Source organism: Amblyomma maculatum, chromosome 10 (genome assembly GCF_055883805.1).
Source record: "Amblyomma maculatum isolate TAMU_Amacu chromosome 10, ASM5588380v1, whole genome shotgun sequence".
NCBI classification, from domain to species: domain Eukaryota; kingdom Metazoa; phylum Arthropoda; class Arachnida; order Ixodida; family Ixodidae; genus Amblyomma; species Amblyomma maculatum.
Window position 1 is genome coordinate 84,743,081 of NC_139353.1, and position 114,324 is coordinate 84,857,404.

Below are 114,324 nucleotides of genomic sequence, written 5' to 3' on the forward strand. Positions count from 1 at the left end.
ATTAGTCTATCGTATCGACATTTTTCTCGACCAATATGAACTCAATAATGATGTCTCCTTCATAGCCTATGTATGAAAATTTCCGCAATCAATTGGCAGACCAGTGGCTTTCCCCACATGAGACTACCACAGGGTCTTCCATCCATGTCTCATTACAAACATGCGTATCAGAGGCATTGTACAGCCCTGCAGCAGCAACATGCATGGTTATGTGACTTGATTATTTTATTTCAGACCGTAAGTAGCTATCAACATTTAGGTTTCTTTGTCAGTTGTTTCAATGAACTTTTTATACTTTTAAGCAACTAGGACGTATTCTTGAAAAGAGACAGCAATGGGATTCCGGAAAAACTACTTAGCCCAGACGTGTGCTTTCTGTTGCTGTTGGCCGAATAGCCACGTGAATGCGAGTTAATTAAACTATATTGAATGCTTCGTCGGAATGAAACATCCTTTCGATATTCAGCATGTATTCATTCAACAAATATGCAAATTTTGTATCACTGATTGAGCAGCCTGCGTTTTAAAGTACCTTCTCATATAGAACCTTGGATATGTGTAAAATGAAGAGAGAACGGCTCATCGGAGGTTGCTCGTTTAATCCAGGTAGATGGGGCTCCCCTGTTATGAGGCTCTCAGGGTTTTAAATGCTGTGCTGGGATTAGGAAAAGTGCCTGGCAGGAGAGGGTAGACTTGCTCAGCGAACTGCTTATACCTGCCGCTCTCTCGACAAGAAAACTCGGCCAGCAACTGAGGATGAAGCTCTGGGAATCGAAAACAGCCATTACTTCTTTGGTACATGGTATTGAAAAAAGTGAAAACACAAGCCTTAGTACACGAGTAGAAATCCAGGTTGGTTTTTTAAAATGACATGCATCGAACGAAAAGAATCGACATCTGACATGTCATTGCGCATCACTCAGTTTTGAAAGCTTTATGCAGTAGTCAAACAAATTTAAAAAAATGACAAAGGTAGTATATAAAATGCTGCGTTTTGCTGTTGAAATGGCGTCGCGGTGACAGTCAATAATGTACATTGTTGCGCTAGTTGGACATATTGCATTTATTATTGTCAGGGTGACATAGCAGGCAGCTGGCAGGTGCCAGCAAACACGGAGACACACTCCTTAGCACAAACAAAGAAACTGAAACTTTTGAACGACAAAAGTGGCACTTGGCCATAAGCATGACTTGCACAGCTTCTTTCAACAAAGAAACTGAAACTTTTGAACGACAAAAGTGGCACTTGGCCATAAGCATGACTTGCACAGCTTCTTTCCTATCTAAAACGTAAGTGTTCGAGAAACTAAGGAGGGTTTCAGCGGGAAGTTCATTTTACTTCCTTTCTAGCTCCGCGGGTGGCGATGAACAAGCTGGTTCTTGGGTAAGCAGCAGGGGAAGAAGCATGGGCCCCGATACCCAGCTTTGTTTCCCACCGTCTCCTCAAGCCGCGCGTATGTGCAGAGAGAGGAGGGCAGGGGGAAGGTAAAGAGCCGACGGAAGTGCTGCCCGTGCCGTGGGAAAAGCCCTCCTCATCGAGAATTCACGAAGTGGTATTGGAGTGCTCCCCACCCCCCCCCCCCAAAAAAAAAAAAAGTAACAATTTAATACAGTACATAAAGAGATAGACACTGAGGAGGGGGTGAATGCGTGGCGCTCCACGTGAGTGCGAGGTTGTCAGCTTGTTAGCTTAGAAACACAAACTAGCGCCTCCCTTGGTGAAAGCTAGAAGTTTTCTGGATAAAGTGTCGACAGTGAAAACGTTGGGGAAAGATATGGGATTGTTGTCAGGCGCAAAATGTACGCAGCGTGCACCTTTCCCAAGATCCCCGCTGCCAATGCTAATATATTTGCAGCGGCGGTGGCGGAAAACCATGATTCCAAGTTCTTGGGGCTCTCTGTACAGTCTATTATTACTAATTTTACACGACCTGTAGTGTGTACTCTCTTCACATCACACCTTTCTTTTATATCCTCTTACTGTTCAATCGCTGTCCCACTCCTTCTGCCAGCCGCGGCATAGGTTCGGGATCCGGGGCTGGCAGATATCTTTCTCTATCTCTTTGTGTTCTTTTTAACTATATATCCTCTTGCTCCTGCTACTTTTAAGCACAAATAGGTAGCTCAGCTACCTGTGTCTCCAAAACAGCTCCAAACACTCGCTTAATATATGTCGTGGCAGTGTTGTGGGGCCTGTTGATTATGATAGAATAAACAAGCTACTCAGAGGAAACAACGCATAAAAGGAATGACTAAAATAATAATTCAGACGCTGGCTTGTTGATAAGCCAGGATGGGACACACTAAAAAATAAATCGTCAATTTTCTTGCCAATATAAAAATTCCTATCTCTCTAGAGAAGAAGTTTGACAGGTATGCCGAGTCTATGACTATGTCACCCGTCCAGTGGCATATGGATGGCTACAAAAAGGCGAAGTGCTGTTCGAGGAAAAGATTCCAAACGTACTGCAACATCAAGCAACAAAAAGCCAAAAACGAACAAACATATTCAGAATTACAATTGATAACATATTCTCATTCTTTATTCAATAAATATCATGCTTACAAGTAAAACACAGCTTAACTAAGCACAATCACCTATAAGGGCAAAAATCAAACTTCCGCAACAATGCAATGATGTAAGCAGAAAACAAGATTTACTAATTCACAGTCGCCTGGAAAGGCGGAAATATTTCCTTACAGAAGGCAGGAATATCCATTGTTACATCTTGCAACATACATGTCTAGTCTGGAAATTTATCACGTAACTGTTTTGGTGCATCATTTTCCATGCGTATACTCATATCGAATGAATAGCTGCAGTGAACGAAACGTCCTGCGTAGCTTGATCAAAGTAGAACGCTGAATGCAGTCGGTATCAATCAACTGACTACTGGTGTTATATATTGTCTGCACAGTACGCGTTGTTCCAAACATAAAATCTTTTGCCGATGTTATACTATTAAAATACGCAGACCGCTGGGAGTGCCAAGTTGTAGTCCATCACATATTTCAGTCCTCGTTAATAGATATGTAGATTTAAGACTTGTAATATCAATTTCACGGGCCACCAATATGAAAAAAACACTTCACATCATGTTGAAAAATTTATTTTTCAATTTTCGGTGACTGGCGTGCTTTGCTTAGTAACACAAGTGTAATATATTAAGGAAGTATATAGATACCGAATGTACAGCAAGCTAGCGGACGGTAGGCACGAAACACGCCAGCTGCAGCGAGGCTTTGTATGTGTTTGAATGCCGTTCAACTTAAATTCTTTGGTTAGAAATACCGCGAAATGACTGCAAGAGGCGTGTTAAAGTGCAGGAATGTGGAACTCATTTTCATTTCAATATTCATTGCTATTTATTTATTTTGCATCCAATCATAGCCAGGTTTTAACGTAGAATTTACAACATCGGGAGATCGGGAACAACTTGTTAAATCATCAGCGGTTCTTTTAAACTGCACGGCCAGTATAAAAACGCTAGGGAAGCTATTTCAATGTAGCCAGTATTTTAAAATGGTACAGCCGATATAGGAAGGACAAAATAAGTTTATGTAAACTGCTTTTTGAAACTCGACGGCCGAAATAAGGAAAACGCTAGACAAGTTGGTCCATTTGTACCAATTTCTAGAAACGACTGGTTCAATACCGGGAGGAAGCAGGACAAAATAGTTGAGTGCTGCCAGTTTCTAAATGCGGATTGTCCAATATTGGGAGGCACAGAGCAGACTGGTACAATGGTGTTAGTCTAAATACTGCTTGGCCAATAAATGGAGGACACAGGACATACTGGTCCATTGTTCAAAATATTTTAGAATGTCGGAACCGATATTTGGGGCACAGGCGAAATGTTGTCATTTGATGGGGTGTGTGATGGCAAACCCTTTGTGGGGGCACTGTCAGCAATGCTGGATAATTCTAGTGCAACCATTTGACGACGAGCTGCTGGGTATATTTGGTTGCGCCATGAGCAGATGCGGTCCAGCTCTGTGGCTTTGTCTGCATAGCGAAAAAATGTCTGGGAGTTTTGTTAACTAGTCCTGTGAGCAAATGGATGTGAGAACATTATTTAAACTTCATTATGTTTGCTGCACTTAAATATCACTGTGAGCTCGTAGGGAGGACCGAGGTCTTACTCAACAGAGCCCAAATTTTATGATCATATTACGCAAAATTTGGTTCCACAAAACATTTACTCGGGAATTGCCTCCCATAATCTTTCATGGAGCCGAAACGATATTCATAAAATTGGCGCACATATTTATTAAATCGGCGCGGCGCGAGAGAAGCCCCCGCGGTGTCTCCATAAAAATTGCTAGCCCATTGTAGAAACGTGTCCTTTTCCTCGCGAGGAGAGCTCGTGGCTTTGCACGCATTGGCATCACCCTCCTTCTCATCACTCGACGACGACGGTAACTCCTCTGGCCGGAAGGTACTCGTCCTCTCTCCTCAACTTAGGTAGAACACTTTTCGTTAGCCACTTACCAGTAGACCACTGCAGTTTATAACAAAAAAAAAAACTTACAATACTGCGATGTGCTTCTAAACACTAACCGATGAGCGAAGAGACAATGAATCAAATCATTGAGTATCTGAATTCAAAGTGTAGCTCGAGTGGCTACTATTTAAGCTTGGTCATGTGCGGCTGAAGTAACGTAATGCTGCTTTTATTGGCTAATGATCTTGATCACAATGCATTATGCTTCATTATCCCGGCATTTCTCCGCCTTTTTGCCTTAAGGGATTGATCATGCTTTTTAATGTATGCCAATCCTTCATTTACCCATAACCCTAAATATTTATATTCTACCACTTTCGATATTTCAAGGCATTGTATTTTAAGACCCTGATCAGTTGAGCCGCTGAAAATCATCTGACCCAACTTAACGGCGCTAAAACGGAAGCCTAGAGCGCCCCCTTAGTCTCCGTAATATTTAACTAGAGTTTCCAAGTATTCCTGGCTATCTGCTAAAAGCCCAATATCGTCTATATACAATAAACCGGGCAGGCGCTGATCGACCGAGTTTACGTCCAGTCTATGTGACAGGTTAAAGCCTAGGTTACTTTCTTGTATTCTCCGTTTCATATTTATCATATTTATCAACGCACGAAACAAAAACGCACGAAGAGTAGCGGTGATAGAGGACAACCTTCTTTTAACCCGTTGTACACCTTGACAGCTTCCGTACCTCTTATACCTTCCCATGTAATTTCTACTTTGTTATCCCAGTATATTTCCTGTAGGAAATCTGTTATCTCATGACTGATATCTTCTTCTCTTTAATATATTCCACAGGAGTTCCCTGTTTACGTTGTCATACTGCCCGTTTATGCCCAGGAAAGTGAAATGCAAAGGTCTATTTTCTACTCAAGATATTTCGATGCATTGGATAAGCACGAACAGGCAATCACCTAAGCGCCTACCAATTCTAAAGCCGTTATGAAGTTCTCCGAGTATATTACTTTCTACCCCAGGTTGCATATTTAATTTTGCCGCCTGAATGGCCAACCTGTATATAACAGATTATATGGTAATCGGCCTGTAGGACGCTATGTGCATCCTATCTCTTTTCTCTTTATAAATCAAATTCGGTTTACTCTGCCGCAGCTGTCTGGAGTTTGCTTATTCGTTATGACCTTTTCCAAAGCTTTTAACAACGTTTTCTTACTTCGTGGACAAGTTCATTATTCAGCTTCATCGGAATTTCATCTCTTCCTGTAGATGTACTTTAGTAATATTATTTTCTGCCATTTTCCAGTTTAGATTGGTCAATTCTAAGCTGCGTTGTATTGGGCTACCTTGTGTTGCTTCATGATTTGAGGAATTTACCTTATCGTCGCTCCTGAATGACTCGCCTATAACTGATGTAATATAGTTCACTGCGTTCTCTTTCTTTAAACAATTTCCCTCGTTATCTTGAATCCAGTCCTGCTTTCTTTAATCTTTTTACCTAGCCAGCTTATAAGGCTCCAGAATTTTTTCGGTGCGCCTCTAGTGGCATCGTGCAATTCAGCCATCCAGCGATCGGTGGACAGCTTTATTTTACTTTGGACGAGGGCCTGTACATCGTTTAGTTTGTCTGTGCAATTCCCATCTTTGGTCTATTTCCTGCTGAGATACTAGTGCTTTATTTGCCTCGCAATGTTCCCTTGAAGCTGCCCGTCGTTTATCAATGGCTTCCCTGATTTTCTTATTCCACCAGCTCCGTGGCCTCCTCTTTCCGTTCCAGCAGTTTATTAACTTAACCTCCTTAATTTTTCTTCTTAAGAGTAGCTCTACCTGTTCATAAACCCAGCCTTCCATGGGGCTTTTCTCTATTGCTTCGCCGATGTCTGCTGCTATCTGCGCTATTTGATCGTCGTTTAATTTTGCCGTTACTTTTTGTCTAAGTTCCGTCTCTCTAATACGTATATGTTCGCTTCTAAGACTACACTCCCCTTCGTCTGTTTCCATTTTTACGAGAGTTCTTTAAATTTCCCTTTGATATTAGACAGTAGTCAATGGTCGTTTGTCTATACCGGAATTCCCAAGTGATCTGTCCTTCACATTTTTTTTTTCTATTTACAATAACTAGGTTGTGTCGCTCACAGCATTCTAGCATTAGCTTCCCGTTAGAATCCGTGTATCCATCCAGATCGTCGATATGGCCGTTCATGTTCCCCAGTAGAATAATATCGCCCTGTCTCTAAACTGGCTTATATTGTCACTGAGGCATTTAACGAGATACTTCTTTGCCTGCCAGCATTGGTGGCCTGTTCCTAAACAAACTACCCCTAGCCATGCTATTATGCAGGATACCCATATATATTGTTTCAAAAATGATAATATTGTTTGCCAGTTTGTTCCTTGGTATATCAATATACATACCCTTCCCCCTTCTTTCCGCTCTCGTTCTGTTGCACCACTTCCAGACGTAGCCTTCTTTAAGCAGCGGATATTCTAGATCCCTAAGATGAGTCTCGCATAGAGCGTACACACCTATTTCGTCAGCCTTCAACTACTGTTCTATGCAGTGTCACTTATGGGGGCTGCATCAACTAATTCCCTTGTTTCGTGCGTTGGCACTGGGCAGCGGCTGAAGTGGAAGACGCCTGCGATGAGTTAGCGAAACTGACTGCTGCGATAGGGAGAGTTAAAAGTGCAGAGGTCAACAGATGGAGGATTCGGAAGGCGGGACGGGAATCCGGGCCAAATGCGGCAGGGCAAGTCAAGAACATCACCTGTCGAGAAGTCAGTGCTGGGAAGAAAATGCCATGAAGCTTTCTTTTCCCCTCTATTCTATATTTTTCTTTCGTTCCTTTTTTTCTTGTTTCTTTTTTCTCTTCTTTCCATCTTCCAATTAACCTTTTCTTTTCCTCACTCGCCGATGGCAATAGAAATTCTTTGACAGCGAACATTATAAACGCTGTGCTGTGCTGTACTGTAAAGGCCTTCGCTACCCAAAAGTTCTCGCCCCATGATGGATCCAGTTTAACTGTGCCTCGGGGGTAGCCCGTTGGAAACCATTAGCGTTCTTGTTTACCGGCGAACTCTCTAGAGCTGGTAGAGCTAAATAAAGAGCTGGAAGTCACACTTTCTCTAAGAATGTCTTCAATAAAGTACACCATATGTGCTTTGTTAGCTGAAATGTTTGTCTAGCAGTATGTGGCAAGCTGGCATTAGAAAAAGGCGTCCAGGCGGAGCGTGCGCTCCACCAGTTAGCATACAATTGTTCCTGCATGCTTATATGGATGACGTCCAGCACTACTCGCGAATCAAGGATAATGCGCCAGAGGGAGAGAATAGCCACCCTTTGTGCGCCAGCCGCCACCTCCATCGGGTGTCGCGAAGTCCCTTCACGTATTCAAAAGGGTTATAGTTAGGAGACTACGCGTCGCGCACTAGGTAGCGATGTAGAGATTCAGCGCCCAGCTTCAAAATGTTAATATGGTTTTTACCGTTGCCGTTCTGCAAACCTGCGAACGAACAGCTATTGTCAGATGTCAAGTATAGCAAGCAAACTATTCTGCGGAAACTCACTTTATTCCCCATGACGCTCAGGCTACGTAGTGGTTTCTGACAGGACTACATTGAGTATTAAAATACTTGGGGTTAGATTTTTTACCTACAGGATATTGCCCCCTACAGCACACTAGGTTTTCATATTAAAACACCAACCTATAACAATCAAAGCATAATAAAACTTCGCTAACTACAATGAAAATCGCCGTTGGCGGGCAGATGTGCCTGCCGGCTGACTCCACGGGATGCTCGCTCCTCCGTAAGTAGCGCTCTCGTTGTGGCGCAGTGGAAGCTAGCAAAAAGCGGTTGGAAAATTGGTGGCTTAAAAGTAGAAAAGTAACATGATGTTAGTAATGTAGAAACAAAAATTCAATAAATAGAATGATAACATAGGTAACTGATTTAAAACAATAATTACGATATAGGGGGAAAAAACATGATAGAATCTGCTACGACCAAGTTTCAAAGGGAGCGCTCCTATATTCCATCCATCCATCTATCCAGTAAAATCAGCAAGGAGCCTATAGGGAACTAGAGTGCTTAGAGATGTTTAAGCTACACGCTGATCTTTCCTAAGCGCGGGTCTACTCTTTTTTTTCGTAAACCATGGCCACGACTCCTGCAGGGAGGTCCGGCGTTCCGCTTCGCCCCGGTTTCATACCGGCTGCATGCAAGACCATCAAGTACGATAAGTTGCGATACCTGCCCTCTGAAGATTTGTATCGAATTCCTTTTGCGGATAGAGTTCCCAATAACATTTATTCTTAATGTGAATTTTGATGGTATTTACAAAGATTGTTTTATTATAATGGCTTGAATGGTATGGTCGTAAATGGTATGCATCATCTTTTCGTACAAATTGCGGTCGTCAAATGCTCGTCAAATGGTCGTCAAATGTTATCACTTGTATATTTTTCTTGCAATGGATTTTTTGTTCTGATAATGCTTAGCTATGTATCATTCTTTTGTGATTGTTACCTGTCCTTTTTTTCCGTCTTTGCTCTGTTGCGGCCGCCTTTCCTGTACATAAGGGTGAATCCCTTTGTCAAGCTATTCCAAAGATTTTTGGATGCACTACTAACATGATTGATGTAGTTAAAATAAAGGTATTTGTATAAAATCACGCGCGTGATACCTGAGCCAACATCCTGTCTGCTACGGAACGTCTCTACTAGCTTGAAACTACTTGAGGTATATATTGTACCTGTAGAGCCTCCTCTCGGCGCCGTTGTGTACCTCTCCGTAGCCAGAGGATGTAAGCATCGCCCTCTTCGTCGGCGCAGACAGTGCGCAGCGCCGCCACGGGAAATAAAAACCAGAGTCTCAAGGCTGCCCACCTGCTCAGCAGCCTCACTCGTGTATCATTACTATTTTCATGCGCGCTGTCTGTAGCTGACGCATATCGTGGCCATACAGAATTTTTCTGCAGACGTTGTACGTAGTACGTACCTGATGGAGAACGAAGCGAACGCCGCCGCGACCAGAAACGATGCCCCGGCATCTCAAACTCTTTTGAAGGTGTCATCCGATGTTCCAGGGCCCGGCGCAGTCATGGACGCTATTTCGAACTTTCAACTGCGTCTGCAGCCATTTTTGGCCGAAGAGTCCCGCCATGTGGTTTGCGCAAATTGAAGCTCTCTTCAATCTGCGGCACATAACTGCACAAGGAGGGAAGTACCTGCACGTAGTTTCAGCACTTCAATCAGGGGTAGCTAATGAATTCGACGATGTGATTAGAGCTCCGAACCCGACGACACCCTGCGACCATTTCAAGGCCACTGTGCTGACGCGCAAAACAATGTCGGAGTGAAGCCGCCTGCAGCAACTACTCCATGCAGAGGAACTTGGCGATCGTCTACCGTCACAACTCTTATCCCAGATGCGAAAGCTCGTCGGAAACCGTATTTAAGACACAGTGAGCCCGCTGTTACGTGAGCTTTTCCTACAGTGTTCGCCTCAGACGATTGTGGTGGTTTTGGCCGCTACGGACGATATGCCTCTCGACAAAGTGGCTGAGCTCGCAGACCGTTTCGAAGTGTACTCTTAGGGTAAGCTCCGTGGTGTCTTTGACCACAATCACAATAGACCTCGAGACTCGGCAGTCTCGTCTCGAGCAGAAAATAATCGACTTGTGTACTCCCTGGCAGCAATGCCGACTCCTACTCTTCGCCGCCGTCGGTCTCTTCGTAATGGTTCACGCTAACATTCCCCCCGTTCCCGTTCAAGCCTCCACTCCGAGACTTGTCGCTGGCAGGGAAATACGGCATCAAGTCACTAATGGCGGCGCATGACTCAATCACTGCACTAAGCCGCCTTTTCTAAGCTGAAGACAGGAACGCAGCTCATCGCTTTCTGGTGGACACCGGTCGCGAGGTGAGCAGTCCGAGAACTGCATCTCTGCAAAGTTGTGAACACATCCACAATCGCGACTTATGGCCACTGTTCGCTCACCATCAACTTGGGCTTGCGCCGCACATTTCGATGGATTTTCGTTGTCGTCAACGTTCGCTTTGCTGTATTAGGTGCGGACTTTCTCATCCACTTCAGTCTGGATGTACATCGCCGCTCTAATTGACTTGCGGACTGTATACGCACCTGCGTCAATCCCTCGCACCTGCGTCAACCCCTGTACAAGCAGCTCCGCCTTTGCGAACATCACAGTTTGCCACTATTCTAAAAAAAATTTCCCGAACTTACTATACCCTGCAACCTGGAACTATCTGTGCAAAACACTGTGACTCATCATATTGTCACCACGTCAACACGGGACCTCCGTTGTTTTGCAAGCCACCACGCCTTGCTGGAGAGCGCCTCGGCACAGCTCGCAGGGAGTTTCATCACATACTGTAGTTACGCACCATTCGCCCTTCATCAAGCAGCTGGTCAGCCGCCCTGCATATGGTGTCCAAGCGTTACCCTAGAGACTGGCGTCCTTGTGGAAGACTACCGTGCGTTGAACGCCCGAATCGTCCTCGACCGGTACCCGCTCCCTCATATTCACAACTTTGCAGCCATTCTGGCTGGAAGCACCATATTTAGCAAGTTTAACCTAGACAATGCTTATCACCAAATTCCTGTTGAGTCGGCGAACATACCGAATAGACCCAACACTACAGCTTTCGGCCTTTTCGAGTACGTTCGCATGCCTTTAGGGTTACGGAATGCCAGCCAGACATTTAAGATTCATAAATGAGATCATCCGTGGTCTGAATTTCGTAGTTGTATATCTCGATGACCTATTAGTGGACAGTTTGTCCCCCGAGCAGCACGCTGACCATGTGCGGGTGCTGTTTTCAAGACTCAAGGAGCATGGATTATTGATAAATACAGCAAAATGTTTATTTGGCATTGCCTCGGTTGAATTTCTCGGACACCTTGTCACTCCTAAGGAAATTCAATCACTAGACAGCAAACTTTGAACTTTGCGCGATATTCTGCTGTCCACATCGCTTCGCAAGCTCCGTGAATTTCTCGGGCTTCTTAATATTCACCATCGATTCTTGCCAAATGTAGCCCCCGTTCTTCTGCTCTGACTGACATGCTGAAGACCCTGAAGGCACCATCTGCATCCTAAAAGTGGACACCCATAGCAGAGCTGCATTTGCAGAAGCCACGAATAGCTTGGCGAACGCTGCTCTCCTTGTGCATTCCTTAAACGACCCGCCCATGAGGCTCATCACGGACGCCTCTTCTCATGGAATTGGTGCAGTTTTTCAACAATTTTGGAAGAACTTGTGGAGCCCACTTGTCTCCTTTTCACAGAAGTTGAAGTGAGCAGAAACTCGGTACAGCCCATTCCACCGCTAACTCCTCGCTGTCTACCTTGGCATTCGGCACTTTCGATGTCTGTCCGTAGGCACCGTGTCCCACGTACTATCGGATCATAAGCCACTGATATTTGCTTTCCGCGGCAACCACAGCACGTACACGTCACGTCAAATTCGGCAATTGCATTTCATTTCCGAATTCCAGGTTGACCTCTGGTACATCGAAGGACCTGTTAATGCCACTACCGACACCCTGTCGCATGTCGACGCGCTTTCTGCTAGTGCTGTGGATTTCTGCATTATCGCAGAGGCACAGCGCACTGACATTCAGCATCGTGACCAGCGTTCCGGGTTCACAACCCTCTCGTTTTCTGAGTTGCCACTGCCACTCTCCTCTGGCACGATTGTTTCCGACATGTCCACAGGCTGTGCCTGTCTATTCGTACCAGTTTCGCACCGCCGTCAAATCTTTGACAAGCTACATGATTCGAGCCATCCAGGCGTTCGTGCCACTGAGCGCCTCATCACCTCCCGTTTTGTGTGGCCCGGCATCAACGCCGATGTCCACGGTTGGGCTCGAAAATGTCATTGCTGCCAACGTGAAAAAACTACCCGACACACCAAGTCACCTCTACAACCCTTCCGGCCACCTGACTCGCGATTGGACCATGTAGACATTGATATTGTCGACCCATTGCCTTGGTCACAGGGTAAGCGCTCCATCTTCACCTATCTTGACCGCAACACGCGCTGGCCTGAAACGTTTCTGGTATTTGGTATTACGGCGTCCACCGTGGCGTCTTGTTTTCGTAGCTGGTTAGATCTCTCGATCACATGTCATATATCATTCGCATATCGTGCCCTTACATCTCTGTACACAAGCTGCAAACATCACAAAGCGGTATCCGCCATTGCGTATACATAGATATTCTATGCATTGCTATCTACGGTTTGGCCTGGTCAATAGTGTACTAACCTATGTGAAATGTTCAGAATATATCAATGCAGGCCACATCTTCACTAAGCTATTATTGTGAAATGCAGCTCCAAATATATTTGTCTATACAATTATTTCATACGATGGCATGGAAGCAAATATTTGTTTAACGTTTCTTATTGGCCGAATTACGCCTAATTTGTGGCAGCCGTTCTGGCGACTGCCGTTCTTCAGTTGAAAAAAAGGCTGGCCTCCATCCGTGCGCAATTATTTCTAAATACATTTATGTAACGAGTAGTAACCACATTAGTCTTAAATATTTTGTATCGTTGACATCCCCTTCTATTTATTCAAGGTAATATCAGCGCTCAGCTTAGATTTTGGTGATGTCAAGATCTTGAAACATTGACTTCATTATACCGACCTCTCCTACGCTATATTCGTGTGTATAGCTACATAATGCTCTGCGGGTAATTCCTGCTTGTCACGGATTTTATTGTTTCGTCGCGTCATTATCCATCAACGGAGGAATATTTCATGTCTCCGTAAAAATGCCTCTATCTTATTCGTCCTCATTACTTCGGCTACTCGACAGATCAATGTGAAACTCTTGCTACTTTCAATTCCTCGTTCGAAAAAGTGATGATATTACCACCTTGTCTTTTATCGCACACATCTTGTTTTCCTTTAGCTTGTTTCGCCTTCATCGGTTACGCACGACTGCTATTCTTAAAGCCTATTCAGTTCTATCCTTATATGTTTTTTTTTTCGAACACTTCACGCAAACTAAAAGAAATTATAGCATATCTAGCATGTTTATTACTGTGATAGCTTAGGTAGTATTATGGGGCGTATATCTTTGCCGGCTTTATAGTTTGGATGTCTTAATCGGAGTTTGTGCCTCTAAGCAGTTTGCCGTCATCCTGCGCAGCTGTAAACCCATCTACTTTTACTGCGGATTCAGTAATAAATCTGACATGATCATGGCGCGAAGGCGAATATCTCATCTGCAACGTGATCTTGAATCTGTCTACTGTACCTTTGAGCCATAATACAGCTATGAGCTTCTTCCGTAGTACTTAATTTCGCTCTCACTTCAAGTCGAAATATTGAAGGCAATACTATGCTCTGACTATTAAGCACGCCTGATTGGTGCCCTCGATATCCTGCATAATATGATGAGTAAGCAGAATACAAAATGTATTTCATTTTTCAATCTATTTCAACGTTTTTATAATCGAAGCTTTTTTTCCCTTACGAATGTGCTCAATTTTTGTAAATCGTTCAACTCTGTGAAGATTCCTAATTACTCTCTCGGCCGCTTCGACAGTTTATGACAAATTGTTCTTTCTGTTCGTGTAACAGCTCGACTCTTCACCGTTTTACAATAAATGTTCTGGTTAGTAGAGTATACGTTTTTAAACGACGCACTGGCAATTGTACATATTCATAGAAGCTTCGACAGCCAGATAATCAGGACTGCAGTTTTGAACTTAATATGCAACAACTTCAGTTATAGATGTAATAAACGGAATTCGTTCACCTAGCACTCTCTTCCAGTTCTGCAAAACACCTATATATTCATCATAACAAAATAAAAGCGCTACAAACACGAACACAAGATTGCACACTGAACTTTCTCGAAACCAAAAAGATTTATTTAGAAATTTTAATACATACACATAACACCACTATTTCACAAACATCACATGTCACCCCTTGCGGTAAAAATAGTTTCGTGCGTTCGTCATTCATATAACTCCGAAAAATTTATTGCCATCCGTAAAGGCTTAAGATGGATCGCTAACATGTGAAGTCCTTTGTTTTGCCCTTATGAATACACGGTAGAGATTTTCTGGCCAAGGTATGTCATTTATTTCCTTTGAATTTGGGAAGGTTGCGTTATATTGAAGCTTTTAAATAAAAGTTTTAGTTGTGAAGAAGCCCTTTCTTCATCCCACCCTTGTGTTTGAGCTTTTAGCTATTTTGTTTTTCAATATGGATGTATAAGTAGTTGCTTAATTGTCTGCCTTGATTCGCGGTATGAACATATATATAGAGCTTATACCTATATTGCTCAAGCAGATAGTGTATAACAGTCGCATCATACCGGCACTAACCCTATGGTGTTGAAACATAAAGGTTAACGAAAAGGGTTGCACTTTAGTTGAGGCCAACGTAGAGTGCAATCGAAGAGAAAATAGTTGTTGTAAAGTCAAGAGATAGGGAGCGTGTAGCATGAGTGAAAGAAAAAAATTAAAAAACACAGCAGAATTCGAATTTTAGTAATACGAAAGCATGGATGCTGCTGTTAATTTGTTGTGGTTGTTTCTAGTTGCTTTATACACTTCTTGTTTATCTATTTTAGTCTTTAGTACTTTCAAATAGCGCGCCGATTCCTTCATATGCGAGTTTTCGCCTCTACTTCCGGTTACGTGACGCCACATCCTCTACGACACATTATTGTACTTCTTATTTATCCATTTTTAGTCTTGGTACTTTTAAATTGCTCGCCAATAACTTCCTATGCAATTTTCTGGATCTACTTCCGGTTGCGCGACGTCATATCTTTGACGTCACAATTATTCAGTTCTTGTTTACCCATTTTATTCTTCAGTACTTTGAAATTGCGCGCCGATCCCTTCCTATGCCCTCTTTTGGCTCCAACTTCAGTTGCATGACATCATACCCTTGACATCAACATAATTGACTGAATAAATTAACTATTTTACGATTTGATACATTCAACTGTTGCCCCAAGCAATTGGCTAAAGAAATCATTTTCGCCTTCTCTTTAACACTAATCGCCTGTAATTATTTACCTAATAAGGTTATAGTGTTCATTATTGTTCGGGCACAATATTTGTGACCCTCTATCGATTGCCACCACTCATTAGCGTTTACAACGTCTTAAATACTCCCTCTATCGATTGGCATCACTCATTAACCTTTACCACTTCTTAATTACAACTGCTGCGGCCACGATTTTGAGTGTTTTGTCTCAAATAAGTACCTAATTACCTTTTTGGCCTAAATATTTTTTCTCACACATCAATACGTCACCCTCTATCGATTGACGCCACTTTTTAACCTCTCAGTTCAGTTCAGTTCAGTCGTTCAGGCGTGTCCGACTCTTCGTGAACCTATAGACCATGTCACGCCACGCTTTCTGGTCTCTCACTATCTTCCCAAGATCGCATAACTTCATCTGCAGCGCCTCGAAGATGCCATCTAACCATCGCGTTCGCTGCCTACCCCTTCTCCGTCGACCCTCAACCTTTCCCAACATCAAATCTTTCTCCAGCGACTCCTCTCTTCTCATCAGATGACCAAAGTAGCTGAGCTTTAACTTTAGAATTTGACCCTGCAATGAGCAGTCAGGGTTTATGGTCGACAATATCGACTGATTTGATCTTCTGGCAGTCCGAAGAACTCTCAAGAGTCTCCGCCAGCACCAAAATTCAAGCGCGTCAATTCTTCGGCGCTTGGCCTTCTTCACAGTCCAACTCTCGCCTCCATATATCCCATCTGGATAGACCATAATGAGTTACACGGATCTTTGTTGGCAGACTAATGTCTCCCCTCTTTACTAGGCGGTCAAGTCTAGCCATGGCTCTCTTTCCCAGAAGCAGGCGTCTCCTAATTTCATGGCTGCAGTCTCCTTCCGGGGTAATCTTGGAGCCCAAGAAGAGAAAATCTGTCACCGCCTCCACTTGTCTCTTGATGCTCCAGGACGTGATAGGGCAAGACGCCATGATCTTTGTCTTTTTTTTTTCAGTTTAAGCCCAAACTTCTCACTCGCTTGTAGGCGCATCAGAAGTTACGAGTTCCACTTCACTTTCTGTCATTAAGGTGGTATCATCCGCATATCTAAGGTTGTTGATACGTTTCCTAGCAATCTTCACTCCAGCTAAAGACTCGTCCAGACCGGCCTTCCTCATGATGCACTCAGCATATAGGTTAAATAGGCAGGGCGACAGCATGCAGCCTTGCCTCACTCCTTTCACAATCGGAAACCAATCAGTAAGGCCATGCTCAGTTCTGACTGTGGCCTTTTGCCCTTCATACAGGTTCCTGAGGAGACAGATGAGGTGAATTGGAACTCCCATCTCTTGGAGAGCTTGCCACAATCTGCTCTGATCTACGCAGTCAAACGCTTTCGCATAATCAATAAAGCAGAAGTAGACGGGTTTCTGGAACTCTCTTGCTTTTTCCATGATCCAGCGAAGGTTGGCAATCTGGTCTCTAGTTCCTCTGCCCTTGCGAAACCAAGCTTGCACGTCCGGAAGCTCCCGATCCACATACTGCTGCAGCCTACCAAGGAGGATTTTCGACATCACCTTGCTAGCACGCGAAATAAGCGCGATCGTGTGGTAGTTGGAACAATCTTTCGCACTGCCTTTATTTGGAATAGGGATGTAAACTGACCTCCTCCAATCCTGTGGCCACTGCAGGGTTGTCCAAATTTGCTGGCATAATGTACACAGAACGTTAACAGCGTCGTGGTTGACGTTTTGAAGCAACTCAGCTGGAATGCCATCAATACCGCTAGCTTTGTTCTTAGCAAGGCTGGCTAAGGCCCATTCAACTCCACTCTTCAGGATGCCCGGCTCGAGATCAGTAATCACAACCGTCTAATGTTGGATTTGCACATCCGGGTTCTTGTATAGTTCTTCTGTGTATTCCTGCCACCTCTTCTTTATCTCTGAGACTTCAGTGAGGTCCTTGCCTCGCTTGTCCATTATCACGACCAGCTTAGCACAGAAGCTTCCTTTGATATCTTTGTTTTCTTATACAGAGCTCTTGTGTTCTTTATATGGCTGTTGTCCTCAACTGCTTGGCACTGTATATTCAGGAAGGCATTCTTATCTCTCCTTGCGATTTTCTGAAAATCCGCATTGAAAACCTTGTATCTTTTTCTTTCCCCCATAACTTTTGCCATCCTCCTTGCTTTCTTGCATTTCTTTTGCTTTAGAAATACCTTAGTAGCAACTTATTGTATTATATCACGAAGATCAGTACACATCTAGTCAGGCTCTCTGTCTTCTAGATCTAAGTCTTGAAATCGATTCCTCACTTCCACAGTATATTCTGATGGAATTTGATCCAGATCATACCTTAAAGGCCTTTTAGTTTTCTGCCTTCTCCTCAACCCAAGCTTAATTTTGGCAACAAGAAGCTGATGATCGGTGCCACAATCGGCCCCAAGCCTTGTTTTTACTGCTTGTATTGCGCTTCTCCATCTCTGCCGGCAAAGAATATAATCGATCTGATTCCTGTACAGACCATCCGGTGAAGTGTCATGTGTACAGACGCATCTTGCGCTGTTGAAAATGAGTGTTCGATATGGTCAGGTTGTTTTCTTGACAAAACTCTACTAGCCTCTGCCCAGCTTCATTTGGCTCACCAAGACCGAACTTGCCTGTAATTCCGGATATTTCTTTACTCCCGACCTTAGCATTCCAGTCTCCTATGAGAAAAACGACGTCTGATGATGGAGTGCGGTCTAAAAGGCATTGCAGGTCCGCATACAATCCCTTAACGCCAGCTTCTTCAGCAGTAGTGGCTGGTGCGTAGACATGGATAACTGTTATGTTGAAAGGGTGACCTTGGATCGGAAGTGAAATCAGTCGGTCGTTTTTGGGGTTGTACCCTAGCACTGCTTTGCTCATTCATCTGTTTACTATAAGAGCGACCCCGTTCCTTCTCCTGGATTCGTGCCCACAATAAAAGACATAATGGTCGCCGGAATTAAATTCTCCCATTCTGGTCCACTTGAGCTCTCTGATACCCAAGATATCAATGTTCAATCTGCCCATTTCTCGCTTGACGACATCCAGTTTACCTTGAGTCATGGATCTTACATTCCATGTTGCTATGTGATATATCCCCTTACAACATCGGACTTTCCGGTCGCTTCCCGACACATCAGCAACTGAGCACCCTTTCGGCTTTAACTCAGCCGCTTCATTCGTCCTGGACCTACTAGCAATCGCCTTTGTTCATCCCCAGTAACATGTGAGACGCCTTCCAATCTGGGGGGCTCATCTTCCGGCGCCGTATCATTAATGCTATCGTGACTGGCCATAGGGTTTGCTTGGCAGGAAATACTGGAGTGGGTTGCCATTACCTTCTCCAGTGAATCACATTTTATCAGAAGTCTCTGCCGTGACCTGTCAATCTTGGGTGGCCCTACAGAGCAGAGCTCACGACTTCGTGTTTCGCAAGCTCCTCCGCCACGACAAGGCAGCGATCCATGGAAGGGCTTTAACCTCTACCCCTTCACAATCGCTCACAACTGCTGCGGACAACTTTTACATTTTTTGCCTGTAAATAAATATCTAATTCCCTTATTGACGTAAGCATTTTCTCGGCAACAACATTACACCACCTGCTGTGGCATTACTTCAATGCTGCGGACACGATTTTGCTGACCCTTCCTGTGGAATCGGCCCGCAGACATGGACCGCGGACACGGCCTACGCACACCGCCTCCGGATGCAGTTTGCAGACAGAAAGCTGTGAACATAGCGAAGTAATGCTTTCGCTTTAATACCTCAAGTAACTGGCTTTCTAGTCACAGGACATCTAGGGCGAGGAGAGGATAACCAATGGTCTGTAAGGGTAACCAACTGGATTTGAAAGGGAGGACAGCGCAGCAGGTAGCGGCAGGTAATTAGGTTCGTGGATGAGGCAAAATGTTCGCAACGGTCAGGTAGACGCAGCTTGCACACGACCTGGTTAATTTGGAGAAAACGGGAGAGGCATTTGCTCTGTTGTGGATATAGGTTTGGTTTGGTTGGTGGGGTTTAATGTCCCAAAGCAACTTAGGCTACGAGAGACGCCGTAGTGGACGACTGCGGAAATTCGACCACCTGGGGTTCTTTAACGTGCACTGACATCGCACAGCACACGGGCGCCTTGCTTTTCGCCTGCATCGAAAAACTGCCGCCGAGGCCGGGATTCGATCCCGCGTCCTTGGGAAGAGTAGTCGAGCGCCGTAACCACTGCACCACCCCGGCGGGGTGTTGTGAATATAGTCCGGCTGAAGATGACGATGATGATGCTCACTGACCATGATTTTACACTATATACTTCATTGGTCGTCAGCACCTCACTAAGCTCAGTGATGCACAATTTATTTCATTTAGTTAATCGAACCACACTGCTAGAGTAGCCTCGCTGAGAGATTTTTAGTGACGAACATATGCAGGTAAATATTTCGGGCCATCACTTCCGGAGCCAGAGGTTCTTGTTAGTGGTTGTGCAGCGGTCCCTGGAGAATCAAGCTTAGGGTGAATTGCTATTCTGATATAGGAGGCCATGTGATCTACTACACTACTATGGTAAAAATCCTGTTTATAAGAGGGCTAGATTTCTGGCTATAACAAACGGTTTTTTGAAAATTTCCAAAAGGGTAAATTGCGCAGCACAAAAATTTGAACCATGGTCATCTCAAATGCGAAGGGTATTACCTCTACGCCGCCACCATTGCGGGATTCATTCTGTTGGGAAATATGGCCAATTTGATTACGCTTCAGAATGCGTTCATTCATGTCTCGCTACCACTCAGATTTTTTAGAGACCACCAACTTATGCTGATTCTGTTCAGGGCAAGGCTATAGCACTTTTTAGACTTTGAGGGGCACAGAAGACTTTTGAGTCTATCGCTGTGACTGAGCTGATTGTGTGAAATTTCATACTCGTTGGCGATTTTACTATCCTATGGGAAATTGGGAATTGTCAAACGCCCTGGGAATGAGGGTTAAGTCTGGGTCTGTTGGTACATAGTCTTAGAGAATAATAACCAGCCAAGGGACGAGGACAAAGAAAGACGATGTACACACGTATGTACATCGTCTTTCTTCGTCCTCGTCCCTTGGCTGATTATTATTCTCTAAGCCCTGGGAATATTTCTTGCCCACTTTATTTTGGTATGTGCCTAGCAGTCTAGGCGGTGGATATTGGATAGCGAATTTGTATCACTGCTTGTGCTTCCACGGTCCGTGATTGAAACAAGGCATCGGATTGTGACCGGGATTAATACTTCAAGTGAACACACTTTTGTTCTCATTCATTTGTGCATATTTCTTATTTGTGCTGGATGTGTCGTTCTCGTGCTGCTGTGAACTGGGTGGATGACACTACTTGTCTGCTGCGCTCAGTGAACCATGCCTCAATTTAGGATTATCGTCTGGCGTGTGGCTCGGAGCCCGCGTAGTGTGACCCTGGTTTTTCTCACAGCAGGCTATACGGCTACCTCTGTAGATACCTCGGCGTACAAGCGGTAGGTTAGGCCGGGTGCTTGAAATATTTCTTGGTAAAGATGTGTAAGAAGCCTAGGTTTGGGTAGTTTGTCTGTCTGGGCTCATCGACACGCAAGTTAGTTTCCCGATAGTGTGGTAATTTTGACTGTGTTAGCCATCGGTAGGTTTTCTGCACTAAGGTACATAAGTGGTAATGCAGTTTGCGCACGAGACCCGCCTTCATTTCAATGAATGGCACTAGGGCACCTTCCGTGTAACCTGACCTAATGTAGACGATGATGTTGATCAGAAGCTACTCTCTTGTTGTGTGATACTTTATTCCATCCACGACTTCTGTAAAGTAATTCTTTGTATTGAATCCGTACGCACGGACTCTCTTCTGGGTTCGAAATCGCTCCCCTTCGATTGTTCTATAGCGATTGCTCTACTTATTTCAGCACAAAAGCGAGGACCGCTTGGGTAGGCTAACAAACCCAGAAAAACTGAAACTGGAACAGCCCACCCAGCTACATGTGTTTCTGTGAATAATGTGCAATGCGTCTTCATGGCGTCACGATGCACCGCTCATATGTATCCACTATGTTAGCTTACTGGTTTGCAAATCGCATCGGAATTAAATACACGTAATTAATTAAGAATGAATAAAACTTTGCGATAAATTATTTTGTTAGCTAGCTGATTTTGAGTATAATTGCACTAAGTTAATTGCATGTGTAAATTCATTACGTTTATGTGTAATTGTCAAGGAAATTTTCCTCTATTCTATGAAACCAAGTCACATACTTTTTCTCAGCTTATATCGAGAGTAATCGGATTTCGCTATTTTAAATAAAATTTTTTGGCCGTTATTCAGTTAACGGTGATTAAAAGTAGAAGTTTATGCTACACCATAAAGTCATACATCGTTGAAAACTCACCCCCGGCAAGAATTAAGAAATATATATATATGCAGTCGCAAATCTAACGCTTGATTTTGGGGATAACTATGGGAAGCCTCTTTTATGTTTTTTGTGCGAGCTTGGCATATCCAAGTCACATTCATGGCAGGTTTTTATGTAGTGAGGTACTGCTATCACAATAAAGTTTATTGGGTTTAACATGGATTATATCTTTCAAGAGCACTGTTTGAATTACCTGTTGCAGGCCATGTGGACTGTAACATGACAATTCAAATCATTGTGCAGCCTGGCACAAGGAAGATCTTTGCTCAGCTTTCACGATTGTGCGACCATCGAATAACGTACTGGGCAATAGTTGACAATTCCATGGTGTCATATGACCGAATTTTCTTTCACGGCACCTATCGGAGCAGACAAAACGCACCAGTCTTAAGAAGCCTCGGATATTATAGAGCTTGCTACCATATCTCTATACATGCAATACCAGCAGAAGGAGCCAGAGAACGCTGAGCTCTGCAGCGTAAGCGATTGGAGGTCCCCTCTTCTAGGTTATGTTCATCTGTAATACGATGAGTTTTGAACAAATTGGTTTCCGTGATTTAAAGATTTAACAACTCAAACTTGTTTATAATTTTCGGTTCTTAGACGGAAGATAATACTGATACACTGAATGCGCCTGAAGGAACTATGGCTTCATTTCATATTTTATTATTCCTACGCATATTTCGAATTACCCGACCCCCCAAATATAGGTGAAACACTTGTTGACCTGGCTTTCCTGCAATGCACATTCACAAAATGTTGTTTATCGCAACGATTAAACATCGAATAAAGGTGTATTTTGTGTGTTTCATAATGTTGAAGCCGCGATCAAGGTCTTTCTCACCTTACCTCACCTAAAAAAGGCATTATATTGCCGCGAACTAAAGTATTTGTTCTTTTTCGACACACGCTGGCATGCGGCCTTCTTACTATTGTGATTCTAGCGGGTGGATCGATTCTTTATTCTGTGTTTTTTCATGCTCGTTGTCACGAGATGACGCTTTATCATTTTCTTTGTCGCCCAAGATGCGTCTCGATATATCTCGAAGATTCCAGCCACTCGCATGTGTTTCTACCATGTTCCAGGTCATCCTAGCCACTGTTTACGGCTTTATCTAGATCTTTCCTCACCGCCTTTAAATTCTGCACTGACAGGTGAAACAGGCATTCTTTGTTCGACGACCGCCGAGCATGATTGTTGCTACCGCCGTTGGTGAATTGGTTAGTTCTTTTGCGGGCGCAAGTCAGCCCAATAAAGAGTTTCTTACGTGCACACCCAGACTATTCATTTTTGTTATCGATCTTCTCACCAGCACGTGACTATATAAGACTCGAATGCGGGAAAGGCAACTGAACGAGTTTAGAAATTGTGGCTGTTTTACACTCGACATTTCACGCCATTTACCCCTGAAAAACGTCCAGAACCGGGCTTACCAATGCTGTTGACAGTTTGGCTTTTCGATTGTTTCTTTAAAATGGGAAATTAAAAGTTTCTTGCTCTTATTAGTTTATAACGTATTCCTCAGTCTCTCTGTGCAACAAAAGCTGCTTCGCTAAAATCTCACCTGCACTGGTCGAAAAGACATACTGTATCTTTTGTAGTTTTTAAAACACAATAAAACTTGTAACTTGCCGTTTATATCACCCTCTGTGAAAATTCAACAGAAGTCGACCAAAACGGGCTGATAACGAACGAATGTATTGAGAAAAAATGCCGCGAGCTATGAGGAAAATATTAAAAATCTTGGTTGCTGTTATGTGACCTATCGTCATGGGATCATAAAGTCAATCCGGTTCAATTTTAATTTATATGTTAAGTGAGCTGGGGCGTTTTCCATGTGCTACGGGCAGCATTTCGTTATCGCAGTTTCAGAGAGGAGCTTCTGATTACGAGCTTATTTTCCCAGTGAGACGTTTTCTCATTGAGTCGGCTCACTTATACAGTAAAAAACGTACTGAAATTTGCTTTCGCAACAATCTAGTACCGTTTTCGTTTCGTTACGGCTTATTAGATAACGCAAGCACTGTCTTTGAAGGTACAACAAGATACCATTGGCCTGAAGAGAATTTCCAATAAACACCCCCTTATAGCTCCTCTTAAGAGATAAAATAATAAAAGAACTAATGTCACTTGTCTTTTAAAGCTGGGCATTCTTTCGAAGTCAAAGGCACATAATACTAAGGTTACTATTGCTGTGCTAATGCTAATAACTCAGAACGGGGAAAAGGACGTCGTTCTGTGGAGCTCATGTTTCGGACAGTCACAGGTGGTTTAGAGCCTAGTCGTGCCAAATAAAGAAAACAAAATGTCTGATGATCTAGCAGATATTTCTGTTATTTTCGACATATAAAATATCAGCAACACTCTGATGGCTGATAATTAAATGTCGTCTTCAAGAACTTTGATCGCTCACAAATATTTCTTAAAAACATGAAGGAAAACGTCCTCTCGAACATGCGCATTCCTAGTCAAAAAACTAATTGTACCTTCGAGGTTCGCGGTCTCTCATAAATACCGTCATGGTGTACGAGGAACATAGCGTCAGCAGTATTGAGATCCGAAGCAAGAGCGTGGATACGAAATGTGTGCATGGATAGCGATCGTACTGTTTTTTACTGCCAAAACGTCAGCATTTAGCTACACAGAATTACGTCATGGACTCAACACAAGTATAAAAGAGGTAACTGTTTTTACACGCTTCTCTGTGGATTTCTGAGAGCGCCAAACCGCGAGCCTACCAGTCTAAAATTGCTCCATGTATGCTCGCTCATACCAAAAGAAAATTATCCCCTCTTTCGAGCACCAGGCGACACCTAGCATTTACTTTCGCACACAAAGGTGTTCATCGATAAGAGTGATTAACAATGTTCTTCTGTTCTCGGGACGGCAAGACGCTTTTCTTGCTCGGATACAGCGCAGAGTCCCAGCGAAATCAGGTGATGATACCCTGACAAAAGCGAGAGAGGAAGTCTAAGATCCTAGTCGACGAATGAGCGTCAGGGATTTCTTTTTGTTCTTCTTTTTGGTTTGATAGTTTTCTCTGGAGCCTTTGTTGTAATGAAATATACAGTGGGTATGGGGCAGTGGCGCCTTCTTAACGCCTTGGCTAGCTGATAGGTCCTTGAAATCGGTAATACGCCGCCTAGTAAATAAGTAATTTTATACTTCAAAGTGTGTCAAGGCTAAGACTCGGCGTGAAACGGCACCAGCCCGTTTTTGCACTAACACTGTCAGCTGGATATAAAAAAGCCACACAAGAGTGACACGTATATCTGAATACGCCGAGATCATAAGAGTGTCAATTTGAATAATGGCCTCTCTGATATCATTGTTTAATGTAATTTATAGCAGCGGAAGGTACGAGCAAGCTGAAGCAGACCTCTGTTGAGTATGGGGCATGGGGAGGAGGGTGTTAAAGTAGTTGTCATTATCTCACGTATCACCCTCTGCATTATAAAATTCCACTGCCATTACCAGAGGAACAGGGTCTAGAATGTTTTGTAGATTAGAGCTCTTGAGCACAGGCTTGCCTGTATAGTATCGTACTCGAGGTGAGCAACAACCCTTTTTTGGGCAGACCACGAAACGAAGCAGCTCTTAGCAGCACTGATTTTCTGAACGATTGTTTGTATAACACAAACTTGTCCCATACTTCATTGAACATTGTCCGAAAGGATTCGAAATCGACTCAAACTCAGAAAGGTCAAGCGACCTGCACCTATACCTGCAGCGTCGGATATGATCTTTCACGATAAAAGCATGTCACCGGGAGCGCTCTACCAGTTTAATTATACAGTATATTTAGATCTCCATACCATGGATGCAGGCGATGGCTGTGTTCGTTTCCCCCCATGCAAACGTGTCTCATGCTTCTCATGCCCTTCACTTTTAAAGAGTTCTGGTGCTGCTTTCAAAACGGTGCGAATGAAGCTTATTGCCACTGAAATGAACACAACCTGACAAAGTTTCAGTTGCCTGCATCACACTGTAGACATTTCGGGTGATTAGCCTATGTACGCGTGGTACTGGTCACATTCTTAAAATAATTTTTTCGATGAGCATACGCCTACCTCCTCCTTACTTCGACGGTCCTTGTCATCGTTGCCACTGCAGTTTGCTTTTTGAAGAATTGATATATCTGGCCTCTGGGAAACGCAGCGCTGCTTACTCTTCATGCCTACCCGAGCGGCAGTATGAAATACCTCGAAACATTCTATTCCTGAAACAAACTACTGTGTAATAGGAATGACGCATGTCAGAGTTGTTACAGCGCTCGTGCACTGAGCCGGTCGCAGGGATAATTAGGTTGCGGCGCCGGTGCTTCTATTCAAGCAAAACACAAAGCGCCTGTGTACTGTGCTATATAAAATTTCGAAGTGGCGAATAGACCCTAGAGGAACTGCGACTTTTTTCTTGGGTTTATTTGGGATAATAAAACCCTACATCAAGCCAAAAGCTTCGCAAGCATCTTGACTGCCCGAAACAAGTCCAAATTATAACTATAACGAAACACTTATTGTAGGACACTACATTTATAGTTGAGACAGTTTCATTGTAGTTGCGCCGTCTTTTACGCTGCTTTATCAATTATCGCATCGAACAGATCTCTTACGCATTCAAATTTTATTGACGATGTAGTAGGCAACAAATGTGATACATCCACTAAGAACCACGCGGTACAGCGGTGGAAATAGCGGCAAGCATTTTCGGTGATAGTTGTACAAGATATTCCAGCTGCTCTCGGCAGCATTCGGTTTAAATCTGGCCACAGACCACCAAAATTAGGATACCAAAAGAAAATAAAACTATGTAGAATAATGTGATACTGTCACACGAGACTGCGTATATTGGAGATAAATCACAGCATCTTGTACAGGTAACACTCAGAGGCAAATATTTCGGTTATTATCTAGGTTCTTCTGCAAAGAAACTTCACGACATGCGGGCGGCCTCGCGAAAAATTGAAAGATTGCAATTGCAATGACATCGTCGTCTAAAGAAACTTCATCTAGATGCTTCAAATAGGAGGACGAACATAAAGAATAAAAATGTCAACAAGAAAGGCGATAATGTACTGGTTTGATAGCGCACAAAAGACGTCGCGTCACCCCATAAATAAGAAAACATTAAACAATACGTAGTGAAATAACAAATATTGTGGTTCGAACCTTTTCACTGCGCGACTTTAAAAGCACGGCATTTGCCCTTTACAAATCGTTTGATTTTTAAATATTCTATTGCTTACACTTATAATGTGCAAAATTTACATAAACGTTCACACATATTTTAAGAAACGCCTTGAAACGAGTTTAAAAAGAGTATTGGATGGGATGTGTGACGGGAGAACATAAAGCGGGAAATTCTGTCGCCTATAAACAGGTGTTATACCACAGTCGCTGACAGATATGTAAAAGTAATTGCGTCTCACAGGTTTCATTAAAGAAACCCAACCAAAAATTTCAATAGCTCTAAGAAAGCTACGAAGATAAATCCAGCTGAAGTAATTATTCTGCAAAAACATAATTTTTTGTTATTATCAACAAGAGACTTGTTGTAGCGTTTTCGAATGTTCACGGAGTAATTGCAACAAATGTCTGTGCATATCTACTTAAAATAGATAAGCTTAAAATAGATAATTTTCATACAGCTTAAATTGTAACTCTGCGCACTTTATTGTTTGCCAGTTGCTGCCACGCACGCGGATTCACCTGGTACAGATCCGCACCATCTAGGCTCCTGAATAGTTCCAAACTAGTCTTTTAGGTGAACGACATCATCTACATTAGGCTTATCCAGGCTGAAATAAGTAAGAGCATCCACAAAAGACAGTAGTTCCAGCTCACTATCTAACCCACAAAAACATCGAATGAAAAAACTGTGCAGTATGCATCAGTTCTATACAAAGCGCAAACAAAAGCAGGAATAATGGGCATCCTCAATTTGCACACCAAGTAATCGAGAGGTGTTAAACTGTGTTGAGCCTCTTCAGTAGTAAGGCTATAGACATAGATAACTTACATTATAGAGCAAATATGATTTATAACCCAATAAAACCACATTACCCACATATATTTTATCTGATTCTTGTGTCGGGGACTTTTACTAATGCAAAAGAATTTGCGAAATTATCTAAAATATTTAAAAGCAGTAAACGTAACTCGCCCAATAATTAACGGCCTATAATCGGCGCTACCAAGTTTTAAAAGGCATTAAAAAGATCAGTTTCCCTCCCATGTCCAAATTTCTTTCTGTTCAAAAACTGAAGCAAAATCAAATAGTCAAATTTTGATCAGAGCATGGCTTTTGATCCCTTAATAAAAATATTATACTCACTAAAATAAATGCACTTCTTGGAACCAGTGAAATTTATCTAACGCTAATAAGGTCATACTTAAGGGAAAGGCAACAACAGTACGTATATTTAAGCTTGCAGGTGTCGCCATCCCTGCCTATTTCCGACGGTGCTCCACAAAACCGCGCACTAAGTCTTCTACTATTCAATTGATACAAGAACATTATAGTATATATATGCCGATGATTGCACCGTGCTTATCTTTGGTTCTAATCCTCCACATATAACAATCAATTGTAATAAGATGCTTGAGAAGTTGTCGCCTTGGTCGAAGCTTCATCAAATTAGGATCAATCCACCTAAACTTATAGCAATGATGTTTACATCTGAAAATAAGCTGATTTCAAGCAGTGAACCTATTCACTTTGAAGGTCGTGTAACTGACTTTGTGAAACATTACAAACTACTAGGAGCTCATTCCTCTTCAATCAATCAATGAATCAATCAATATTTATTTCAGTTTGTACATGCAAACTGGGGATGGTGAGAAAAAAGCAGTGAATTATACACCGCTTGACGGGCCTCATCACCCTACAAGTCAGCAGTAGGCACAAAGCAAAAACAACCACTGGTTAAGAAAATGAATACAAGTGCATATTAAGTTGTGGCGTACACGTGAATAACCTTTGCAAGAAACTGTCTTCGGTTGCAGATATGGCAATTCATGGTCGCAAGTTGCTTCCAAATTGCTATGTAAAGCTACACATTTCAATATTTACTTACAACTTAATATCCTGTCCTTTGGTCTAGTGCTCAGCTAGAAAATCTTAACCTAAGCACGCTTACAGTTATTAGGAAAATATTAGCCTTGCCTTGCAGGTATTGCACCCATGGCATCTTTCAAGAAAATATTTCCCTTCATTTACGTTGTCCACATAGACAATTTATTCGAATTTCACTTACTACAGAGAGCCTGCTACAATTACTACTATAGCATTCTAGACTTCCATAGAATGAATCTTTTTCAAGTCTAAAATTAAAACACAAAAGAAAGGCATGTTGTCACTCACGCAGTATCCAATTTTCTAAAACATCAGGCCCTGATTCATAACCTTAATGTTGGGAATAACGAATATTATTACACCAATGACTAAAGCCTCATGTAGTTACACTCTTTGCACAATAGGTGATCAGTACAACTCTATATCCTTTATTGTAATTTCATTTGCTTTGGCTCTAACGAAAAGCGGCTCCCATGGCAGGAATCCGATCCCACGTCCTCTGTTTAGTAGTTCAGCGCCCTAACCATAGAGTGACCACAGCAGCGCGCTCAGCTGATGAGAGGGTGGGCATTAACGGAATACTTGCAGTTACTGTCTTCAGTGCTGGCCTTCCCTGCGCAAATAGCTCTGCAGCCATGTTCGACGTAGACACACAGGAATTCTGTCGTCGGTTTTTTTATGACAGCATACCTTTCACATATGGTAACTGAGTGAGACAGCGTGCTACGTAGATCACGTTTATTGAAGAGGGCTTCATAAGTGGCCTTCTCATCCTCAACACAACACGCACGGCTCTGGGTGCGCCAGTTGCTCATAGCGCATGGTGCGAAAGAAAGACATGAGGCCAGAAGACTTCCATCAGATCAAGCTCAAGCTCGCGTATACCAGGAATAAGATTTTAAACTCGTGATATGCGGTCAAAAAGAACTGAGCTAACTGAGCGTGATAATTACTTGAAGCGTGCTTGGTTGTGGTGGTACTACAAATGCTTGTTCTTCTCAGTAGCGGTGAAATAAAGCTGCAGCGAAAGGACGAATAAAGTTTCCGAAGGCAGCGAGAATAATTTATAACACGACGACATCAACACTTCATTCGTGTGTCGTCTTCCATTTGTCTTTGTATATCAAGTAGCGCAGTATTCCACAGGACGACATCAGTCGCGCGTTGCAGCAATCTCGGCGCTACTTGCGCTAAAAAGCAAGAACGCCCCATCTAGGCACACCTCAGCATGAACTAACAGATAACAAAAATAATCGCGGTATTATTCATAATTACCTTCTCGTTAAGAACAATGTGTTGCGGAAGTGAATATTGGCTCTTAGCAGCAATTATGGAAGTCGTTTACGGAAGTTTAAGTCGTTGTTCCTCTTAAACGCGTCACTTCAATGCTCTCAAGAACATGGAGACGATAGAGTAAAGTGAAATTTCATTGTGAAGGTGCATTTAGCGTAAGTAATAGGGCTTAGGATCCAAAATATGAAAGCATAATTTATCTGCTTGCGTGTAACCGCGGGGGTGCTGTTGCGCTGTCATTAATGCTCCAGTTGTTCGTAGCGGCGACGTAATTACATAAACAGGGATGTCAATGTGTTAGATTTTCATGCATGCCACGAATATATTTTTGCGCATATATTTATTAAACAAAACTTATTATTGCAAACAAGTCATTTTACAAGCAGGAGGTACGCTTTATTTCAAAGAATATTTAAATGATAAATAAATATATTTGTGATCGCATCCCAGCAACTGAAATATTCAAGTGTATCTTCTGTTGTCATCATTGCCTGGTAGCCATAAACCATAAACTTCCATTTTGATGAAATGTTTTCCCGCACTTCATTCAACGGTTAGATATATGACATGGGTGGAGTTTTGTGTTTGCGTAACACATTTGTTCACTCAGTAATCGTGGAGAAAGCTAAGTACGGCTTCAAGTCAAGAAGTGCCTATGCAAGATCCAAATTAGTTCTGTGTTCCGACAAATGTGTTTCAATGCATTGTTCTATTGATATCGCAGTTTTACAACACAACAGAACCGATATGGACATATGATACAATGGTCGACTCGAGAACCAACATTTCTTGCCTTGTGGATGTGACCACCAACACAACCCGGAGTTATCTTTATTTTGAACGCTTGTGGTACTCAAATGAAAAAAGGTATGTGCACTTTAATTCTGAGTACACCCATCTTTGGATATTCGTAATCCTTTCATGATTTCAGATCGAAGTTTCAACTCAGAAGACTATTAGACAAAGGACAAATGGATAAAACATTAGTTTATGATGCAGGTAAGATATAAGTGTTTCGGTTATCTTTTTTTATTTAAGAAAATATTTTTGCCAACAAACGTGGTGGCAGGGTCATATTAGAGAACCTGCCTCACTCATCAATGCGTAGATTGAAGGAAATATGTTAGCAGCTTTTTCGGTTCCACACAGCACACCATTCGCTTTTAACTTGTTTCTTCTGCCAGCATCATGCTCAAATTATCTAAATTTGTCCTTTTTCCTTTTTACTTTTGTTTCTTGTGTTCTATCAACTTATTCGTTTCAAATTATATCTTGAAATGGTTTATTTCCTGTTGGTAAATCTACATTTTGATGTCCTCTTGGGTTTTTACATCTATTACATCTAGTAACATGTGACAATAAGGGCACACTGGCAATGGATCTAGTTATGAAAACCTATCCGCAGCTCTTAAATCTTACAGTGCAGATAATTAGGGAAACGTGTCTTCTCATTTAATGTAATGCATTTTCAGTACTCTTAAATTTACGTGATATGCACCTGGGCTAGGATACAGCCAAGGAAGTTAAAAGTTCTGCCAGTTGAAACCTAGGTACCCCAAGGATCAGTATTGCGTCCTGTACCTTTTCGGATTTATAATGTTGACATTGTTCATGGTTTTAGTGATAACTGCCAGTTATATGCTGAAGGCTATGTATTGTATTCTGTTACTAATTCGCATGAAAATTATGTTAAGTTGACCTCAATCGGCTTCTGAAGTGGTGTGATATCTGACAGATGTGTGTAAATTATGCAAAAACTGTTGTTTTAGCTGTGACAAATAAGAAGTGTCCACTGAATTTTGACTATTCAGTTTATGGTAACCAACAATTCCGATGTTTCGTGTATAAATACATAGGTCTCCACACAAGTCACGAATCGCTTTGGGGCCATCATATTATACGAATTGTTAATAAATCGATGACAAACATGCATTACTTGAAGCAATGTCCCCGTAACTCGTCATAGAATGTTAAGCTGCTAGCGTGCAAATCTCTCCTCTTGCCTCTTCTTGAATACGGCAATATAATATCGGATCCGTTTACTTTACTTAATATTAATAATGCGGAAAGAGTACAAAATAAAGCAGTCAGGTATATTTTCAATCAATATGGCAAAACATCGGTTACGGAATTCAGATATAGAGCTGGTTTGGTTGCATTATCAATCAGAAATAAAATGGCACACTTGCATTTCCTGTTTAAAGTTTTGAAATGGATATTATTTTCCAATACTAATGAATATGTAAAATTTTCTTCTGGTTATACTACGATACTCAGGAATCATTTCACTTTGCTTTCTTTTCAAACAGAAGATAATGTTTTAAATATTCATTCTTTCTTCGTAGGGTTGTATAGTGAAACGACCTTGATGGTGCGTAGGTTGAGGTGCAAGACATGCAGAAATTTCAGGCATATATTGAGCTTAGTGTCTGAAGTTTGGTCACTGTCGTTTAGAGACATATTTTTTGGTCTTGTAATTCCATTCATGTGTCTACTGTTCGATGTATTTTACCCTTTTCGACCACCTTATTTTATTATCGTTTTTGCTATATTGATGTTCACTGTTGTCATTCCCAGCCTACCACGGCTCCTATCTTGGGGCTAGCAGTATTGCAAATATATAAATCCAAAATAAATATGGATAAAAAAAGGGGAACACAAGTGTTTATAAATCAATAAAATAACTCTACTGATATTTTAATATATCGCTCGTAGAGCGGCAACAATTGCCATAAGAATACGGGATTTGCCCCAATTTACGCACAAACGGGAGCGCATCATAAGGACCGAAAGATACCAAGATACCAAGATGTTACATGGTATCAGAAGCCTCTAACACGGAATATCGGTGTTAGAGGCTTCTGATACCATTTAACATTTTGGTATCTTGGTATCTTTTGGTCCTTATGGTGCGCTCGCGTCTGTGCGTAAATTGGGGCGAATCCCGTATTCTTATGGCAATTGTTGCCGCTCTACGAGCGATATATTAAAATATTATTAGAGTTATTCTATTGATTTATAAACACTTGTGTTCCCCTTTTTTATCCCTATTTATTTATTGATTTATTTAATTGCAATACTGCTAGCCCGAAGGTAGGAGCCCTGGTAGGGTGGGAATGACAACAGTGAACATCAATATAGCAAAAACGATAATTCCTCTGTCCGTGATGAGCACTCAGGAGCGCGGTGTCGCAGGAGAATTCGCTCGACGAGAAGCTTAAAACCTTCCGCTGCTATACCATTCGGCAGGGCTTTCGCTTCGATGTAACGGGTCATGTAAGCGTTTGCCAAGATGATCCATTTGTTCCCGCTGATGAAGTTGGGAAGGGGCCGAGGAGGTCTATCTCATCTTGTTGAAAGGACTTAACGGGGAGCAATATTGGGTTGAGTAGACTAGCTGATCTGATTGGAAGCTAAGACGCTCCAGTACAGATTCGTCTGACCCCGCCGGGGTGGCGCAGTGGTTACGGCGCTCGACTGCCGTTCCCAAGGACGCAGGATCGAATCTCGGCCACTGCGGCCGCTTTTCGATGGAGGCAAAAAGTAAGGCGCCCGTGCGCTGTGCGATGTCAGTGCACGTTAAGGAACCCCAGGTGGTCGAAATTTCCGGAGTCCTCCACTACGGCCTCTCTCATAACCTGAGTCGGTTTGGGACGTTAAACTCCACAAAACAAACAAACAAGGTTCGTCTGAAAGGGGACAGTTGCCGAAGGTAGAGAAAAGCAGGGTGGAACTTGTCAAGCCACCAGAGACACTGTAGTTCCAAGAAGACGTAAGCAAGGACTGGACGGTTATCAAGCAACGGTTTGGGCTACATCTGCCTGCGAAAAATGCCAGTCACCATCAGAGTCAACAAACATCGCCCTGCTGCTTGATGAAACTGAAAAAATCCATAAGTGCATACAATGATTTCTCCTTCCAGTGAGACATGAATGAACGTGACTACGCTAAGATAGCCAAATTTTCTGACGCCTGCTCCGTGCCAGGTATCGATGTAGATGAGCGTTGCGCATTTTGGAGGTGAATGCAAGGTCGGAGTGAGGTTTTTAAAGATTTTACACGAGATTTAAAGACAGTCCAATTTTGGACTCCTAGACGAATCATTGAGTAAAGAGCAGATCATTTTGCACACGCACGATATCAGATAACTGCCAGATAACGCTGCTGCTGAAAGCAGATAAACTATGCAAGAAAGAGAAAGGAGAAGCAGTAAGAGAGCTTTTTCTGCGAGAAAAAAATTACATTCAATGCATCATGAGGACGAAGGCAATTATTTAAATGGAATGAAAAAAATGCGTTACAAATGAGCAAGCTGCGGAAGAATACATGTTACACGAATATGCCTAGCGTTCAGAAACACATATTAGGCGTTCGGAGCAAGAAAGAGCTTTGCCACATGCTACATAACAAAATCTCACGTTGGCAGTATTTTTGGAAGTGCAGTTGATTTTGAGATATAAGCTGCCAACATCATGACCAGCCAGCCAGATTGGGCCAAGAAAGCGAAGGTCATATAAGTGATGCTTAACATGGAATTTAATGCCGGGTTATGCGCTGATCACCTATCACTGTATACACACGAATGTTTATGCAAGGCCAGCCTTAAAGCTTAGCAGAGCAGTGTGCATCCCTAGATTGAAAGCAAATTCAAGCATATGGAAAACTTACAGGGAGAGAGAGGGCTAAATTACCGCATTTTCTATAATTTGTTCTTGGCAAAGAGGAAATGAAATCCTTGCACCATAGACATGCGAGCCGTAAGGCTTCTATCTCCAAAAATGCGAAGAGTAAGGAGGTGCATTTCAGAAAAGGTGTGCACAAAAGCTGCAACACTTTTTTCTTGTACAGCCTGTGTCCTGCACTGCTACCGCTCGATCATATGTCCTGAAAGAGCAGTTTTGAGAGAAGCTGGACCCAATGAGGGAGGGAGATTATAATCACCAGACTGACTGAGCTCAGAGGCTAGCTCAGCAATCTTGTTATTCAACAAAAAAGGGCGACAGTTGTGTTTTCATTGACCCAAGAAAAGTACACGATGGCCCTAAAAGAAGAGCGAAAAGGCCTAGGTGTGACGAAACAATAAAGAGTGCGCTTGAGTTCGTGTTCAGCCGCTTAGGCATATATGTAAGACTTTATCAAATATGGCTGTCAAAGAAAATTTAAGAAACAGCACATTTTCCTCAACCTTTTACCGTGTCGATCACGAAATGCCTCAAAAACATTTTAAACTGTCCCAGAGAATATATCTGTGAATTCGGTAAGAACGGAAGTGCATCTCAACGACATACGTTTGCGAGGCGTCTCCTTACCAGAGTACACGGACAACTGAAATCGCTGCTTAAGTTTTCAAAGGAGAAGGTGACATTCCACGATGAAACATGTACCTGTGGTGTCACCCGGTAGACATTCTTTGGGATGCGTTTTGAGCAGAAACAATTCAGCTAATTCTTCACTAGGCCAGTGCATAATAGAAGATTCCAGAACCAAGAATCAATTTTTCCGTGAAAAACATCTGCGGCGGTAAAATATTGTTACGTGGAAGATTTACAGTCCCAAAGCTGTCCACACAACTAACGTTGATGAGGGCACCGATTTCACAACACTCAGCGTCGTCGTCTTCTCGGAGTCTGTTGCGCTTCTTCATCCTCATCACAAACAGCGAATACAGCTAAGTAACACTACCCCCCCGCGGAAAAGCACAGTTCCGGTGCGGTCTATGTTAGCGAAATAGAACGTTGATGATAGGGCTTCAGACGGGACACATGCACTATTTCGGAGGTTGGAGCTGTGGACGTGGACTTCGGAACCACAGATTCAACTTCGTAGGTGACGTCGGTCACGGGGCGCAAAACACGGTAAGGGCCAGTGTAACGGGGCAAAAGTTTTTCACACAAGCCCACTCGACGGCACGGGAGCCACAGCAAAACGAAAGATCCAGGAGTGTAGTGGACATCACGGTGGCGGCTGTCGTACCGGATCTTTTGAGAGTCTTGGGATGCAGAGAGCCTGGCATGAGCTAACCGGCGGGCATCATGAGCACGGGTGACGGCATCACTGGTGTAAGTACTGGTGGCGTCTGCCGCGGGTAGAGAGGTGTCGAAGGGTAGTAACGGGTGTCGGCCAAATAATAAATAAAATGGGGAGTATCCAGCGGTAGAATGGACAGATGAATTGTAGGCGAATGTGACAAAGGGGAGATGAACGTCCCAATCTCGATGGTCGTCAGACACATACATGGCCAGCATGTCTGTGAGGGTACGGTTTAGACGTTCCGTGAGGCCGTTGGTCTGGGGGTGATATGCGGTGGTGAATTTGTGGCGGACGGAGCACGAACGGAGAATTTCGTCAACCACTCGCGACAGGAAACAGCGGCCACGGTCAGTTAGTAGTTCGCGAGGAGCACCATGATGAAGAATTACGTTTTCTAGAAGGAAGTCAGCGACGTCTGTGGCGCAGCTGGTCGGGATGGCTCGGGTAATAGCGTACCGAGTAGCGTAATCGGTGGCGACGGCGATCCATTTGTTCCCCGAGGTGGAAACTGGAAATGGGCCAAGGAGGTCAACGCCTATACGGGAAAATGGGTCAGTTGGTATGGGTATTGGCTGCATATGACCTGAAGGCAAAATTGTGGGCTTCTTCCGACGCTGACACAGTTCACACGCGGCAATGTACTGCTGGACAGAGCGGTAGAGCCCCGGCCAGTAGAAACGTCGGCGCAGGCTGTCGTATGTGCGAGAGACACCCAAGTGGCCAGCCGTGGGAGCATCATGGAACTGTTCAAGGAGGGTGGAACGCAGGTGTTGTGGAACGACGAGCAAAAGGTCTGTGCCATCTGGTCGCATATTACGTCGGTATAGGGTGTTCTCGTGGAGCACAAATAAGGCGAGAGATGGGTCAGGGCGGTCGGAGGTAAGACGGAGGATAATGGAATGCAGAGAAGGATCTAGGTGCTGTTCCTTGGCAATGTTGGCAAAGGCGGAGACAGATAAGACATATGCATCATCGTCAGAGTCTGTAGGACTAGGGGAGTCGACGGGATGACGTGACAAACAGTCGGCATCTTGGTGAAGCCGGCCGGACTTGTAGACGACGGAAAAGGTGTATTCTTGTAATCGTAGCGCCCAGCGCCCCAAACGGCCAGTAGGATCTTTGAGAGAGGAAAGCCAGCACAAGGCATGATGGTCTGTTATCACAGTAAAATGGCGGCCAAACAAATAAGGGCGGATTTTCGTAATAGCCCAGACAAGCGCCAGGCACTCTCGCTCTGTAATAGAATAATTTTGTTCGGGCGTTGACAGGAGGCGGCTGGCATACGCAATCACCCTTGTACGGCCGTGTTGTTGCTGAGCGAGAATAGCTCCTATTCCATGGCCACTTGCGTCGGTACGGAGTTCAGTATTGGCGAAAGGGTTGAAGTGGGCCAAGACTGGTGGAGTAGTAAGAGCAGCAATAAGCTTTGAGAAAGCTGCAACTTGTTCAGGCCCCCAATAGAATGAAACGTCTTTCTTGAGGAGTTGGGTGAGCGGACGAGCAAGGACTGCGAAGTTCGGGACGAATCGTCGGAAATAGGAACATAGGCCAATAAAGCTTCGGACATCGCTGGATGAACGCGGAGTGGGAAAATCTGTGACGGCACGTATCTTGTCAGGGTCAGGCTGAACACCGGAAGCATTAACCAAGTGACCAAGCACTTTGATTTCCCGATGGCCGAAACTGCATTTCTTTGAGTTGAGTTGAAGGCCGGCGCGGCGGAATAGCTCGAGAATGGTAGAAAGGCGAGAGAGGTGGCTGTCAAAAGTGGACGAGAAAACAATGACGTCGTCTAAGTAACAAAGACAAGTCGTCCACTTGAAGCCGCGCAGCAATGAGTCCATCATCCGTTCGAAAGTTGCAGGGGCGTTACATAGGCCAAAAGGCATGACTTTAAATTGATAGAGGCCGTCAGGGGTGATGAACGCTGTCTTTTCACGGTCTCTCTCGTCGACAGAAATCTGCCAGTAGCCGGAACGAAGGTCGATGGATGAAAAGTAGCTGGCTCCGTGCAAACTATCAAGCGCGTCGTCGATGCGCGGAAGAGGATATACATCTTTTTTGGTTATCTTATTCAAATGACGGTAGTCAACGCAGAATCTCCAACTGTTATCCTTCTTCTTGACCAGCACGACAGGGGATGCCCAGGGGCTACTGGAAGGCTCGATTATGTCGTTCGTTAACATCTTTTCGACCTCCGTTCGAATGACGTGTCGCTCGGCAAGCGAAACACGATAGGGCCGCCTGTGGATAGGACTGGCGTCCCCGGTGTCAATGCGGTGGGTTACAACTGTCGTTTGACCCAATGGGCGGGTGCCGAAGTCAAAAAGGTCACTGTAGGTAAACAAAAGCTTGTGTAAATCAGCGGCGAATTCAGGTTGCAGATCAGCTGATATCATGCTGTCAAGCGGATCAGGGCGCGATGTGGACGACGAGGGGGTGTTGGCAGGGACGGCAGTTGTATGATCTGTAGACAGAGCTGAAATGGCACAATCGGTCATCGGGGAGAGCGAAGCTAATGAAATTCCCTCGGGCAGAACTTGAGTTGAAAAGCTGAAGTTGAGGACTGGGAGAGTGGTGCGGTTCTGGGAGATGTGCACAATTAGATGAGGAAGGGTGACGTGCCGCTGCAGCATGACATCAGTAATGGGACAAGCGAGATAGTCGCCATCTGGGACGGGTGGGAATGGCGACATAGGGATGTAAACGGCAGTTTCTGGAGGAAGGCGGCTAAACTGTGCTGATCGAAGTCGGGGTGAGCAGGAGGGGTCTTCAGAGCAGAGCGGGAGGTCCAAGCGAAGTAGGCCACTAGAGCAGTCGATAAGGGCAGAGTGGGCTGTTAAGACATCAATGCCAAGGATAACGTCGTGGGGGCATTCATGTAGAACGGTGAACAACACTGGGGCATGACGGTCAGCAATTGTAACTCGCGCCGTACACATGCCAACCACGGCAGCAGGGCTGCCATTGGCGACGCGAACTGTGGACGAGACGGCTGGCGTAAGGACTTTCTTGAGGCGACGACGAAATGAGGAGCTTAGAACGGACAGTTGGGCGCTTGTATCAATTAGAGCAGAAACGGGAAGTCCATCCACAAGGATGTCGATACGGTTATTTTGTAGGGCAGGGGTCAACAGAGGCTTTTCAGTCCGGGTCATAAATGCAGCGTCACCTCCGGGAGCTGCATTGGCTAGTTTTCCGGTAAGTGGCCAGAGTAGGACGTTGGCGAACTGCGGCGAGGATGAGGAGAACGCGAACGTCGTGCTTGCGGGGATGGTGAACGGTTGGCAGGACGGACAGTGGAACCGGGGTCAGCAAGGGTCTGGTCGGGGCGAGGTGGGGAATAGCGAGGGGCAGAGTCTCCGCGGCGGTCAACGTAGGTGTACTGACGAGATGGCGTGTACCAGCGACTACGGCAGTGGTGGGAAATGTGGCCAATGCGAGAACAAGTAAAACAGATGGGGCGATTGTCATGGGTACGCCATTCATTTGGGTTGCGGTAACGATATTGGGGCGAGAAACCGGCGTTGGTTGAGGTGGCAGCAATTACTGGAGGGGCAGGTCCTGAATCCGTGGTGTCGGTGGTGCTGGTAGAAGGGAGGCCCATATTCGCAACCTCTTGGCGAACAACAGCCTTAATAAGTGATATGGTAGCCAGGGTGTTGTTGGGTGTATGCGACAGCGAGGCCGCGGGAGTCATTGCCTCAAGCTCTTGGCGGACAATGCGTGTCAAAGTGCTGTCGTTCGCAGGCGGTCGAGGAGTCGGGATATCGATACAGGAGGAGCTAGCAGCCGTGTTCGGCAGCCGGTCGAAACGGTGATATATGCGCCTCTGTTTCGCCTGCTCGAAACGTCGGCACACCTGCAGCACAGAGTCCACGGTGGAGCAATCCCTGCACAACAGGAGGTTGAAGGCATCGTCGGCAATGCCTTTTACTATATGGCCGACTTTATCCTCCTCAGGCATGCCTTGGTCGACTTTGCGGCATAGAGACAGGACGTCTTGGATGTAAGTGAGATATGACTCCGTAGACGTTTGGGCCCGAGAGGCGAGCGCTTTTTTGGCGGCAATGTGGCGGCCAATAGGCTTTCCGAATAGGTCGTGCAGCTTTTGTTTGTAAATATCCCAAGATGTTAGCTCGTCTTCGTGGGTTTCAAACCACACCCGCGCGGTCCCAGCCAAGTAAAATATTACATTCGCGAGCATGAGTGTGGCATCCCACCTGTTGTGCTTGCTCACGCGCTCGTATAGGGCTAGCCAGTCGTCCACGTCGACGTCGTCGGTCCCGCAGAAGGTTCCGGGGTCACGGGGGTGGGCCATTACAACAGCAGGGGCGGCGGCTGTAGAGGTAGAGGCGTCGGTAGTCATCGTGGTGGTTCCGATGTGGCGGCCGCTGCGGAGATCCAGCTTGTGACAGGGGATCGAATAGATTAACCTCCACCAAGAGATGTTACGTGGAAGATTTACAGTCCCAAAGCTGTCCGCACAACTAACGTTGATGAGGGCACCGATTTCACAACACTCAGCGTCGTCGTCTTCTCGGAGTCTGTTGCGCTTCTTCATCCTCATCATAAACAGCGAATACAGCTAAGTAACAATATTTTGGGCAGTTGATTGGAACATTGAAGATGTAATAAAGCTTTTGAAGAGCAATATCAAGAAACATTCCACATTTAAGGAAATGCAAAATGGCGAGGTCTTGTATCGAGCATGTTTCCCAGCTTGAGCGGACAATGGCAGCTAACTGTGTTTGATCCTACGATGTAGACACATGTCTTGTGTGTTCCTTGTGCAGTGGATTATGGGGCGCACTTTCATACCAGCGCGAGACAACGTGGCAAACCGTTGCATAACGGACCGTCTGTTTCTGAAGCGGAACCAATGTTTTCTATATAGAGAATAAAAAACACTCACCATAAACATGGTTTTAATCGTTTATAACAATGCCAGCGGAAGAAATGGGATGATCGACGCAAGCTTCGAACATTAATTGATTTTGGTAGGAACACCATCAGTGATGTGTCATATAGTTTGCACCAATTTATTCAGAGACGGCTGAGATGTAATTTCAACCTGTACTTTGCTACAGGAAAATGGCTCCTACTTGCCGCCATTGTGCCTCTAGCTTCAAGCAATGGAGGAAAAGATTCCTTCAGTAGGGATAATATACAGGCGCACGCCGGAAATACGGTATTTTAATTGATCACTGGCGTAGCATGGCAATAGGTTGCTGCTAAATTGTGCAGCAATGCTTACCATCCTAACGCTACTGCACAACTTGCCAATGAATTAACCCGTAAAAATTATTCGAAACCCTTTTGATGGGAACTTCCTAACTTTAGAGATGCGTTGCTTAAATGATACAAAGTCCTCATTTGGAAGAACCTGAAGCGAAATATTATGAAAATAATTCAGCAATGTCATCTGGCAAATAACTGTAAAACTAGGGCACGCCAAATTTACTTCTGCCTACTTGTGAACATTGAAATGGAGGCGCTCGGTCAGCACTGCGCTACTCGAAAACAGAGCACACTGTCTCCAAATGAGCCTTTTATGATGTGCCAAGTTTCTGGCCACCATTGGTACAGAATAGGAAATGATGCTTTTAATTAAGCCGAAAAGCATAGTGTTGTGTATGTGAGGTGTCACCGAAACTCACAGACGATAAACTTCTTCATAGTACCTTGGGCGGAATCGTCGTTAATGCTTCTCGTGAAATCATCAGTCGTCGTTGCGTACCAACGGAAGCGATTCACGACAGATGGCACCAGGTTTTGAGCAGAACATTCGCCCCCCTTTTAACGCACATGGGATTTTAAGCATGTAATCAATGCCGGTTACCGCGGTAAACTTAGCTAGCCGAAAATATGCGCAAGTAGTAAAGAGCGAGCTTATGAAAACTGTCGAAGAAAACAAGGCTTTCTGACTACCTGTTTTAGCTACGTAGGCCTCCCCTTTCAAGTATTTACGGATGCCATCAAGGATCATTCAGGGCCACAAAATACAGCCTACGCTGCTCGTGTATGACTTTGGACCAGCCGACGAAATCATATAACCAACGCCAGCATTTAAACTGTGCACAACAAATGTCATCTACTAAAAGGAGCTATGCACATCTAAAGCGTTACGTGGACAACGAAAGCACAGACATTTAAACCATCAACATACCCCGTTGCTTACAATGCGATCAAGTAAGAGGGACAACCTTCAGTGAAAGTGAAGACAGCTACCGTCGTCAGGGAAAGCCTTTCGATAGATGTTCACTCATGACGACAATGGGGAACTGGAGTGCTCGAGAAGAATAAATTCCGAGTCGATGATTCAGCCGTAGCTAACAGCCGACACAGTCATCATAACGAACAGTGCACCACTAAAAAGACTGTCAAAGAGGCGACTGAGGCAAAAAACCCGCCATATTGTGTTGCAAGCTACCGCAAATAGAACATTCCCGGTGTGCACTTGAGTCTGCTCATGTGTAGTTGCGGGAAAACATGGCTAGTTTTCTTACCCTGCTTGGTGTCTCGACAGCTCGCTAGCGAAACTCGGCTGCGCTTGTAGAGTGGGCCTATGTGCATTATGTGTTCTCCCAGGTTAAAGGAAGGAGCGGCGCAGATGTAACTTTAAAACGATATTTTCACTGCACAGCGCGACACCGCATTTCTGGAGGAGAAATTTTGAAGACCAGCGGATTCGTTTCAGAATCTGCGTTATGTCCAAATATATTTTTTAGTTTGCTGTTACTGTAAAAATGGAGGATATTTGTTTTCGCTTCTCGCCAGTGCGATAATCGTGGTCAGCGTAAGCGGTGTTGTTCCGTTAATCTCTAGAGAATAGAGTCTATAGCAACAACAGCAGAATTCGTGCTATTGCTTACGGCCCACGCATTTGTCTTCGATCAATGCAGTCGATATAAAAATCAAATCATTGTAAAGTAACTTGTAAGACTCATTAAACACCACATGCGTTCACACTGCGTTATTGCCACACATTATATCGGTGTTTGTGGTCTCCATCTGCTTTATGTTGTCGGGCCAACACGGAAAAGCTATTTTTTGAAACAAAAGAGACAAAAGTGACCACTCTGATAAGCGGACCATTCACCCAATCAATAAGGAAAGTATAACGTTTTGCACCGATGCAAGACGCCGAACCAATATGGCTTTTTGCGAGTACCCTAAGTAACAACATGGTGAAATTGGAAGCATGGATAAAGGCAAAGGGGCACCGGTTTTCAGTAGCCTTGAAACACTCCAGTGTGCGTTCGATGATGCGTTCGAGAATGATGTAGATCGGGAAAATCAAACAAGAAAATTACGGAAGAATGAAACATTTATTTATGTTTCGATGTGCACAGTTTATTTAGGCGCACCACCATCGTGCGGCAGATAAGTGTCTTTGCGGTTGATGTCCAATACAACGAAGCGGCTGCGGCGGCGATGCACATCACGGGCTTTCGACCAGCAGCTGAAATCTCAAAACACTCACTCGCCGCTATCTCTCACACTGGGTACTTGGAATATGCCTTTTTACTTTCATGAGCATGGGAAAGAAGCACAGAACAAATTGCTTGCGTGGGTGTGTTGGTGCACATTGAAAGCGCGGGAGAACATGCTGGCACTTATATTCAGTGTCATGATTTGAGCAGGTGATACTGCGAGATCAGCTGTGCTTCGCAACTGCTTGTGGTCACTCTAGTTTTGTCACAGACTTTCTCCCCCTGCGTTCAAAACCGACCTCTCATGTTCCTTGCCCTATACAGTCAAAAGAGTGCAAAAACATTCTGGTGATCAGTCAAAAATAAAACGCTTGGCTGGCTTGCAGCGCAAGCTTTATGCCAACTGGATATCTAAAGAAAGTTTCGCCTCCACAAGATCCGTGCTGGCTTCTTCGTCACATATTCAGGAGTCAAATTCACTTGAACTTACGCACCATTTACTGAAAGCGTTCAATAGCACCGCACAAGTCTTATTTTTAAATATGACCAGTGGCAGCTCACATTTACAGCAATTTCATAGCTTTCTAAATAGCTGTGCACCTTGTAACCTACCAGATCTCAGTTCAGCGAGAAAAAATCGGCGGAAAACAAATATATGAATTCACGCAAACATGGTAGGCCAACTAATGTTTAGGTATATTCATGTCGGGTACTAACAATCCCTTGATACATTTAGGAATCAGATTGCATTCGTATACCTTCTTATATGCCAAAAGCTAATGCCTATAATAACCGCAAATCACAATGCAACACGTTTGACTGGGCGGGACTATATGCGGCAGCTAATCCATGCAACCGCTGTAAGCGAAGTCCGGTATCCTGCGATGTATTCCAATTACAGTGCTTAAAACGTGATCTTGGAAGAGCACTCATCAACTAATTGTACAGACTACTAAAAGAAACCTGCAATAAAGGAGCGGTCTTTTTTTTTTGCGCACGCCGAACTCTTACATGATCGGGGCCGCCAAATGCCATGTATCTGTAGCACTGAGCGAGGGCATATAGGTTCTCGCAAAGCAGAATTGATCTAATTTGTTTTGCTCTCTATCACAAGCGGCCCCTTTCGAAATCCGATACTTCGCGGGACAATATCGTGACGTGGAAAGCACGGCATTTTATGGCTGACATGTAACATAAAGTACACCCCGCTTTCGGACCAAGCCCAATGCCGTGGTTGGGATAACTGCGCTCAAAACCTAGCCGCATTACACGGGATCGAATGCCAGCCGCGGCGAATGCTTTATAGGATGCGAAAAGCAATGCGTCTTTTTACTGTGCAATTTCAGTGAATGGTAAAGAACCTAATGTGAAAGAAATGTCCTGATGCCTCTACATTCTGCAATAACTTGGCTTGAGTCAGTCTTGGATGTTAAACCTAATAAGCAAAACAGCTCTTGCAAATACTCACATTTTCGCCCATTTGGCTGCGTCGGTACAATTGAGATTGTAGAGATGCAGTGACATGTACTATTATCCCCCCTCCTCAAGGCACCTATGCAATCTTTTCACTAATTCTGACCCTCTTCTACTCAACGACTACAAGAGAAATCCATCCAAACGTAGCCCGCCTACATAATCCTTGAATGGTATACCACTGAACCCTCTCGATGATCTGTAAACACAAATTTGCAAGCGGCGGTGAGGCCAGATATCTGGTGGGCACACAGAATGAAGTCGCTCCGATTTAAATTTCTGATCAATGGTTTCCCCGTCGTACCGGGAAGGCAGTTATAGAGATGGCAGATCAGCCACAAAACGAAGGTTGGGAGTCCCTGATTCCATTGCAATATCTATACTATGAAATATACCCCGAATATTGGAAGCAAATTAAATTATACTACCGCAACCTTTAACAATATAAACAGAATATGCCCTCACTGCCACACGACGACTCCTGCTTAAATATTTTTGGCATCTAATCATTTTAAAGAGAAAGAACTTAATACACCGGCTTGGCTTTTCTATACTGTTATCTTGCCAAAGCCTTATTTTCAAACTCCCAAGTACATTCCACCGACCGCTCTCACTTTGTCTCACCAGCAATCAGATATATGACGTCATAATTACATATACCCACCACCATTTAATAGAATGCTTTACACGCCTGAGAGATCATTCAACTCATGTTGGGCGACTCTTCTGCCATCTTAAGGAAAAGTGGTAATATAGGCTGCGAAAAAGTTTTTTTTCCTTCATACTTTCAAGTTTCAAGATATGTTGTAATGCTGAGGCTGTGAAAAATGTGTTGACAAGTGCTTTCTTTAGACAGTGCCTACCTGTATATGGTGTGAAAAAATTCAATTTGCAAGTACAACAAAGAAATTAAACTCCCCATTCAAAAAGACTGGAAGCCTCATAAATCGCACTGATCGCAAGACAAAATGTTTATTGTACTGCACATAGGAAACTCTTGTGAAAGCCATTGAGGAGTATTCGGCCAGAATGAGCCATGAGAAGGCAGATCGCCATAATCGCTTTTATCAGCGGGATTCCATGCACTGGACCGCGAAGGCCTCTCCCATATTGCTATAAATAACCCCGCCTTTGCTGCATCCACCTGCCCCTGCGAAACGTTTACTCATCACCCAACGTAACGTTCTGCCGCCCACTGCTACGCTTATCCTTCCTTGCAATGCAATTTGTTACCCTTAGTGGCCATCATTTATCTCTCTTCGTAATTTATGCCCTGCCCATGCCGATTTGTTCGTGTTAATTTCCAGTAGAACGTCATTACCTTGATTTATTTTTCTGACCCACTCTGCACACTCCCTATCTCTTACCGTTGCACTCACCATTTTCCGTTCCTAAGCTCTTGCGCTTCCTTTGCTTAAGCAGAGCTTTTTTCATTACCCTCCTCGTTCCAGGCCTTTACGTGACCAGAGTTAAAATGCAACTATTATATACATTTTCTTTGAGAGATACCGGTAAGGTGATTATATTAGCCGACTAATAAGCAAAAGCGCCGCACAATTAAATTAATTTCATAGTTTTTTCCCTTTCACGGTCTGGATCTGAGATTACTGCATTTCTTAAGTGCACATATTCGCTTACCATTTCTAGGGTTCCGCTACCTATTGTCGACTGATTGGACTTCCTGAGGCTGTCGAACATTTCCTAAGTCATCTGAAAAATTTAGGCCTACCTTTCTGTTTTTCTTGTATAGGTCATCAAGCGTTCTTTGCAATTCATCCCTTTAGTTACTTAGCACGGTAATTTCACTAGCGAATAGGAGATTAATGAGCAGATGGTACAGGTAAAGGTAATTAGATCAACAATTGAAATATTTTAAGCATAAACAAAAATACCAGAGGAAACATGCGGCACCACATGTAAACCTCTGCCACCACATGGAGGTCGTGCGTGCTGACAAGAACAAAAAGTGAATAACTGCACAGGCTGTAAGAGCTATGTGGCACACGATGAGGCGGTCCCAAGAGTAAAATATGAAAATTATCTGCTGGAGCAATTTTGCTAATATTAGAGAACCATTATCATCATCCTCAGCCAGAATAAACCCTCTTCAGGGTGAACGTCTCCCTCATACTACTCCAACTAATCTGATCCTCTGCTAGCTCGGTCTCCTTGACCCCTACAAGCTCCTTAACCTCATCCATCCACCTAAATTCTTGCCCTCTTCATGCAAAAATGCCTTTCATGCTTTGCCGTAACTTCCACTTGTAAGTCACTGCCCTATTTTTTATATATATTGTTAAGAAAAATGTACACAGCGGTTACCGCTAGTTGACTGTCAGAAGCACTCGCCACCAGAACGAACCCAGCTTAGCCTGAGCGTCGTCTTCTTCACAGCACTACACCAGCGCGTCGTCATCTCGATACTGTGCTCCGTAACAGTACTCCCCGCGCGGGAGAAGCACCATCCCGGTGCTGCCTACACAGGAGAACTTGAATGGTATGGTTTCAGACGGGCGAAGTGCACTATTTCTGGATGAGTGTTTGTGGAAAGATACCTGGGCTGTAGAGGGGCGATCTCATAGGTCACATCGGTGACTTGCCGCAGGATGCGGTAAGGACCCACGTAGCGAGGCAGACGTTTCTCGCGCATCCCCACACGGCGGGCCGGAAGCCAAAGAAGCACGAGGGAACCAGGAGGGTAGTGGACGTCTCGGTAATGTAGGTCATAACGACGCTTTTGTGAGCACTGAGACGCGCCAAGCCGGTCTCGAGCAATGTGGCGGGCGGCATCAGCGCGGGCGATGGCACCCGAAGCGTAACTACAGGAAGAGTCGTCAAGAAGCAGCAAGGTGTCGAAGGGGAGTAAAGGGTCGCGGCCGAAAAATAGATAAAAGGGAGAGTATCCGGCGGTATTACGGCGTGAGGAGTTATAGGCGAACGTGACGAAAGGTAAGGAGATGTCCCAGTCACGATAGTGATCGGACACATACATAGATAGCATGTCGGTCAGTGTGCGATTCAGGCGCTCAGTGAGACCGTTCGTTTGCGAATGATAGGCCGTGGTGAATTGGTGACGAGTAGCGCATGAGCGGAGTAGATCATGAACTACTTTAGAAAGAAAACAGCGGCAACGATCTGTGAGCAGTTGACGCGGAGCACCATGAATCAAGATTACGTCATGCGAAAGAAAGCCGGCAACGTCGGAGGCGCAGTTGGTGGGGATGGCCCTGGTTACAGCATATCGGGTAGTATAATCAGTCGCCACGGCAATCCATTTGTTTCCAGAAGTCAACGTCGGAAAAGGTCCAAGAAGATCGAGGCCGACACGAGAAAATGGCTCATTCGGAACTGAGATTGGTTGCAGGGGCCCGCTAGGTTGAAGCGAGGGTATCTTGCGGCGCTGACATAGCTCACAAGCGGCGACGCAGCGACGGACAGAGCGGTAGAGACCTGGCAAGAAAAATCGGCGTCGCACACGGTCGTACGTGCGTGATATTCCCAAGTGTCCTGCTGTAGGGGCGTCGTGAAGTTGGGCGAGGGCAGTAGAGCGCAGATGAGCCGGAACAACCAGTAAAAGGTTCGCGCAATCTGGACGCATATTGCGTCTGTATAATGTCTCGTTATGGAGCACAAACATGCTGGCGGAAGAATCAGGGTTGTTGTGCAGCTGGTCTATAATTGGTTGCAGGGCAGGATCACGACGCTGTTCGGAGGCGATATTTATAAAGCCCGAGATGGACAAAATGTAGTCGTCAGCAGTATGGTCGGACAAATCGGGAGGATCTACGGGATGGCGGGAAAAGCAGTCAGTGTCTTGGTGTAAGTGGCCCGACTTGTATACCACAGTAAATTCGTACTCTTGTATTCGCAAGGCCCAATGACTTAAACTGCCAGTGGGGTCCTTAAGTGAGGACAGCCAACACAAAGCATGGTGGTCTGTCACTACACAGAAGGACCACCCAAATATATAAGGGCGGAATTTGGTCAGCGTCCAAACAAGTGCAAGGCATTCCCGCTCTGTAATTGAATAATTGCGCTCAGAGGACGAAAGCAGGCGGCTGGCATAAGCAATGACGCGGGAGGACCCATGCTGGGACTGGGCTAGGATGGCACCAATACAATGGCCGCTAGCGTCGGTGCGCAGTTCGGTAGGTGCAGAAGGATCGAAGTGCGCCAGAACAGGTTGTGTAGTGAGGGCGGAAATAAGCGTCGTGAAGGCATAGGCTTGGTCACAACCCCATGTGAAAGGTGCGTTTTTTTTTCAGAAGAGAGGTAAGCGGACGTGCGATGTCTGCGAAGTTCCGAATAAAGCGGCGGAATAGGAGCAAAGGCCGAGGAAGCTTCGCACGTCACTTGAGCTACGCGGGGTAGGGAACTCGCGCACGGCTCGAACTTTGTCAGGGTCGGGCTGCACACCATTTGCATCAACCAAATGACCCAGGACTTTGATTTGGCGCCGACCGAAGCTGCATTTTTTGGCGTTCAGTTGAAGACCGGCGCCGCGAAAGACGGCCAGGACTGTAGAAAGTCGATCAAAGTGGGTTGCGAACGTGGAAGAGAAAACGACGACGTCATCTGAATAGCATAAACATGTTGTCCACTTGAAGCCACGGAGGAGCGAATCCATCATGCGCTCGAATGTCGCAGTAGCATTACAGAGTCCAAATGGCATTACCTTGAATTGATAGAGTCCGTCGGGGGTAACAAATGCGATTTTCTCGCGATCCCGTTCGTCGACGGCAATTTGCCAGTAGCCTGAACGCATGTCGATGGAAGAAAAATAGCTGGCACCATGCAAGCAGTCAACCGCGTCGTCAATTTGCAGAAGAGGGTAGGTTTGCTACGGTCGCACTTCCAGCAATCCTCCACCAAATGTTAAAGAAAATGTACAAAGCGGTTACCGCTAGTTGACTGTCAGAAGCACTCGCCACCAGAACGAACCCAGCTTAGCCCGAGCGTCGTCTTCTTCACAACACCACACCAGCGCGTCGTCGTCATCTCGATACTGTGCTCCGTAACAATATGAACAATAAATAAATGCTTATTATCTGTGCCCCACGCATGTAAATGGATGAAAGTATTAAACAAGACACAGGAGCATCTGTTCCACCTTACAATGCAATATTGTGGAAAGACGAAAGGACAACTTGAAACTTCGCCCGCTCGATTTGATCCCGAAATAGACCTCGCCGTTTGTTCACTACAGCCCATCTTATCATCACAAAAACAACTCTGAAACAACAGGACAAATATGGCGATCTGTGTTGCCGTAGAATGAACCTGAGCATATCGTATCCTACATTACTACAAATATATTGTCTCTGTGCTGCTGAGAATAAAATGGTATTTTGAATAAATTATACAAGCTCGGGTTCTTGAAGATACCATGTTGCAACAAAGGCTAAGGACGACCCTATTACCACCCACATCCGATCCATGTGGATAATATTTGGGCAAGTATAAAGTTCACTTTCAACTGTAGAAAGCATATAGGGTCATCAAGCACGGGGTCATCAAAAAGCTACAAAATATAGAGCGATATCTGGTGAGATGACCTCTTTCACAACACTGACCAACACTGTGGGGTTGAGATGAAGAATAAGCAGAAGCAGAAGAAGCCCCTTCTTCGGAGGACTGCTCGGCTGATCCCATTATGCCAGGCACTTCAAACCATTGTTTTAAGCAAAATGAAGCACCATAAGGAAGATGTGTGCCAATTGTATTTCAAGAAATATCCAGAGCTGTAGTGTACTATCCAACGTGCTTTCCTTCTTTCGTTTCGGGTCACATCGGTTTGTTCCGACACCTTTTTTAAGCCGTTTTTCGATGCTGAAGTTTGCTCTTGATTCATAATTCTCATCTCAATATACAAAACAGTGGGAGGTAAACGTTTAGGCATATGACCTTCAACGAATTAACACATGATAAGCCCAATTTGAAAGATTATTGTTAGCATCGATGGTACTTCAGCAGTAATGCATACTTCAGTCTTAATCGAAGTAGCCGACATGAAACTTCGTGAGAGGGATTCCTTTTTGACTGCAGAAACGCTTTCCTTTTTTTTCTTCGCTCCTCTTGTGTATGCACATATGTTCTGTGGGAAATATATGCATATTTTATTATTATTTTTTGAATGAGCGAGATCTAGAATTGGGCATATTTGGAGCAGCGTACTTTTCAAGCTGCTTCATAAAATTTGTTGATAAAACACCGAATACCGAAGTTACAACCGCAATAGGCATATCGTCTGAGCCATGGACCTGGCTCTGAAGAGCATCTTATTTATTTAATACAACTTGCTCCCAAGATGAGAACTGTCGCCTTCGTGCATCATATACCTCACCATGAAACCCTCTGAGCACCCAAGGAGAGCAGAAATCTTTTCGAGAGCTCCGGTGGCTCTCCTCGCCACCTCGACTCGACGCCCAAAGAGGGGTCCCAGTTCGCGAAAGACCGTCTGCGTCTGACCATGATCGCGCTACAGCGGCTGTGCAGACGATCTTGCCGGTAAATTACCGGCACGTACCCGGCCCAGCGAGCCCCGCTTGCCTGGCTGCGGCGGCCCCCTCCGCCAGCGAGCTCCCTTGAAGATGCACGTGCAAGTCGAGGTTGAGACCCTTCATAGAGTGGAATATAACTCTAAGGAATGAACGAACATCATTAGTATCTATCGTCGATCGAATGGGGCACAGCAGCAAAATTGTTATTCTGATGACGGGACCAATGGTTTACCGATCCAGTGGAATACCACATCGTACCTTGCATACCAGCTTAAAGGAGCGCCTCTGCGAGAGACGCGCCGTGCGCTTTCTCGCCATCGGCGGATGGCACAGCTTCCGCTACAGGCGTATAAAGTTGTGTTCAGATCTCATGGAGGACTTTACCTTCAAGAACTGCAACTGCAGGTCTTTTTTCGCATAGTGTGCGCCATGTAGACCTCCTACCCAACTACCAGCTGAAGCTCCGCATCCATCCCTGCAACAACACCTGCACAATGGCCACGGAAGGCTCTGAACTGAAAATGAAGCTTGTACAAGTTAAGACGATCAGCAAGGAAAAGAATATGCCACGGCAACATACCTCGCCCCGGGCGCCGATGCCACACGGGGGTCATTAGCAATGCGTATTGGGACGAAGCCCCCCCCCCCCCCCCCCCAGAATCAGGAATAATTGACACTGCAATGCCGAAACCCCTCCGAAAAGGTTGTCGCAGCCAGACGCATGGGGCGCCCTAAATTTATAATAATCAAATTCGCCCGGCCGGGGACCATATCCTAGGAAGATTGTATACTTTGGAGTGGTGCACATTGACCCCTATATCGGCCAAGCCAGAAGGATGCACCAACTGTCGACACCCTGGACACCGATACGACGTGTACATAAAGCCAAGACAAACCCGATGTCTAAGATGCGGCGACGGCCATCCGGAGAAGAAGAGAAGCATGTGGATGCCAACATGCATCCTTGAGGGAGGAGCCCAACTCATTCTGACAGGGAGATGCCCAGACAAAGCAGCGTCCAATCAGGACCAAAGCCAAGGACCCGCCAACTGAGAGATCGCGCAGAGAAAACAGCGCAAGGGAGAGAAGCTCTTCACATAGCCGAGCAGCCACGCCCCGGCGCAAACGAGACGGACTAAGAGCAGACTTCAGATGGGCAGACAGGGTCGCCCGTACCCAGGCACTCCAAGAATAAGAGCTGCCTCACCTACGGGAAGTGGTAAGCCGCTGTCAACACCAGCTTACCCCCCCCCCCCCACCGCATTTCTCATCCCTCCACTCCCCCTACCCCCTTCCCCCTTGACAGCCCACTCAGATTTCACCTCGGAAACCACCGGAATCCTTCCCCACTGACATCCCCGCCAAAAAGCACATAGAACAAGAACCACAAAAGACTGCAGTAGAAGTGCTGGAAGCTCAACTCGAAGCAGAACTGCAGAAAAAAACGATCAATTTTGACAGCAGATGGAGGAGCGATTTTAATCTTTAGCTCGACAATTGGAAGCCATATTCAACTCCGTCTGCGAACAATTGACACCAAGAGTAGCTACGCTTTTGGCACTAGGACTGTTGCAGCCTACGGCGAAAGTGTGACAACTTCACACAGCTGTTAACAACATATCCATAAGCCCCAAACTTGATCTTCCTGCAGGACACACAAATAGCCCTAATATGCCAGGCTATATTTTATAACAAGCCCCAGATAGGCAGAAAGCAGAGGTCACCAACTACGTTAAACGCGCTTTCCGGCATTCTATCCGAGACTCCACACAGCGTGGCACAGGTCACCGTAGACTTCGTCCCCGAGGGTATCACTAACAACTCTGAAAGTAACCAGCAGATGTAATCCCCCAGCAGCTTCGCGAGGCTCTGCGCTAACCTCATACGAATCACCACTCAAGACGCAAAAAATACACGTTTATTGATCGGAGGAGACTTTAATTGCGCTCACACAGACTGGGCTACAACCGCATTCATGGTAGAGGACAAGCATCCTACAACCAGATACAGCAGTCACAGCTGACTACCTTCAATGATTTTGACCTGCCCTCGGGACAGGGCGAGGTCGGCCAAATGGATACCAGTCCTGACCTAATGCCAGGGAAACTTCTCGGGTACCTGAAATGAAAACGAATACCAAACACCCTATGTAGTGATTCCTACATAATAGCGCTCAACGTCGCAGGGCCCAAATGGCAAAAGCCTACATATAATCATCGCATTACAAATTGGGAGAAATTTAGAGAGCACTGTCATCATCAATCCGCAGAACCAGGGGAAACACTAGAGGACTGGTCCAACGCCTCCTTCACGATAAAGAGTCACACACACAACAAAGACAAAATAGCAAGGCCTCCCAACGCTAGACACGAAGATGGCTCATTTAATAGAAGCCCACGCCACACAGATTGTGGAACATGGCATCCAGTTGTGCCAGCGAAACTGGGCGAAAATATGTGAAGGCTTGCGAGGAAATGTTACTACGGTCCACGCATGACAACTACTCTCTACATCCCACCCAGAGCAAGATAATCAAACTTAACACTATCGCACGCCTAACTCACCAGTACAAAGATGACACGTCGTGACTATTGATGCAATATATACACCACCCTGGGAGAGCCACAACGGCTACTACACTATGAGGGCACAACTAATACTCAGCTAAACGCGAAGTTCACGTTTGCCGAAGTACAAACAGCTCTCAAGAAACATCGAAACACCACATCAGGGGAAGACCGAGTCACCAACGCCATACTACGAAATATCGACAACAGATCCCTTTATAACTCACAAATCTATTCAAACATCACTAGGAAGCCGGTACACTCCCAAATAAATCACTAACCTCTCATATCGCTAACCTCTTGCATCGGGAAACTCTTCGAGCACGTCTTACCGCATACATGCACGAAACCTCACAAAACCCACATGCTATGCTAGGCTTTCGACCTCGGCTCTCCACTCAGGATGCCTTACTAAAGAAAACTACTGACTTACTCGACCAGAGCGCGCAAGCTCACGCGAAGGAAATTCTAGCAATTGACCTCAAAACAGCTTTCGATAACGTCAAACACGCGCCATTCTACAATCGCTGACGGACCTCAACGTATGTACCAAGGTAAACGGATCCGTAAAGGCCTTCTTACAAAACCGAACAGCCAAGCTGGACGTCGACATCCATACACAACCCTGCAGGCTGCTAAGCATAGGAACACCACAAGGCTCAGTCCTATCTCCCTTATTATTAAATATAACGCTTATTCCTCTTGCTCACTGATGAAAAGCTATCCCCCATCTTCAGCACACGCAATATGCTGACGACATTACTCCTTGGATAACACATGGGTTCGACGGACAAATCGAAAATAACCTACAAATAGCACGCGCACGCCAGAGCTAATACGACATATGCCACCAGTCTCGAATGTTCTCCAGCGAAATCGGGGCTCATAACCCTGTCGCCGAAAATTAGAATCTACCACATGAATATTTAGAAACATATCCAGGGTAGACGCGTTCCTCGTGTAAACGCGCTGCGTATACTTGGTCTCTATCTACACAACGACGGGAAGAACAAAGAGAAACTAAAAAGGCTTAAACGAACCTCGCCGCCACTGCGCAACGAATAAGACTAGTCGTGGGGAGGCACACTAACTGCTTGAAGCTGATACTCTCCGCATAACCCCCGTCTACACAGTTAATCGTACCGTCTACGCGACTACTCATCTTAGACTTAACAGAGGCGAACCTCAGCAGCTAGACACCACGATTCGGCAAGCGACAAGAACGGCTTTGAATCTACCAGGGAGCACAAGATACGAGAAACTGTTTGCCCTCGAGCTGCAAAATACAATACGAGAATTTAGAGAACCGAACCTTCAAGCCCCATGCATACGTCTTGCTACCACACCCACAGGTAGACAAAACGTGCACAAACGTAACATCCGGATCCCTGTGAACGACCCAAAACTACACACGCTTCCATCCCGCATCAGGGAATCTCTCTATGCCAAACCGCTACGTCTAAACATGTAACCTTTACGGGATCAAGGCCGCAGGACTACACGGGCAAAAGCAGTACACAAGTGGTACGGGGACGCCCCGGATGCGGTCTGGGTGGATGCAGCTGTAGATGACCGGGCAGCTACGGCCGTAGTATACAAACCAAATACCGACCTCAGTTTCAAACTGCCACCCGGTACCCCTGCAGAAGAGGCTGAAGAGACCACCATCCCCATAGCTCTGACAGATACCAGGGCCAACTACATTATTAGCGACTCCAAAACCGCAGTCTTAAGATAAATCAGGGTACACCTCTCTATCAAATGATCTAGCCACACCAACCTCCAGCCTACCCGACGCCCTGAGCTCATCTGGGTCTCTGCGCACCCTGGAAATCCCGGCAACGAAGCCACCGACTCCTCGGCCCGAGGGCCGAGAAACCGGGCGCAGGCGAAACTCGGGGATTTCTCTAAGAGCGTATGCATGCTTTCGCTTATTCACTACACATTTCTGAGCCGAACGGCTGTGATGCCCACCACAACATTCCTTTTTACCATCAGGGAACATCTCTGGTGACGATTGCAAAAGAATATGCCCCCCCCCCCTCCCCCACTCCCTCCCTATTATCTCACTATCAGTCATTTCTACCAACCTGCCCCTCTGCCAAGCCCCTAAAGCGACACTGCCCCATATTCTGCTAACCTGCCCGGCATCTCCACCCCCCCGGCGGGTGGGTGCCACTCCGGACTTGGGAAGACTGGGAGACCTGACTACGCTCCAAATACCAGGCGAAGCAAAAGATCGCAGCTCGCCGGGCTGCCGATGTCGTGGTTAGATTGATGAACTTTTGAGTGCGGTGGGGAAATGCGGGGACTCAGGGGGCCCCTATACCCTTGCGTCTAATACATGTTTTCTCTTACAGTTAAAGGAACATTTGATAATGTCACGCACGAGGCGATTCATTCAGCCTTGCGTTAAATTGGCATTGCAGGACGAATGTATAACTGGCTTTCTGATTATCTTCGTGATAGGACCATTTACATGTCAACGGATCAAGGTGACACGTCCTTACATCATGTGTCTCGTGGCGTTCCTCAGGTAGGGATTTTAAGTCCAATCCTCTTCAATATATCTCTTCTTGGTTTGGACAGGTGCTTGCCACCTACTGTTGAAATCTCCCTTTACGCAGATGACATCTGCATATGGTGCTCCGGAAGAAACAGGCGCATTGTGCATGCTCGGCTACAAAAAGCAATAGTTGGCATTGCATTATTTTTAAACAAGCGAGGTCTTGTTTTATCTCCAGAAAAGTGCGCAGCAATTTCATTTTCACGACGTGATCTCTCCCGTTATGTACTGAAAGTTGCTGGCACTCCTATACCGTATGTCAACCATCAAAAATTTCTAGGTGTGACCTTTGATATGTCTCTTTCATGGTCACCACACGTTCAACAACTTTAGACCAAACTCTCCTCATACGTATCTATATTCCGTATGCTCTCAACGACCAGAACAGGCTGCTCTACCGATTCCTTATTACGGCTTTATGGAGCACTTTGTGAAGGTCTGCTGCGTTACAGCCTCCCTGTTCTTCAAGGCCTCTCGCAGTCAAGCATTAAGCTACTTGAAGCCATGCAGGCCAAAGCTTTGAGAGTGTGCCTTGGTCTTCCAAAGAACACTTCCACAGTGGGCACTCTGGCGGAGAGCAGACGTCTATCTGTAACCGTGCTGATACCGCAGGAGCTGCTTCGCGCCCAGCTGCGCTTTGCACGTGAACCTACCCACCCGTTTTCAGAGGAAAGTATGACATCACTCTCCCATCTACTGCCTGCGCAATATCAACGCGCAGTACCGTCATCTTTCCCGCCATGGAGGTTTGCTTCATGGGAAATTTGGACAACTATACCTGGCATCAAAATAAAAGCCCACACCCCAGGACCCGCACTTAAATGCTTCGCCCTTGAGCACATCTGTGCACGCTACAGTCATCATTGCCACATCTATACTGATGGCTCTGTCACAGGTATTTCTTCATCCATCGGCGTGTGGATACCATCAATGCACACCACAATCTCGGCAACACTCAGTCATCGCACTTCAGCTGTGGCTACTGAGTTAACAGCTCTGAGAGACGCAATTATATATATTCTACAACAACACCCTGCAGCATGGGTTATCTTCAGCGATTGTCGCGCTGCACTACAATTGCTTAAATCATCAAGAATTCAGGAAGAGCTCGTCATTGACATAAATAAGCTACACACAGAGGCCTATGAGCTGAGTCACAGCATTGTGCTACAGTGGTTACCTGCTCACTGCGGCATCGCGGGCAACGACTTCACCGACGCCGCTGCAAAAGAACTAAAAGATTCCACAAGGACAATTTCAGTACCATTCTCACGAAGAGATGCAGCAAAACTTGTAGCAACTGAATCATGGCGATTGCAACGCTCTCTGTGGTGTGACCCGAACCATCAATATCGACCTCTACACCGAATAGATCCCACTTGCGTCTTTCGAATTCCTCACAATTTGAACAGGTGGCATCGAAACTCTCTACACCGAATCCGCTTGAATGTGTCATACACAAAGTACTTCCTACATAAAATAGGCAACGCGAGCAGGCCTCCGTGCTCTACATGTGATGTGTGTGAAAATTTTGACCATTTGGTAACCTCCTGTCAGCGGTTTACTGCACATCGCAGGACACTGCGCAATAATTTAAGCTTACCTAAAGACACAACCTTGCGCTTTGAACATGTCCTGGGTCCTTGGTGCGACGGATCGTCTGCTGCGCGAGCTACCAAGGCCTTATTAACTTTTCTGAAGGACACAGGGTTGATTAATACCCTTTAAAACTCATCTGTGTGTGATTATGTGCGTGTGAAAGTTAACTTTTCTTAAGGACACAGGGTTGATCAATACCCTTTAAAACTCATCTGTGTGTGATTATGTGCGTGTGAAAGTGTGCGACACCGATTCTCTTTTTTTTTTAATTTATTTCCACTTCCCCTCCCACACTCTGTCACCCTCATCCCTCAACCCTCATCAGGAGTAGCATGCTAGGCTTACCACCAGGCAGACATCTCCAGTTGCCATTAAAATATTTCTCTCTCTCTCTTACTCCCCCCCCCCCTCCTCACCGTGAATTGTCGGGCCTTCACTTATTATCTTTGAGCAGCCTGATGCCAGCCTGGAATCCTTCAGTTTAGATATGCGAAACCGCACATGTGTTTACGAAACCAAAACAGCGAAATTAAAGAAAGCAAATGCCACAAATTGTTTAGCTAACATTCATGAATTGTGTTTTCCCTCGATTCCGCTTTTTATACACATTGTGATCGTTGCGCATAAGGGAAACAACTAAGAAGTGTAAAAGGCGGCATCACTGAGGAAAGCATATATATTCTGCAAAAATGTAAGGCATGAAGGCCTTAATACAGCCTTTTATTTTTTAGCGCTAATAAAAGCAAGAAATTAGTTAAAGTAACTGCGCTCTCAAGAAGAAATGTCTTATGGCTACGTTATCACACTTATGGAAATGAAAACGTTCGCCTTGTCGGCATAAAGGTGCATACTGAGTTGAAAGTTTGTAGTGACTCTTTAACGTAAAAATAAATACATATGTACTGAAACTTATTTCAATATGCAAAGCTACTACACACCGCGGCTAGCGCTGGCCACGTTCGCAAATAGAACGTTGTCACTGGTGTGACGAACATCTTGTTCTATTTTCTTATTCTTTTATTGATTAATATCCCTTCTTCAATATAGCATGTGAGAATCTAGGCCATACAGAAGTTCTCAGTGAATAAATGAACCTTTTCGTCATTATGAGAATGTTACTTTCACACTAGATCGAATATTTAGGAGAATCCCTCAATAAGGCACTAACAACCCAATGGCAATTGTCCTGGTTAGCTTAGCTGGTAGAGTGACTGCGCCTGAAAAGCGGTGGCTTTTATTACTCCCTAATTACGTTCGCACTGTAAATAGTTTTGCTATAAATTAGTGAGTTCTTGTAATGACGCGAGTAATTGTGGTTTCCGATAAATTATATTTCCGCAATTATAAAAGTCTCATAACGTCCAGTGGTGACATTGTATGTGAAAAGTGCGAACTCGATTTCGTACTCAATGCCCGAGTTAGACGACGTGTATCTTCTGTCAGATCGCAACTACAGTAATCTTGACCTTCAAGTGATGAGTGGCAGCCCAATAATATGAAGGCCAGGAATATAGCTCCTGATGCTTTTCACAATGGTTTGGAATATGAAAATGCATCTGATATTTGACTTCCATTCTGGATTCGATGCCTACATTAGCTAAACCAATCTACGAACAACCAAATCCACTTTTCCAAGAGGAGCTACTCTATCAAAGTGAAGATATGAGCTGCGGTGTGTTTAAATATTTTCAACACCCAAATGGTGAGTCCTTCCTTTGTGTTCACTAGTTTAGGAAGTCTGCAAAAAGGGAAGCATAATTTTTTATTGTAAAGTTTTCTTCTAAATATTGCTTGACCTGTGACTAACCCTGACAACCATGCTTACTAGTGTCTGCGTCATATCTGAGTTTTAGCATTATTATTCAAAAATTACTTTATGTAACCTTAACAAAGAATACACACGGACTATTTGTAAAATATTTTTTGCACTTAGGACATATAATTTAGACCAGAGGCGAAACTGCAAACTTTTTAGAAAAGGAGCGCTCAGCAGAAATTCTCGCTATGAATTTTATTGGAAGCCGTAGACATGAAATGTACATAAAAAATAGCAGAAAGGTTACGGCTTGTTAAGCAAATTTCTGATCATGAGAGTTTGTGCGGGAGCACAAATACTGGCAGAGTGTTTCTTTTCTTGACAAAGTCAAAGAACAACAAAAATAAATTGGGAATAGAGCTTCACAGCACTGATACAGTTTAGCAAACGTTGCGTAAAGGACCTGCAATCATGACGTTATTCACGCATATTTCTCAAAGCAAGATTTCAATGCATGCGAACTTTAATCTCTGAACGCACGAATACAAAGAGCTTTAAGCATTCCTAGGGTTTCTTCATTATGGTATCGCTGAGAGCGGTAAATATTCTTCAACACTGATGTGGCTCCCACTTTGAACTCACCGGGAGCCACTACCTCCTACAACCCAATCGTATGCCAAAGACATGAGCGGAGCCTTCAATAACCATTATTCTCATCGGTTCCACTCTTGCATATATCGCATAAAACGTACGAAGCACGTTGAGTCATATCCCCCCCCCCCCCCCCCCCCCCCCCTCCGAGTTAGTGCAATGGTTACAGCGCTCGACTACAGTGCCCAAGAATGCGAGATCGAATCCTTGCTGCCGCGGTCTTGTTTCGATTTAGGGGAAGAGCAAGGCGCCCGTGTGCTATGTAATGTTAATGTGCACATACAAATAACGACAGGTTTTCAAAAGTTTTGGAGTACTCCACTACGTCTTCCCTCATAGCATGAGTCACTTTAGGATAAAGAACCGCACAAACCAAACCAAATAATTTCTCCAGGCTGCCACATTTCAGTCTCCTTATGCAGAAGAAGGCGAGTAGCTCGGCAATGAGTAATAAACTCTAAAAGAATTGTGGACAGTATTGTTAAAAACTTAACTTCACAGATATACCTTATTATTTTCAAACTCTTGACACTGAATAAAATGCGCCAAAATTACGGATGTGCTTCTACCACTCTCTCCTCAATGACGGTAGAAGAAACTCATTCACTTTTTCACGCAAGAAGAAAACACTTGATACAATGTGCTCTATAAACAGTGAGAGGGCCGAAGGCCTAACTGGCAAAGTCTTCAAACTTACTTGCCGAACTATTCCGCTTCCAACTGGATGTTGACATAAGTACAGCAAGGATACCCAGTGCACACCTTAATCATTTACGCGACACTCGATATTCATTCAAAGTATATACCGTGCCCTGGAAATAACATGGCAAGCTGCAACTCGTGCAAATGCTGATAATCCGCGGCCTTGCCGCTGCTTTGTGCTACTTTTATCACATCACTCAGATTGGTTGCTGGAGAACGTGCTCGGATCTACGTTGTGCTGGAGGGGATACGTAGATTTAATTAAGGTACTGTCGTTCCGCTGCATATTTGCAGAATTTGCGTCTGCCATATCCTTTGTTCCACGGCATGTGCTATTAGTAATTTCAAGTTTTATCTGGGTTCACGCGTGCTTACAATAAATAACACTCTGGAGCTGCGATGACAAAAACGTCGCACCGTTTATATAAAGAAGACATTAAATACCCTGCATTAGAAAAAGCTTTTTTTCCTAGCTGGGCGGGTTCACTGCTACGGAGTGTTCATTGGAATTCGCAGGGACACTCGCGAGGGGGCACAGCTTCCAGGCTGAATTACAAAACCTGCTCTGCAGTGCCTCATGAGTTGATGCTCTAAAGGGCAGGCCCAGGATAGCGCGGCGCCTGGGCCTTGCGAGCAAAGCACAATACGCACGGGGAGCAGAGCTGTGTAGCTCTTGCCCAAATTTGCATGTTCTTTGTCGACGTGACACCGACGCTCACGGGACTAGATTAAATTTCAGCACACGCGCATTATCCATGCACTCACGTGCAGACGATCGCGCGCAATAGTAGAGCAGGAACAGTGTTCGCCAAGTTGAACCTTATGAGCTTGACCTTACGTATGCCAATTGCCATATTAATGTCGCTGAAGAAATGGCATATTCCTGAGATTGAAAGATCGGAGAAAAGTTTTTATAAGAAGCACAAACTCAGTTAACATGGTAGATTGCAAAACGTCGCGGTGAAAACAAAGAAGATTATAAAAAAAATTATATTACACCAAAAAGTGTAATAACAAAGGACTACCGACATAATACTATAGTTCTCCAACCCCCTCCCTCATTCAAAAAACAAATTATACGTCTACGCAGACAGAAAACCGTGGCGCAAAATCGAAAATGGAGACGGCATAAATGTTGAAGCAAAAATGCTTATTGTTATGAACGAAATGTTTAATGTCAACATTATGCGATGTGTCGTTGCAACATTAAAACGCAAGGTAAGTTCTTGCAAAATTCCAGACGTATAATACCAGATGAAGTTACAAATAGGCTTATTTTATGCGGGTTTGTGTCGCACAGTGACTCAGGGCACTGAGATAATCTGTAATAGAGTGCTGTGGATTTTTCCACCACCTGGCTTCTTTGACCTGCACCGACATCACACAGCACACTGTCGTCATGTTTTCGCCTAATTAAGACATGGCGGCTACAATTTGGATTCCAACCTGTATTCTTGGGTGCATAAGACGAGCGCCCTACTCACTGTACCACCGCATTGGAATGAAAAATACAAGCACTTGAGATGTGGCGTAAGTTCTTGTTAACCTTACATTAATGTGGAGTTTTTGCGACGAATAAGAGAGCCGGTTAAGTGAGATTATGAGAGGAACAGGTACAAAGAATTACATTTTTCTTGTCTAAAAATCGATTATTTTCAAGGTTTTGGTCGAATATTTAGGGGAATCCCACAAGGTGGAGTAGATTTGTAATAAGGGAGTAATTACTCATTGCATCCACCCAAGCGCAGCCATACGGCTACAAAGGAAAGCTATACAGCTTTCTCAGAAACTTCGTAGTTAAAGAAAAATTCGTCCTGATCCGGGAATCGAACCCGGCACCACCGCCTTACCGGGGCAGTCGCTCTACCGACTGAGCTAACCAGGACGGTCAGCAGAGCAGACGGTAGGGCGAGAGCGAATTGATCTATAACCCGAAGTGGGAATGGTGTTGGTCAGATATTTAGGGGAATCCCCCAAGGTGGAGTAGATTTGTAATAAGGGAGTAATTACTCATTGCATCCACCCAAGCGCAGCCATACGGCTACAAAGGAAAGCTATACAGCTACGAAGTTTCTGAGAAAGCTGTATAGCTTTCCTTTGTAGCCGTATGGCTGCGCTTGGGTGAATGCAATGAGTAATTATTACAAATCTACTCCACCTTGGGGGATTCCTTTAAATATTTGGCCAACACCATTCCCACTTCGAGTTATAGATCAATTCGCTCTCGCCCTACCATCTGATCTGCTGACCGTCCTGGTTAACTGAGTCGGTAGAGCGACTGCCCCGGAAAGGTGGTGATGCCGGGTTCGATTTCCGGATCACGACGAATTTTTCTTTAACTACGAAGTTTCTGAGAAAGCTGTATAGCTTTCCTTTGTAGCCGTATGGCTGCGCTTGGGTGGATGCAATGAGTAATTACTCCCTTATTTCAAGGTTTTGTCAGCCACATTGACCTGCTTGAGTTTGACAAAGCGAAGTATATGCTATAGGTGTTTTTATCTGCTTAGAACCAATACTGCGGAAAATAAATATAAAAATGAGGGTTGATTGAGACAAACTGACTCTACTGGGGAGCTAGTTACACACGCGAATTAGTTCCTAAGCCGGAGTGGAAGAAAGGCCAAATGTTAAATTGCTTCGCCTCGATTAATATACTTCACTTAGAAGGGGAAGAAGGATTGAAGGATTTTTGATGAATACTGAGCAACAAAACAGACTGGCAGGAAACTAGCATAAACTGAGCTGTAGTTTAGGCGGGAAGGGCCTTAGGGCATGCAAAATAGGTGCAGTTGGACTGGAATGGGAGTAGCGTACACAGTAAGCTTGGATCAAAATTTGATGTGGCAGAGACTCATGTATAGTTGATTTGTTGCGTTTTAAGATGTATCTAAAGTCTCCTAAAGCTGTGTGTAAGGCGTCTTAGCGATTTATTTGCAGTGGAGAGCTTAGGTGAAGGTTGATAAGAGGTTAATAATTTACTTCTATTTATTTAGTACATACTGCTTGCCTCATGCATGAGGCAGTTGCAGGGCTGGGTGACCAAATACCGAATCACATATAAGGGGATGAGAGGTGTAGCATACATATACATAACTGTATCTGTGCAAGCCGCTCCAAAGTCCCATTTTTCAATCCAAAATATTAATACAGTCACGTGGCTATCCTTACAGCTTTTGATACAATAGTTAGGAAGTTCATGGTTCAAATTATATACTCTAACATAGGTTTCCTAATACTTCATGTTCTCGTCAACCTATTTGTTAACAATAATAGGCACGGGTATTAGAAGGCACAAGAATATACCTCTCCCTGTTTGCACATTTAATTAACCAAGTGTTTTATTTCAGTTGTCAGGTTCGACCTACGAGTATGGAATTGCTCTATTGTAATGGGACCTGAAAGAAACTGCTCGAAATACTTCGAAGAAGTTTATGAGCATCATAGACGCACACCACCTTTCGTGGTTTTGGAAAAACGAAGAGTTTATAACCACACGTGCCAAGCAATCCTTAAGCCACCTGACGGCTGTTAATAAAGTACAAGCTTCACGAAAAATATTAGTAATAATGTGAACAACCACGTAGAGAAAAGAGAAAGCATTCGTAAATAAATATCGGCCTCTATCATTTTCTTTGCAACATTAAAAAGACGCTAGGCGCCTCAGTTTCACTGTGATTTTATTATTAGTTTTTTTAGTTGGCGCAGTTATTTGTGCTTCTAGTACTCAACCAGTGTCGAATTGCAAATTATTTCATGCTCAAAAAATTCCTGCCACCCATAACAAGAAATAACTGCGTAATTTGTGACAATGTGAGAGGCGCTGCAAGTAGAGTTTATGATTAACGTCGCGTTCAGCGGTTTTTCCACGGCCGCTCAAAAACCTTCAGTGTGCTATATCTCCTACGTATTTTAAACATGTATATGAGTAAAAGCTTTATTAGTTCGAAAATATAAGTATATATAGATAAAAAGACAGAAACGCTTATGAATAAATGTTCACAAACTATTTAAGAAAGAAGTTTTCCAGTTGAGCATGGATGGCGTGTTTGAAACTGGTAGTGAACATATAATCATTTCACAATACCAAACTGGTTGTTGGACTCCTACATTGCTCTTCAGATAGCGCCATACTGTTTTAGGTACATAACCGAATTAGTCTGTTTAGAGCGCAGTTATATATTAGCCTTACCGCTTACTATCATACACCCAGATTCATCCTCATTTTTCATTGCGTAAATCGCCTTTCATACTGGTTCTTCTGTACTTCAGCATTTTCTTTTCTCTCAAAAACATACCTTAATACCTTCAAAGTTCATTGCTTCAGGTTATTCAAAGGCCATCTTATGAATCCGAAAGATATCAGGCCAAGCATCCCTTATAAAAATGGGAACATCCTTTGAGTTCAATGTGAACTCAAAAAAGTCAGAAGGAAGCAACTTCCTCTGAACTGAGAATTGGCTACTGATTTTGAATTCACAGTGAATTAACTTTCTCTGACCATCCTGTGAATTTCCTGTGAATTTCCTTTGAGCTCCCAGGGAACAGACCGTTGTCAGTTTGAGTTGAGTTCACAGGCAGTGGCCAATTATTGGTTCAAAGGAAGTTCGAAGGAATGATGACTATGGGATATTTGGTGGATGTTCGAAGGAAGTAGGTTCAGACTGAAACATTTGTTTGTATGAGCTTATATTTATTTGAATAGATGTACTTCCTCTGTTTAGGCCTTGCAATTAGGCCTGCTTTCGAAGACCCTGCGACAAAAAATTGGATCACTGTCCACAATCCCAGTGCAAACTTGCGCAACTGCCGGTGACCACCTTGGCTAGTACTCCATTCAGTAAGCAGGTGTAGGCTGCAAAAAGAAAAAAAAAGCATTAGAAGCATGACTGCAATGAACAAGCTAGAGTCCATCCAGCCTTCCTTAGCTTTTGTAAATTAAATATACAGAGCACGGACAGTGTGAGCGCCATGCAGGCACCACATCATTATGCATTAAGGCAAGCATTATGGCCCTGACCATCACTGAAAAGTCAGCTGTTTGGACAATATTTCAGAATGCTCTTGCATCACATGCACAGGCTATGAGCTCGAGGACTTACAGATAACAGCATCCAATTTTGGGCAGCCCAGTGCCTTTTTTGGAGCTTGTTCCTTGCGTTGCGGGCATTGCAGACACGGCCATAGAGTGAGCTTTCTTCCAGTTCTTCGGGTGAGAACACAACCCGCACCAAGTTACACGCAAACTTTGTTGCTTGATTGCCCGCACTGAGTTTCATGCGGTCAATCAACTGCTGATTTACCATAATATTGCTGCCAATGTGCACCTGCAAGAACAAAAAGCAAATATTAGTACTATGACCAGTATTGTAACATACAACAATATTCCTTGATATGCAATAAGAAAATGAAGGGGCTTTACAAACAACAAAAAACTTAGACCAGCTTAAGAACATTCAAAGAAACCCCAAAATGCATAATTAAGGTCATTTGTTTGCAAGTAAAAATACACATTCAAGAAGCCGTACTTTAACATGTACAACAATGAAGACATACGAAAACTATTGGATGTTTTTGACACCTTCCCGAGCAGTGTTTTGATCTAATTTAGAATCAGGCCAAACATCTTTTAACATTTTTATTAGTGTAACCTGACAATTGTGTAATATGTATTTAAAGTAACTAGCCAAAAAGAGGGCACATAATGCCCCGGAAAGGATTGAGCGCTAATAGTGCATTGCTATAGCAGAAGAAAAAACAAGAAATAAGAGATTTTTTAACGACCTAATTTATGCTTGCATTTCAACAATAAAAAAAAAAAACAGATTTTAAGTCAGAAAATAAAGGGATTTACTCATCATTAACATTGCAAAGGCCATTAAAAGCCAGTTAAGACAGAGCACAGTGCCCACATTGTCACCTCCTGTTTAAAAACACTAACATCCTTTTCGTACATCAGAAGCTCAACCAATTAAAAAAACTGCCAATGAAGGTTTAGCAAAAGCATGCACTCCCTGCTCTGTATGTGCTACTTTGAGGCAACATTTAGTTTCCAGCTTGCACAGGTAGCTTTCATAATTTAATATTGCGAGTTCTGTGTCAGTGGATGAAAATTGACAACATTCCGATGAAACCCCCTGGGCTTCCATTCTTGGTCGTCCCTTGTAAAACATTTCCAGTTACCTCGCTATATGTTACTCGACTAGATTGCTGCTTATTGGGGGGCAGCTGATTTTTCACGTAATGAGTAATAAACTTCACTGCACTCATTTGACTTAGTTTCTGGTTCAAATATTTTTGTCTCGGATACCTCCTTTTTTATTACACTACCAATAGAAACCAGCAGTAAAAATAAAAACCAAAGGGACACTTAAGCTCCGCCTTTAAGGGTATGATGCGACCAGTGTAGGCTACCACCCAACATATAAAGCCCTGCTTTAACCAAGCTGTATCAACATGTCTACGTAGCCTAGGTGTAGCAAGCCTGACTCAGCATTGAAGAGCACTGGAATGTTGATTCGTATTTCACCTTCCCAACTCAAATGAACGACCGGAGTTAGCAGCTCCTCCTAACTTTTGGATATCATGTGGTCTCGTTAAGCCACACAAATCATCAAAGAATGTGTGTTCGGCCATGCCACTTGCCAGCGCCATGCTCTTGATGTTTCACTCACAACACAGACAACAAATTTTCATGTAATGGGGCCTTTAACGATATCGTAATTTTAAGCAATTTTAGCTAGAAATCTCGAAATAATAGTGCTCAAGGGGTTAAAGTGAAATTGAACTATTGTTGGATCAGCTTAAGAAGCCACAACTCCTTCTCAAAGGAGACCCTCCTGGCAATACCATGATGGTTAATTGCCTCTGACTTACCAGAGTGACATTGCAGGTGGCTGTCAGGTGCAAGTGGATTATATGCACATTAGCTTGAATACCATGATGACTGGCCCAAGTCGCTAAAATGACTGATTAGAGGAGCACCAGCTGCGTCATGCGTGTTGTAGTGCAAAAAGATGGCCTTCCGAGATCGATAACCTAAGAAATTGCTGAATATTAAACAAGCTAATGGAAATCTCTTTTCTGATGAAAAGGGCTTTGCTATAGCCCAAGCGAAGTATGCTCAACAGGAAGCGTAAACAAAAGTAACCTTGCACTTCCGATCACTACAGCTTTCACAAAAACTCTTCCAAATCAATATACACACGAATGAAGTAACAGTCACTAAAATGAAAGGAAGCAGTTGGGATTTTTTTTCATGGTTGTTTTGACGAATTTAAGAAAATAGTACTGTCTGTCTTTTGTCGTTTCTATCAAATTGACATTCATTTAAAAATATCATTATGCTACTAATTATGCAGTCTGTGAGCCCAGCCTCATAAACAGCATCCCAGCCAGGGCAGCCGCTTTTCAGTGGAGCCGAAACGCAAGGTGCCCGTGTGCTCTGTGTTGTCGGTGCACGTTAAAGCACCCCAGGTGGTCGAAATTTCCAGAGCCTTGCACTACAGTATCTCTCATAGCCTGAGTCGCTTTGGACATTAAACCCTAAGAGCCAACCAATCATAAAGAGCATTGCTTCTTGCCTATCTCTGAATTCAGTGACTGCGACTTCATTCACATGGATAATGAGCTCCTCGTTTCCCTATCCTTGCACACTTCTCAATGGAAGTGAATGACTTGTGGCAGTGCTATCATAAAGCTAGAACCAAGTTCTTGTGTGACCCTTAAAAAAGTTTCATCGAGAAAGGCAGTAATGAGCACAACCATGCAGACACTAGACTAAAGCAACTAACCTGAGCCTCGGTTGGCAGCACAACTGCTTGTGTTGTACACGCAGCATTATTAACGGATTCCGTCAGCTGATTGACCAGCTCAGCAACATCTGAAAAAAAAAAAAGGAAAGCTGGAACAAAACATACTATTTCATCACTAGCAGCAGCAGCCCATGTAACATTCACCACAGGAGAAAAGCCTTTTCTTTGCCCTTGACTGCATGACCAACCCTTTTCTGTCACCAAATGCGCCATTCAAAATTTAGCTGCTAGACACTGGCATCACTCACGCACTCAAGGCACCCTATCAGCGGTACATAATCTAGGGGATGCTGATAGCAATTGATGAAGTCAATGCTGACATCCCACTTCTGATCTCTTTGTTCGCTGTGGAAATGCCTGGATTGAATTAAGTGTGCTGCTATTGCTTAGAATGAATTCATGGGTGCGAATGATGATGCCGAGATAGCTGTGATAGCTTTAACAGAAGTTAGTCAGATCACATCCCTGAAACAGTTTGTCGGTAGCAAGGGCCTTGAAGAGGTCAGCATGCAATATACATGTATGGCGGCAGCAATACGCCATACATTTGGACAAAGGCTGACACTCGAGTGTGTAGCTGATACTCGATAGCCCATGCTTCACCTATCTCGTGTCTGCCTTTCGTGTCGACATTTGCTAACATGGTGTAATGACCGAGTTAAGTTAGGCAGATTGCTGAGCCAGGTGCCGAGCTTGGACAAGCATAAATTTCCTGTTGTGAAAAAAAAAAAAAAAAACACCACCTAAGTGATCAAAATGGCACAGGAAAATGAAGCGCATGCCATAAGGATTCCAAGGTCCAAGACAGGACGAGGCCACATATGATAATTTCATACAAATTTAGATTTTTTGCTGTCCCTCCTGCGCTCATTCTAGATGCACCTCATCATTTGCAGGAGACTCTGAGGTTAAAATCTGAGGGAATCAAGGGTTCCATTCAGATACGCCGTCCACAGTAATGCAAGAGCACCACAGACCTGCCGCAGCCATCTGGCTACAACTTATACCCCGTGAATGTGTTTGAACCTAATGCAGCTCTCCGGGTTCACTGGAGCGTTGTTGTCACCGACCACTCCAGAACAGAAAGGAACCCAATCCCGCGCCCGTTTTTCGGCCTCGGCTTGACCAGCATAAATCAGCACAGGTGCTCACCTTGAGTGGCATTTGTTTACCATGCATTTTCATGCAGCTATCACATACGACAACAGGCTCAATCTCAGATGCATGCCGATCCCAAGCAATGACATGTGACACGCAAGTCACTGTAACACAAACAAAGCATCCTTGCAGAGCAGGAGTGGCAGCAGTTCATCTGCTACATGCACTGCAAGAATGGTGGTTGGTGGCGTCATGCAGCAACGCCACGGTGTAGCTGAGCACTACTGTACACCACCTATAATGTGTCGCAAAGACAACTACAGGAGGAACACCAATCCTAATCCTCACTGTAGGGGGAACCTTATTGCAGCAACATAATCTTACTGGTGCTTTTACTAGGACGTGCTACAGACCAAGAGGTCTTATTCATTTAAGAGTTAGCACTTGAATTTGTTATGCTTTACGTAGCATCTGGTGACACAGCAAATAATTTCAGTCTCATGGCAATGGAGATCAGCATTCCAATGGCTTCAGAAAAAAAGCGATCACATACCAAGCATCTGACGTGCTTCATCTCTTGCGGCCTTATATTTCTTCATCCTTTTTTTTTGCAGACCCCACTTCATCCTCAAGCTCCAGGACTCTCTTTTTTGCATCTGTTGGCTTAGACATTTTGTCACAGCTGCAGCTTTCCTGCAAAACGACATGTGGCAAGGTCTATTGTATTTGCACTCAAATGCATCATACAAAAATTATTCCGTATAACGCATTGTGCAGATATCTGGTTCCACACATGAGATTAGCAAAATAGTGACCAAATGAAGACCACTGACAAGAGAAACGTAGCATGGACACTGTTTAGGGTTCAAAGCAACACTTCTTAAGGAGGAACATTAGCCCTTGAGCAAACCTTGGCACATAAAAGGACATGGTAATGTTTAACTGCGAGCTGACACCATCCAGCATCACTACTGCTCAAGTGGGCAGAATGCCCACTTGAGCAGTAGTGGACAAAACAAAGGATGCATTTCCAGAAAAACAGTTTGAGCTCCCACGCATACCGTAAAACATAGCCACTCTGCTGTATGGTAGGTTCATGGTGTTTTATGTCCCAAAGCGACTTAAGCTATAGCGATGAGGGATGCCGTAGTGGTGGGCTCACCTGGGGTTTTTTAATGTGCAAATGACATCATATAGTACACAGTCAACTTGCATTTCACCTCCACTGAAATGCGGCCATGAATGCTGGGATTGTACCCATGTACAGTCGTGAGCTTTATGAAAGGGAGCATGCGATCCCGTGGCAGATAGCCTCATCCAGAAGTAGTGGCAAGGTGCAACGGCAGCATTGAAAATGAAGTGGAGAGAGCGGTGCCCTTCTACCTGTTGGCCGTACCCCATGCACTGGGAGCAACTTTTACATCGGCAGCTAAAAATCATTGCAGCATTATGCTGTTGGTAACTGATATCACTGCTTGCTTTGCTATGCTCTGACCTAGCAACCCAGCGTAGGCTGGTAACTCAGGCAAAAGCGGCAGCCCAGGCCACTGGAGTCTTAGAATGGAGACTCCACACACTGCCTCCCCACCACACACACTTTTTTTTTCCCTTTTTTTTAATAAAGTTTTCTCTCTCTGCGCGAAATCTGAGGAATGGCTGGTAGCGAAGAAAGGAAGCATGCTTGACGCTTCAATAAAAAGAAACAAACAAATGAATATGAAAGTAAATGAATGCGACAACACGTTAGGCGCTTTTATCTGCTTAAACTTCAGTCGCCTGCAGCTGTGAAAGCGTCCGTTTCGCTGCTACACTACCAATTGTCTCGGAACGAGCATCCTGGTAATCTTTAAAACTTGTTCTAAATCAGCTTCAATAATCAAGGAGCTGCCATTCTCCATGCCGCACCGTTCCGAGACGACGATGCGGGCAAGGTGTTTTTTTTTTCTTTTTCTTTTTTTTTTTTAGAGCCCAAATTGGGAAGCCTACTCCTGTTATCACGAAACACCGAGAATTGCCATTTGCTGTGTAAACAGGGAGAATCAGGTCCACGTAACGACAGCAGCCGCGTTTATTCTACTTCTTATTTCCGCAAATTCAGTTCATTATGCATTTTTGTTTTAATTTCACGCAATTCCCGGAATCAACTGTCTACCTCTTTCACCATGTGCACTACTGTCACCTGCCGGTTAACACAATGCGGTCGTAATGTGGGCATGTAAACGACTTCGCGACACGACTCACCGCGAGTAGCAAAGGAAGGTGTTTCACAGGTAAACATTATCAAGACATGAATACGAAAAGAGACAAGAGACGTTTGACTACTTACCCACTCCGAGAATGAACGTAGGAGAGTACGACCCCTCCTTCCACTGGGCATGTAATACTCCTTGGTTTGGAATAATCTTCCAGTATTTTGGATTATCCATCAGTTTCGCCTGCAGTTCTTTTGATTGTAGGTTTCTTACAGGGTAGCGGTCGCCCATTTAACCAAGACATGATCGGCCATTTGCACTACTCACGCTAAGAAAGCACGACGAATACAACGAACGCGAACAATCAACTTCCTACGGTCATGAAACACATAGTGAAGCATGCCGCCGGCTGTTTTCACGAAAACGATAGCGCTAGAGTCTCAAGCGCCATTGCAAACTTTTAAATGCATTTTTGCAAACTTCACAAACTTTCAAAATAAAACTTATAATTTATAAACAACCTTAAACGTTTGTTTTTTTAGTAGTAATATGTGATGCGTAACAAAACACAAAATAATTTAAGCAAATTATTGCCACAAACATTGGCAGCGCCCTTTTTTCTGCTGCGGAATTCTTATGGTGCATGTCAATCTTCATTGGTTTTACTCGCCGTGAGAACGTTGGTTTTACTGGCAGTATTCGTAACCTCGGCTGCGGGGGCTTCTGTGCGTGGTGGTACCGACGTACTGACGTCGCTGACGTATTAATTGCTGGTCTTTAAACTGTGATAGGAGGTAAACGAGCTTGACTTTCGTGAACAATGTGACATCCGGTACTAGGCACATCGTGAAGTGCATTTAACTGCAGGCTTTTGAAGCCGTTATCGATGGTGCTGCGGTAACCGCCTACCCGTCGAACGCACTGGAAATGCCACCACGGTAAAAGCGTACTTGCGCGACGTCAACGTCGTGCCGTACCGAAGTGCACTAAATCACGACGGAAGCAGGCCGCGCTTGCTAACAGCGTCGCCCTTGGCGTCGCTGCGAGCCAAGAGTTGCCAGGCTGAAATGCCGACGCAAATACTGACGAACCCTGCCAGCCCTGCGCCGAGCTTTGTTGCGTACCGTGTCAGAGTGCTGAAGCAGCGGTCACGGATGTATGTACATGCCGTCTCGCGCATGCATCGCCATTGAACCAGCGGGCTGCGAAAGCGATGAATTAGAACCACCTGGCATTCTTTAACATGTATGAAAATTCTTGAATGTATTATATTTTATCTTAAAAAATTCAGAGGGGCAGGAAATAGACCAAGTAATGCCACACACACAAAAATAAGCACAAGAAATGAATGAAAAGAAAGTTATCTTTACACTTAAGGACAAAGGAAGGAAGGTGGTGAATATTATTGGTCCTTGTGTGGTGACTAAGAAGAAACTTGCGCTAAAAATAAGATCTAGCGCGTGAAAAAAAAAAGCATGGATTTAATAAAAAATGAAAAAAAAAATTAAAATGATGTTTACTTGCACAACAAAGAAACGATTGCGATTTTGTATATTTTGATAAATGTATAGTTGGTTTATTCAAAAAAGTTCAGAAGTTAAAAAAGTGCAAGGGATACTAATGAAAGAAAAAAAAAAAAGAAGTATAGCTGAAAAGAAAAATGAGCTTCGTATGTTTTCGCTTAAGAACAAAAAAAAAGAAGGTATGATGCAGAAAGAGTAAAGAGAACTTACTTTCTCTTTACTTGAGGACAAACAAAGGAAGGTCATTATTGATATTGCCAAAGAGAGCCAGTTTAAAAATGAGCTTCCTTCTGTCAAAAGAAAGGAAAGTCTCAACAAGGTGAGCTCAAAGGAAACTTCCTTTAGTCAAAAGAAAGGAAAAGTCTATAGGAAGGCTGTTCAGGAAGCAAAAAGGAAAAACAAAGGAAGTAAAAAGGAAAATTCGATTTTCATAAGGGATAAGACAATGTGAAGCATAATGTTCTATTCTTATGCAGCGCCCGGCCAGAGAGCTATGTGGCAGTAAAATATAAACATATTGAGGAGCGAAGGAAACAAGCTTTTATAATTTACTGCCTTGTGACGTCAGAGGCGCCATTGGTATTGGCCATTAATCACAATCATTGCACAAGCAGTAAGCGCATGAAAACATCTAAAAGAAGTGCATGGAACTGCTCTTCTGTTCTGGCGTGTTTCATGGTCGAGTGCGTTTTATCTAATGACTATGTTTTTCTGGTCGAGAATGTTTTGAAAAGTAGCAGCATCACACGGGTTCCGCAATACTTCTGATCCACCGCTATGTTGCCCTTTGCGATGCCAGCGCAAGCTAAATATATCAGTGACAAGCAACACGAAGCTCTGGTACTCTTTTATAGAGTTACGCATACTAGCTGCAAGCAATCGCGCCGACCCCTTACGTGTGATGACGCTTGGCCCACGATAACCTGCGGCAGTCATGGTGATCGGAAGGTCTTTGGAGATTCTCAAAAATAAATGATATTGCAAGAATTGGGGTTTTATGGCGGTATTGCGAAGAGGTATCTCGTGGATTCAATGAAAATATTGTCACGACTGAAGTCACAGGAAGCCGTGAACGTACACGTAGCCGAAGACCAGAGAATAAGGTCGGCTTATCGTTCCGATCACAGAGTCCAGCACCAGCGCGCTCGTGCCAACAACCGCTGCGTCGTCGTCGGCACCAAACACGGCTGTCGCGCGGCGCTGGGCACGTGGCATTATCCCCCCCCCCCCCGTGAAAGAAAACATTATTCCGATGACAAGGTGAGAGGAGAAAAAAATTAGGCGTGAGGTGAACTGTACAATAACGGAAGGTTTCACTTGCAGGAAGCGTTCAGTCACGGGAAAAGTACGGCTTTAGGCGCACCACATGCACAATTTCAGGCCGCTGGCGTCGAAAACTGACGGTCACAGTTCCATCTGGACTGACTTCGTAATTAACGCTGTTTAAGCGGCGCAGGACTTTATAGGGTCCGAAAAAGCGGTGGATTAATTTCTCGCTCAAGCCTTTGTGACGCACAGGGGTCCACAACCACACTTGGTCCCCTGGTTCGTAGTGGACTTCCCTGTGCCGGAGGTTATAGTGTCGAGCGTCGGTGGCATGCTGCTCCTTGATGTGCAAGCGGGCCAGCTGACGGGATTACTCGGCCTATTCTGCGAAATGGGCGGCATCGGGTTCGACCGCTTCTTCCCCGCACGGGAGCATCGTGTCCATCATCGTGCGGGCCTCTCTGCCATATACGAGACGGAACGGCGTAAACTTCGTCGTTTCCTGCGGCACCGTATAGCAGGCGAAAGTGACATACGGCAGCATCCCGTCCCACATTTTATGTTCAGCGTCGATGTACATTGAGATCAAGTCCGCCAAAGTTTTGTTTAGGCGTTCCGTTAATCCATTTGTCTGGGATGATACGCTGTTGTTGTGCGATGCTCGGTATGGCTGAGAGTTAAGGTGTTCCGCAGTAGCCGAGCTGTTAACGCTTTCCTCGGTCAGTAATTATGGTCGACGGTGCACCGTGTCTGAGCACAATGTTGTTCATAAAGAATCGAGCAACTTCGCCGGCAGTACCTCGGACAAGGGGCTTCGTTTCAGCGTAGCACGTTAAGTAGTCTGTGGCGACTACGATCCGCTTGTTTCTGTTCGAGGATAAAGGAAATGGGCCTAAAAGGTCCATGCCCACTTGCTCGAAGGGTGTCAGGGGCGGTTCGATAGACTGTAACACACCGGATGGCATTGTCGACAAGTCTGTGCGTAACATCCAACGCTCGGAGAAAGATGTGGCCGGTAATAGGTCTGCCGGACTTGGTTTAGGGTGCGTGTAAAGCCAAGATGCCCTGAAGTTGGTTCGTCATGGCAGGCCAGGAGGATTTCGTGCCTTAGATCAGCCGGTATGACTACCAGGTATGTTTTTGCACTCGACGTAGAATTCTTCTTATAAAGCACCCCATTGCGGAGGCATTACGACGGCAACCCCCGAGCAACATACCGGGGTATTGTAGGATGGCCACCTTCAAGATGCTCAATAATCAGTCGCAGCTCGTCGTCGGCACGCTGTTTGGAGGTGAGATCGGACGTAGTGACTGCTCCGAGGAAGCTACCGTCGTCGGTGGCATCTGACGAAGGATGGCCGACGGGCGCGCTGGACAGGCTATCAGCATCGGTATGATTCCGGCCAGACTTATGACATCGAAATCGAACTCCTGCAGGCGCAATGCCCAACGTGCTAAGCGGCCACAAGGATAGTTTAAGTTTTTCAGCCAACACAACGAGTGATGGTCAGTGATGACACGAAACGGTCGGCCATAAAGGTACGGGCGGAACTTGTCAGCGGCCCATACTACCGCCAAACATCCTTTTTCAGTGGTGGAACAGTTGCACTCAGCACGGGAAAGTGCACGGCTGGCGTAGGCAATTACTTTCTCGACCCCGTTTTGGTGCTGAACTAGAACGGCACCAAGGCCGACATTGCTCGCATCCGTCTGTAAGTCTGTGTCGGCATCATCGTCGAAATGTGCCAGGATCGGGGGTGACTGGAGCCGGCGTCGTAACTCGTCGAAAGCCATCTGCTGCTCGGCGCGCCAGGAAAATGATGTGTCATCTCGAGTCAGGAGAGTCAGAGGGCTGGCCATCTGTGCAAAGTTTTTGATAAAGCGACGATAATAGGAGCACAGCCCCTAAAACCGTCGGACTGCTTTTTTTTGGGCGGGGACGGGAAAGGCAGCAACGGCAGCAAGTTTCTCAGGGTCAGCTCGGATGCCATCAGCACTCACGAAGTGCCCAAGAAACTTCAATTCGGTGAACCCGAAGTGGCACTTTTGAGGCTTGAGAGAAAGGTTGGCAGATCGGGCGGCTTCGAGAACAGTTCTCAGGCGGCGCAGGTGTTCCGTGAACGTCGGTGAAAAAATTATCACTTTGTCGAGATAAAAAAGGCATGTCTGCCACTTAAGACCTGCGAGCACAGTGTCCATCATCCGCTGGAAGGTGGCAGGATCACTGCAGAGCCCGAATGGGAGGACGCGGAATTCATAGAGCCCATCTGGTGTTACGAAGGCAGTTTTTTCACGGTCCCTCTCATCAACTTCAGTTTGCCAATAACCACTCCTGAGGTCAATGGAGGAGAAGTTCTTGGCTCGGCGAAGTCGGTCGAGAGAGTCGTCAATCCGTGGCAGCGGATAGACGTCCTTCTTTGTAATACTGTTAAGTTTCCACTAGTCAACGCAGAAACGAAGTGTTCCGTCTTTCTTTTTAACAAGGACTACAGGCGACGACCATGGGCTGCTTGAAGGTTGAATTACGCCATCGGTGAGCATCTCCTTGACCTGCTGTTGTATAGCGTCTCTCTCCCGCGGAGACACACGATAGGGCTGCTGATGGATGGGTAGAGTGCCTTCATGCGTGATAATCCGGTGTTTAATGACCGACGTTTGCTGCACTTCAGATGAAGACTTGAAGCACATACGAAACTCCAGCAATAGATCTTAGAGGTGCCTCTTTTCAACGGAGGAAAGGCTAGAAGTGATGTCGACAGCGTGTACAGCATCATCCGGTTCAGTGCTAGGCCTAGCTTCCTCTGAAGCAAAATGTTCGGCGACTTCGTGCAGATGGTCGACGTAAGCAATGACAGTGCCACGTAACAGATGTCGATGTTCATTAGAGAAATTGGTGACAAGCACCTCCGCCTTTCTTCCACGAAGGAAACAAAGACCTCTTGCCACAGAAACTCCCAAGCCGATTGAGAGGGAGACATTAGGCTCAACAACCCGAAGGCCGTGATGTGGCTCGTCACAAGTAACTCTGGCGAGGATGCTGGCGCATGGTGGCACTGTGAGGATATCATAGGCGACTCGCGGCGTGGAGTGGGACCCGCGGTACGCATGCTTTTCAGTGGCCAGTTTGGCGGAAAACGTCACCAAGCGGTTCGGTAGATCTATAGTGGCACCATGGTCACGAAGGAAGTCAATGCCAAGAATAACATCACGAGAGCATTCGCGTAGAACAAGAAAAGTCGCAACAAATGTGCAGCCTCAAACCGTAACCCGGGCTGTACACATACCCAGTGGTGCAACCACATGTCCGCCTGCCATCCGTATCTCTGGTCCGTTCCATGGCGTCACCTTTTTCAGTGTCCTTGTAAGCCGCCCGCTAAGGATAGAATAATCGGCTCCCGTATCAAATAAAGCGCTGACCTCATTCGTGTCGACGATAACAGGGATGTCCAGGGAGACCCGGCCAGGACCAGGGCCTGTCGACGTTGGTTCGGAGTGAAGTGAGCGGTGTGGCGGCGGAAGCTGGACGGCAGTTGAGTGGTCGGCGTCGGGACAATTCAATGTCGACGGCAGGTCGGCGTGAAGCAAGCGGTGCGGCGGCGGAAGCTGGGCGGCAGTTTTGTGGTCTGCGTCGGGGAGATTTAAGCGACACGGCGGTGATAACTGCTCGGCGATGCGGACGACGTCGGGGCGATCTGGTCTGTGCGGCGAAAACTGGATAGGAATTCGGCGTTCGACGTCGGGGCGAACCGAGTGGTGCGGCGGTGGAAGCTTTACCGCGAATCGGTGTGCGGCTGCCTCGCCCCCAAAGGTCGCCGGAGCTAGTTTTCCCGATGAGGGCTCGAGGAACCATAGCATCCAGCGGTATACCTTGGCCCAGAGGGCGAAGAGCGACGAGGCGAAGGCGAGCGCGATTCGCGACGAGGAGAATGTGGCAGACTACGCAGGCGGGTGACGTGCTCGGCGATGTCCTGCGGCCGCTGACCAGGCCGTGGACGAGGGCTGTCGGGGGAAAATCCTCTAAGGTCCATCTGACGATAAGGGCACTGCCGGTAGAGGTGACCTGCCTTGCCACAGTGGTAGCAGAGAGTGCGGTTTTCTGGAGCGCGCCAGATATCAGTCTTCCGGGGCGCCTAGCGCCGATCTGCCCAAAGGAGCAGCGGTTCCGCAGCGTGCACAGCGACATGTGGCGGCGTGTAAGGCGGAGGGGTAGATAGCAGGGCTGGGCGGTGTGTGACGTCAGCATAAGTCATCCGCTGGGTGAGGCCTGGGGGTGGTGGTGGAACGACTGTACTTGTCGGTGGCGTGAGTGCGTTGTGGACCTCCTCCCGGATGATGCTGGCCACGGAAGCCGCGCCAGGAGTAAATGATCCAAGTTGCTGGAGCTCCTCGCGAACCACGGTGCGAATGAGGTCGCGAAGGGAGCTCATATCTGCCCCGGGATTGTAGTCGGTTCGTTCAGACGGCGGTAGTGTGGAGATGGAATTCAGCGGCCCAGTGTACTGGCTGCATCGCTGCTGTAGCAGTTTCTCCATGATCACAGCTTCAGTCAGAAACGCCGCGACGGTGGTGGGCGGGTTCCGCACGAGGCCGGAAAAAAGCTGTTCTTTGACGCTGTGCATCGGGTGCCGCACCTTCTTCTCCTCACTCATGGACGGGTCGGCGCGATGGCAAAGGCGCATGACGTCTTCAACGTACATTGCGACCCCTTCGTTCTGACGCTGAACTCGAGAAGTCAGGGCACGCTCGGCATTCTCTCGGCGGTCATTGTTGGCGTACGTACCGAGGAGCTGGCTTCGGAAGGCCTGCCACGTAGAGAATGTCGCCTCGTGGTTCTCGAACCATGTCCGAGCAGTGTCTTCAATGCTGAAGTAGAAGTTCCGCATTTTCGCGGCGTCGTCCCAGTCGTTAAACGTCGCGACCCTTTCAGTGAGCTAGACATTCCTCGGCGTCTTCAAACTGCTCTCTGTGAAATGGTTTAGGGGTACGTGGGGTCTGAAGGATGAGACAGGACGAAGGGGTGGAAGGGACAGTCATGGTACGGGCGGGCGGTGTGGTTGCCACAGCTAGGATCTCTTCGTCAAGAGCGAAGACCTCGGGGGGCAAGCCTCGGAGCCGTCGGCTGGTACGATGAACAGGAGTGGTCACGAGAGGCGGCCGCGTAGGATCTTCCGCAGGAGAAGGGATCATCGATGGCACCTCCACCAGTGTCACGACTGAAGTAACAGGGAGCCGTGAAGGTACACGTAGCCGAGGAGCAGAGAATAAGGTCGGCTTGTCGTTCCGATCACAGAGTCCAGCACCAGCGCGCCGCTCGTGCCAACAACAACCGCTTCGTCGTCGTCGGCACCAAACACAGCTGTCGCGCGGCGCTAGGCACGTGGAAATATTTTGCAACGTCTTTTATTAAAGGGCTCTGGCTGGCACCACTTCTGAACCTCAGGTTCGCCATGAGAGGTTGACGAGCACAATGTGGAACAAGTCAGGGAGTTAGTGCTTGTTTTTATACGGCACATTAACAGTAGTTAGTTTGTGTTATTTGGTAAATACTATTTTGAACATGTTGAGTACTGTCTCTGCATGTTAGGCATAGTCATACATTGGGTTTTGCAAGCAAACGTTTATACCATAACGTCGCAATGGAGGTGGCTAATATGTGCGATGCATTGAGCGAGATATTTCCCGAGAGCAGTTTTTTTGCTGAAGGCACTACATCGTCACGGCACCACGGCACTACATCGTCAATTCAGAAACAACATGAGTAAGAGGGAACAAAGAAAGCTGGGCAGGTGTTGTCGAATCGCTAACTCCCACGTGCGCCGAAACAAGTCCCGATATAAGAAAATGCACAGCATTAACTTGAATATGCAAAGCACCTCGCATGACACCCGAAGCTCCTATCCCCCTCTCATGCAGGTAGGCTAACAACAGTACCTCGACCATGCACCAGTTCCAATCCATTTCAGCCGGCACCTGTCTAGTGCAATGAAAACCATAGCAATACCACCAATGACACCAGCGGGTTGCACCATGAGCTACAATCTTCCAGTTCATTACAGAGCTCTTTAAATTACAATATGCAAGTGCATATCTAGCGATCGTTCAGTATGCTTGGCTCACGCCGATGGTTTCACTGGACGAAGCAGCATCATTCGGCAGCACATAGAACAACGCCTACCTCATAGACGGATTGCTTCTAATGCTGTGAGGGTACCAGGAGCTGTAATTTTACCAGGGGCACCGGCTCTAAATTCAGGAATGCAATCTCGGCACTTCAGGTGGCTCGGTGAAAGTGAGAAAGATGGCGTGTTAAGCATGCCTTCAATTTTTTTCAAGATGAAAGCATTCCTTGGCTCATAAGCGACATCTGCACAGATATGGCAAACAAGACACGTTCCAAACCATATCCAACACATGCCACACAGCAGTTCATACGAGAATATCTGCTTTAGGAAAAAGACAATCCTCCACCGGAAATCCAACTCCTATCCCTGTGATCGCCAGCCGAGCTTTTCTGAAACATCTATTAAAACGTAGGGCCTAAACGATGGTGGATTTAACCCCGCCTCTAGGGGGGAGCGGGGCCAGCCGCAGCAGCGCGTCGAACACTGCCTCACGCCAACTTCCGGCCGCTGCGAATACCAGGCGGAGCAACGAGAGCGTGCCATCGTCGCCAATGGCTGCAGAAAGGCTTTCACCTTGTAGCTCTTAAGGGTATTAAATGGCTTCTAGAATTTTCGCCGGTTATTTAAACTGCTCATTTAGAACTGATGAAACACGTCTTGTTGCTGTGCCTGGCCCAAGTACCGGCATCCTTAGTGCTGCTGAATGTTTTCATGTTTTTAAGTTACTGGTCTCCCACAATATAGAAGAAAACCCTTGTCTTTCTGTCACATAAATGTTAAAGTGCGTCCTGTAGGGCCAGAAAGCAATTCGCTGATACATAGCGGAATTGAAATAGAGGCTAGAAAAAGTTAAAACCGCCGTGTTGAACTTTCGTGTGCAGTAGCAAAAGGTAAGGGAAAATTCCGCTTCACGAAATAGTTGCTGAATACCGAGACGAATTAAACTCAGAGATGACGTGTAGTGGATTTGGAAGATCGGAGCCGCTGAAAAGAATTAGGTGTGTTGCTAATAATAAATAGGAAGACTGAACTGAAGATCACCAGCGACCGAAGATTATTGATGAGGTCATACATTTAAAAAAAAGCGCGTGTAAATTGCAACATCAGAAGAACGCATTCACAGATTGGGGCAAGGCGCTTCCATTCGCCCGGTAGATGTCTAGTTCCAGCGCTAACTGGAGAACCAAATGCTAAAGCATAACGCATGGAGGCTAAAGATACGGATATGTTTATTCGAAAGGAAATCTCGATATAAACGCTAAAGGTAAAAGAACTACTTTGGCATATCGCAACGCAGAGAAAGACGTTGGAAAACGGGTATAGTTAATCTGAAATAAACGTGATGTTGAAAAGACCTTTATGCTTGGGATAGCTCATGCAATCTGCAAAAGTTAGCTAGAATAATGTTTAAACCAGATATCTAGCTGTCACAATTTCAGCAATTTACACTGCGCATATTTTTGGTTGATGTCATGAGCATTGTGAAAAAACGATAGCCTGGAATGCCTGCTTTCTTCATATGACCCTCGCTTAGTCATCCCGACTGAAACCAGAGTACATGGCGGCATCTCTGAAGACACCACTGTTGTTGGCTATAAAATGCAATGATTTTTGTCAAAAGTAACCAGACTGCTCTGAAGACAGCGGGAACAGGAGCATGGCCGTGCGGCGGCGTTGCGTTCGCCGACGCTTGCCGCCGCTCTTTTGCCCCTTTGGTATAGGAGCTGACAGATCTTCGCAATCTAACTCTCGCGCTTTGGTTGACGAAACCTCGACGCGTATGATGCGGGGGCTGCGTTTTCACGTGTGCGTAACACGGTTGTGCCGAAGCAGGGCACTCAGTACCACAATGGTGCTATTCGCTCTTTTCGGCTACTCCCTTGAAGCGTACATGCCGCGTTTTTCGCAATAGGGTTAAGCGTGCTTACTTTCAGGAAGCCGCTGCTGAAACGCAACAACAGAATAGCAGAACAGAAATTAGCAAACACCAAAGAAGCTGGAAAGTAGCCAGCAAGTTTCTGACACCATGAGCTTGGTGTATTCTTTTAAGGAAGAAAGTGGTATGCTTGCAAGACGGAGTTTTCTTGAAATGGAGGGTTTTGCGGGGAAAAAAATATAATCAAGTGTGTCTAATGACCGAGCGGGAGAAATTCATTACACAGTTTGCTTTGCGAAACAAACCGATGCACATAAAAGTTCAAGCATTGTAGTGAATATCTAAATTGCTAACCGGCATGTTTCGAAAATATAAGAGATAAATGGACTTGAAAGAGTTAAAATGTTTCTTGATATATGTGTGCTGGAGCCGGATGAAGCGGCTGTGTGCGAGGCACCCAGGAAAAACGTATTTATTTCGATGTCCCTTACCCTCCTTTTTTATTGACTTATCTACCTTGAAGAAAAGCTCTATTTTGCTTATTCGGTACAGCCGGGTGTACATAATATAATGCATAGTTATATGGCGGAAAACACAAATAATATTATCACCAGGTCAGCATACAAAATATTCAATATCGCCTTTGCCCTCTCTCAGCATAGCCATGCTCCCCACTTGTGAAGGAGCAAGTCATTAGCGTCTGGAGATGAATCGCAGATACATTCGTTGGCGGTTCTCTACAAATATGTTTTTACGCGGACGTATTTAATGTAACTTGCGCTATGATGGACAGAACTCGGCGCAAAGTCTTCAAAGTCAGGGCAGCATCAAGTCTGTCAGCGTCGTCCCCTTTCAGAACACTTCGTCGTCCACTAGTTCCTCGGTCGTCGTCGTTGTGTCTGAGCATGCCACTTCTTTCATCACGCGTTGCCCGGTACCCCTATCGCCCTCGGCAAAAGGCGACGTCCCGGTTCGTATTAGGCGTGCGGTGTGGCGGGGGAATAATACGGTTATAGTCGGTCCACATGTACGATTTTGTAAGTGGGTGTAGCAGACGGTGACTATGGGCGGAGCGGTGCAATCTCGTAGATGACCTCGGCCACTGGGCGTAATACACGATAAAGACCTGTGTAGTTCGGCAGAAGGTTTTCTCACAACCCTACACGAAGGATGAAAGCCACAGCTACACCAACGATACGGGGGGATAGTGAACATCACAGTGGTGAGCATTCTAGCGGCGTTTTTGATCTTCTTGAGGGATGGAGATACATGTAACGAGCAATTTGGCGAGCAACTTCGGCTCGGACGATGGTATCGCGGGCATAAGTTGTGACAGGGCCTGCGACGGGAAACAAAGTGCCTAAGGGCAGTAAGGGGTCTCTTCCGAAGAGTAGATAGAATGGAGTGTACCCAGCGGTGTTATTGCGCGAAGAGTTATATGCGAAGGTGACAAATAGCAGGTTAATGTCCCAATCATGGTGACTGTCGAATACATACACGGCGAGCATGTCCGTGAGTGTGCGGTTGAGACGCTCCGTGAGGCCAATCGTCTGAGGAAGATACGCCGTAGTGAACTTGGGCCGAAAGCAGCAAGAACGAAGTATTCCGCCAACCACTCGGGATAGAATGGAGTGTACCCAGCGGTGTTATTGCGCGAAGAGTTATATGCGAAGGTGACAAATAGCAGATTAATGTCCCAATCGTGGTGACTGTCGAATACATACACGGCGAGCATGTCCGTGAGTGTGCGGTTGAGACGCTCCGTGAGGCCAATCGTCTGAGGAAGATACGCCGTAGTGAACTTGGGCCGAAAGCAGCAAGAACGAAGTATTCCGTCAACCACTCGGGATCGGAAACAGCAGCCAGGGTCGGTAAGCAGTTCACGGGAAGCACCATGGTGTAGTATGACGCCGTACAAAGAAAGTCAGCAAAGTCAGTGGCGCAGCTAGTTGGAATGGCTTGAGTGAACACGTACCTCGTGCCATAATCAGTGCCCACAGCGATCCATTTGCTTCCTCTCGAGGACGCCTTGAAGGACCTTAGGAGGCCAAGGCCAATACGAGAAAACGGCTCAGTTGGGATAGCAATTGGCTGCCGGTGTCCAGGAGACAGAACGGGTTTTTTCCGGTGTTGATAGAGGTCGCAAGGGGCTAAATAACGTTGGACAATGCGGTAGAGTCCAGGCCATAAGAAACGCCGGCGCACGAGGTTGTGTGTGCGTGAGAGGTCAAGATGACCAGCTGTAGGGGCATCATGTATTTGTTCGAGAAAGGCAGAGCATAGGTGTTGGGGAACGACAAGCAAGTGCAAAGAGCCAAGAGCTCGCATGTTACGACGATACGGCATGTGCCCATAAAGGAAGAACAGGGCGAAGAAAGTCACGGCTGTCTGTGCGGGGGCGGTCCATGAGAGAGCTGAGAGTTGGGTCCAAGCGCTGTTCGTCGGCTATGTGGGAAACGTCGAATATAGAGAACATATAGGGGTCCAACTGATGATCTGTAGGGGAAGGCGGATCGACGGGATAGCGGGACAGGCAGTCTGCATCCTGGTGAAGCGGACTGAATTTGTGTACAACTGAAAAGGTATACTCCTGCAAACGCAGTGGCCATCGGCTGAGGCGGCCAGCAGGGTCCTTGAGGGAGGACAGCCAATACAAGACGTGCGTAGTGGTCTGTAATATCAGTGGAGGTTCAGCCAAACAAGTAGGGTCGGAATTTCCAATGGCCCAATCGTGAGCCAGGCACTCCCGTTCCATAATAGAATAGTTCTGTTCGCTGAAGGCAGGAGACGACTGACGTACGCAAATGAAGAGTATTGGCCGCGTTGTCGCTGTACAAGAATGGCACCAATCCCGTGGCCACTGGCGTCGATGCTAAGTTCCGTCGTGGCAGACGGGTTGAAATGGGCCACCGCAGGAGGAGTGGTGAGTACAGCTATGAGGGTGGAGAATGCGTTAGCCTGCTGTGGTCCCCATGAGCAAGGAACGCCTTTCTTGAGCAGATTGGTGAGAGGACGAGCAACGGCAGCAATGTTTGAGACAAACCGGCGAATATAAGAGCACGGTCCTATAAAACTGCGGACATCACGGGGTGAAAGGGGAAATGAAAATTCTCTGACGGCGCGAAATTTGTCGGGATCAGGTCGCACACTGGTGGCATTCACCAAATGACCAAGTACTTTAAGTTCGTGGCGACCAAAGGTACACTTCTTTGAGTTAAGTTGAACACGGCGCGGCAAAAAGTGCCAAGTGCCAAGATGAAAGAAAGGCGACGGTGGTGGCTTTTAAACGAAACCGAGAAGACAATCACGTCATCCAAGTAGCATAGAGAAGTCGTCCATTTGAAGCCGCGGAGTAAGGCGTACATTAACTGTTCAAACGTGGCAGGGGCGTCAAAAATTCTAAACGGCATAACCTTAATTTGGTGAAGCCCATCGGGTGTAATGAAAGCTGCCTTTTCACGGTCTTTTTCGTCAACAGAGATTTCCTAGTAGCCGCTACAGAGGTCGATGGAGGAAAAGTAGTGAGCTCCATGTAAATAATCCAAGGCATCGCTTATTCGCGGAAGGGGGTAAACATCATTACTTGTAATCTTGTTCAGATGTCGATAGTCAATGCAAAAGCGACAACTGTTGTGTTCCTTTCTAAAGAGCACGACAGGAGATGCCCAGGGGCTGTTCGAAGGTTCGATGATATTGTTGGCCAACATCTTGTCAACCCCTGGCTGGATGACTTGGCACTCAGAAAGGAACACATGATAAGCCCTCCGATGTACAGGTCTTGCATCACTGGTGGCAATGCGGTGAGTCACAACTATTTGGCCCAGAGAACCGGCGGCAAAGTGAAATATGTCGGTAAAGGATAATAAAAGGTTGTGCAGGTCCTGAGCGTGTTTGGGGCTGAGGTGGCAAGCGATACGCATAAATAGGATCGGTAATTGTGGAGGGGAATGCGGGTGCTTGAAAAAGTTTGAAGGTGGGTCAAGTGTGAGTGTAGAAATGGTGCAGTCTGCGAAAGGAGACAAGGTAGCAAGGCATACTCCTTCGGGGAGAACTTGGGGCGACAGGTAGGAAGTTCAGGATAGGAAGGCAGGTGCTATTCTTGGTAACGCGTACGATGAGATGAGGAAGAACGACGTTGGGGTCGAGAAAGACCTTAGTGATGGGACAAGCAACATAGTCACCATCAGGCACAGGTGGGAAAGGTGACAGGTAGGTAAACAGCAGAGTCACGGGGCAGGCGAACGAACTCGGTGGAGCGAAGGCGAGGTGTAGATTGAGGATGTTCTGAGCATAAAAGTACGTCCAAACGAAGAAGGCCGCTGAAGCAGTCGATAAGGGCAGAGTGGACCGTTAAAATGTCGAGACCAAGGATGTCGAGACCAAGAGCCGGTCGAAGCGATGCGCTATGCGTCGGCGTTTGGCCTGCTCGAATCATCGACAAGCTTGCAGAACGGAGTCAGCTGTAGAACTGTCCCGACAGAGTAGAAGATTGCCGTACCATACAATGTTGGCATGATTTCACAAACGCCTTCATCCAATCCTTCTTCCCCATCGCCATAGAGGAATGGAGCATACTTCCCGACAGCGTAGTTACCGAGTCTAATTCCTCCAACTTTATGCAGCTACTAACTCGGCATTTTGACCAGCCATAGATGCTTTTCTCTGCGCTCCATTATTAGTAATCCGATTTGCATGCACTGTGTGTCAATGTCTATTTTTCTGTATTTCATCTTTTTGCCACTTTTGTTAGCTATAGTTGATTTTACTACATATCGTTATTTTGTTATGCTTTGCTACGTGATTATCCTTATTTTGTGTGCACTGTATCGATTGTCTGACTTTTCTTCTTTCCTTAACATCTTTTTCGCCCAATTTGTCATTGTTATGCAATTTTGTATTCTTTTCCTTTATGTTTGTGGTAATGTATGGCCCTTTCTTGCCATTCTCTCCCGCCCTTATGTAAAGTGCCTGATAGGGATCCTAAAGGGAATAATAAATGATGATGATAATAATGATGATGAATATAAAGGCATCGGCTGCTATGCCTTTGAGGATGCGCCCCTCCTTATCAGCTTGTGTCATCTCTTTATCAACCTTCCAGCAAAGGGCCAAAACTTGGATATAGGTGATATAAGAACTAAAGTTTTTGCACTACTAGTCGTGTCACTGGCTAGTAAGAAAGCTAATTCGGATGTTGTTGTGATGGTCCCTCAGAGATTGCCTTTCTTATGCATGTTTAAAGGCAGATGAAAAAGAGTTTTTATTAATAAGCACGGAAACTAGTTGGAATGCGCATTAGGAGTGATTTGCATGACGCTGCTATGTTTTGTATATTTATAACAGCTGTTTCAACTAAATCTAAGTTTCTGGAAACGACGCAGCGTCTTAGCTCCATCAAATGGACTGAAGACTCCCACAATTCTTAAAAAAGGGAATTGCGCTAAAAAAAGACACGGACGAGGAGAGGACAAGGACGGGCGCAAACTCGCGACTGCGCCCGTCCTTGTCCTCTCCTCGTCCGTGTCTTTTTTTAGCGCAATTCCCTTTTTTAAGTATGTATGACCGACTAGCCCAACAACGTGCTCTCTTAAATTACCTCCCACAATTCGCAAGACCTAGACTGCAGTATTCTTTCATTTTCCGAAATACTTTTTGAAGACTTATTGCTATATGTACCCCTTCGATGGATAGAAGAACACATAAATCTATTTTGCATGCTGACTTTCTTCCTAGATTATATGGACATTTAATATGCCATTTGGCATTAGAGTAGAGCAGTGTAGCCCAACGAAACTTTCGAGAAAACATTTGTCGTAGTTTCCGTAATTATTAGCAGCTAAAGCTCAACTTTTTTCGAATTCGATTTGCTCAATTTTTGCCTCTTTCGGAACCCTAATCATTTGCAATGAGATTCTTTGTACGTGAGGGCATCTATTTCTTGCACTAGAACCTGGAGATAAGAAGAGCGTGTATAAAAATATTAGGTTCTATCGAAAAGCGTTCATTTATTGTGGTGCATATAGGGGTACCTTTTAATTCCTTTAGAGATTACGGTCACACAGTCTAGTTTCGAGCGTGAACATGACGCTGGTGGCATGGTTCATATTTGCACTATACGAGAAGGAGAATAAAGCTGATGGTGTTGCTTGGACCTCCCGTAGTTGCCGCTCTTAAGTGGAATACGAAGCCAGTTTTGACACAAAAATTTAATCATTCATGCACCTACAAATACCAATAGATTATTGTAGACGAGCAAGCATATTTATTTTTGCATAGGTTGCGCAGCGCAAAAATGAATACGTCATCATCGTCCTCAACCTCACTATACCCACTGCAGGGCAAATGTCTCTCCCATACTCCTGTAATTACCCGTTCCTATGCTAGCTGCATCCACTTGCCCCTGGGAACTGTTTAACCTTTCCATCCATCTAACATCCTGACGCTCCCTGCTACGCTTCCCTTCCCTTGGAATCCAGTTTGTTACCCCAAGCGACCATCGGTTGTCCTCTCTTCGCACTTAATGTCCTGCCCATGCTCATTTCTTCGTGATTTTCACTAGAATGTCAATAACTTGAGTTATTTCTTTGACCCACTCTGCACGCTTCTTATCTCTTAATGCTACCCCTACAACTTTTCGTTCCATAGCCCTCTGGGATGAAACTACGGAACGGCTCACATTAATATTATTTTTGTGGCGCATCTGCCCTTTGTTGGAGATTTTATTCACAACAGGTAAAATCGCCATTGCCATCAATATATTGCATCCAAAACGTGCTGAATTGTTTCCCTTGCTGTTAGGCGCAGTCATCAATGACACAAGTTTCAAGAGAACAAAAACTTGCGGAAATAATTTATATGATAATTTTTGTAAGCGCCGTTCTCTCGTCCGAGCAGCCACAATATTCTTATTGCACACAGAGCAATTTACGTATCCCCATGTGGCCTAATGTGCAGCTTAGCATGATAGTTGCCCTGCGAAGCAAGTGATCACAAATAGTTCAATGAATCCTTGGTAGCTTAAACATCAACGAAACCATAGAACGAAAGACTGCTTGGTTGGGCCATACAAGAAATGAAACACCCGAGGAAGCGAAAGGACTTTCGAGGCAGAGGTCTCTCAGTGCAAGCGCCGTTGCTTTCGCATCTCAAAAAACATTTCCGTATTTTTAAACCAACCCGGTTCAAACGCAGGCAGTATGATTCATTAGACGATCATCTTAACAACTTAGCAACAGTGGAGGAAGCTTTCGCTCCTTATAACCAAGTAGGGTTGAAGATCTATGTTTTTGAACCCCGTTGAACCTGCCCCATTATACTGCGACGCACATGTACAGCTGAAACTGCAGATTCCCGTGCTTGGCACTATAATATATTTAGCACCGACCACTCTGCCATTTTTCTCATTATCTTTTACAACGCATTATTAATGTTTCGTATATTTTAAAAACGACCATTAGTAGCTGTCTTTAGTGAACGGCCTGGCTGCTGGTTTAGGGATTTCAGTGCTTCACCCATTGCTTTCTTTGTTGTGCACACTACCGCCTCGTGGCTCTCAGAGGTTTCTTAAACTTCATAAAAGTGGCAAAACGTGCTTCGGAGTCTTTTGAAGTGAAAAGCTTCACTACGAGGGTCAGAGTAGAGCTTCGCGTATGCCGTATGTCGCATGTCGTATGCTGTATGTCGTACGCCGTATGCGGTATGCTGTGACTGAGAGACGTCACAGCCAAGGCCAGCTGCGCGGCCCCCTCGCCAAGCCCCGCCGGCGTTGCAGATGCCCATAGAAACCCGTGTATGTGGAGGTCGTTGCAACTATCAATAACCATTATTTACTAGTTAAGAGATGCTTAACTAACATAATACGACCTTAATTATTATTCAGAAAGTGCAAGTCTTGGTTAACTAAAACTAACTAATAGTAAAAGCTCCGCCGGCGTTGTAGATGCCCATAGGAACCCACGCATTTGAAGGTCATCGTAACTAAAACTATTATCACTTACCAGTTAAGGGCTGTTTAACTAACCCTAATGAGACATTAACTACTTCTCCGAAGTGCAATTCATGGTTAACTTTCACTAATAATAATAATGGTTAGACGTTTCGAGACGTCCATAGCCGTCATAGGGTGACATCATCGGCTGTGACGTCATGCCCGGATTTGACATCATCATGACGTTACATCCGGTCATGTATTGCAACCGGAAGTGATAATGACGTCACACCCGGTCACGACGTTATGACTGGTGGTGACGTCACCAGGAGATTACCGGCGGCGGAATCTCCGCTCGGAGACTGCCGTAACCATGAGAGAGACCGTACAAGGTACGGAGATAGATCCCGAAGAATTGAACGTGCCGGGACAATGGTATGTTAGTAAGAAGAAAGGGAAAGCGACTGCCCTAGTGAACGACGAGGCACGCCATATGGAACGCCAGCGAGCCGCCGAGAAGCTCGAAGGCAGGAAGATGGCGGCAATGTCGGTTGAAAGGAAATTTGCCCGCATTCCGGACGGTGCCGAGAAAATAGTCATGAGGCCGCGCGGCGGTCTAGTACGTCTGATGAAATACGGAAGTGCGTATTTGGCTGACGTAATAGTTAGGACGGCTGACATGAGCCCAGACGCAGCCGGGGAAGATGTAATCTCTTTGAATGTGAAGCAACATTCCATTCTTGTCGCCACCGTCAGCGCGAAAAGGAAGGTAAAGTACGCCGACTTGAAGCTCTTCGCATTTGAAGGGGAAAACATCGAACTGACTACGTACATCGCTATGCCAGAGGACTGCGGGAAAGGCGTCATACATGAAGTCCCTTTGTCCTTCTCGGACGAAGCTATTTTGAAAAGGCTGCAAGTCTACGGGAATCCTCCGGTCCTGGGGGTGCGAAGACTGGGAAGAAACTCGAGGACAGTTTTAATACTGTTTGAAGACAAAGAGGTGCCGCGGTGGGTGGGACTCACGCCCGTGGCGCAACGTTGCATTCTCTACCGCAAGGAGTTTGAAGTTTGCAACGCCTGCGGCAGGCTCGGACACTGCGAAGACGTCTGCCGAACCCCGAAAATGTGAAATGCCATGGCTGTGGCATGGAACAACCACCACAAGACCATTTCTGTGACTGCAAGTGTCAACTGTGCGGGAAAGGACACCCGCTTGGTGACAAAAAATGTCGAGAACTCTACCGCGTTCCATACGAGGTAAAGAAGAGAAAGTGGGAACGAAAGGTCAACAAGCAACAGCAGCAGCAACTTCAGGAGCAGCAGCAACAGCGAGTCGAAGCGATCTTCGAGCAAAACCACCGAGGTCGTTCCAAGGTCAAGCGTGTAAACGAGGACTATCGCGCCAGAAAACACCCCTTCCCGAGGCTGGAGGAGACTACCGAAGGGCGACAGCTGCGCGGCCGGTAGAGTTCCAGCGCCAGGGGACGTTCTGGATCCTGACGAAGCTGGAGATCGAGTTCCAGCGACCCGGAGAACCCGTGGACTAAGAAGCGGAGCCTGAGCAGGGACCGTAAAAATGTAAGCTTTGAGAGTGGGGCTTCCCAGGCAAATGATAAGAAGGACGTGGAGATCTATAAATTAAGGAAAGAAGTTGGGGAGCTTAAAGATATCATTAATAAGCTCACTCAAGAGTTACATAGACCAAAAGTGCCAGCGCGTACTTGGTCCCTCTCCCCCCATAGAGCGCCAACGAAATTGGTATCGAAACCAACTGCCCTGACCCCTAAGGCTGCGACTTCCAAGCAGTCTGCGGCACCGGAGGAGGAAAAGATGATAGTAGAATCGGCTAGACCGCCCCAATGAAACGCAAAGGGGAAGACGCTGATCCATTGGTTGCACTAAAAAGAATATTAGAAGCCAAAATCGAAGCTAAATTTGAATCTTTCATGCCTCAAATTATGGGAGCAATAAACCAAATTCAAAGCCAGATCCAAACCCTTACGGGCGAAGCACAACTTCAAAGGGCAGAATTAGTTGCCATCGGAGAATGGCAGCAAAAAGCTGAGGAAAATTTTGATCAGTTCCATAATGGCCAGAGGCGCACCAAGTGATTCTTTAATCTGCCAGTGGAACTGTCGTGGCTTCTAACGCAAGCGTGCGTTCATCATCATCATCATCATCATCATCATCATCATCATCATCATCATCATCATCATCATCATCATCATCATCATCATCATCATCATCATCATCCTGATTATACCCACTGCAGGGCGAAGGCCTCTCCCATATTTCTCCACTTAACCGGGTTCGTTGCTAGCTGCATCCACTTGACCCCTGCGAACTTCTTAATCTCAACCGCCCACCTGCATTTTCTGCCGCCCCCTGCTACGCTTTCCTTCCCTTGGAATCCAGTTTGTTACCCTCAGCGACCATCGGTTATCCTCTCTTCGCACTACATGTCCTGCCCATGTCCATTTCTTCTTCTTAATTTCTACTAGAATGTCGGTAACTTGAGTTATTTCTCTGACCCACTCTGCACGCTTTCTATCTCTTAAAGTTCCCCTACCATTTTTCGTTCCATAGCCTTCTGGGTTGTCCTCAACTTAAGTAGAACTCTCTTGGTTAGCCTCCACGTTTCAGCCCCATAGGTGAGTACAGGCAAGATGTCACTATTGTATACTTTCCTCTTGAGCGATACCGGTAAGCTGCTAGTCACAATTTGCGAGGGCTCACCAAATGCGCTCCATCCCAATCTATTATTCTTGCTATTTCCTTTTCATGGTCCAGATCTGCGGTTACTACCTGTCCTAAATAGACGTATTCGCCTACTACTTCCAGTAATTCGCTACCTAAAGTAAACTGCTGTTTCTTCCCGAGGCTAACATTACCTTAGTCTTCTGCATATTGATTTTTAAGCCTAACTTTCTACTTTACCTGTCTAGGTCATCAATCATTATTTGCGGTTCATTCCCCGAGTTGCTTAGCAAGGCAATGTCATCAGCAAATCGCAGATTACTGAGGTATTCTCCATCTACCCTTATCCCTAACTGCTCCCATTCCAAGTCTCTGAATACTTCCTCTAAACAAGCTGTGAATAGTATGGGGAGATTGTGTCTCCTTGCCTAACACCTTTCTTTATGGGAATTTTGTTACTTTCTTTATGCAGAACTATGGTTGCTGTGCAGCCACTATACATATCTTCCAGCACTTTCACGTACGGCTCGTCTACCCCCTGATTTCGCAATGCCTGCATCACCGCCGAGGTTTCAACTGAGTCAAATGCTTTTTCGTAATCAATGAATGCTATGTATAAGGGCTGGCTATATTCCGAGCATTTTTCTATCACCTGATTGATGGTATGGATATGATCGATAGTAGAGTGCCGTTTCCGAAACCCTGCTTGATCCTTTGCTTGATTGCAGTCTAAGGTTGTCCTGATTCTCTTAGCGATTACCTTAGTAAACACCTTATACGTAACAGACAGTAAGCTGATTGGTCTGTAATTTCTAAGGTCCTTAGAGTCCCCTCTCTTGTGAATGAGGATAATTTTTGCATTGTTCCATGGTTCTGGCACCGTCGATGACACCAGGCACTGCGTATACAGGGTGGCCAGGTTTTCTAGCACGATATCCCCCCCGTCCTTCAGCAAATCTGTAGTTATCTGATCCTCTCCAGCGGATTTCCCCCTTTTCATAGTTTCTAGTGCTTTCTTGACCTCGTCCTTCGTCACTGGTGGAAAGTCTGACTGTTTTTCCCTACCGCCAATCTCATTACGATCCTGACTACTTTGGCTACTGTAGAGATCTGTATAGAACTCCTCGGCTACTTTGACTATCTTTTCCATATCAGTGATGACGTTGCCCGCCTTGTCCCTTATCGCATACATCTGGTTTTTGCCTATGCCCAATTTCTTCTTTACCGCTTTAAGGCTTCCCCCATTCTTTACAGCATGCTCAATTTTCTCCATGTTATACTTCTTTATATCAACCACCTTGCGCATATTGATTAGCTTTGATATCTTGGCCAATTCGATCTGGTCTGTTGGATTGGAAGCTTTCATACTCTGGCGTTTCTTAATCAAATCTTTCGTCTCCTTAGACAGCTTGCCGGTATCCTCTCTAACTATCCTACCGCCTACTTCTACCGCACACTCAGTAATGATATCTCTGAAGTTATTGTTCCTTGCCTCTAGGGTAATGTCGCCATCCTCAGTTAGAGCTGAAAACGAATTGTGTAGCGAGATTCTGAACTCTTCTGCCCTCGCCCTCACCGCTAATTCGTTGATGGGTTTCTTTCTTACTAATCTGTTGCATTCCTTCTTCAGATTTAGGCTAATTCGGGACCTCACCATCCTGTGGTCACTGCATCGCACTTTCCCGATTACCTCTACATCTTGCATAATGGCGGGGGTTGAACAAATTATGAAGTCGATTTCATTTTTAGTCTCTCCGTTAGGACTTTTCCATGTCCATTTCCGGTTCTTTCGTTTGCTGAAGAAGGTATTCATGATTCGCAAGTTATTGCGCTCTGCAAACTCAACTAGTAACTCCCCCCTGCTATTCCTAGAACCAATGCCAAAGTCACCTACTGCCTTGTCTCCTGCCTGTTTTTTCCCTACCTTGGCACTGAAATCGCCCATTAGTACAGTATACTGCGTCTTTACTTTTCGCATTGCCGATTCTACATCTTCATAGAAGCTTTCAACTGCCTGGTCATCATAACTACATGTAGGTGCATAGGCCTGTACAACCTTCAGTTTATACCGCTTATTAAGCCTAATTACGATGCCTGCAACCCTCTCATTAATACTATAGAGTTCATCTATATTACCCGCTATATACTTATTGACAAGGAAACCTACTCCTAGTTGTCGCCTCTCTGGTAAGCCTCGATAACACAGTACATGCCCATCTTTCAGTACAGTATATGCCTCATTCGGCCTCCTAACCTCACTAAGCTCTATGACATCCCATTTCATGCCCTCTAGTTCCTCTAACAGCACTGCTAAGTTAGCTTCACTAGCTAGGGTTCTAGCATTAAACGTTGCCAGGATCAATTTCCAATGGCGGCCTGTCCAGCGGAGCCAGGCTTTCTTAGCACCCCCTGCTTCGTCACAGGTCTGACCGCCGCCGTGGTCAGTTGTTCCGCAGCCGCTGGTGACTGAGGGCCAGGGTTTTATGGAGCTTATCATAGGAGGTTGCGGCCAATTACTGCACCAGGGTGGCCAACTCCTGTTCTGCTGAGGGAGTGCGTTACCGGAGGTGTTCACCGGCATCAGGTCGCACCCCAGACCTGTTTATGCAATTCCATCAACACACGGATTTTTAATTTTGTTTTCATCCGGTGGAGAATTGCGCGGCACCGGGATTTGAGCCCCGGTCCTCTTGCATGCGAGGCGGATGTTCTACCGCTACGCCACCGCTGAAGCGTGCGTTAGTGCAACAATAATTGACGCTATTAGATGAGAAACCACTAGCTATAGCCCTGCAAGAAACGGGTAAAGCAGCAAAACTCTCGGGATACCAATCGTTTTCAAGTGACAGAGGTGAGAAATCTCGCCTCACAACATTGGTTAAGAGGAACATTGCTGCAATCATGCACGAAATCAATTCGAAAGAAATTGAGGAGTGCTATTGGAAATTCTTACGGGACGAAAAGAAGAACCAAGCCTGTTCCTCTTAAATTTATATAGTACGCCACAGCAGAGAAAGGTGAGATTCAGGGCCCTCTTTCGCAATGCGACAATCACAGCCGGGAGTAACCCCTTGCTAATAGTCGGTGACTTCAATGCTGCGCACCCGGAATGGGGTTACGCTAAACAAGATCCTAAAGGAAGGCAGTTATGGGAAGACGCGCACGAGCTGGGACTCACATTGCACACGGACCCTAGTTTTCCCTCCAGGGTGGGTAACAGCGTCTGCGTAGACACTTCCCCTGACTTGACCTTCTCCAAAAATGTGAAAGATCTGAACTGGCAAAATTCGGAGCAAAATTTCGGCAGCGACCATTTTATTCTGGCCTCAATCCTTAAAAAAGGAGTAAGGACGCGCCGTGTGTGTCAACCGAGGGTTACACAATGGGAACTATTTAGGGAAAAGCGAGAGAACGCTGCCGAAAGGAAAATTACAAATATGGAAAAACGGATGAAGACCCTCATGCGTCACGTTGGAGAGGCAACAAAGAATCTTGAAGAGGACGATGCCCCGGAGATAGCTGATAGCAAATTGCTTCACATGTGGGAGGCAAAACATGGTATGGAGCGCAGACTAAAGAAGCAAGAAAGGAACCGTAATCTTAGAGGAGGATAGCTAGACATAATAAAGAAATTGAAAATTATGCGGTTAAATTATGCAAACAGAATTGGTGCAGCAGATGCGAAGAGATAGAAGAGGGCATGAGCCTTTCCAGAGCGTGGGGTCTTCTTAGACACTTACTAGATCCGACCAACTGAAAATCCCAGTCAGGAATTAGATTATCAAAAGCCAGGCACGCGTTTAAGGGTACAGACGCGGAATTTATGGATGCACTAGTCAACATGTACATTGGCGATACTCATGCTCCCAGAGTATGACGGAGCTCCCAACCAGGAGCTGGACGCACCCATCACGGAGGCGGAGGTCAGGGCAGAAATATTGGGACTATAACAAAATTGGCCCCGGGCCCTGACGGATAACTAACAAAATTGTAAGAAACCTGGATGATGACTCCATCAGCGCTCTTACTGAGTATATGCAAGAAATTTGGACTAAAGGGCACCTGTGGAAGTTGGCAAATGTAATTATAATCCCAAAATTGGGCAAACCCCCGAAACTAGAAAATCTAAGACCTATTTCTCTAACCTCATGCATGGGAAAATTGATGGAGCATGTAGTCCAGACACGACTGACGCGCTTTATGGAGAAACACGACCTGTGGCCGCATGAGATGGTCCGCTTTCGACCGGGTTTGAGCACGCAGGACGTGATGCTCCGACTCAAATACGACATAATCGACTCGCGTTCTAGAGACGCCAAAGTGATTCTCGGCCTGGACCTGACAAACGCATTTGATAAAGTTAAACATGAAGTGATCCTTCACGATCTCCAAGAAATCGGAGAAGGTGCACGAACATATGAGTACATCAAGGACTTCTTGTCAAACAGAACTGCCTGCATGAAGTTTCAAGACATTCGTCCCCCACAGTGAAGTTAGGGAGCAGGGGCACGCCGCAGGGCTCGTTTCTCTCCCCGTTCCTTTTCAACGTGGCGATGAGGGGCCTCCCAGAAGCTCTGAAGAGCATAAAGGGGCTAAATTTCAGTATTTATGCGGATGACATCAATCTCTGGGTTAACCAGGGTAGTGATGCGAGCATTGAGGAGCGCCTGCAAGCGGCGGCGGACACTGTCGTAGACTACGCTGCCAGTAGCCATCTATCATGCTCGCCGCAAAATCAGAATTATTTGTCTATAACCCAAAGTCACTCCGATGCAAGCGCAGCTGGGAATTTGGCATTAAATTAGAAGGGAAACCAGTTCCAAATGTAGATCAAATCAGCATCTTAGGACTATTCATTCAGGAAATTGGATATAATGATGGAACAATCAGAAAGCTAGAGGGATTCACCACACAAGCCATTGGAATATTTAGAAGAATCGCGTTGAAAGGACGAGGCCTGAAGAAAAGAAGCTTACTTAAACTCATCCAAGCCTACGTAATAAGTCGCCTGAGCTATGCCACGCCGTTCTTAAATATCAGGTCGGAGGAGAAGAAGAGGTTAGACTCTCTCATTCGACGGTGCATAAAGAGGGCCCTGGGCTTACCAATTACCACATCCACAGAGAAACTCCTTTCTATGGGAGTGCACAATAGCTGGGACGAAATAGCGGAGGCTGTCAGAGTTTCGAAGCTGGAAAGTCGAACGACCACGGGCAGAGTTATACTCGAAAAGGTAGGCCTGCAGACAGACAAGGGACTGCGAGAAAAATCAAGTGTCCCACAGGACTGGCGAGAAAATCTAATCATTCCCCCCTCCCTCGTAACATGCATCCGATATTCAACACAAAGAGGAGGGAGAAGAGAGCAGAAGCACTAATCAGACGCTTCGATTTGATGGACAGCAAGTCGGTTGCGCACGTGGATGCGGCAAGTGGCAAAACGGGGGCGGCGGTCGCCTCGGTGGTCTATGGCAGAGGTGCCCCGGTATCAGCCGCCGCCATTAGTAGCCGCAATGCCGAAAGGGCAGAAGAAGTTGCAATAGCGCTCGCTTACGTCGGCACACAAGCCAATTTCATAATCAGCGATAGCAAAACCGCTATTTGGAATTTTGGAAAGGGTCGGGTCTCGCCGGAAGCGGCAAGGATTCTGGCCAGTAGACGACTAAACAGGAAAATTCGCCTAATTTGGACCCCTGCACACGCGTCCGTTCCTGGCAACGAAGCGGCCCACGAGTTAGCCCGAGCTCTCTACTTCCGGGTAACTGCGGAGTCGCCCGATTGCCGGAACATGGACGAGCGTCTGCAAAATTATACGGAGATTCTTCAAAATCAGGTTAAGCAGATGACTGGTGCCACCACCGGATAAAAGTCTAAACAATAAGGAGGCAGTCGCATGGCGGCGCCTGCAAGCTGGGAACTTTGTAAACCCAGTCTGGGCATATTATGTCCAAATGGAAGATAGGAGAAACGATAAATGCAAGCACTGTGGGGAGAGAGGGACCCTCGACCTGGGAATGTACTGGGAATGTACTAGCTCCCCAGGGGCTAAAACAAATATAAATTGTAGAGAAGCCTGAAAAGCCCTGCTGCGGAGCGAGGTCCCTGCTCCACAGCTGCAAGCCATCCGCCTGGCGAAAGAAGCCGCGAAGAGCCAAGACCTCTTTGCGTGCTTCTGAACGCGGAGTTCTATGCTCCCGTTCCTTAGGCCTGCGTGCCGGGGGCGGGAATTGGGGGCCTCCTAATCTGGTGGAAAATAGTTATCATCATTATCATCATCATCATTCTCAACGCATATACGTAGCCACGACCGGCTTAATAAAGCCGGTCGTGTACGTAGCTGACTCTGCCGGGCGTTCCATTCCTGTGCCCGTGCGGCGCCTTTCATTTGGCGCTTCCTCGAACGCCGCACCAGAGAGCATGTGGCACCGTCCATCTGTCATCAGTTATGAGGACCAAGCGGGAACGAGTGCGCTCCAACGCCGCCGGGCAGCGCTTTTTGCCTTCCGCGAGTGGCAGATGCTGCGCCTTTCCTTTCCTGTAAACGAATTACAGAACGCCGGTGAACTTCGCCGCGCTCGACATAGAAGCCGAGGAGCGTTTAGCTGCTGGCACACGGCGCAGAAGACTAGAAATTAACCTCTGATCCCGAGGAAGTCACTGCTTTTCGCTACGTATATCCAGGCATAGCAGAGCTAAGCCATCTTTCATTTTTTTTTTCTTAAATACACGATCTGAGCTTTAACATTCTTCAATTTGGTTAGCAACAACATCCGAGGCTGTAAAGGATCCTCAATAAAAGTAATTTTAGTATTTTGTTAAATATGCTCATTCATTATTGGTCTTTTAGTTGTCGTTACAATTATTGAAGTGCCAGAAGGCATGACTGAACACAAGAGAAAGAACTAATTGAAAACGTGGCAAACAATGTTTCGTTCAATAACCAGAAGCTGGGACGTTGACAACCAATCGAGTGGTTAATCATTAAAATACAAAAACCTCGTCTGCAGCTCTTTTTTTATGACGAGTTTTGTGCTGATATTTTTTCTACGTTTATATTTCTTGACGTAAAATCATTTTAATACTGATATCGCCGAGAGAACGACCGTGAAATTTCTTCACTTTCAATTATCACATGCCATCGACATACGCGAGATAAATGCCTCATATTGTCGTAGTAGCCAATGATCGATATTAAACTGTTCTTGGCGCTTGTTATCAGCTGTTCTCGGCGATGTTTCCACTTTAACAGTTCTATACATGAACGCCCAGTGACAGTGATAACTTCTTTATTTTAGTACCTCACGAGGCGCATGCCCATCCTTTTGGAGTGAAGCTGCATAAAGAGAAAAATAGGCCACCTTCGTGTATTTGATGGCATGAGAACAAATACGCTGAGCAAGACAAATATGCTGATGACATTTCTTTGAGAGGAGCTGCACTTGTTCATGCTTCCTTTCCTAAGTTGTTGATTGAAATGAGGCAGATGTTCACAGCATTTGAGCTTTAGCATGAAAAAAAGAATGAATAAGATATTACTTCGGTTATAGATAGCACATTCCCATGAGCGTATACAAGAATTCGCTAAATATTGAGAATATCCTTACCCCTTCATAGAGCGGGACCAGCAGAATATTTTTAGTATGGTACTGTAACATCTTCAGGGTTAAAGTATAATACTTTGTGCATCAAATATCGTTAAAATCATATGCTTTCTCAATGGAGTAAAATCACATATCACAGATTTCTACAAAATATGCTAATATGCTAATAAATAAAAAGAAAAAAGACTAAGAGCTTATTTTAGTGGAGAGAACCCACATGGAATATATCGCAACTCGGCTGCCAGGGCGAAGCACAGCATCACAGTCATGCCATCTCACAGCCTGCACAAAATAAAACGAATTATTAGCACCTCCTGTATTATTCCCCCCCTGCACATTTGGACTTGCGCTGCCATTCAAGATAGTTGTATAAAAGCCCTGTTTCCTGCCGCCGTTTCGCACGATGCGCCGCAACTATTATTTTCCATCAAGGGGCGTTCGCTTCGTAAGACTCCCGTTTCATACGTTATGGATCTACCTTCGGCCCTATTGCTGAAATATCTTGACGCCGTCAGGCATCATATTGTTTCTCTGATTGGTTGTTAGAATAGTCACAGTTTTCAGACTTGTGGCTCGAAATTGTAATCTGGTGAAATCGCTTTTGGCGGTGACGTAAAATGAGGAGACATTGAAAACACTTTGTTAGCAGAGCTATTCATGCAGCCGGGATGATAAATATAAGTAACTCTGGAGGCAAATGGAAGGTTTAGATGCAGATGTCATCTTCCGCCGGTGACAAACAACTAGATTAAGTAAGCTTTAGAAACAATTAAAAGGGGGAAAAAGCTGGGGAGGTTCAGGTAACAGTAGTTTGTTGAAGGGCGGTGGTATATCGTGCTAGGAAAACTGACCACCCTGTATATGCCATGCCTGATGACATCAACGGTACCGGAATCAAGGAAGAACGCTAACGTTATCTTCTTCCGTAAGAAAGGGGATGCTAAGGACTTGGAAAAAAAGAGACCAGCCAGCTTCTTATCCGGTACTTGCAAAGTATGTGCTAAGGTAATTGCTAACAGAATCAGGAGAACCTTAGACCTCGATCAATAGAAGGATCAGGCAAGTTTTTGGATAATCTACTAATTAATTTCTAATTCAGTTCAGTTCAGTCGTTCAGTCGTGTCCGACTCTTCGTGACCCTATGGATCGTGTCACGCCACGCTTTCCGGTCTCTCACTATCTTCCTAACATCACATAACTTCATCTGCAGTGCCTCGACGATGCCATCTAACCATCGAGTTCGCTGCCTACCCCTTCTCCGGCGACCCTCAACCTTTCCCAACATCAAATCTTTCTCCACCGACTCCTCTCTTCTCATCAGATGACCAAAGTAGCTGAGCTTTAACTTTAAAATTTGACTCCCCAATGAGCAGTCAGTGTTTATGGTCGACAATATCGACTGATTTGATCGTCTGGCAGTCCAAGGAACTCTCAAGAGTTTTCGCCAGCACCACAATTCAAACGCGTCAATTCTTCGGCGGTCAGCCTTTTTCACAGTCCAACTCTAGCATCCATACATCACAACTGGAAAGACCATAGCACGAGTTATACGGATCTTGGTTGGCAGACTAATGTCTCTGCTCTTTACTAGGCGGTCAAGGCTAACCATTGCTCTCTTTCCCAGAAGCAGGCGTCTCCTAATTTCATGGCTGCAGTCTCCTTCCGAGGTAATCTTTGAGCCCAAGAACAGAAAATCTGTCACAGCTTCTACTTCTTGTCCATTGATGCTCCAGGACTTGATAGGGCAAGATGCCATGATCTTTGTCTTTTTAATGTTCAGTTTAAGCCCAAACTTCTCACTTTCTTCTTGTGCGCGCATCAGAAGTCTCTTGAGTTCCACTTCACTTTCTGCCATTAAAGTGGTATCATCCGCATATCTAAGGTTGTTGATACGTTTTCCAGCAATCTTCACTCCAGCTGAAGACTCGTCCAGACCGGCCTTCCTCATGATGCACTCTGCATATAGATTAAATAGGCAGGGCGACAGTATGCAGCCTTGCCTCACTCCTTTCTCGGTCGGAAACCAATCAGTAAGACCATGCCCAGTTCTGACTGTGGCCTCTTGCCTTCATACAGGTTCCTGAGGAGACAGATGAGGTGAATTGGAACTCCCATCTCTTGGAGAGCTTGCCACAATCTGCTGTGATCTACGCAGTCAAACGCTTTCGCATAATCAATAAAGCAGAAGTAGATTGGTTTCTGGAACTCTCTTGCTTTTTCCATGATCCAGCGAAGGTTAGCAATTTGGTCTCTAGTTCCTCTGCTCTTGCGAAACCCAGCTTGCACGTCCGGAAGCTCCCGATCCACATACTGCTGCAGCCTACCTTGGAGGATTTTCAACATCACCTTGCTAGCATGCGAAATAAGCGCGATCGTGCGGTGGTCCTTGAAGTTTCTTCTTTTTTTTTGTTGTTGGTGGTCCCGTCTCCTTGCTTCGCCGAAAGAATCGCAATGGGCCGAAATATGTTAACAAACTGGTTTAATTAAAATAACAGGGTGGTTAGACGAACATGTACAGCACAGTCGAAAGAAAAATTACAAGAGTTCAACGCTGCTGAACCAATTATTAAGCCAAAGAATTAGCTGCGGGTAACCTAGCGTTCTTCTCATTTTCTGCTTCCTGAGCCCACACAAAAAGCCCCGCTTTAACCAAGCCGTATGAACGTGCCTTAGTGGCCTATAGGGGTAGAGCGAATTCCATTGTCCTAGCAGGCTGATTCTGACATAACCATCTCATGTGAAACGAGAGACCCAAGTTGGCAGCTCCTGCCAATTGAACTGCGGCTCCGACCGCGCCAGGCCGACCGCTTGAGTTGGGAGCACGTCTCTCGCTTTTGTGTCACGTGAGGTGTGACGTCACAGCGTCACGTGGGAAAGACGTGGCTACCGCCGCGCTACGCCGACCGCTTGAGTTGGTAGCCCAGCTCTCACCTTAGTATCACGTGGGGTGTGACGTCACAGCGTCACGGGGATAAGACGTACGTGGCTACCGCCGCGCTACGCTGAAGGCTTGAAGCCTAGTGTAGTATTGCTTTTGCAATAAAAATAGAAGAGACACTGAGGTGGGTCGCCCTCCGGCTTAGGACAGTCCATCGTCCCAAGTGAGCGTACAGGAGAACGTCCGTATCCTCCCTCGCTCGGGCCGCAACTAAGAGGGTTCTACTTAAGCTGTAGACAACGCAGAGGGTTATGGTGCACAAAATGTTAAGTGTAACGTTAAGAGATATGAAGCCTACAGAGTGGGTCAGAGAAATAACACGAGGTAATCATATTCTAGTAGAAATCAAGACATGAACATGGGCAGGGCATGTATTGTTAAGAGACGACAACCGATGGTCGCTTAGGGTAACAAATTTTATTCCAAGGGAAGAAAAGGGTAGCAGAAGGCGACAGACGTTTAGGTGGGTGGATGAGGTTAAGAAGTACGCTGGGGTCAAGTGAAAGCAGTTAGTACAGGACCCGTTATTGGAGAAATATGGGAGGCCTTCGCCCTGAAGTGGGTATAGTCTGGCTTATGATGCTGATGATGTAAAGAAGAAAAAAAGAGAATAAGATGGCCCTTCCTCATTTCTGATTGGCGGACATTGCAAAGCAGCAAATGTGTCAAGCAAACACGTTATTTGGTGATGCCTAAATGTCGTTTCATGACTCGAAGCATGTGCTGCCATGGCCGTAAATGGCAGAATTTAGCCGCCCCGTTTGGGTCCATATTGAGGAGAGCTCGCAAAATTATGGCAAATTTGACGTGGAGTGTAGCCGGTTAGTTCATATCAGTTTGGTAGACAGTTATTTTGGATGGTGAGCTACGCTGGAGCATCTTGTAATTGCAGACAGCATTGCGACGAAGCCATAAGGCTACTTTTGAGCTGTGCAACCTATCAGAGTATTGGTAAAGTAGATACAAATTGGGATCCGCATGAGGGCCGTAGCTGTCTACTGGTTGCAAACGTTTCGCTCTCGCAGAGAAATCTTCGATCCGCGCGTTTATTTAAAAGCGCAGAAATGGCTGTCTTCTACTTTTCCTTGGCTAGTCCAACGGTTCCAACTGCGCGAACGAGGAATTTTATAAAGCACCGCGATGCTTTCGAATTCTCTGTCTGTACGATTCGGGAGGAGTGGTATGGTGCCGTGGCTGTGCAAAAATGTTCGCTGCAATATGCAGCGTTCTGAATATTAATATCAGGGTAAAATTTCACTACTAATTTATCTTGGTCAAAAATATTGATTTATTTGCGGAAGAGCCCCTAAAAAATTAGGTTACCGAAGACGTAACCTAACTCAAGCTCCTTGTGACGTAAAGCTATTAATGTATTAATCGTTAATCCTACGCATACTTAGTTATGCTTGCGTTGTATAGAATCTTCATAAACTAACTGATATCCGCCAGATTGAAAGTGGTCAAAAAAAGCTATTCGTTTCATTTGTCACCGCCACGCCGTGGTGGTGCAGTCGTAAGACACACGACTACTGTGCGGGAGTACCAGGGTTCGATCCCCACCGCGGCGGCTGTGTTTCGGTGGAGCGAAACGAAGAGGCGTCTGTTTGCTGTGCGATGTCATAGCAAGTCAGAAATCCCCAGGTGGTCAAAATTAATTCCTAGCCCTCCACTGCGGCGCCTCTTTCTCTGTATCCACTTGCACTCCCACCCTCCTCTATTCCCTTACGGCGAGGGTCAGGTGTCCACAGGAGCAAGTGTGGCAGATACTGCGGCTTTCTCTTTCTGTGAACCAATTATTATGTTATTATAATTATTATTATTTCATTATACATCACTACCCAGTCGAAAAAAACTACAGGACTGTGTCAAAAATACGACAAAATATCATGTAGTTCTGTCGTAACCATCAGACTTTTCTGTAGTTCTGTAGTACTTTTCTGTAGTACTGTAGTTTTTCTGTAGTATATTTCTGTTGTCTGTAGTTCTGTAGCACTTTTCTGTTGTACCTACAGAATTTTCTGATGTTACTACAGAATGTTCTGCTGTCACAACAGGTTTCCCGTCAAAAACCGCACAGAAATTCTGTCTTAACATCAGAAAATTTTCTGTAGTTTTTTTTCGACTGGGTATTTCCAGAATGTTTCGCCCACTTCCGCACTTCTTTAATCGCAGTTAACAATATCATCAAGCCGCCGGAAAGTTGAATCGTTAAAAAAATTCTTATTGCAGCGTACATGGGCATTATCGGCTATCGTCTACCAGTTATATTAATCTAGCGAATTTCACGCCAACGAGGCATTTTTATGAACTAAAGCTCAGCACCTGAAGGAGAAAACATTTACGATGATATGATTTGGGAATGGAGGTGCGTTTGGTTATGGAGCTGAGTGGCAGACCCTATTCCAGAACGCCATTGGCCACCGCCGCTGCCCGAGATCTCTGGACCAGGACACGCTGGGCTCCAGGTCCGAGCTGGACAGGGCCGCCACCTCCCAACCCTCCCTAGTTGACTGTTTTATAGCTTTTATTTTTGTATTTTGCTGGCAGGCACACACCATGTGGTATAGGTCAGCATATTGCCCACAGAATTTGCACACGCGTGGATGTCGGGTCCATGTGTTTTAGTATGGCGAGATTTAGAAAACACCCGGTTTGGAGCCCTCCAAGGTGGCACTCCTCAGATCTGTCGAGACCTTTGGCGGGTCCTGGGAGTGCCCTCCTGTAGAGGCGTAAATAATTTGTAATGTAAGTTATGAGCGGGATTGGTATGGTTGCCTCGGTAGAACCAGAGCATTGAGCCGAACTCCGGTGGTGGAACGCTCGGGCAGCCGCGTGAGTGGTCTCGTTCCCCTGCACCCCCCGATGACCGGGCACCCATATAAGCTGCTTTTTTACTAGTAGCCAAATCTGATTTTTTTTTTTTGTAAGTAATTGCAAGTAATTTTCTGCGGGCGAGTGACGCTATCCTACCCCGCTATCCTACCCCATCTGAGATGCTTGGCTTCAAACACATCTCAAGCATTGTGTTACATGTGTTTGTTAATGAGTAAGTGCATATTACCGAAGACAATTACTTGCATTATACAAACAAAGCAAGTGTCTTGTCTCACTGCAGTAGGCAGCGCCGCTCACCATCATTCTGTATACATTTTCTTCGCTTCCTTAATGTGGGATAGGAGATTAAGACATTGTTTGATGCCAACATCGGCTTTCTTGACAAATAGATCCTAGTAACCCATCTTGACATATTGATGCCAGTAAGCACACCTATGTTGTACTGCATTTGATTAAGCATCGAAAAGAGCTGACTGGATCTGTGGCAGGTACATACGTGTTTCCACGAAGTAAATTAAAGGCTGTGTCTGACTAATGATTGTTGCAGGGACAGGAGGGTAGACAGGCTGTCACAGTGCACGAAGATAAAATTTTGTTGCACATCACATCGGTGTCTGTGCCTGCGCCACACGTGAATGGCTGCTGCCTGGTTTGGCTAGAACCATGTACACACATCAATGTTCAAGGAGTTTAGGGCCTTTAGAAAAAAAAAAAACAAGCCAGACTACTGATAGCTTTTTTTTTATTTAAAACGTAATCTGTGTCGCATGTACAAAGCACATATTTATTGCCTCATGAGCTGTGTATCACGAAAATGAAAAATGTTGAGCAGGTGTGCATGCATGCTCATTATTTGCTTATACTTCACTAAAAAGAAATATATACTCCACAGCACGTTCCGAGGCTACGTTATGTGCGCGTGAAGGTGTTATTACGCATTTTGTACGTTCTCTTTTTTTAAGTACAGCTATATGATACCTTCCCTTTATTGGTTTACATTTCATTGTTTTCAAAATAAGGAATATGTGTTTTAGTACTTGCAATGAAATGTTTTATGATGTGATTGCGCGATATCATTGGTACTGGAGAGAAGCAATGCCAATTTCCGCTACCATTCAGCGCCAAGCCACTTCGAATATGCTGGTGCCGTTTTTGTTCTTGAGCCTTAACACTGATTGTGTCTGCTAATGTCGCTCGGCCTCTCTCCATAGCTGCTACAAATGTCCGACCAGATGTGTGTCATGATGCACAAAGACCGCAACGCCGCTTCAAAGTTCACTCACTCAATATGCAGCTGGAAGCGTCCCCATCGTATAATGCTCCGCAACGGCTCCGTTCCTGAAGCATCGTAGTTTTTCATACATGACAGCAATATGTAGTCGCAGACAACGGGACTTCTTTCTATTGCTTTTTTATTATTTTTTGTCCGAATGCCAGAGGGATTGTGTGCTTACGTATCTGACACCACCCTGCTGCACACGTCACGAGTACGTTACAATTTGAACAAAAGGGCGAATGATCGAGAACAGGGCCTTTGTGGGCGGTTCTTGCGATTGCTTGCGTCCGATGCGCGCTCCTCCTAACAGAGAAGCGCCTACCTATTTTTTTTTAATCGAGGCGAGCACCTAGTTTGATTATTCAGCGCGTGGAGGCGATGGTAATTGTCCTGTCCGAGTTGTCCGAATATGCCACGAGCGATCGTTTAGTTAGCACGGCACGCCCGCAAGGAGCCATAACTTTACTGAAGGAACTTATTCTGCGGTGGCGCTTGTCACAAGCGCTTCAATTAAAGCACATATTAAGTTCGAGTGTATTGAATGACGTTCGTTTTAGGCTGGAGGCAGGTCTCTTTATACCTATTGCTTCGAATTCGCTCTTCAAATGCGCCGGTAAACGATGTCGTCCCCTTGCAAAGCGCCTAGCGGCAACTGCCGCAAACTAATAATGCATGTCTTCCCAGTGAGCGTATAATTATGGTCTTCAAACTGTAACCAAATGATTAAAATAATCAATAGATCGCATGACGGTACACGTCTCCAGTTGTAGATGAAGAGAATGCGCATTTGTCTCTTGCAGAGCACCATATACCAGTCAATTGAGCTGCCGTTTATGCAAGCAAGGGTTGTTCTTGCCGATATAATGTTACTAATGGTTCTTTGCACGTCAATGCACTCTACTAATGCAGTTTACAGTGATGCTGTCTGCTTTGCCCTTCCCACAGTCGTCGCGTGTCTCCGTGTTTTAAAATTAAGTGATTTCCACAGCAATTTGCTGTACGAACGCCACTAGTTGCTTAAAACAAGACTTTTAACTTAGTAAAACAGACGCATTTCATTGTAGCAGTGCTTCTACGCTGAAAAAGGTCGCGGTGTATATTGGCGCGTGCGGTTCGTCCATAGAAACATTAGTAGAATTTGCTGAAAGAATAGCCTTTAAACAAAGGTCTGCTGTTTCTTTGCAGCGCGCGCACGCGGATGCAGCTCTTTTATTTTTACCACCTAGGCGTTAAACAGGGTAGCCAGCATCGCTTGATCTCAGTGCCTATAACCGGGCATGCGTAAGTGTAATAAGTGTAATAAGTGTAATGCATAAGTGTAGTAAGGGTAAACAATTTATTATGTGAGGAATCCGCACTTTCCTTCTGACGAGGCGTCACATCCATAATGTAACAAATACATATCTGCCTCGCCGTTAAAAAAGGTATTAAGCGATCACATCTGTACGTCCTTTTTGATTTTCTTTGTGTGAACGAAATATTCCCTGTGAGCAGCCGCTTTCAAGGGCGCTAATCTCCAACGTATTGCTAGTGCGTAAAAAGTAAAATTATCCTGGTATAAAGGCTGCACAAACGCCGGTACGTTCAAACCATGTAGGCTCAGGAGCACTCCAGCGCCTCCTGAACACTGTCGGAAAGGAAAATTACTTTGTGACTTTGATTCACGTCACGCTTTGCTATGAGTTTAGCGATAATTATAAAGGGCATATTTTAAGATCTCATCATTATCATCCGGATTGTACCCACTGTAGGGCGAAGTTCTCTCCCATAATACTACAAATAACCAGGCTTTCTGCTACCTGTATCCACCACACCCTTGCAACATTACCTTAATCTGCCCTTATAAGTTTCTGCCTTCCTCTGCTACACTGTTCTTTCATAGAATTCAATTTTTAACCCTTTTCGATCATCTTTCATCCTGTCACTATACTACATGACGAATTCATGCTCATTTCTTATTCACGGTTTTGACTACAATGTCGTTAAATGTAGTTATTTTTCTAACACACTCTGCACGCCCTCTATATCTTCACCTTGCACCTTGCGTTGTCCTTAGCTGAAGTAAAAGCCTTTTCGAAATCTATCCTGCCGTATTTACGAGGCTTTCGGTTTGGATGAGATCTTTCACCTTTAGCGTACCTTTGCAATTCAATTGTGCTTGAAACCCGCTTTTCGAAGCAAGTTTACATTGACACCAATATTGTTGGCAAAACGACTGTACAGTGTTGTGATCGGGATGACTCCCTGGCTTTCAACAAGGCGCTCGACGCCGCCACGGCGGGAAGGAGCGACCGCGCAGCGGCCCGCGATGCGCACGGACAAGACGTGACGCCGCGGCGAGGAAGAGAGGGAGCAAGAAGAATTATGCTTCAGGGCGCCGAGCAGGGATGACCGCCCGCTGGGCTGCGCGTTCTCCGCGGTCTCTTTGGAGCCTTCGGCGGGACCACTCTGTTTCCTGTGAACTGCGGTGTGCCTGTGTCAGCGTTACGGTTCGCCGAAAGACAAACGGCGAATATGTCGGACTTTTGGAAGCAGCCGAGCCTATGTGGTTTTGTACTTTTTTGTTACTATATTTCACACTCTGTATCTAAAGGGGCTACACGCCCTCTCTCTCTCTCCAGAAATAAATGGAGATGGTCGAGCTTTGAGTCTCTTCCTCGAGGCTCCGAGCAGCGCACGGAAGGCCCAGTTCCTTGCAGCTTCGATCCCGAACCACCGCTCGGGCACAACAATAGGAAGGGAGCCAACTAGCACGCTTTTATATTTTGTGGAGCTACTTTTCATGAAAACCTTTAGAACGCTTGCCTCACTGCACAACTTGCAACTTGCTTTCGAAAAAGTCTGTCTGGTACCTTTTCGTGATTCATTTTGTCATCCACAGATATAGTATGACAGATTATGCCAGCGAATTATTCAACACGACCAGTATTGACTGATATACACCTGTGACCAACACGCATAAGTGAAATAGACTACATATGAAGACAACAGGTCACCTGTTATGGCTCAGTGGAAAACAAATTTGGTTTTTAACTGACACTAAAGTCCCAACCATTGCGATGACTACGAGTCTTTCGCATGCCGCGAGGTCAATCTTTACAGCCCGTATGCAAGAAATGGAAAGCGTGCCACATCTGTGCAAGGACTTGGCTTAAACTTAGAAAAGACTTAGAAAATTAGTAAGCATCTTAACAAAATAGTGCTCAATTACTGAGACGCAGCTTGCACGCAATACAAACTTCTGAACATGCATGTTTGAAGAGAAGCAATAAAACGTGTATAATTCCCGAGATTACTGTCAACGGTCGCGATAGGCAACCGTAATAGAGTACTGCGTTGCGTCCTTCTCAGGTCCCAAAGCAATGCTTGTAAAGTTATAAAGTCTCTCCGAGGCCGATGCTACACACGTCTATTATTAGGGGGTAAAACAGGTGGTTTTGCATAACCTAATTCAATTTCTATGATTTAATATAAGAGCTTACCTTATTTACAAAACAACGCGTCAAATATTCATTTTTGCGTGGTGGTGTGCCGCTTTTTTATGATGTAGCTTTACATATTTTTTATTGAAGTGTGCGCCCCCCTTCGCATTGCGCAGCAGCAGCGCTAAACTTAGTGTGTGCCTAGCCTTCGCCACCTGGGTACTTCCACCATGGTGCCTACCCAACAAGCGTGGGCATTATCTTAATACCAGGACAATGCAATAATTTTTAAAGAAGCCACTCATTCTGTAGGAACGTTCTAGTTTCAGGCTAGGGTCGAGAGATCCTCCTCTTTAAGAAGAGTCCGGCATTCGAGTCTTCTCAGGCAGTGCGGCTGTACGGCAGTACAGCTGCCAGGGAATGTGTGCTATGCTGCCGGCCATATTAAGTTAGACTCCGTGCGCATTCTCTGTATACTTCGTGTTTCTGCAGACGATATTGTGCGTTAAATCATGGCATGAACAGTGTTAACGGTCTCTACACATATTTAAGGCGTTTGAGAGTGGCATCCCCTCAAATTTAATACACACAGACGCACTTAGATCCCCAAGCACGGATTGTTTGCTCATGCTGTCCAGAAGGTCACCTCTCTACCGACGTTTACACCGCTCAAGATGTAATTGCAACCAAATCACTATGTTCCGGAGTCACTGAATCTTATTACAATGTTTTTGGAAAAGCTTTTGGTTTTGTTTCGACGAAGTGACGTTCGTTCTGAGCACTTCGCTATTAGTGACCGAAGCAAACACCACCGAATTGTGTTCTGTCAAGTTCTTTGTATACAATATAGCGTTCTCCTTTGGCGAAAACGTCGATTGATTTGCACCTCTGTTGCTTATCTTCAGCATGACATGCCTGCTGGAGATAAACGTGGTCTGGCGCCATTGCGACAGAATTGTTTGTTTTATGGTGACCTATGGTTTGCATCACCTGTATAGCAGCCAACGATGGCGCCTGTAGGCAGCTTCTCGCATTCATGTCATTTGATCATCACACTAGGCCCGTGTATTATTCCTTAAAGTGTGTATTAGAATCAAAGTGTGTATTAGAATGGAAAGGCAAGGTAGTTGAATCTGGTGGGAGGGGGCGAGGGTAGACGAGAGGCGAAGGTGAATTAGTACATTTAACTTATCTGAAATGGTAACATTGTCTCTGCTCAACGTTCTCAGCACTAATTTGGTTTCAGTGCATCTGCGGTACATCTGCATTTTGTATTGAGTGCAACGTTCTACCAGCTGTCTTGCACAATGTGTCTTTTTCACTCTTTTCAGTTTTTTTTTGTGCTTTACAAATTCGGGAGCACACAAAGAATAGGTGGGATTGTAGGTTTCTCTTTACGACAAAGCTTAATGTGTTGATAGTTTTGATAATCGTGAATACTCATCGAGGGGTTAGTGATTGTCTGTGTTTTTCACTGTCACCTGTTATATCCTCTATCCGCGCGGGCAAGTCACTAAAAAATGAGGCCGACGTTTAAAGGTGTGCAGCATATTTTTAGCAAGGGATTCGCAGTGAGCCTAGCCAAAATACTGAAATTTTTATTCGCTCAATCTATTCTTTCGACAAAGTATATCGAACGTCTTTTGTAATTTCCCAATGTCTAAGGTGCTTAGTGTGCAAACTCCGTGAAGCTTCTGAGCCTAAGGGAAAGCCAGAACATCACGTGAGCAGAAACAAAGAACTAATGCTTTGGCATTGTGCCGGGTAGCCTCCAGAAAATTCTTTTGATGTAAAATACATTCCTAAAAGCATTGACTAAGAAGCCGCAGTTGAGTAATGACACATCTGCAGCGCTGTGTGACCATTTAATGTTGTTAAAATTACTCGAGCGATGCTATGTAGCTTTAACTTAATGAAACATCTTGCTATTTCATTTTCATACTATAGCACATATAAGTTTCTGATGAACATAGATTGCAATGCAGTTCTGTTAATACATCTAGGATGATTGTGGGCTGCGTGCGTCGCACGTGGACCTGACTAGGGCACTACAGGTGTTTGACTTGTTGATTGGCGGTTTGAGGCTCTCACTGCTCTTCTACATATTAGTAAACTAATATATAGAAAGCGAACACGGAACGTATAATTGAAAATTCTCTCTTGTGTCAT

At 45.3% G+C, this 114,324-nt stretch overlaps 2 protein-coding genes and 1 non-coding gene across 4 annotated transcripts; 1 reads left to right on the forward strand and 2 right to left on the reverse strand.

Moving 5' to 3' along the window:
- The first annotated feature begins 24,408 nt into the window (after positions 1 to 24,408).
- Positions 24,409 to 65,195, forward strand: LOC146176926 (uncharacterized). Of its 2 annotated transcripts, none has more exons than XM_084583040.1 (5): positions 24,409 to 24,602; positions 31,014 to 31,156; positions 31,221 to 31,288; positions 60,058 to 60,162; positions 62,660 to 62,832. In XM_084583040.1, the coding sequence occupies exons 1-5, from the start codon at positions 24,504 to 24,506 to the stop codon at positions 62,815 to 62,817; spliced, it is 573 nt and encodes a 190-aa protein (XP_084439166.1). In that variant the 5' UTR covers positions 24,409 to 24,503; the 3' UTR covers positions 62,818 to 62,832. The 2 variants fall into 2 exon arrangements, with proteins under 2 accessions (XP_084439166.1, XP_084439165.1); XM_084583039.1 differs by lacking the exon at positions 62,660 to 62,832 and adding an exon at positions 64,917 to 65,195 and having other exon boundaries at positions 24,417 to 24,602.
- TRNAT-GGU (transfer RNA threonine (anticodon GGU)) lies at positions 63,381 to 63,454 on the reverse strand. Its single transcript has one exon. It is a non-coding gene; the product is annotated as a tRNA-Thr (tRNA).
- A 1,043-nt stretch (positions 65,196 to 66,238) lies between the features above and the next one.
- On the reverse strand, positions 66,239 to 73,110 carry LOC146176928 (uncharacterized). The gene is made up of 5 exons (XM_084583041.1): positions 72,805 to 73,110; positions 71,032 to 71,171; positions 69,360 to 69,448; positions 66,669 to 66,893; positions 66,239 to 66,421 (listed from the first exon to the last, which is right to left on the reverse strand). The coding sequence occupies exons 2-5, from the start codon at positions 71,132 to 71,134 to the stop codon at positions 66,404 to 66,406; spliced, it is 435 nt and encodes a 144-aa protein (XP_084439167.1). The 5' UTR covers positions 71,135 to 71,171; positions 72,805 to 73,110; the 3' UTR covers positions 66,239 to 66,403.
- Between the last annotated feature and the right edge of the window lie 41,214 nt (positions 73,111 to 114,324).

What these genes read in the sequence shown, in the direction of transcription:
- LOC146176926 (XM_084583039.1), top strand. Translation starts at nt 24,504, where the DNA reads ATGTGTGCATGGATAGCGATCGTACTGTTTTTTACTGCCAAAACGTCA. An exon ending in AACATTAGTTTATGATGCAG is followed by an intron (nt 31,289 to 60,057) that starts GTAAGATATAAG and finishes TGCCTACATTAG; the next exon opens with CTAAACCAATCTACGAACAA. An exon ending in ATATTTTCAACACCCAAATG is followed by an intron (nt 60,163 to 64,916) that starts GTGAGTCCTTCC and finishes GTTTTATTTCAG; the next exon opens with TTGTCAGGTTCGACCTACGA.
- LOC146176928 (XM_084583041.1), bottom strand. Translation starts at nt 71,134, where the DNA reads ATGCAAAAAAGAGAGTCCTGGAGCTTGAGGATGAAGTGGGGTCTGCAA. An exon ending in TGAAGCACGTCAGATGCTTG is followed by an intron (nt 69,449 to 71,031) that starts GTATGTGATCGC and finishes TTTTTTTTTCAG; the next exon opens with ATGTTGCTGAGCTGGTCAAT. An exon ending in TGCTGCCAACCGAGGCTCAG is followed by an intron (nt 66,894 to 69,359) that starts GTTAGTTGCTTT and finishes TTGTTCTTGCAG; the next exon opens with GTGCACATTGGCAGCAATAT.